We start from the raw sequence: 144,179 nt of genomic DNA, 5'->3' as shown, positions 1-144,179 counted from the left end.
AATACTTAATCATATGGACACTGGATTTATCTCTGGAAAGAGAAAATTCCTCTTTTTCTTCTTAAATTAATTTTCTTAAGGAGTCAAAACTTTCTACCTTAAATAAAAAATAGTACAGGTGTGCATGAGTGTGATTAAAGGCAGGATTAAGTAAGGAAGTGTGAGCTGTGTGTCTGTGCCTGTGTTTGTGTGTATATAAGTATATGGGTGTTTATGGCCATGTTGGAGGAAAAGAAGGCCCAAGGTTCTCCGAAAAAGAGCAAACCATCAAAGATCAACAGCAGCAACACCTGTAACCTCTCACCGGGTAAAACCAACCAAATCTCAAACAGCAACAACGGCTTCAACCCTGCACACCGGTGAGAGCAGAACTCTTTGTGTTGAGAGAAATGCAATGCATGCAACTTTGTTTTAAGCATGCCCTTACCTTTTATTTGTGGTGGAAAAATTTGAAAATAGTCCAACAAATTTAACTGAAAAAGTTCCGTTTTGATCACTTGGATCCTAACCGCTAACTTGCTTTCACAGAATCAGAACCAGGACGGGAAAAACTATTCTCTGGGGCTTTGTAGTTGACCGGCAGAAAATACAGTGCCTTACTCTAAAATTAGAAGCCTGAGCTCATTAGATTATTGGTGCCTACTTTATCGATGAAGTCAGAACAAGTCTGGATCAAATTGGATCTAATTGGTGTGGATTGCGGAACGTACCTTTTGAACAAAACTAATATAAAATTAAGACAGTAGATTTGAAAAAATTTACTGTACATTCTTAAAAATATTGTGCCACTTTATTCATGAAGTGCAGATGTAGAGAATAATGGTACAAATGGTAGAATAAACAGTCCAAAGTTGGAACAGGTTGGAAAAAGTCGGCCATGTTGGAGGGAAAGAAGGCCCAAGGTTGTTTTGTCAGAAATCTAAAAAAAAATTAACCATAAGAAGGTAAAATTAACACAACACCATGGGTTGTTTTTTATTTATTTTTGTTTGTCCTCATTTTTGACTTACGGGTTGGTTTCAACCATACCTGCTAAATGCTGCTGAAGTCTTTTATCCACAGTCTAAGGCGATTACATTCTTGCATGGCCGTGTGTGCATATGGAGCAATTAGCAAGTGTGAAATAGTCCTTTGGTATTAACCCTGGCTGGCCTGAGGTGATCTTATAGCTAAAGGAAGAACTGCATGTGACAGGGTTATGCATGGAAATGTGGGCGTTGCATCTGTCTAAACCCGAGGCGTTAAAAGTTTTTTTCAGCTTTGCTTCATACAGTTCATGTACATTACCACCAAACGCGTTCATCAGTTGTTTACACCAATGAATTCACATTTTGTGTGTGTGTGTGTGTGTGTGTGTGTGTGTATATTTGTGTAATTTTGTGTCGAAACGTTATGTGCTGACCTTCTTGTCCAGGTCTCTCTTGCAAAAGAGATCTCAGATCTCAATGGGACAAACCTGGTTAAGTAAAGGTTATAATATAGTGAATGAATGGACTTGTAATTTGCAATCCTTCCTAAATACAGGTTTTCATTTCCATCAATGAAACCCACTCATTTGTTCATTTGTCTGTTAATTCATGTATTCACTCATTCATCCATTCCTACGCCCATTTGTCCACTGAAGTTTTTAAACCTGGCTGAACGTTCTTGCCTGCATCCAGGTCCCTCTTTCTTATCTAGACGTTCAAGATGACATCGACAGCCAGCCCAGACACATAATATCTCCAGCATGTCCTGGGTTTGCCTCGGGGTCTCCTCCCTGTTGGACATGTTGGACAGACCTACACTGTGGGGTTTCAGGAGGCCACCAAGTCAGATATGCGATCCACCTTAAATAACCTGAAAATAAGCCAGAGATTTGGACAGTTTTCAAATCTTGAATTGAAACTGTGACCTCAAAACAATTCTAATTGTTTTTTTAATGGACAGCTAAGACACTGGTGAGGCGTTTATTACAGTGGCTGTGTTAGATTAAGTGGTTTCTATCTCGTGCCTTGAGGCCATTATGGGCCTTGGCCGAGTTCTGATGGGATGATTGTATAAAGGGGAGTTAACATGAAAAGACTGACCACTGTGTGTAAATGGAAGCGTGGCTAAAAGAGACAGATTAAATTGAAGTGATAAATGGGGAAAGTAAAGATGGGTAGGGCAAAAAGAGAAACAGCTGTCTGTGAGAAAGACAGTTTTAATAAAAGGTGTGAAATAGCTTTGGTCTGCACCGAGGCTTCGCTCTGAGCTCTCTGTTGTTAGGGGTGTAGACAGCTGGATTTAGCAGCATTTATGTGTGTGTGTGTGCCTAAAGGACTTTCTATATTCTTCCATGTCCTCAATGTCTACATTTCAGGTTTCATCACAGCTGTGTCACCTGATGTTTATGTCGTACTTGTTTCTATTCCTTGTTACAGATTTATTATCATGTCATGTCCTTTCTATATTTGAGCTTTTTATTTGCATCTGCTGTCATAATTTTTAAAATACTGCATGCAGTTGGCAACAGTTGCTCCAATTAAAAGACAAAAAAAAAAAAAAAAAACAGCATATTGAAGTGTTTTCTGATCTGACACCACTACTGTTGAGGTTTAGGTAAAAAAAAAACAGCGTGGATGTACCTAGGAAAATGTTGTGCAAGCCAGCACTTTTAAAAAAACACATGCACTGAGGGGAAAGGTTTGCACCACTGGTACAACATCCTATTTGCCTGAAAGAGCCACCAGGATAAGAAATAATACCCCAATACATTAGGAACTCTCGGCAATTACCAGCAACCTGGCTGTATCTCCCTAACACACACCTGTTAACTGGCCGCATCCAGCCTATTTTCAGTGATTCCCTCATCCACCCAAAATAAATAAATGGTATATCTAAAAAAAGTTACAGTAAATTTAAACACTACATATACACATAGACTAAAAGACACAATCCTCCCAATAGTCCTTCTCTGATACACAATTTACACAACCCGTGGACGGGACTTGACAGGGCATGGCCAGTCAAAAGGTTAAAAACACTGTCGAGCATCAAAGATCCAAATAGCAGGACAAACCAGTGACTAAGATGGTTCTGGCAACCCAGACCTAATTTCAGTCAGCATTGTAATGAGGCAATACCTCTTTAACAGCTAAAGGCTGCAACATGGTGACCAGTTAGCTTCTGCTGTTATCTGTCAGCTGCTGATCAGGTGATGGATGGGTGGTGTGCAGTAATCTTTTCTGCTTGTGTATGCTTAAAAGCAATTAGTATGCTGTAAAAGTAAAGCAATGATCTAAAGAAGGCTAAAGAGGCAGACAATTTTCTGTGGATTTATTGCTACACGGTCACCTATCCCACTGATATAAAATTATTATTATTATTATTATTAGTTTTGCATATTTACATTGCATGATAATACAAGACCATTCTAAAGAGGGATACCGATTGAAAAACTAAAAGCTCCTTCAGTTCAAAAACACACTGACCTTGTAGCAGCACTGTCCAAGTCACATACACATTTAGCCTACACACTCACCATATGACCAAACACCTCGTAAATGTTTGACAGGGTTTTGCTTTTTGGAATGTGACCGGGTTGATCGTCCAAACAGGTGGATTTAAAAGAGCAGCTGCTGCTTTTTCTTCATTTTGACCACCTTTTCTGCCATTTTTACTGTTACTCACCTTCATTTCTTCATCATTTTTCCCCTTTAATATATGCACACCCTCTTTGAAGTTCACACCATAGGCGTAGGAACCGGGGGGAAGGGGGACGCCCCCCCCCCCCCCCCCCTACAATATTGGAGACAGGTGCATTTGGCCCACCCAAAAATTACACCACGGAGGAGAAAATGTTTTCGCTTGCGTGCTTTTATTTTGAAGGCGCAACATAGCGTCATGCCACTGGCTCACCCCCCCCCCCCCCCCCCCCCCCCCCTCTGAACGGCTCTGAGTGTTTGGGAGCCGGAGACAGCAGCAGGAGTCAGAAACTCTTTGAATGCGGTAAAACAGTCTGTCGGGAATGTTACCATGAATATGGCTGTTTGTCAGTTTACTTTCATACATAGGACAAAGTTTACTTACTGGACAAGAAGTCAATTTGCAATGAATTTCAAATGAGAGGCGGAAAAATCATTTTGGCTCTTTTGTGTACCTGTTTGACTAAATAAATGCATTTTTGAACATTGTCAAATGTTTTCGACCAATAAAACATATCAAACTTTGCACTTCTGTGCGTTACTAAATTATTTTTGTGCTACTGAAATATTTAGCTTGCTAGTATATGAAGGAGTGTGAGTGCCACATTGAGAAAAAAAATTTTGAGAATACAGTCAAAATCGTCGAAGTAGTCATTTCAAGTCAAATAACAGCCACAGCTGCTGTACTCTCTACAGAATGCCTTGGGTAGAAACAACTTGATCAGCTGTGTTATTGTGTCTTGTGGTTCTACATGTCTCCTCTGTACTGTACGAAGGTGCAGCCATCCTTCCAGCTAACCGTTGCCAGTTTGTGGGGTTTTTCCTTCTGAGCAGATGCAGCTTTTTGCACTCTCTCTTTAACGTCCTCATACTTATCACTACATCATGTTTATGTACTAAAAGAGAAATCATTTCCTTGTTACTAAAACCGATTCTAAAGTATAGTTTCACTAACTCATAATACAAGACATTCTGGAGGGTATAACAGACGTGTCGTGGCAGTTGTTTGACTTAAAATGACTTTAATCTGAACATTTCGACTTCTTTTTTCAAAATTTTGAATTTATTCTAAAAAATGCACAATTTATTTATTTTTTCTCAATGTGGCCCTAATACTCCTTTGTACAAGTACCAGTGCGACCAGCTAATAAAGTAAACCTGGAATGACATGGTCATTATGCTTCATAAAAGACTCAAGCCATTTTGTTTGGTGGTTTGTCCATGTCTTATGATTATAAAACATATATATATATGTAAATTATACATGCAATAATATAGGTGTACACAACACTATTTTTCCAACAAACATTTGAAAAAGAAGAAAGTAAAAGATTAAATAGCATTTTTTATGCTTTGCTCTGAGTATTTACGGATCTATCAGGTTTCCGATATGTGTCCCCCCCAATAGTAAACTCCTTCCTACGCCCTTGGTTCACACCATTGTTTTTCAGTGTCTGCTGTAGTTTAGCCCTCCCACACCTGTTGACCGTTAGCCCTTTAACGTGGCGCTCCAGAGGATTCATCCAGTCTGTCTGATTTTACTGGTTGCAGTGGTTTAAGGTTAGTGTCACCTATAAGAGAGTCACTAAAGCAGCCTAATAATAATGGCCTGATGTGATCAATGAGGAATGACAGAAACTTAACAGTCATTTTGTCAAGTGTAGAGTAGCATGGTGGTCACACTGAATAGGATTTTTGCACCAGTTTATTCTAAATTCTGACAGTCACAGTCTGATATTGATTGCTTTTGGTGCTACTACATGAAATCTTGAATGCTACTATATAAAAAAGGTCTTGTCCAGTCATAAATCTTGTGGCTTAAACCTGCAGTTATCTTTTTATTGGCCACAGTATTCCCCGACTGGTTGGCAGAGGTTTTTGGAGGTTACTGGCTCTTACTGGGTGAAACTGGATTCAAAGAATGTGTTGTACCAATTACCTCACAGTGATTGCTTTTGTTGCTAGCATGTTGCCAATGGTTGCCTGTAATTTTTCATGTTTGTCTGCAAATCTGTGGCCTGTGCGACTGGGCCCTTATCACCATGAATGTCATACATCCAAAAAGTTAACGTCATGTGGTTACTGATCACATGTCTGCAAAATCTCAATAACGCTGAGCTTTTACCTTTTAAGATAATATGAAAAAGTTTACATATTTTACAAAGTTAGCAAACTTTTACTTAAATTATTGTTGGTGATTTAGTGATGTGACGATCATAGGAAATGAATCCCTATTGGAGAATCCTTCACCTCACAATGTGGGAACAGCGGTAACGCTGACTGAAGTGTGTTGTTTGACGAGTTACTTACATTGGTGGGTGAGAGTATAGCGCACTTTGTATCACTTCCCATTCCTAATATCACCAATTCCTGGAAATAGGATCCCTCAGAGTGGGGGCCTGCTGATGGTGATAAATTAGCAGATTTGACATGATTAAACTGTGCCTAAATTGCAATTATGTTGTCTGTACAGCGTGTTATGAATATAAACCCATTATAACATACAGTTGTATTGTATATAAATCTATATTTGGCATGGTTGGTCTTTGCGTTTCAGCGATCTTCCGACAATCCGGTCACTTCAGATTGGACTCCATTAGTTCATCCAGTTGTGAAAAGGGTTTCTGGGTCGCCAACCAGTCCCGCCTCACTGTCAGGTTTTTAAAGTGTGATAACTGTGGACAGGATGTCATAGTATAAAACTATGACTCAGTGACATGATTTTTAAGTTTGCGGATAAGAAAAGCTAAGCCTTCAGATTCTCCTTTGGCTTTGTAGTCAAAAACACATCAACTCAAGCATTTAAATATAATAAAAGGCCCTAGAAAGCCTCTGCAACAGCCTTTATTAGCTTTTTAAATATGTAACATAAACCGAACATTCCTTGTTCATCTGTATTTTTAATGTCTTAAAATAGTAAAAGTCTTATAGCCAGCTCCCTACATCAGCCGATACAGTGTCAAGTGTGTGAGTGTGTCTGAGGCGGAATGACACATGCCTTGATGGTGATGAAAAGTCTCAGCTGTAACTGAAGCCCCAGTGTGATGATGTAACTTGAACACACATATTCACACGCTGCTACATGAGGTGGTATCATTCTCATTTTCCACTGTCCGACTCATTCAAGCACTCCATGAGACCAGATGGGAGAGATTTCTAAGATTTTACATTAGAAGGCAGTTTGTCTTAATGCTCACTCCTATGGTCTTCACAAGTGGTCAAGTACCTGCTCGTTAACCTAGAGTGTTTCCACTTTAATTACCCAGGAGACCTTTAAAGAAACACTCTAGCAAAAATCTACTCTTTGAGTATCAAATAATCACCCCCTTAAGGTTGTTGAGGATGGCGTCTACACTCGGCTTGGTTTCTCAGAAGTGACAGCAGAGGCTGGCGGCTTCTACAAGAACATGGCTGTATTTAAAGAACTGGATGCCAGACTCTACAAGGGTGAATTGATTTAATGACACATAACCTAAAAACCTTTTTACTTTCCAAGTACTTGGAAAGTAGTTTTCACACATGTGAAACCTCCATAGATTCAAAATTCATAATAAAAAGACCAAACTAATATTTTGTCCTAAATTTTTTAATATTAATATTAATTCTGCAACACCAATGGACACTCCATAATCTCCTCATAGCGTTTTCTTCCTTTGTGTGGCCATCTTACAGTTTTTTTTTTTCATTTTTTATTTAATAAATCAAAAAAAAAATTACAGTTTAAGGTGAGATTTTCATGCTAGTAATGGATGACATACAGGGGTTGGACAATGAAACTGAAACACCTGGTTTTAGACCACAATAATTTATTAGTATGGTGTAGGGCCTCCTTTTGCAGCCAATACAGCGTCAACTCATCTTGGGAATGACATATACAAGTCCTGCACAGTGGTCAGAGGGATTTTAAGCCATTCTTCTTGAAGGATAGTGGCCAGGTCACGACGTGATGCTGGTGGAGGAAAACGTTTCCTGACTCGCTCCTCCAAAACACCCCAAAGTGGCTCAATAATATTTAGATCTGGTGACTGTGCAGGCCATGGGAGATGTTCAACTTCACTTTCATGTTCATCAAACCAATCTTTCACCAGTCTTGCTGTGTGTATTGGTGCATTGTCATCCTGATACACGGCACTGCCTTCAGGATACAATGTTTGAACCATTGGATGCACATGGTCCTCCAGAATGGTTCGGTAGTCCTTGGCAGTGACGTGCCCATCTAGCACAAGTATTGGGCCAAGAGAATGCCATGATATGACAGCCCAAACCATCACTGATCCACCCCCATGCTTCACTCTGGGCATGCAACAGTCTGGGTGGTACGCTTCTTTGGGGCTTCTCTACACCGTAACTCTCCCGGATGTGGGGAAAACAGTAAAGGTGGACTCATCAGAGAACAATACATGTTTCACATTGTCCACAGCCCAAGATTTGCGCTCCTTGCACCATTGAAACTGACGTTTGGTATTGGCATGAGTGAACAAAGGTTTGGCTATAGCCGCCCAGCCGTGTATATTGACCCTGTGGAGCTCCTGACGGACAGTTTTGGTGGAAACAGGAGAGTTGAGGTGCACATTTAATTCTGCCGTGATTTGGGCAGCTGTGGTTTTATGTTTTTTTGGATACAATCTGGGTTAGCGCCCGAACATCCCTTTCAGACAGCTTCCTCTTGTGTCCACAGTTAATCCTGTTGGATGTGGTTCATCCTTCTTGGTGGTATGCTGACATTACCCTGGATACCGTGGCTCTTGATACATCACAAAGACTTGCTGTCTTGGTCACAGATGCGCCAGCAAGACGTGCACCAACAATTTGTCCTCTTTTGAACTCTGGTATGTCACCCATAATGTTGTGTGCATTGCAATATTTTGAGCAAAACTGTGCTCTTACCCTGCTAATTGGACCTTCACACTCTGCTCTTACTGGTGCAATGTGCAATTAATGAAGATTGGCCACCAGACTGGTCCAATTTAGCCATGAAACCTCCCACACTAAAATGACAGGTGTTTCAGTTTCATTGTCAAACCCCTGTAGCTACCTTTTTATGGTAGTTGGGGTTTTATTAAGCTGCCATTCCTGCCCTGAATTTAAAGCAGATGCCCTCGGCTGAGGTACAGTGTGAGGTTACCTGACCACACAGTGATTCATGCAGCAGTGATTACTCTGCTCTGGAAAAAATATCTGAGTAGGAGCGTACCAGATTCAAATAAATTTTGTCTGCGATGCTCTTCATAAGTGATCTATAGTATCATCAGCCACTTTATGTACTTGTTAATACTGGATTGGGATTCTTTTTTGCCTTCTGAGCTGTCTTAATTCTTCCTGGCACAGATTCAACAAAGTGCTGGAAACATTCCTCAGAGATTTTGGTCTATACTGACATGATAGCATCACACAGTTGCTGCAGGTTTGTGATGTGAATCTTCTGTTCCACCACATCCCAAAGGATTGAGATCTGGTGACTACAGAGGTCATATGGGTGCAGTGTGCTCACTGTCATGTTCAAGAAACCAGTTTGAGGTGATCTGAGTTTGTTGTTATCCTGCTGGAAGTAGCCATTAGGAGATGGTTACACTGTGGTCATAAAGGACTGGACATGGTCAACAGCAATATTCTGATATTCTGTCTCATTTGATAGGAGTCTCATTTGGTACTAAGTAGGGGTGGGACTCGATTAAAAAAATTAATCGAATTAATTAGAAGCTTTGTAATTAATTAATCAAAATTAATCGCATTTTAATCACATTTAAATATTTAACATGAGAAATATTAATTTAAGTTTGGTTGATGAATGAATCAATATACATAAGCTTAAACTTCAAAATTTTATTTCCCACCAGTCTACTACACAGACCAACGAAGGGTGGAAGTGCTCCTGTGATAAGCAAACACCTGAAATTAAAGTTAAGCTTCATAAATGGATAGTTTTAGTCAACATTAATGTCTCACTTAATATAGTTGGAAATTAATCATTCGCTCAGCTGTATTCCTTGATGTTGTTATGCTTGTTTTAATAGCTTATTTTGAATAAAGAATTAAAAATTAAACCACAAAAAGGAGAAAAAGTTCGTTCTCCGTTTAACCAGCTGCTTTTACACAGCTGTGCTTCACACTCACGGTTGCTAGACGACATGAGCTACACAGAGGTGAGGGCAGGCGACTCTGATATGAAGGCTAGCCGCTCACTTCCGGCCTTTGCGGTCTACGTGGGCCGGGTCCTTCGAAGGATGCAGCCCCTGAATTTGGACATTGTGCGTCGATATAATCTGTATGCCTGGAACTCGTGCACTGAGAAACGTTCCACGGTGCAAAGTGCGATTAAAATGTGTTAAAATTTTTAATTCGTTAATTTCCCCGTAATTAATTAATCTAAATTAACGCGTTAAAGTCCCACCCCTAGTACTAAGGGGCCCAAAGTGTGCCAAGAAAGTATCCCCCACATCATTACTCCACCATCAGCCAGAAAATCACAACTGGGGATTTTTGCTGAGTCTGTGTGAACTGTAGCCTCAGTTTTCAATTTTTAGCTGACAGGAGTGACACCCACTGTGGTCTCCTGCTGCTGTTGTCCATATGCTTCGAGGTTCAGCGTGCTCCACTTCCAGAGATGCTGTTCTGTACACCTTGGTCGAAATGAGTGGTTATTTGAGTTATTGTTGCCGTCCCATCAGCTAAACACGGTTTGTGTCTAAGGCCTTTTTTTTTTTAGTTCACAGTAACTGCTTGGTAGATTCAGTGAGAACTTTATGTCAGTGCATGTTTTTTATTTGTGAAGGAAGACACATGAAAGAATATAACATTTAATATATTAAAGAATCAGAAGATATCACATGTACATGTGGTCAAATCTTGTTCAGGCAGCTGGCTGTGAAGGCTTGTGGCTCCCCTCCCCAGAAGAGCACTGCTCTAAGCTAAACATAACAGTTTTATCCTACAAGTGCTATCGATTCAAAAACAGTTGCAGAGAGCCGTGGTTTAGACTTGGCCTTCTCAGATTGGTTCGTCCAGCGGTTGGTTCCGGCATCATGGCACAGGCTTCTCCAATCAGCAATAAAAGCTCTGTAAAAGACACACACACACCTTCCCCTCTCACATATTCCTAATCATGACTTGGCAGTTTTATTCTCCTTAGCAACAGGGTGCGATGACCTACACACACCCTTCCCTCCTTAGACACAGATGTTCATGTTTTGGCAAAACCTTTAAGGATAAGATAAACATATTCTTCTCCGAGACCGAGAAGGTCATAAATAAGATAAACATATCTCCCAAAAGGCCTGAAGTTAGTCTGGCACTATCTGTCTGTCGCTCTCTGTCTAATGTATTATTTAATTGTCTGTTATTTGGTTCAGCCACTTTTTATTAATTAAGTTCCTGGAGTTTACTTTTAGACATTTGTCATTTTATTCATTGGGTAAAAAATAAACTCCAACATTTATAATGTCTAATCAGTTGTTATAATGCATTTACAATCCAAAGAAATTTTAGCTATTTGTCATAAAGTGCTGTGTGTCAGGCAGAACTTGGACCCCAAGACTCGTAAAACAGGACTGAACTTAGAAAAACACAGCTTTGTTTGCTGGTTAACTGTCATTAACCTGTGTAAATACATACTGGGCTGGTCAGGAGCCAGGAATACATAAACTAGGGAGCTACTCAGAAACAACATGGAACACACAGAACAAGGGAACACAAGTGGAAGGGGAAATAACTGAAGAAAACACAAACAATATATATGCAAGAGGAAACAGCCGGGGAGAAGAGGAGACAGACTAAATGTGGAAGCACCAAGGACTAAGTATAGAGACGAGGCGAGGACTGAACGGGAAGCAAAATGGGAATTATAATTTTAACAAGCAGGGAACAAAGGGCACAGAGAACAGGACAGAGATACAGTACAGGGTCACAGAGAAGCAGAGTGACACCAAGACAGAAACACAAGGGAGGCAGGAAACTAAAGAACCCAAAGCCTTAGGAATACAAATATCAAGAAACAAATCAGGAGAAATAATACAAAGATAAACCCTGAGAATACTGTCTTATTTTGAGAAATAGAATTTAAGACCTTCCCAGTGTACATAATTGATAATTGTTATTATTAGTTGTAGATATTTAGTAACAGCTTATGTGTGTGTAAGAACTATCTTGTGCGGTCTCACTAGGTTTTATTTAGTGTTGCAGAAATTTCCACCTAGTAAACGCTCGGGTTATAACTTGGCCAAGTTTGGACCTTTGAACAGCTGCTGCCGCCGGCTCCTGCGCTGCTGCTGCTGCTGCCTTGTGACTGGAGACCTGGACTTGAGTTATATCTGAGTCATAAAAGCAAAGACTTGAAACCTCATTTGGACTTGACTGATGCAAGCTCTGACCTTCAGGAGAATTTAAAAAGAAGTTTTGCCTGTGTAAATATTGTTAAAAAAAAAACAAAAAAAACCACTGCCTTTACAGGCAAGAATTAACTCAAAGAATTTGTAAAAATAGCAAAATATATATTTGAATTAAATTAAATTGTCATGGCTGGGTGCTGCAGGCAGGGCAGAGAGGACCTCAAAGCGGGACGTGAAACGGGAGCAGAATAGTACTTAACTTTTATTGAAAATAGCACGAAAACAAAGCTGGACAGAGGCCAGCTACACGAAAACCAAACACTTGAAAAAAACTTGAGAACTCAAAACACTCAGCACGAACGCTAACCTAAACGTAAACAGACTTAGGACCCGACAAAGGACAAAGACAAGAGCAGGCAATAAATACACAAGGGTAATGAGGGGAGTAACAACAGGTGGGAAAACAGCTGACCATAATCACAACAAGAAACATGACACTATCAAAATAAAACAGGAAGTGGAACAAAACACAAAACACCAAACCTAACACGAAATCCATAATAACATACAATTAAACAAAAAGCCTAGCCACAACAAACTGAGGATCTAAAGAATAACAGCCAACAGGCGAAAAATATAAAAAAATGAAACTAAACAAAAAGGAACTCAAACCCTGGGCCACCAGCCCACAACCATGACATAAATATGACCACGCCGGGCCAATAAATGCTTTTGCATCTTCGTGCACGCCAGTTCAAGGACAAATTTGCCTCAGTGAAGACTTGCATGTGCGTACCATGAGGTGCTGAGTGACTGCAGCTTTCTGCTTGAGCCAGCAGTGATTTATTTTCATCAGCACTAATTAGTCTCTCTGCTAACTGGACCTCAGGGGTGACATCAGCTCTCAGAGGGCTGGTTTACACAGCAGATGCAGGTAAATATTGTATTTCCACTTTTTAGTACACACAAGACATCAAATTAACAAAATGTAGAGTGATTAAAAATAACCAATGTAATAGATTATGTAAGAATTAAAAAAAAAAAAGATGAACATTTGGGTTTAACCAAATAGGCGCCCTTATCTCCAAGTCATTTGTCAAAAATATCAAAGCTTATTAAAGTGGCGGTGCTGTGGAGAGATTTATGACCCTGACATGTGTAGCAGCAGGGTTGCCCGGTGTGGGTTACCGTGAGCACTCCGTGTCCTCGCCGCCTGATGATTTAAACTCCGTCTGTTGCTGGGCGTGTCGCACAGGGTGTAGGGACCCCCACAAACTGCTGAGGTAACCGCACACCCATGTCATTCAGAACAGAGCAGGTTGGGTGATGGCTGGTAGCCAAAAACAAAAAAAAAAGGAAGGGGGGGGGTGAGAGAGAGAGAGACAGAGATTAGGATTCTTATGGACTCAGTGCACACAGTGGCGATCTGAAATAGATGCTAGCAGACTGAAAGACAACTTTAACAGTCTAAAAAGAGGAAGAAGGTTTGGTCACTAAACATATTAGAAACATATTAGTGAATATTGTTTCATGTTTAAATTTGGTTCAAAGATGAAAGTTCTGTAGAAATCTACAATGTTTCTATTTTTAATACATTTGACACGCATACAACCTCCACTCCGGGTGAACAGACTCCTTTTACTGAATGACAGTTTTTGAAATATGAAACATGCTTATACCATTTAGCTGATACACCTCCCACTTTATTATGTACACCTTGCTAGTACAAGGTTGTGCCTTCCACCACATCCCAAAGGAGTTGTTAGACTGAGATCTAGTGACTGTGGAGATGCTTTGAATACAGTGAACTCATTAGTTCAAGAAACTAGCTTGAGATGATCTGAGGTTTGTAACATGGTGCGTTATCCTTCTGGAAGTAGCCATCAGAAGATGTGTACACTGTGGTCATAAAGGGATGGAGATGGTCAGCAACAATCCTCTTGGTACTAAGGGCCTAAAGTGTGCCAAGAAAATATCCCCTAGACCATTACACCACCTCCACCAGCCTGAACTGCTGATACAGTGTGAGATGGATCCATGCTTTCATGTTGTTTATGCTAAATTCTGACCCTACATTCTGAATGCCAGAGCAGAAATTGAGACTCATCAGACCACTTAACATTTTTTCAATCTTTTATTGTCCAGTTTTGGAATTGTGCGCTCAATTTACAGTTCTTAGCTGGCAGGAGTGGTGCCCAGTGTACTCTTCTTCTGCTGTTGTAGCCCGTCTGCTTCAAGGTTCAGTGTGTTGTGTGTTCAGAGACGCTCTTCTACATACCTTGTTTGTGGTCATTTGTGGTCATTTGTGGTACTGTTGTCTTCCTCTCAGCTCGACGCAGTCTGGCCATTCTCCTCTGACCTCTGACATCAACAAGGCATTCTCACCCAGCCTGTCATGGTCCTGGGTCTGTGACCCCTTGTTTCGTCCTTGTTAATGGACTTTTGTAATTATTTTGCCTTCACGATCACTGTTTCATTTTGTTATGTTGTTTCATGTGTTCCCCTTATGTATTCTTAGTTTAGTTCCCAGTTGCTTTAGACCTTAGTTTGCCCTATGTTCTGTCCCTTAGTGTTTCCCCTCTGTGTGGAGTTTCCTGCGTCTGGTTGTCTCAGTGTGTCTGTCTTCCTGTGTTGTGTCAAGTTTGCATTTGTTTCCCTGTCTTCTCACTCCCTGTTTTATTTTGTCACCCCCTGTCCTATGTGCTTTGTGTTTTGCATTGCTTCCCTGAGACTCATTAGTGTCATTTTGTTCACCTGTTCTGCCCCAGCTGTGTCCACTCTCCCCTCATATCCTCTGTGTATTTATTGTCTCGGTCTTCCCTGTTATTTGTCAGAGTCTTGTTGGCAGTGTGTCATCCTGTGTTCCTTAGTTAGTTGCCCAGTTTAAGTTTTCTTTAGTGTAATTTGTAATTTACCTGTTTTTGTTCTCATGCAGTCAGCCTCTATAAAGGCTCGCTTTTTGTCCTGCATTTGGGTCCTCACCTTTTTTCATGCACCACATGGTCTGCTAGCACCATTACACCAGAGAACTGCCACTCACTGAATACTTTCTCTTTTTCACACCATTCTCTGTGAACCCTAGAGATGGTTGTGTGGGCAAATTCCAGCAGATCAGCAGTTTCTGTCTGTCACCAACAACCATGCCACCTTCAAAGTCACTTAAATCACCTTTCTTCTCCATTCTGATGCTCTGTTTGACCTTCAGCAGATCATCTTGATCTTGTGTTTGTGCCTAAATATATTGAGTTGCTGCCATGTTATTGGCTGATGAGATATTTATATCTAATGAAATAGGTGATGAGTGCATATCTGTCTTTGCTTTTATGCTGGCAGCAGTGTAAGGTTAGGTATTTTTAGCAAGAGATATCTGAGCACAGTCATTTATTCACATTTTTGCCTCTTTTTTTTTTTTGAGCTGTTTGAGCTCATCAGGCCTTTGGTGTAGTTGTATGGACAGTGTTGACAGTATGTTTTTGACCAGTCATCAGACTAAAACCTATGAATTGCGCCTGATGTTTTTCCAAAGATGTAAGTTCAACACACTAAAGTTGGAAAGCATGAAAAGGATGTAAAGCTGTGGGATATTTTCTGTTTTCTCTCTTGTCTCTAGGTAGATGGCTTGAACAACATAAAAATTCCAGTGAGCAGTCATAACATGAACCACAGCTATCATGTTAATATTTCATACTCCCATGAAAATTTCCCATGAATATTTGTTTGCTAACATCTATTCAGCCTCCACACTGTGACATTCTCGCTGCCCAGATTTCCAGTTTCCCCACATCGAGGGACCAAGAACGTGGAAAGATACTCCGAGCTGAAGACAGATACTAATTTGAGATTTCACATTCCTCATACATCTTGGCGGCGGCCATCGTCTGTCGTCACTGATGTGGGGTCTGGTTACCTTCAGCCAGAACTGTCCAGATCATTAGAAAAAAATCTGGCCCTGTCTGATTGGATGGGAGAGGCAGATGGTGCAGATTCATGTGGTGACACAGATAGTGTAGGCAGGTGGCTATAAAGCGATAATATGTGATATAATGAGAGGCTTTAAAATTGAAGTGTTCAGTGTTGTCAGAAATTCTACTGTGGAAAAGAAGTTGTGACACGGGCGCCAGGATTGCTCAGGGTGTGGACAGGTGACCGTGTGTGTCACTCAGCTGTGCGGCCGGTGCAGGTTCGAGTCCTGGCCTGTTGCCATTTGCCGCGTGTCTTCCCCCATTTCTCCTCCCCGCTTTCCTGTCTATCTCCACTATTGAATAAAGCTGAAAAAGGCCAAAAAAATATCTAAAACAAAAAAGAAGCTGTAACATTAAGTGTGCCACATGTTGTATAAGCACAAATGAGCATTAATATGCTTGAAAAAAGGAGGGCTTTCAGTCACAGCCTCAACATTTATGCTCACAAAGTCTTCATGTCGTCACATAAAATTTAAAATAAATGAATAAATAAAAATCATGCATTAACCTTTTGCATGTCCCACTTTCAGATTTTTTCTCGTACAAAAGATTCCCAATACACATTTCTGTACAGTATTATTAAACAGGTAAAACTTTATGAACAGGACTATTATTTTCAGAGTGCTCTTTTTTGAAAAACAACCCAAAACTTTATTTTACCAGGTAAAATGTTTAAGAACCAGTTCTCATGTACAAACATGAACTTTTAAAATCTTGCCCATACAAACACATTGCAGATTGCAAACGTCGCAATCGGTCATAATTTGGAAAACTGCAACATTATCAACTGGTGACACTATGGCAACATTGCTTTGTGGTCTCAAAATAACCAGACCATTATTATAAAATTATTGTAACATTATAAAATCCAAATATGTTGTATTTTACTAGCGTAACTATGACCTTCTTATGACCTTATCATATTAGGTTATAAAATGTTGTAAAAAAAATCTGTTTTAGAATAAAAATGGAACATGTTCAGGTTATTTTGTAACATTTTTAGGTCAGTTTTCATAATTTTGAAATGTTAAGAAGATGCTACTGCCATGTCATTTCCTTTATTTGACCTTCACTAAACCTATAGGCAGTGAAAAATATACACACCTGTCAGCCACAATATTGAAACCACTGAAATGTTGATTATCTCTTTTTAATTCAGTGTTCTTTGGAGAATCTTTGGGTCACTTGGTCATCTTCATGTCTTTTAGCTCACCGAGCGACCTGTGAGATTATGCCATAGTGAGGCATCCAGCCATCTTTCACAATTCACAAAAATTGCTACTCCTCACAGATTTTAGTGAAACCTATACACAATAATCACCTAATTGTCATGTCCTGGGCCGTTGGCCCAGCGTTTTGTGTTAGTTTATTTCCTAGTGTTGTGATATGTCTGCGTCTCTGTCCTGAGTCTGTGCCTGTTCCCCGTGTTTAGTCAGTATGTTCCTTGGTTTGTCACTTCCTGTTTATTTTGACAGTCTGGTTTTCCTGTGCTTTGTGTTCAGCTTTGCTTCCCCTGTGTAATTAGTTTCATTTGCCTCACCTGTTGTTCCCTGCTGTTTCCTCTTGCCCTGATTACCCAGTGTGTACTTAAGCCCTCAGTTTTGTTTTGTTCTCTGTCGCGTCGTTGATGTTTTGTGCCCGCATGTTCCTGTGTTCCCTGTGCCTGCCCTTCGTCTCCCTGTGCCTCCCTTCCAAGGTTTTTGTATTTGTGTTTCCCCCGTTGAAATAAATCCCTTTTATGTTACGCTGACTTCTGGAGTCCTTCGTGTCAGCCATTCCTCGTCCATTTCCTCCCCGGCCATGACAGAACGACGCGACCATACTAAAGACCCTGCAAGCTCCGGCCGCTACAATGGCACTCGCCTGGCGCTGGGGGGACCAGCTTTTTTGAACGGTCCCCGGCGACGCCGCTCACCGCCCCCGCCTAAACCGCAGGTCTGCCGCGTGGGCGGACTGTTTTTGGCGCCGGCCGCTCCCTCACCTGTCACTCCGCTCGCTGGCCCCTCCTGTCCTCAGCAGTCGCCGCAGCCACGGAGGACGAGATACCGGAGGAAGCGGAGAGACGTTTTCCTGGAGCCCGCGCCCGGAATGACTCCAGAGGAGTCATTTTTCCGATTCCTGGGTCACAGGGGTCCCTGGCCTCCCACCACTTCCGCGTCACCACTGCCTGCTGCTGACGGAGGAAGACCAAGCTCCCGGCAGCATCAGAGAGAATCGCCGCGGGAGCAGAGCGGTATAACGCCGCGGAGACGGTCACTCTCGCCTCAGTCAGCTGTAGCGCCAGCTCATTCTCAGTTTCCCCAGACAGCTGTCGTGCCAGCTCAGTCTCAGCCTTCCCAGTCAGCCGCAGCTCTCCCTAGCTCTCAGTCGCAGTGTTCCCAGTCAGCTGTAGCTCCAGCTCCTCCTCAGTCGCAGTGTTCCCAGTCAGCTGTAGCTCCAGCTCCTCCTCAGTCGCAGTGTTCCCAGTCAGCTGTAGCTCCAGCTCCCTCTGCTCACCCTGCTCCCGCTCCCTTGGCTCCAGCTCCCCCTGCACCCGTACCTGTTCCGCGGGTGGGGGCAGCCACGGACGGGCTGACCTCTGCACCCGTACCTGTTCCGCGGGTGGGGGCAGCCACGGACGGGCTGACCTCTGCACCCGTACCTGTTCCGCGGGTGGGGGCAGCCACGGACGAGCTGACCTCTGCACCCGTACCTGTTCCGCGGGTGGGGGCAGCCACGGACGGGCTGACCTCTGCACCCGTACCTGTTCCGCGGGTGGGGGCAGCCACGGACGGGCTGACCTCTGCACCCGTACCTGTTCCGCGGGTGGGGGCAGCCACGGACGGGCTGACCTCTGCACCCGTTCCTGTTCCGCGGGTGGGGGCAACCAGGTCCAAGCCTTCGCATCGGTTTTCTGTGTTAGCTGCAGCAGCAGGGTCTCAGTCAGCTCTAGCTCCAGTCGCTCCCCCTCGCCTTCAGTCAGCTCTAGCTCCAGTCGCTCCCTCTCGCCTTCAGTCAGCTCTAGCTCCAGTCGCTCCCCCTCGCCTTCAGTCAGCTCTAGCTCCAGTCGCTCCCCCTCGCCTTCAGTCAGCCCCAGCTCCAGTCGCTTCCCCTCGCCTTCAGTCAGCCCCAGCTCCTGTCGCTCCCTGTCCACTCCAGTCTCAGTCAGCCCCAGTAGCTCTTCCTCGGTCCCCGGTGTCAGCTGTTTCTGTGCCCTCTCAGTCTGCTCCCTCCGCTTTAACGTCAGTTAGCTCCGTAATCCCCTTGGACCCTTCAGTCAGTTCGGTTTTGGTCTCTTCATCTGCAGTTTTTCCATCTTTAGTCGCAGTTCCCTCAGCTCCGGCTCCCTCGGTAGCTCCAGTAATGACAGCTTGCCCAGTGTCAGCTCTTCCTAGCTCTCAGTCAGTCTCCACGCAGACTGCTCCCCGTAGCGTTCAGTCAGCTTCCACGCAGCCAGATCTCCCTAGCTCTCGGTCAGCTTCCACGCAGCCAGATCTCCCTAGCTCTCGGTCAGTTTCCACGCAGCCAGATTTCCCTAGCTCTCGGTCAGTTTCCACGCAGCCAGATCTCCCTAGCTCTCGGTCAGTTTCCACGCAGCCAGATCTCCCTAGCTCTCGGTCAGTTTCCACGCAGCCAGATCTCCCTAGCTCTCGGTCAGTTTCCACGCAGCCAGATCTCCCTAGCTCTCGGTCAGTTTCCACGCAGCCAGATCTCCCTAGCTCTCGGTCAGTTTCCACGCAGTCGGCATGCTCTAGCTCGCAGTCTGCCTCCACGCAGTCTGCTCTCCCTAGCTCGCAGTCTGCTCTCCCTAGCTTGCAGTCTGCTCTCCCTAGCTTGCAGTCTGCTCTCCCTAGCTTGCAGTCTGCTCTCCCTAGCTCGCAGTCTGCTCTCCCTAGCTCTCAGTCGGGTTCCACGCAGTCGGCATGCTCTAGCTCGCAGTCTGCCTCCACGCAGTCTGCTCTCCCTAGCTCGCAGTCTGCTCTCCCTAGCTCGCAGTCTGCTTCCACGCAGCCAGTCGTCTCCCGGCCTGCTTCCACGCAGCCAGTCGTCTCCCGGCCTGCTTCCACGCAGCCAGTCGTCTCCCGGCCTGCTTCCACGCAGCCAGTCGTCTCCCGGCCTGCTTCCACGCAGCCAGTCGTCTCCCGGCCTGCTTCCACGCAGCCAGTCGTCTCCCGGCCTGCTTCCACGCAGCCAGTCGTCTCCCGGCCTGCTTCCACGCAGCCAGTCGTCTCCCGGCCTGCTTCCACGCAGCCAGTCGTCTCCCGGCCTGCTTCCACGCAGCCAGTCGTCTCCCGGCCTGCTTCCACGCAGCCCATAGCGTCAGCTCCCATGCAGTCCCCTGCACCTTGGCTATTCCCCGAGCGGCCCCTGCTGCTCAATAAAGCAGCAGTGTGCCCTGTTCCGCAGTCCCAGCCTGCGCATCCGGAGCCTCACCATGTAGGCCCCGTTCAGCCCAAGGGCTCAGCTCAGTCCGAGCCGCCAGGGGGTTCCGCTCAGTCCGAGCGCTCCGAGCCTGAGGGTCCCGCTCAGTCCGAGCCGTTGGGGGTCTCCGCTCAGTCCGAGCGCTCCGAGCCTGAGGGTCCCGCTCAGTCCGAGCCGTTGGGGGTCTCCGCTCAGTCCGAGCCGATGGGGGTCTCCGCTCAGTCCGAGCCGATGGGGGTCTCCGCTCAGTCCGAGCGCTCCGTGCCAGAGGGCCCCGCTCAGTCCGAGCCGATGGGGGTCTCCGCTCAGTCCGAGCCAGGGGGTCCCGCTCAGTCCGAGCCGATGGGGGTCTCCGCTCAGTCCGAGCCAGGGGGTCCCGCTCAGTCCGAGCCGATGGGGGTCTCCGCTCAGTCCGAGCGCTCCGCGCCAGAGGGTCCCGCTCAGTCCGAGCCGATGGGGGTCTCCGCTCAGTCCGAGCCGATGGGGGTCTCCGCTCAGTCCGAGCCGATGGGGGTCTCCGCTCAGTCCGAGCCAGGGGGTCCCGCTCAGTCCGAGCGCTCCGCGCCAGAGGGTCCCGCTCAGTCCGAGCCGATGGGGGTCTCCGCTCAGTCCGAGCGCTCCGCGCCAGAGGGTCCCGCTCAGTCCGAGCCGATGGGGGTCTCCGCTCAGTCCGAGCGCTCCGCGCCAGAGGGTCCCGCTCAGTCCGAGCCGATGGGGGTCTCCGCTCAGTCCGAGCAGATGGGGGTCTCCGCTCAGTCCGAGCGCTCCGAGCCAGGGGGTCCCGCTCAGTCCGAGCCGGTGGGGGTCTCTGCTCAGTCCGAGCGCTCCACGTCACCCGAGGGTTCCCCACCAGAGCCCGGGGTCGCCCTTCTCCGCCGCCGCAAGCCCCGCGGTCGGCCTCCAGTGTCTGCTCCCCGTCGCCGCCGCCGCACGCCCCGCGGTCGGCCTCCAGTGACCCCTCCTCGTCGCCGCCGCATGCCGCGTGGTCGGCCTCCAGTGACTCCTCCTCGTCGTCGCCGCCGCCGCTGGGAGCGCGGTCGGCCTCCAGTGACTCCCCCTCGTCGTCGCCGCCGCCGCTGGGAGCGCGGTCGGCCTCCAGTGACTCCCCCTCGTCGTCGCCGCCGCCGCTGGGAGCGCGGTCGGCCTCCAGTGACTCCCCCTCGTCGTCGCCGCCGCCGCTGGGAGCGCGGTCGGCCTCCAGTGATTCCTTCTCGTCCTCGTCGCCGCCGCCGCTGGGAGCGCGGTTGGCCTCCCTCGTTGGGATTTTGCTTTGTGGCCCCTTGGCCTCTGCGGCCTCCTGAACTGTGTGTTTTTTGTTTTTGGATTTCCCACTGACTCCCCTGAACTGTGGACTGTTTTTTCCCCTGCTGTTTTTTGTTTTTTCATAGCTCCTGGACTGTTCCTTGTTTCGACCCCCTGTTTTGGACTGTCTCCGGCCTTGTGCCGTCGCCTTTTGTTCTGGTCCTGTGTTTTTGTTTTCTTCCGGTACGGGTTTGATTTGTTTTGTTCACGCCCTGTGATTTCTGTTTTGCTCCCTGTCTTTGTTTTTGTTTCGGGCCCTCCCTCCTGGTCCCCCGCCTCCCGCCCTTGTCTGGTTTTGTTTTCTGGTTTTGGCCGTCGGGAGCCGGCCTTTGAGGGGGGGGTACTGTCATGTCCTGGGCCGTTGGCCCAGCGGTTTGTGTTAGTTTATTTCCTAGTGTTGTGATATGTCTGCGTCTCTGTCCTGAGTCTGTGCCTGTTCCCCGTGTTTAGTCAGTATGTTCCTTGGTTTGTCACTTCCTGTTTATTTTGACAGTCTGGTTTTCCTGTGCTTTGTGTTCAGCTTTGCTTCCCCTGTGTAATTAGTTTCATTTGCCTCACCTGTTGTTCCCTGCTGTTTCCTCTTGCCCTGATTACCCAGTGTGTACTTAAGCCCTCAGTTTTGTTTTGTTCTCTGTCGCGTCGTTGATGTTTTGTGCCCGCATGTTCCTGTGTTCCCTGTGCCTGCCCTTCGTCTCCCTGTGCCTCCCTTCCAAGGTTTTTGTATTTGTGTTTCCCCCGTTGAAATAAATCCCTTTTATGTTACGCTGACTTCTGGAGTCCTTCGTGTCAGCCATTCCTCGTCCATTTCCTCCCCGGCCATGACACTAATGGGTCTTTGCTCAAACTGCATTAGAAATGACCTGTGAATTGAAGTGGATTCCGAGCTGGATGAGCAACTAAGTCACAGAGGTTCTGGACACTCCCCAATGACAGCAGCCTCCCGTAGCAGGAGATTTTAATGCTGTGGTTGATCAGTATATAGAATAGAATAGAATAGAACTTTATTGTCATTTTACATACAACGAAATAATCATTATACATACAACAAAATGCCGTTCATATTTTAGCAAACATTAGAAATAGAAAGGAACACGTCATCATAATAATCACACAACATACTGCTCATCTGAGTAATGTGATGGCATTGATGGCGTAGAGTTTTCATTTTCATTTAAAGTAGACAGTGAACAAAAATTGAATAATAATGTACTTAAAACTGGCAGTTGTACATATGTCTCCACGCATGCCTGTACGCCCATGTGTTTGCGTTCTCCATGGTGAGGTCACCCTCATGGCCCTCAGTCAAGGTAGCGATGACAGCTGAAAATAAAACCAACATGGTCTTGGCTTCATTTTCCCTCCCTCCCTCATTCCCTCACCCTTCCCTCTCTCTCTTACACACACACACACACACACACACACACACACACACACACACACACACACACACACACACACACACAGCGCTGCCAGTCAGCTGTTGTGTCGTGGTCAGGTGTTAAGCCCTGTGGTCCGGGGGAGGGGATAAAGGGGATGTATCAGTAATTTGCTGCAATACCCACCAGAGAATGATCCTTTAATGAAAATATTCATCATCACCTTTTGATAAACTGTTGATTCAATGGTCTGCAAAGTCTATAGCCATTCATTATCAAACCCTTCAAGCTCATACACTGGCTCTGGATAGAGAATGTGTCTGGTTATGTGTTGCTAAATCCAGTCACGCTTTGGAGGGTGTGCGGCTCTGGAGCTCAGCATTCATGTTTTTATTTGCAGAAAGAAGGTTTGTCATCTTCTTTTTAGGGCTTATGTAATATAATCTGATTTAAACTCAGGTGCAAACTGATGATTGCCACTGCCTGGAGGACATAACTTTACTAAAAATATTAACATTGTCTCCTAATATAGCGTCATAGAGTATGATTTACGATTTGGTGTGTGCACAAGTATTCCTCAAGCAAAACCAAAGTGCATGCACTTCTGAATACAGAGACACTTTGTATGTTTTGGGTCTTCTCCAGGCTGTCATCTACCTGAATGAGCTTTAAAATGGCTATAATTGATATTTTTTTATAATAACAATGACAGTGTGAAGGGGATCACATGACAAGACGACTCCCTCTGCTGTTTATGTTGGCTCTAAATGTTTCCAGTGCCATCTTTTGATTCTAGAGTGGCTTTGCATGAGTCACAGTTCAAAAATAATCCTTAACTCTTTATGGGGCAATCACTGAAATTCATAATTTCAACCTCAGAGTTTATTGGAGGACATAACAGGACTTAATTATTATTTTTGTGACATTTTTCAAAATGTTTCATTTTCATGTAGGAAATTGAGGTCAGTGAAGTTATCATATTTGGTTCCTTGCCCGTAAGAGGTAAAAATAAATAAAAATAATTAAATTATAGCTTCAATGTTTGGATACCTGAACAAAATGTAGTGTAGAAACATGATTCAAAATAAATTATAAGGTGGTTCTGTAGATACAGGGTGTAAAATAATCACCTGTTCAAATAAAGTTATCCTATAGAAATGTGAAAGGCAGTGTGTTACTTACTTATTTATTTCCCATTGTAAGTAAGTAAATATATAAATAAATGAATGAATAAATAAAAGGTCAGAGGAGCATTAAACATAAATTCCATTACGTATCTATGCCAAAATTCTTCTTAAAAGATGGTCAGTGAAGGTATTGGCTCAATATACTTTAATTTTATAAAGAAAAAAAAAAGGGGGACTTGTAATATTATTATTTGTGACAGCATCAATGTTGTCATTATTTGATAGAAAGCTTATTTGAAGGAAGAGCATCATTCATACCTTATTCCCTCCCTTTCCCGGGCTTTCTTCCCCCTTGTGTGTATAAATATGAACTGATTTGCTGTGGAAATATTGCCACCGTGTGGCCAAAGCCATAGCCACTCTGAACCCACACATGCACAGATCCCAGACTGTGCAAAACTCAATACCGTGCAATATTTATTTATTTATTAAGCATACTGAACAATATCCTCTACTCATGTACAGTGCATTATCTGTCATTCATATACTGTGCAATATTCATTCACTAATCTGCAATAATTACCCACTGTACATTATGTTTGAATGTATATTTTTATTTATTTTATATGTTTATATGTGGAATCAGAACTGCGTTTTTTTTTTTCTTTTTCATTTTTCATTTTTCTCCTAGTTCAGTTTTGCACTGAAATCGGAGTGGCTTTCTAATCTCACCGTGCATTCCGTATAATGACAAATAAATACATTCTATAATAATAATAATAATAATAATAATAATAATAAATAATTAAATAATTTGCAGGAAACGCTTGAAGTGGAGTTACTTTCGCTTCTTTAAACATTGCCGTTAACGTTCGTGCTTTTATTTTGAAGGCAGGCCCTCTAACGGGAATAGTTGCACTGGGTCACGTGACTAAAGTGTACTGTTTCCTGCCTGCTAGCAAACAGTAGACGCCGAGAAGAGCGACGTAAGGATACATTTGAGCACATCAGAACAACGGGATTACACAGAAGAAACGCACGGTATGTACATAACGTTGTTAAAAAAAAACGGAGCGACAGGGTTTTTCTTACAGCTGGTGTTTGTTGACCTGTGACCGCCCATTCGGTGGTAGTTCGTCAACAGGCCTGCAGAAGCTTGGACTCCTCCTCATTGGCTGCAGGGACCCTTCCTTTTGTGGTTCCTTATGGCTGGACTGGTCCTTCTTCTGCTCGGCTTAAGAGGTGTGAGTTCGACTTGTGTCTCACCGCTACGCGGATTTTGCGCAAACTGCCCGACGTAACCCAGTGTGGTGGCCCACGAATCACCACAGTCACCCGCATTTTTATTCACTCAATCTTTTACCTTTATTTTCCAAGGAGGGTCCACAGGGATCAGAGCCTTTTCAGGAGGGAGCAACCATACTAAACAAACTCACAACATATTTAAAAAGCAATAAAAACAGTATAAAAGGAAACACATAAAGCCAATGCCCACAACATAAACGCTGCTGGTGTTTGAAGAAACACCCCCCAAAGATCTGTTAAAACCTGGCTCATATGAAGTGTTCCAGGCTCTGAATTGGCCCTCGGGGGTCAATTGTGTATGGTAAGCGCATTTTCCTGTTTATTTCTAGTCATCTGATGAACAAACATCTCTTTCGTGGGCACCGGGATTTCCTGTACACCTGAAAAAGCCTGCATTAAGAAGCAACCATTTTTGGGAAAGAGTAGCTGGTAACTACCAGAGCTGCAGCAGAGAAAGGAATCTGCTTCATAGGCAACCCAACAAGTCCACTGCTGCACATGGTCACCCAGAGGCTTTTAAAGGAGGGTTGTTGAGTGCATTAGTGGTATAAAGAGAATAGTTTTAAAAAGGTGTACTTCTGGGGCGCCTGGGTGGCTTAGTGGTGAAGCCGGCGACCATATACATATGCCGCGTTGCAGTGCGGGCGGCGTGGGTTCGCGTCCCGGCCTGTCGCCAATTTACCCGCGTGTCTTCCCCTGTATCTTTCCCCCATTTCCTGTCTCTCTCCACTGCTAGCAAAAGCCGCTGTGGCCAAAAACGCCAAAAAAAAAAAAGGTGTACTTCTACACTTACAGTGAAGCAGCCTAGGAGGAAGTATTCACATCCCTGAGTAAAAGTGTAGACGTCACCTATAACTTATCATTGTAGCTGTAGCCAAACTGTTGGATACTTGTCATTCTGTATACCTTACAAGGATCTACACTTTGAAATACACTCAAAATATGGTGGTTTTCTCTGCTATGGGATGCACCAATCTGGTATTTGGACTGGATACCAGTTCAACCCTGAATACAAACAAACAAAAAACTAGATTGGCAATGAGTGATGAGGCAATCTGCTCACTTCAACTCCATGTTGTTTGCCATGCCACGTGTCAGCTGCAGTGCACTGGTTGCTCGTGGGAGAGCCAATGCATCAAATGACGAGCCAACGAGCAGAGACATCGAGCAAACCGCAAATGCTCAGCAGTTTGGAGGTATCTTAGGCCTGCTATACCAACCCCTTTGTATGTTTGCAAAAGTTTTTGACTGAACTACAAAATGAAAAGCTCACACAATGACGATGCTTTCTTTCACTGTTGCTGTGTTAGTTGTAACAATAGTTGGGAAGCTTTTGCTGCACTCCTGGGAGCATAATCTGTTGCATAGATGAAAACTTAGACTGTACAATCCATACAGTTACAGGGCATTGATTTGCGAAATTATTCCATAGTGCAAAAATGATTTTGTAGTGACACTAAATAAAGCCACTTGAAAGTGCAAAGGGCTAATGTAGTCAGTAAAACTAAGTACAAGCAAACAACAGAGCATCAGGCACTGTACTCAACCTTAGTTCCTTACTTGCTGACATTCAGGATGAGCCAGTAAACCTTATTTTCTCCTCTGAGGCCGTGAAGGCAGAAAGTCTTAAGTTTCTCTATGCCAGCAGCCTATTGCCGGGCATGTTCCTCTGCATGATTACAGTGGTGTCCTGTGGTTAGCAGGACTTGTCTGTGACAGATGGCAGTTTGCGCCAGTCAAGGTCCATCTCTTCGACGCCATTACCAGAGAGTCAGCCACACACCCAGCTTACCTCACCAGCGTTTCCACCCATGTAGCATTCAGAAGTGTCTCTTCTGAATGCTGCCTTCCCAGCACGATGCAGCAACTGTGGACAGGACTTGGACATGGTCAAAATAAAGATATTGCATGTGATTTGCAAAATTTCAGTGTTGTGCACATGTTTTATTGTGAACCGTGGGACTGATGTGTAACACATCTGGGGTTTTTTGTTGTTTTTTAATAATTTTAAACTTAGGGTATTTTTTAACTTGGAGCGCTTTGTTTGACTGTTTCAGGCTTCGTTTTTTTTTTCTGTATTTTGAACTTTTACATCCCTTATTAAGTATAAAAGGAATCCAGTATAATGAGAAAAAATTGGTATTGACAGAACCTTTTAACTGCCTCACGATCCTCACATACCAGTTTTTCACCCTGAAGGTCTGGTGAAAGCACCAGTTTTAGATATTTAATAATTAGGATGCTGAACATTTTCTACCTGAAAAACAGGCAGATTCCTAGATTCTTACTTTCAACAGGTGTGGAACTGTGGCTCAGCATGCTGCCGAGGATGCTGAGTCTTAAAGGAAAACCTTGGCAGGCATCACAGATTGGCTTTCAGTTGACCTTGTTAGGTACTCAACACGAGTCGTCTTATAAACATTCAGTAGTTGGACAACCAGTCCGTATGTTCAGTGTCTTGAACCACAGATCAGTGGCATGCAAAGCACAGAAGGAGAGGATGCAAATATGCTGCAATACATGCAAGTTTTTTGAGATCTATTGCTTTGCTGGCAAAGTTATGGAAACAGTCTTGGGGGTGTGGGGGGAATAAGGGGATGAGGAAGAATAATGTATAAGCAAGAAGATTTTTGGGATGGGTCACTCATCCATTGGTCCCCAAAAACATATATTCTTCAACTGAAAAATAATATTGACACCTTTCTGTTGTATTAATGTTGTCTCTTTTCTAGTTGTTCCCATCCCTTGTTTACTCTCTCTGTTTTTGATGCTTTTGCTTCTACCTTTCCTTCTTAATAGTGAAGACCTGGTGATGATATTGATGGAATGAATGTGTATCTCACAGGAAGCAGCAGAGTCACCAAATCAAGAAAAGACCTTCTAGACAACGGATGCCATCTTTCCAAGAGGCTCAAGCGCACTCCTCCAGTTCAATAACCTTTTTTCTTGTTTGTTTTTTTAAATTTTTTTTTTTATTCTTAACTTTCCAGTTTTCCATTGCCATCGGAGCGTTGTACCCCTTCTCCTGCAGCAGGGCCCCTACAGAGCCCCCTACTCGGTGGGCTCCCAGGCAGCTCTTTACTGATTGGACAGCAAGCCGCATGCTTGCGGCTGGCTCAACTGAAAGTCCACCTTGCGTTGACACAGATAAATAACGCCATTGCTGTTGGCGGCCGAACCAACACACCTGCTCCGTTCATACCCACGACACCCCCCTGCCCAACAGCTGCGGCTATCAGTCTCCTTAACCTCCTAAAGATTGCTAACACCATGTCCCATCCCCTTTATAACCCCTATGCCTCTGGGAAACAAAGTTCAACCCAGGGGCGGTATGGACCCCCCAGTGTGCAGGCAGAGAGAGATTCTCATAGGACATCTCCTCGTCTTGGACCTGGGGCTAGCTTCAGCTCTTCTGGAATTTCATCTGCGACTCCTGCCAAATCTGGGGGAGCAGTCCCCTCATTGGTAACTTTGCCATTGAGCTACAGACCTGAACGGAGTAAGACTGCAATGGATGAGGAGATAGAGAGATCCATAGACATGCACATTAGTAGAGCTAGAGAGGAGGTGAGGCATCAACCTGTAGAAAAGAGCAGTCATTTTACCAGCACTCAGAGAGATGAGTTTCATTCTTCAAGCAGAGACGTGACCTCTTATCCAGTTCCCTCAACCTCTCAAAGACCTTCTGATGTTGAAAGTAGCACTAGCTCCATGGACTGGTTGAAAGGCTTCAAACAGGGAACTGAAGATGATTCTTCTAAATATTATTCATCATCTGCTTCATTGAGCTATCAGAGAAGTGGTGACGGTAGGTTTAATGCCTCCAGTGAAAGAGAGCGCAATACACAATCCATTCCAGGTTTAGGTGATTATGATGACTACACAGTGCCAGACAAACCTGTTGCCCCTAAAGAGTCCACTTGCCCCAAGTACACATCAGAAACAGCTGTGAACATCCTTATGCACTTTGGACTTGAGAAAGATGACCTGGAACATCTAATCTCTTACCCCGAAGATCAGATTACCCCTGATAACCTGCCTTTCATCTTACGGCAAATCCGCATGCAGAAGGCAAAGAGATCTGCAACGACACTTCCATCAAAATCCTACTGTGATCCTCATCCCAGCAGTATGAGTGGAAGGAATAGGTTGAGTTCATCGAGAGGGGAAGGGATGCATCAGGATGAAAGGTCACCTATTGTCCAACCAAGTAAAGTGATTGACTATGGACATATTGGAAAATATACTGGAGGGTTTGGGGATGAGATTGGAAAGAGCAGCAGCAGTAGAGCTGGTAGTGGGAGTGGAAGTGCGCTGCTGATGGATTCCTATGATGGTGGCGGCCATAGTCGAGAACCACTGCAAAAAAGTACAACAGAGGTGAAAAACAGTGCCTTGGTTTCTTCACGTGATCAGGGTGGCTCTTTTACTGGTTTCAGCTCAATGCGAAGCAGCGATCCACCTCAACGACTGCAGACCCAACCAAACCAGACTTCTCAAGAAATCTTCAAATCTTTCTCTCTGCCAAGCAAAGACACAGACATAAGATTTTTCAAGTCAGAAGTCAGTAAATCCCTTCTTTTGAAAGATTCAGAGCCAGGCCGCCAGTCAGCATTGAAAAGCCAACTATCTCCCAATGTAGTCCATGGAGTGCATCCCAGCCGACCTGGCCTTGTACTCATTGGCAGTAGCAGCGACAGTCAAGTTAAGGATCAGAGTAAAACTCAAGAACAAGTCTCAAATGTTGCTGAACAAATGAACAAACAACAAATGCAGCAGCAACAGCCAAAGCAGATAATACAACCACCACCACCAAAGCAGCAGCAGACACAGCAGCAGCAACTAATACAGCAGCAGCAGACGCAGCAGCAGCAACTGCTAAAGCAGCAGCAGCAACAACTGCTAAAGCAGCAGCAGCAGACGCAGCAGCAGCAACAACTGCTAAAGCAGCAGCAGCAGAAGCAGCAGCAACAACTGCTAAAGCAGCAGCAGCCGATGACACAGCAACAACAACTGCTAAAGCAGCAGCAGCAGACGCAGCAGCAACAACTGCTAAAGCAGCAGACGCAGCAGCAACAACTGCTAAAGCAGCAGCAGCAGATGACGCAGCAGCAACAACTGCTAAAGCAGCAGCAGCAGATGACACAGCAGCAACAACTGCTAAAGCAGCAGCAGATGCAACAGCAGCAGACACCCCAGCTACCAAGGCTGCCAGTTGGGGTGCACCAGCCAGCAGTGCAGATGGGACAAGCTTTGCAGTCTCAAGTTTTTTCTGCTGCAAAGCCAGTTCCTCAGACGTCTCTCCTGCCGGGGGTCATCCCTATTCCTTCGGGTCTCTCTCCTCTAATGCCGAACCTGATGAACTTCCTGCGTATACCACAGCCCGCTTCCACCAGGCAGCTTCCAGCAAAGGTAGAGGTATCAACGAGTATACCAGCGCCGGCCTTATTGCAGGACTATGCTGCAGCTTCACCTAGGATCTTTCCTCATACCTGCTCTCTGTGTAAAAAGGAATGTACTCAGTTAAAGGTAAGTGGAAGGTTGTTACGTGTGTTTGTCTTTATGTAGGGCTTTGTTGGGGTTTTAGTTTCTATCATTTTTTATTTCATTGATTTAATTATAATTTGATTTGATTTGCCTGTTGCAGGTGTATTTTTAAAATAGCTCCATGGATGATACTTTGAAGTTTATTTGGTTTGGCTTATTCTTTTAATGGATCAGTAATTACTGCATAATGACTGTGGGAAGACTACCATCTTGGATTGCAAACTTCTGGTGAAATTGTCAGATTCAGATTTATCTGGAGCTCAATATTCGGTACCAAAATGTCTTGCGGATTACAGTGCAGACTTAAGTTAACTTAACCCAAATTGAAGCCAACATCTGAGGCATTTGCTGAAAATGGAACCAAAACCTTTGACGATGTGAGGAAGGGGAACCTATAAGTCTGAAGAACTTGTGTCAGAGAGTGATGGAAGATGGCTGTTTCCCTTTCTTTGTTCTCTGGCTGCTGTCCGACATTACATATTCAGATTTACTTTTGGTGGTGAATGTAAAATTTCCCCTTTCTGTCTGTTGTTGTTGGAGTTGAGAGTAGTGCGTTCTGTTCTAAATTGCATTATTAATCTTAAAAATAGGCACCTTTTGTATGTGTGTGTGTGTGTGTGTGTGTGTAATACCGGCTGCTTTTATTCACCCATATCCCCTTTTTAAGGAAGTGTTTCTGTGTCCCTAAAGCCAACAGGATTTACTACCACAAACAGAAGCACTCATCACACCCATTTATGAACCACACAAGCACCAGATTTATTTTGGTTTGTTGTTCAGTATCTTTCTTTATGGATCTTCCTTCCTTTGGTGCACCACATTTTGCATTTAGGCACCTTGAGAAAGACCCACCGGCTTCTTCCTCTGTCCCATTTAAACATCTTCCTGGCCCTACTCCAAGCGTGATCCTCTTAGGTTGTGTGTTTTTGTCCTGATCCAAACCTGCCCTCTGAGACGACCCTCACGGAACCTCTAGAAATTTCGATGCCACAAGAAGAGCCTGACAACCCAGAATCCAGAGCCTAAGAGGACCGTTTTCTTTTTGGTGTTTGTTACCAGATATTTGACTCGTGTTTCTTATATTTTATAAAGATGACTTGTTATCCCTTAAATTCAAGCTGTCAGATGTCATTATATATACCGTATTTTTCGGACTATAAGCCGCTACTTTTTTCCCACGTTTTGAACCATGCGGCTTATAGCCCGGTGCGGCGTTTCTGTGGATTTTTCTTTAACCACCAGGGGGCTCTTTAGCAGGATATGAATCATGGGACGTCAAAGTTGGAAATCAAAGAAGAAAGCGCCAACAAGTGCTAGCAGCAGGCACAAAAGAGATTTTTTTCAAACTCCCTCATCATGGAAACCACAAAAAGAACTTCCTATGATGCCGCTTTTAAGTTGAGGGCTATCGACCTGGCACTACAGGAGGGAAATAGAGCCGCTGCACGTAAGCTCGGCGTGAACGAATCAATGGTGAATTGACTTGTTATAACTCAAATTTGGGGTTGTCTGTCCCCCTCTGCTGAGTGCCGAGTAATTGTGGAAAACCGAGAGCGGCGGAGATACCAGCGGCTTATAGCCCGGTGCGGCTTATATATGTACGTTTCCAGTTTTTTCCAAAAAATTTGTAGGTGCGGCTTATAGTATGGTGCGCTCTATAGTCCGGAAAATACGGTAGATAGTGGTATAATGCGCATTTTCATGCCTATTTCTTACCGCTTTTTGGCTCATGAATATTTCTAAGCACAATCAGCCTGTTGCCTTAATAAATTTTGCTTTTAGCGAAAAACAAATCGTGAATATTTAAAGACTGTTATTTTAAGGCTGCTGTGATGTTTAGCTTCATTTGTCAGTCAGTGATGTCAGTGACAAATGTTTCAGCTGAGTGATTCAAGCCGATGACTCTTCTGATAAGTGAGGACTGACTAAATGTTTTTTTCTTTTCTAACTACTAGGATTGGCTCTTCCACCAGAATACCAACCTTCACATCGAGAACTGCAAACTCCTCCGAAAGCGGTCAATGTTTTCTTCTTTGTACTTTTTCTAAGATGTCGTAATTATGAACCGATATCTTTGAAGAGGCATGACCATAGTTGTGTCAAAATACTGTTGGATTTGTAATGCTATAACAGCTTCCTTAGAAGTGTTCATGTGTACTTTGTAATGTGACTTCTTTAGCATGTCTGTAGCCCATTTACTGTTCTGTGTGTGCATTTCATAACTTACTGATCTGCATAATTTTCCTTTAGCCATCTTCCCTAAACCCAAATTGTTGAACGGCTGGGGAAATTTGAGTTCTTTAACAATAACAATTTTTAAGGAAACTATAAATAAAGTCTGACATACAAAATCTGACAAAGATTTTACCTCTTTACCTTTCCATAGATACCCAGAGTGGGACGGTGAAATAACATCACTGTCAGGGTAAGTATCATCTTAAGCCATCAGGCAAATAAAAACCACAGCAGCATTGCAGGGTTCCTTTCATTTATCTGTGCCTTTATTTTTCAATGTACTTGTCAGTGCTTCAGGTACTGATGCCAAGCCTTCGCCCTTAACTTCTTCCGAGACTTCCCAGCAGAAAACCAGACATGAGAGTCGTTCCCGTTCCCAATCGCGCAGCCCCCACTGCCATCTTGACTCAGTCCGAAGGAAGGACAAACGAAGCAGTCGTTCCCACTCCCACAGCCCACGCCGCAGGGACAGATGGAATAGTCGTTCCCGCAGTCGTTCCCGTAGCTCACGCCGCCACCGTGACTCGGAGCGTAGGAAGGACAGACGAAGCAGTCATTCCCGTTCTCGATCGCATACTCCCCGAAGGGAGAGACACAGAGGCCGATCACGATCTCCGTACAGCTCCAGACATAATCGCAGGTCTGTCAAACACACATTTTGAGACCTAAGATAGACCAAGCAAGGAGATTCAACTCACCAATGAATTGTTAAATGACAAAATAGATTCTTATATATTTTAAAAGGCTTACTTGATTTCACTATTTATCTTTTATCCTCGCTGGATGCGTGCTTTGAGATACTGTCAGTTTTGAGACATTATTTGCTCTGTACTTTGTTCAGGTCTCGGTCTCGTTCTGACTCCTTACGTTACGACCGTCCTACCTCTTCCCGTTATCAATCACGCTCAAGGAGCCGTGAGAGGCGATCCTTGCCGAGGAGAAGAGATGAGAAACAGTTATCACCAAGGAGGAGGGATGACAGACGTTCGTCACCGAAGAGAAGCCGTGAGACAAGATCATCAACAGAGAGGTCATCCCCTAAACAAAAGAAGTCGAGCGATGCAGAGAGACTGGCAAAGAAACTGCTGGAGACATCAGGTTTGAAAATGGCAAACACCTTATATACTCAAAGATGTCACATTAGTTGTTTTGAGATCCAAGTTATATTTACTTGTCAAACCAAAAAAAGTCCAGGTTACTCTTGTAAAAGATAAATGAAGCCACCAGGGATTTCCTTATAGTTTGTCACTATTTTTCTACCATTATAAAAAGCTCAGACAGTAGAAGCGTTTTGAGACTTTGCTCTCACCAAAGTATGAATCCTTTTTTTTAAAAAATTTATTTATTTTTTTTTTTTTGCTTCTTTGGCCTTCTAGCTCTCCAGTCTCTGTCAAAACAGTCTGACCTGGAGGCTGTCGTTAAAACTCTGGCTCCTGCTCTACTGGATGAGCTAGCCAAGATGAGGTCATCACCACCATCATCGTCCTCCCATTTTGCTTCTCCAGAATCAAGTAAAGGGAAGTCTAGCACAGAGAAGAGCAAGCCAAGTTCTACCACAAATCCAAAGGTGTTGTGGCTCTTCTTCACAAACGTAATGTTTTGATCAGTGACAGATGAGACATCAAAAGCAGGATTGATGTCTCAGCACACATTTAGAATCTTTCTTATGAGCAGACACCTTCATTCGAGTTGTCACGATCGGGTTAAAATTTGGTTTAAGTTCATATTTTTCTTTCTGTTTCTCAACAGGTCGGTAAATCTTCCCCTCCAACCATGGTAAAGCTACAGGGGATTGACAGTACTCTCACACATGCTGACGTGATCTCTGCTATGGAGCAATTTGGAAAAACCAAGTCAGTCGTTTTGTTTAGGGCCAGAGAAGAGGTATGTACACTGAACAAGTGAAGAGTGTCCATAAAGAAATAACAACTTAATGCTTGGTCGGTGTAACAATTTCTGTTATACAAGGGTATGTAGATTTTCAAATTAAAAACATGCATACAGAAATGCAGTATTGAGATGTTGTAATCTAGTGCACAACACCACCACTAGACTGCAGTCTGGCTCATTCAAAAAGGTCACTGGGCCCCTTAAGCTAAGTTCCGCTGATATGCGCCATCATTGCAGAGTTCCAAACCTCCTCGCATTAACATTTGCACAGAAAACTGTGTGCCAGGAGGTTGGCATGGGTTTCCATGGCCGAGCACTGTAATGTGTAGGTAGCTGAGTACTTTTGTCCTCACTCAAAAAACGCAGAACAAATAGAAATGTTGGGGCTAAGGGTCCTGTTCTAGTATGCAATAAGTTCACTGATCCACTCCGGCACCTAGATAAAAATTTCTGTTGTAACCTCACAATCCCATGGCTACTTTGACATACACTGAAGCTTTAAATCAGATATCAGGAACACTGCCCAAGCCTTGTGTTTTTTGTTTTGCTCTGTTGCATTATGCTTTTTTTTTTTTTTCCCCTCTGTATGTACATGATTGTACTGAAAAGATCCTCGGGATTGCGTTGGTTGCTTGCAGGTTGCCATGGTTGCCTGTACTTGCAAGATGCCAACTTGTTTACATATATTTGCCAGCTACTGTCTGGTGCTCACGTCTGATGCTTAGTGTGTGAGCACCGTCCTGGCATGTAGTAATCCAAACTAATGTATGTTTGTGTTTGTGCATGTGCAGGCAATTGTGTGTTTCGAGAAACAGGAAGATGCTGAGAAACTGAGGAGTTTAAAGAATTTTGACATAAAAGAAGTAGCTGTCAGTGTTATTAGTGAAAAGGTATTTAACACTTTTCTGTTTTTCATTGAGAAATATATCTCTTAACATTGCTACTGTGTTATGGTCACACTGTCAATAAATTCGATTAATCCAAATTAAATTGTTATTTACAGGAAAGTGTGTCCAAGAAAACCACAAAAAGCAAACTTGAAACTAAAGCAAAAGTCTCAGTGGTGGCACCTAAAGATACAGCCAAGGCTAATAAATTGCCAAACAAGACTGTTGAACCAATTAAAAGCACTGGAGTTGACAGTGGGGCAAAAGTATTGGCTTCCAAGGCAGAAAAGGCTTCAACTACCGGGAAATCTAAAACACAGGCAGATAGCTTGGCTGCTGCAGGAACTGTGAGAAAGCCCATGGAAGTTGGAAATTCTGCTGAAGGCATAGATAATCAGGCTTTATCAACTATGTCTAGTGAAAATCAACTACCAACTAGTACAGCTGAGACCAAGACAGATATATCACCACCAAAACCTCGTACTGATCCACCTCAGAAACGACAAACTTCTATCAAAAGTCCAGAAACCTCGCTCAAAGCTTCATCACAAACCAAGCGGAGTCCAGAGTCTACTGTACAAGAACAAACACAACAGCAGACTGGTAAGTGGACAGAAAACAATGTTATTTGTGGTGTGAGTATCTTTGCCAGTGGCATGGTGGATGTTGGCCTGAATCAAAAGCTAGAGATTTGCTGTGTCCACAATAATGCAGGAACATGTGTGAAGAGAAATGTTTTCAAATTTTTATTTAAACTTGCATCCTATCAGAAATACCACTGTTTAACTTAATTAATTGTCCTCCACTGAAGGTTCTCTGACTGCCGTGAAGACCCGAAAGGGCAAGAAGACCAAAGTCTTGTCTGACCTGACATTTGGGGAGCGGATACAAGAGCAGCTCCGTCCAGAAAGAATCCGTAAGAAATCAAAAAAATCGGCATGTGGATCAAAGATTTCTCAGTGTGTCCAAACTGGTACTGTACATTTTTTTTATTTGACAGTCTTGCTCTTTTGTCTCTGACTCTGTTTAACAGGTTGTCTCAAGACAGTCAGACTCCCTGATTCAAAGGTAACTTAAAAAACAAACATTTTAAGCATTTTAAGTATCCAAGTGTTTAAATGTTGGCCTATGATAGCTAAATTTGTTTATAAAAAAAAAAAAAAATATATATATATATATATATCATTGTCAGATGATGCTCAAATAGGACTAAATGTAGGAAAATGGCTTTGATTTCTTGTAGAGTTTAATATTGCACTTGGGATGTTGCATTACCAGAAACACGGTAGCTTTGAGTGTTTTGGAACTGAAGAAGCCTCTTGGAGCTGAAATGTTCTCACAAACCTAAAGGAGTCCATTCTTTTAAAGGAGCCTTCTTTTTAAGCACTCAAAACTACTATGTAAATAGCATTTCCTCCCTTGATCTGAAAAGAAGAAGGTTAGCACTGTTTGCATATTTCCTTTTTGTGACTCATCACCCCTTTGGAATCTGTCTAGAATCTGCCTTCCATATCCGACTTTCTTATCAGTGAATCAGGGCAGAGCTATCATGGCAGCTGCACCTGTCACCATCTTCCACATGTAGTTTCAGTGCTAAAAAAAAAAAAGCACTGTAGTGTTTCCATAATTTTGGTACTTTTAAAAATGCATTGCTTTTTTTTTTAGACATCATAAAGTATTTAACTTTTTCATTTTTATTAGCATCCTCACACTAGATATATACATTGGGAGGATATTGTTGTCATACCGTCCTGAGGTTTTACCTTTTCCAGTCTTAGACTCCAAAACCACAAGGAGTTGAGCCATAAATTTTGACGTGTGTGCTTTACTCTTCAAATATGCACAACACTATATTAATATTCCTGGATGTTTAGTACCCTTTGTATACTTTTGGCTGTATTTATCTGAAGTAGAGAGTAAACAACATGGAGAATTTCAGGCTGCTAGTGCTATGATGATATATGCAGCCTTTTTTGTCACTGATTGGCTTAGCGTGAACTCACCTAAAACTTTACTCTTAACTTCTTTTCTTTTGCCCAGCTTATTTCACTTGATTACAAGGTGCTATTAATAAGCAACCTTCCAGAGTATCATGATGGCCGTTACACCGAGGAGGACATCGTCGATCTGCTCATCCAACATGGATTTGAATATTGCGACGACACAATCTATGTTGTACCACAGACCCGCATGGTAGGCATCTAATTATGACTTATTACCCTCATTTTAATGAGAATCTAAATGTGTTTTCTAAGTTAACACATTTTGTGAGATATATTTTTCATGGGTGTCTGTCATCACAAGACTGAGTGTTGCAGCAGTAATCGTTGTTTTGTTGTTTGTTTTGTTTTTTTTTTTTCTTTTTCCGTCAGGCTTTTGCCCTCATGCCCACAGCAGTGGCAGCCAAAAAAATTGTGCTAGAATCAGAAAGGCATAGTTTTATTCTCTGTGGCTCTAAACTGCGACTGCAGGTTGATAAAGGCGACATTTTAATGACACCGGTAAGCACTGGCATTTTCAAATAATGCATTTTAGTTTGTTACACTCTTTACTTAAGCTGGTATATTTAAACAGACAGAATCTAAAGTGTATCTGCTCTAGTGATTTATAACGGTGTACTCTGCCTTTGTTTCAGATTGACTTTTATAAGTCACTGATGAAAAGGTTAAGTTTTGTAAGTAATGCAAACACACACACTTTATTCTATCGATTAAAGAAATCGGGATCCTGATCCTGATCGTACTTGAGTTTTTTCTGGTTGTTTTTAATGTTCACCTGGTTTTGTCAACGCAGCTGGTGACTGATAACGGAGCGAGAACAATCTACATCAGGAACATCTCACCAAGCCAGGCCCGGAATCTCAGAGAAGCTTTGAAAAAAATTGATTTTGTAAGAAACTACCTGCCTCTCCTTAACAAGGTATGAATGCTCACACCAACAATGACGTGTTTTAGTCTGTGAAAAGCTGTATTATATATGTATTTGTTACTTTATTGCTAACCACACACAAAAAATTATATATTAAATTTGTTCAAATTTGTGTGTTTGTGTGTGTGTGTGTGTGTGTGGGGTGGGGGTGGGGGTGGGGTGGGGTGGGGTGGGGCTGCAATCTGTACTTTGAAACACAGGTGGCATAACTGCTGTAGACTGTAGACATCAGCCCAAATGGCAAAAACCTTCATAAATCCATCCATGAATTTAAATAAGTAGACCAAGTGGTTCAGCTAGTTGTAGCATCCAAAACAAGATCATTAGCTGGATGAAAGCACAACTGGAAGACTATAAAGAAGGAAAGGAAATGAGACACTACTGACAAACTGTATGTTGAGTATGTCTCCAGTGTATCATTGAGCTGGGATTTCTAAATTATGAACCTACTGCACTCCACAATACAGCCCATAATGCATTCTTTTCATGTCTTTAGCACTTTTCAAATGTGCATAAGGTGGCATTTAAAATGCGTGGAATGAGTTTTATATTTCTTGTGTTTCAGGTGTTTATTGAGTTTGAGTCCCTTCGTGATGCTGATCGCCTTGGTGTTTGGTACAGCCTCTTAAAACAGGCCCCTGGCCATAAATTGTCAAGGCTGGAAATGCCACCAAGTGGATGCACATCTCTGCGTAAGTTTTTGCTGTATTTAGTTTAATACAGGGGATTTTCTTTAAATATGATTCCAGTGAAAATCAAATAAATGTGGGGGAAAAAAAGAGGTGGAGGTGTTAGAAGTTCATCTTGTAAGGAGTTTTTTTTTTTTTTTTTTAAACTTGCTCCCTTTGATCCCCTAGGTATCCTTTCCAGATACCTATGGGTTTACCTTTCAATTTCCATTCTCATTAATAACTCCTTTCTAGCGACCTGCTAGAAGCATGGCCTAAACTTCCACTGCTATGCAGATGATACCCAGCTTTACGTCACCACCAAAACCTCCCAGTCCTTCTTTTACTGCCTGTTGCACCTGGGTTTTCCTGAAGTTTCCTCAAAATTTTAAACATGATAGAGCTCATGGCTGTGACTTCTCACTAATGGATATGCCAACATTGACTGCGAATCTCCAGTGGTCCACCACCTTCTCCTAGCTCCACCCTCTGGACAACACATCACATCTGTCGCCTTCATTTTCCAATCCTTTATGAAACATTTATGAATGCCTTTTTCAGTTCTCCCCTGGACTATAGAAAGAGTAATGTTAAGTCCTAGGAAGGTTGCAACACATAAAAAAACTGCTGCTTTAACAACCACAATAAATGATGGCGACACATCCCCCCTGACTCATCCACCAACACTGATTCTCCCCACAAATTCTTTCAGGCTCTTTCGCCCCCAGTACCTCTCTGACCTTCTTCCTAGCCCCTCCAGAAATCATTTGTCCATCAGTGGTCCATTCCCTTCTGTTAGTGTGGGCCATGTGGAGCACCCAGGATCCTGCTTAAATGCACGGACCAAAGTCATGATTTAAAGTCCACTTTTTCAGACTGGCATTTGGTCTAACCCACTAAACTTGGGTATCTTGAAAGGTGGTTGCATAATTTAAAGGTATTATCATTTAGTATTCACGAGTACCATAAAATAATTCCATAATATAACTGGGTAATTATAAAGATTAAAACCCCATTTTGCATCACTTTTTTTCTCCTTTTCTTTCCACGTGAGTTTAAACAAAACTTCTTTTTGCTTGTGCAGCACCAAGACTGCCAGCCAACGCTTTGCCAGACTGCAAAGATGCTGTTGCTGGGGCAACTGTCCCAACAGCAGATGCTACCATCCCACAACGCAGCACTTCACCATACTGGATCACAATGACAACGAGTCCCTTTGTGTTCCCTACTGTGTCTCCTTGGTTCATCATCCCTGGTGAGAGAACATCTGAGAACTAAAAGGAACCTCCAAATATAAAATGCTGATTGTTACTGACCGTCTGTTTTTTACTTTTAGAGTATTTCACTGTTGGTGAACTGGATGACATTGAGGTGAGCGCATTTTTAGAAACCCAGGTTTCATTTTTTTTGAATGCCCCCCCCCCCCCCCCCCCCCCCCCCACACACACACACACACACACACACACACAAACAACAAACAACAAACCAGTATTTATCTAAATACCAACCTGGAAGCTACATTTCTTTCTTTCTGCTAAACTTTTTTTAAATTGATCTTCTGTGTGTGCTCAGTAATTTAAAAATAAATGTTGCAGAGTTGCTCTTCAAATAAGTGTATGTTGAACCTTGTGCCCTCTAGAAAGCTCAGCCTCGAGGTTCCACGTTCTCCACAATCATGTTGACCGGTTTGCCAGAAGGAAACTACACACACGAGGACGTCGCCAAGCTGGTGTCGCGTTATTTCCCTAATCAGGATCTTCAGACTCTGTACTACAATGTGATTGTTTTATCACTGCAGAGGAGGGTGAGGAGTAGATGCTGCAGGCTGATACAGAAAAACTTGCATGTGCAAATTTTATTTAACAACTAATATTGAGGGTTTCCTCAGCATTAAGTTTGTCCTTTCTTCCCTCCAGGCTTTCGTGTTTTTTAACAGCTGGGATGCATGCTGCGATTTTGCCCGAGATTACATCAAAAATCCGGTCAATGTCGGAGAGTGGACACTCAGAATCCACTTTGTGTTACAGGACATGCATCCTGGTTCCAGTGAGGTATGAAAACGGAGCAACTTGAACAAATAGTTCCTGCAAAACTGAATGCTTTGTCACAAAGATGAAAACCAGGAGTTTTAGCATATCTGAGGCATTAAAAGCTGCTTTTCCTTTGAATCCACCTCACAGTTCAGTCAAAGCTTTGCCTAAAATCATATTAAATGTGGTTTGTCACACATTAGAAAACTGCACTAATCAGAAAAATAGTTAGTTAATAATTATTTTACAAGAGCATCAATAATTAATTTAATGTACATTCATTTCTAATCTTTTCACAGGAGAGCATGTACAGAAGCATGATGAACTGGAGCAACGCTGTAAGTCTATAATCACTTGTGTGTCAAGTGAAACTAGCAGCTTTGGTCTCCCTGATCATTAATGCCAGCTGCTGGTTGTGTTTCAGCATGTTCCAGAGACAGTGCCTCTGGAGGAGCGGCTGCTGAGTGTGGAGGTCTTCGAGGTCGATGTGGATCTTCTCATGAGGATCATGGAAGTGGTGACGTCCATTGCTGCTTTTGTCAGATTCTTGCCGCTCAGCAACAGGGTATGCCTCCACAAACAGCTGATTTTTATTTCTTTTTTTTTTTTTTTTTTTTACACATCTGTAGGGCTTGTCATGCTATCTGTTGTTTTAAAATGCAGCGTGCTCCAAAATTCTTTCAGAAGGTATTAAGTCATAAATTTCACCTGCAAAGATGGTAATATTTGTTTAATTTACACTGATCAATAAAAGTAGAAGTCAGTTAAACTTAAGGGAATGTCAGAAAGCAGTGCGGGTCCACTTCAGCTGCTTTGACAGTTTGATCAGAAACATGCACACAAGTATCTTGCTGGAGGTCATTTTGTAGAGCTCTGGTAGTGCTGCTGCTGTTCCTGCTTCTACAGAGGAGCAGATACCGGTCCTTCTGCCCTGTCCAGATCCCTGCTCTTTTTGTAATGTCCTGTCTCCACACTGTGCGCTGGAAGACGCAGCAAATCATCTTGTGACTGCATATCCTTCCTGGAGGAGCTGGACTACTTGCGCAGCCTGAATGGGTGGCAGGTGCCATCTGATCAGCAGTGAAAACTAGAGAGAATTCAGTCAGGGAGGAGAAAGAGAGAGCAATGGCAACCACTTGAACCTGTTCTCACTTTCATTTATGCCAAAGCAGCCAAAAGTGTTTCATGATGGTTTCCTAATTGCCAGGTAATATAAGATAACCCAGGTAAACCTCAGGGATACTTTTATACTGTGATCATCAAGTGTTCCCTCAAGTTTTTTTGAACACTGTATTTATGTGTTAATTTATTTATCCAGTTTCATTTTAAGTTGACGCTGGAAAGAGGAAGAAGGAAGTTATAATATTGAGAAACTTGTTAAACAAGTCTGATAGAGCCTTTTTGTTTTTTTTAATACTGGTTGAGCAAATTTAAATATTGGGTTTACACTGATAAGCTGCCAACCTGAGGCTGGTAGAGACATATGGCCTGAAATGCAGCAAGCAGTCAACCAAGTGGTAATCTTCAAGCAGTTTATCTCTGGTTTTACTCACAGATGAGGCAGCAATAAGGTTTTCTTTTTTTAAACTTCTTGCTCATTTTTTTGTTGTTTTTGTTTCAATGAAAAACTGACAAAAATATGGAAGTGTGCCTGCACTAATTTTCTATTTGCAAGTGTAAAACCCAAAGCTCTTCAATTCTGGCTTCATATAGGACAAAAAAAGACACTCTGTCAGGATTTCTGTCATGTAACTTCCACAAATTGGGCCTGGAGCACACATTTTAGTACTACTTTACTCAAATATCATCAGGGACAAAACATTTTTATAACTTTTTTTGTAACTGATTTAATTACTTCCTCCTTTTTTTACACTTTCCCTCTGTTCCCGACTGTTTCCTCAGATATGCATTGAGATGGCTGAACCCAGTGGTGTAACACAGGTGGTGAAGAGCACTCTCACAAAGGACTATTTATCTTCTTGGTAAGTGTGTCCCTAAATAAGATGCAAGATAAAGGAGAAACTATAAAGTGTTCCCCCAAATTTTTTATTTTTTTAAGTGCTTTCATGTTTGTCTGACCCAGTACTTTGTTTCCTCTTCACAGGAGTAAAGTTGGACGTATTGAGTCGTGAGTATCTTTATTTGAAATTTTTTTTTTTTTCATGTTAAGAGACTCAGTGGTGCAGACATAACATTTAACAGTGTAATGATTGCTGTAACCCACTGTTATAGCAAACAGTTCTCAAAGACACGGAGAGGGAAAAACTGTGATTTACACATAAATTACTCTAGATTGGAAATTTGAGCTAGTATTTCATAGTTCACTGTTGTAAAGTGTTACATGGTGCCAACAAACTGCTTGTCATGGGAACCTACCACCTTTTCTGCTTTTAATTTCAGTTTGAAGAGCTTAAAACAGCGTCTACAAGACTCCAGTGAGATCACGAAAAACCTTGAACTGGGAACTGAGAGAGCCACAGAATCCACCGTTGCTCCTCAGGGAAGTGAGGATGTAAAGAAAGCAGCAGTGAAGGAAGATGGATCACCACCAACTTCAGTCACTGCTCCCGATAGAAACACCGTCCCAACTGTTTCTAGCTCCGCTCCTTCAGCCACAACCTTGGACAAGTCTGAAGCAAACAGCTCAGAACTTCCTCACATCGATGAAAACATTTTCAAGGCAATTAGAGTGGCGATTCATGAGCACAGGCAGAGTCGAGGAAGCAGGGCAAATAGCAAGGACAGAGAGGTAATAATGCCGGATGTTCAGTATAACTGTATTTTCCCAAAATTTGTAAGATAATGATAGTTTTATTTTGGAAATTACTTCTGAGCATTATATAGTAGTATACTGCTGACTGCTGCAGTAAAGTTGCAGAATGTGTGAATAAGTAATGCATAAATACACTGCTCAAAAGAGTACAGCATCATCAGATATTGATCTGGTCAGTTTCAGCTGCTTGGGTATTAATTAAATTAACAACAGCTGCACTAGAGGGGCAACAATGAGACAACTCCCAAACAGGAATGGGTTTTACAGGTGGAGGCCACTGACAGGTTTCTCTCCTCATCTTTTCTGACAGTTTTTTCATTAGTTTTGCATTTGGCTAGGGTCAGTATCACTACTGGTAGGCATACCTGTACTCTACAGAGGCTGCACAGGTAGTCCAACTCCTCCAACATGACACATCAATGTGTGGCGCTGCCAGAAGGTTTGCTGTGTCTCCCAGCACAGTCTCAACAGGATGGAGGAGATTCCAGGAGACAGACAGTTACTGTAGGAGAGCTGGACAGGGCTGTGGAAGGTCTTTAACCCATCAGCAGGACCAGTATCTGCCTCTTTATGCAAGGAGGGTCAGGATGAGTGCTACCAGAGCTACAAAATTACCTCCATCAGGCCACGGGTGTGAATCAGAAACAGACTTCATGAGGGAGGCCTGAGGTCCCGACGTCCTCTAGTGGGCCCTGTGCTCACTGGGTGGCACCCTGGAGCCTGACTGACATTTTTCATAGAAAAAGAGAATTGGCAGGTCTACTACTACTACGTTATGCTGCCTGTATCATTCAGCATGACCAGTTTGATGGTAGATCTAGTGGTGGTTTGGGGAGGCATATCCATGGAGGGAGACACAGACCTCTACAGGCTACAAGCTCTAACGGTACCCTGGCTGCCATTAGGTATTGGAATAAAATCCTTGGACCCATTGTCAGACACTGCGCTGGTGCAGTGGGTCCTGGAGTCCTCCTGGAAAGAAAGAGATGTTTGCCAAAATCAGAGTGAAATAACATGAAATTAATTCAAATTTGTCTTGTTTATCTTATTCATTTTTAGAGCAAAAGCAAGAGCCCTAGTAGGGTACAGGATGAAGACGCACCCAAAGAAAAGGTAAATTTTCATTTCCCCCCTCTAGGATGTCCCAACCCTTGTTGATGGCTTATTTAAAATACTAGTACATGCCCATGCTGCAGTACTATTTAGTCTTTTTGTGCTGTTGGCACACTGATTAATGCTATTTTGATTAACTGCCCCACTCTTTCTTCTTTTATGTGGCATTTTAATCTCACATACATATATATATATATATATATATATACATATATATATATATATATATGTATATGTATATATATATATGATATGCTATATTTATATAGATTTCATAACATTAAAATTTTATGTTTTTATAAGGCAGAGGTAGGGAACTCCAGGCCTCGAGAGCCGGTGTCCTGCAGGTTTTAGATGTGTCCCTGATCCAGCACACCTGAATCACATATAGAAGTCATTAGCAGGACTCTGGAGAACTTGACTGCAGACTGAGGAGGTAATTCAGTCATTTGAGTCAGGTGTGCTGGATCAGGGACACATCTAAAACCTGCAGGACACCGGCTCTCGAGGCCTGGAGTTCCCTACCCCTGTTATAAGGTGTTATAGGTAATTAATTACTAAAAACTGGCTCTTTTAGCCCATTGGTAGGTTGGCTAACAGAGATGACCTCATAATACTTGATATAGATAAGAGCCTTCAGGGACCTAAAATGTAGCTATGTGCCTTATCGTGTTGGATTAGTTCATGTACAGAAAGAAATTTGGTGACTCATAGTGAGATTTCTACATACAAAGAATCAGTACAGTATTAATAAGGTAATATTTGTTACACTTATTTCCCCGCCTCCCCTTCCACACAGGGTCAAGGTGATAATATAGAGAAGAACGTTTTTTCACACACCAAGCTTTTTCACGAGCAGGATTTCAACTTGGAGGACTTTGTCACTGTTGATGAAATTAACGATGGCACAACAGACGTGGACCCCGATGAGCAACTCTCCCCTTCAGCTAAGCAGACCTCCACAGAGATGAGAGAAGGACAAAGCTCAGATGTGTCTTCTGGCGTTGAATGGATCTCAACAAGATCCTCCAAAGACTCCAAGAGCTCAGCCTCTTCATCTTCCTCAACCAAGCCCACTGAAGCTTGTGTGAAAAGCAGTTCACCTTGTAGTTCAACCTCCTCACTGATAACAAGTAAAGACTCATCTGAATCCACCAAACCCACATCTTCTGTTAGTGTCAGTAAGACTGCTGTCTCCTCGGGTGAAAAAGCACAGCCTAGCAAGACGAACTCTCCAGACAAAACATTGAATTCTTCATCCTCAGGCTGTAGGGCCCGCTCAAAGATGGCATCAACAGCAACTGCTAAGGCAATAGAAGAGACTCACAAAGAATCAGAAACACCCACACAGAGTGCAGTGACAAAATCTGACCACAAAGTGTCAGCAAAGGACACATCTGCAGAAACTGCCAAGTCAAAGACAAATACGGAAATGTCATCAGAGAAACAACCATCTTCAGAGGGAGAAGGATTAGAGATGACAAGCCAAGCACAGAATCTGGAGACTGATTTTAAGGGTGACACACACAAAGAGTCAGAGAAAAGTAAAGGGGAAGACGGAGAAAAGAGTGACGGTGGTAAACCTATGGAGAAGGAGGATGGTGAAAAATACCAGATCCTTGATTCAATCGGCAAGCAAACAGATGAACAGATAGATGAAAACAGGAACAAAGATGGCAACACTGAAACCCAGTCACCAGGACCTGAGCAAAGCCAGAGATTGCATGAGGGAGGTAGCCATGCTTTGGACAGCATTGAGGTTGAAGGCTCAGAGGATTGCCATAAAATGGAAATGGATGCTTCTCTCCAGGTGTTAGACAGTGTTACTGAAGCTCAAGCAGCTACAGTCCAAGAGAGCAGTCATCGGGTCAAAGATGAAGGTTCCACAGAAAAGCAGCTGTCTGACGAGGGCAAGGTTCAAGATGATGATTCAGACAAACCTGCAGCTGATAAAAATGAAGGGTTAAATGTAAGCAGGAGCCAAAGCCCAAGGGCCAGTGGAGATGGAAAAGAACAAGATGACATTTTTTCTGAAGAATCACGTAAAGCTTCCAAATCATTTGGCCAAATCCCAAATAATAAGGATCAGCCTCTTGAAGACCAAGCAAACAAAGACATTTCGACCGATGGCAATGAACAGGAGGCCTGTGAGAGGTTGGATTCAGTTAATGATCAGACTGGGCGAGAAGAAGACAAGAAACTCGAAAGTCAGATCCAGCAAATAGCTAAAGCAGGCACTGAAACCACAGAAGAAGAGGAAGAAGCTTACCAGGTAATCGATTCTGTGGAATCTACCGAGACTGAGCCAGAGGCTGACAATAAGGAGAAAATAACCAAGAAATATGATCAAACAGCTAAACTAGCTGATAGACCAACAAGGAGGAGTGGGCCGAGAACCAGAACATCTAAAAGTGAAGAGAAGGAGAAATCACCAACGAAACAAGACAAAACGGTTAAAAAATATGAGACAAGAACAACAGAAAGCACTACACAAAAAGCCAAAAAGACTAACGAGGACACCGAGGAGATGGTTTTTAAGATAGTAGATTCTGTTGAAGATGAATTAATTCAAGAGGCGTCTACCACAGAAAGGTCTGGGAGAAGAAGGTCTGCCAGAGAAAACAAAGACGTTAAACAGACACCAGCTCGCACAGTTGCATCTACAAAACCTATCAGCGAGGAGGAACCAACATATATGATATTAGACTCAGTGGAGGACAAGGCTGCGGCAAATGAACCGACTATCACAACAAGATCAACCAGAGGAAGAAGGGAAATAGTAACTAAAGAAGATGTCTCGAAAAAAGACAAGACACCAACAAGGAGGAGGCCTACACCTGCCAGAGATTCACAGGAACCAAACAAGGAGATAGCTTCAAAGACAGATGAGAAAACGCCTGTGAAAGAAAGCACAGAAACACACAAGAGTGAGGAGAACGCCACATACAAAGTGTTAGACTTGGTGGAGGACGAGGTTGTTGGGGATAATCAGGCCAAAACTGTAGAAAAAAGAAGACGGGGAAGACCAAAGAAGGACACTAAAGCAACAAAAAAACAAGCTACCTTGAAGGATGCTGCACCTAATAAAGTGGCTGATGAAGAGGAGGCCATTTATCAGATTGTTGACTCTGTTGAGGATGAGATGGCTGACGATGAGCCTCCCAAAGACCGGAGTACAGAAGAGTCAACAATTTCTAAAGATGACAAAACCTCAGCACCACCAAAAAATGTTGATGAGGAGGAGGAAGAGCCAATGTATCAGATTGTAGATTCTCTTGAAGACGATCAAGTCCATGAAGAACCAACGAACGTGAAAGTGTCAGACAGGGAGACAGAGGAGGAAGAGGTGCCCACTGATAAAGAAGACGCACACTCATGTGGCGGCACAGCTGTGGAAGCGTCCAATCAAGTCCTGGGTGAAGAGGTGCATTTGGATCATGCAGCTGATAATATAGAGAAGGTTAGTGATGGTCTGTCTGCTGCAGAAGGGTCTTCTAAAAAAACAAAGGAGTCTCAAAGTGATCCTGCAGCACCAGAAGAAAAGAAAAAAGTGAAAACTTCCAAAAACAACGACACTACAGCTGCACGGCGTGCTCAGATGAAGCTAGATGAAGTGAGTGAGGAGGGCGACTATCCTGACGATGCAGCGGAGGAAGTAAAATTGAAAGAGCAAGGAGTCGGTGCTGAAGAGAAGCAACTCACTAGAGAGCGGGATGAGAGGACGACCAGGAAGAGTGAAGAGCGGGAGAACGAGCGAAGGAGTCAGAGCTGCAGCAGAGAGGGAAGGCTGAGGCAAGCGAAGGAGATTGTGCGGGTGAAAGTGGAGGAAGATGCACAGGAGTTGGTCACTCTGGATGAGGTGGGAGCAGATGAGCCTGGAGAGGAACGAGCAGTGGAGGGTGGGGACTTGGACAGGGAGATCGCGAAGGGAGAGCTGCAGGAGCTCGTCACTCTGGATGAGACTGTTGGAGAAGAGGAGGAAGGAAAAGCAAAGGAAAGCACCCTGGAGCCCCACCCACTAACAGAGGAGAGCCAGTCGGAGTCCTCAAACACGAAGGTGACGTTGAGATTCATTTGAGCCTTTTTGTTTCCTTTTGTAGTGATAACAAAAAAAAAAACCCTTGATGGTCGGGATTTCATGTCTTTGTTTTTAGACTTTGGTGACAGTCAAAGAAGCTGGTGATGAGGAGGGAAAGGTGGCTGAAGAGAAGACGTCAGGATCTGTTAAACGCAAACACGATGCTGAAACAGGTCCGTTTTATTCTAGCTTTGTGAAATGCAGCGTAGTTTTTATTGATCAGTGTTGATCCTTTAAAATATTTTGAAGTATCTTCAGGTCTTTAAAGGCTGTTCAAATACAGTTTTTTGTGTATTTGAGACAAATCAGTCTAAATAAAGAATCTAAAAGACTGTTTGATTGGGTGGAGATGGGTTACAGCTGATGGGTTGAGTAATTACGATATCTGCTAAACCTGCAATGTAAAGAGCAGAATGAAACGGAAATAAAGAGAACTGGCGACACTGCACAGCCCTGTTATAAAATGATGATGGGTGGTTGTGGCTCAGAGGGTACAGGGGGTTGTCAGAAGGTTGTTGTTCGATCCCTGGCTCCTTCACCTGTGTGTTCAAGGATGCTCAGGCAAGATACTGAACCCCTGAGTCGCCCGTCTATCAGAGTGTGAATGTGTGGACTTAAGGTTAAAAGTGATTAGGGGAAGAAAAAAAAACATAAATATGTGTATGAGCGAGGTTTGCCAAGTTGATTAGAGAAGCACTATAAAATACCATTTAATTTGATATATTTCGATGATATTTTACTGCCAGTATGAGCTGAAAACCTCTGATTTCTTATTTTAGAGGAGACTGGGAACTTTGTGATGGTGGACGAGGTGGGAGAGACCGAAGAGGAGGAAAAGGAGGCGGTAACTACCAGAACAAGAGGTCGACCCAGGAAGAGAACCAGGCAGACCCCTGGTAACGCAAACACAACTATTATCTGGCACACAGTTGTGTCAGAGCTCTGAAACACAAAGCTTAGTTAATCTGTTGTCTTCTCCTGCAGTGAGAAAATCCACTAGAGGGAAACAAGAGAGCCCAAAAAATGAGAGAAAAGAGGAAGAAAAACCAGAGTCACTTCCTCCAGCTTCTCTTAATTCCACTTCATCACTGGACAAACACTCGTTTGCACGGGCAAGTGACGGCCAGGTGGAGATCCAGAGGACAGAGGAGGAAGCAGCGAGACAGCCTGATGTCGCAGCCACGTCTGCTGAGCAGAGGCCAGAATCTGAGTGTCTTGATGACCAGACATCGGAAGAAGAGAAGGAAAGATTCAGCACAGCTGGCATTAAAGGTACAAAAAGCTGTTTCAGTGGAGCCACAGTAAACACCAGTGGCTGTAGTTCTTCACTCTGCTACACATATTCGGCCTGCAGGATGCCTGGTAGTTAGCACTTATTTGTTATTGTTCAGTGGTTAACAGCTTTGAGATGCAGTGCCACCACTGTGTGGTGGCAGTAGCATGTTACATCCTACCAGGAGCTGTTAAAAACAAAGCAAGATATACACTCATTGAGCACTTTATTAGGTACATCTTGTAAGTACAAGGTTGGATCCACGTTTGCCTTCAGAACTGCCTTAATGGTAAGCAACGGGACTCAGGTCAGCTGTGGTGTTTAAACTATGCTCATTTATTACTAAGAGGCCCAGTAAAGCCTTTTTTTTTCCAATCTTCTGTTGTCTAATATTGGTGAGTGTAAATTGTAGTCTCATTTTCCAGTTCTTAGCACTTGGAGTGGTCTTCTGCTGCTGTCGTCCATCTGATGCTCTTCTGCATATCTTGGTTGTAATGAGTAGATTTTGAGTTACTGTTGCCTTCCTATCAGCTCGAAGCAGTCTGGCCATTCTCCTCTGACATCAAGACATTTTCACCCAGAGAGCTGCTGTTCATTGCATATTTTCTCTGTAAACCCATCAGTCACCAAAAACCATGCCACATTCAAAGTCACTTAAATCACAGTTCTTCCCCATTCTGATGATCGGTTTGAACTTCAGCAGGTCGTTGTTATCATGCCTCCATGTCTGAGTGCGCTGAGTTGCTGCCATGAAACTGGTTGTATTGGAGATAACTGGAGATATTTGTGCAAATAAGCAGTTGAGCAGTGTACCTAATAAAGTGGCTTACAAGAATATGTTTTGATAAAAGAAATAGTCACGTGAACTTTAAAATTTAAATTTTAAATACAATTTTAAAAGAATTTTTTAAAGAATTTTTCTAATTTAATTTAAAAACTGGGTCTTGCCGTGCCGTAGCAGCACATTTATGATTGTCACAGAATCATCAGCTGGTCGTGTCAGGATCTTGGTGATTAATTGGTTGCTCTTTCTTCTTTTTAGTCGTTGGTAAACGCAGGATGGAGCTCATCGGATCTGAAGCAAAGCGCTCTCGCTCACAGTCTCCGTGTGTTGCAGCAGACTTCAAACTGCCTCCGTTCAACCCCAGCAGCCCCCTCGGTGAGACACGCACACCCGTAATTAAAACGGTGTTTGATTGAAGTTGTGTTGTTAATCTTTCTGTTTCTGCTCCTCTTCAGGTCAGGAGTTTGTGGTCCCTAAATCTGGGTTTTTTTGTAACCTCTGCTCTGTTTTCTACCTGAATGAGACCACTGCCAAGGAGCGCCACTGCAGCAGCCAGAAACACTACGACAACCTGCAGGTACATACACATGCACACACGCACACAAAATCACAAACTTGGCTTTTGTTTTCTCACACTTCTTTCTTTTTTCCCCAGAAATATTATGAGAAGCTTAAGAAGCTTCAACAGAACACTTCATCTCAGATTTGTCAAGGCTCTCTTTCTGAGTGATGGACCAGAAACTAAACCGTCTGGCACCTTTTGTCATGTAAATTATACGTCTTCATTCATGAAATGTCTTCCAACATCTCAGTTAATGCCCTGTTTTTGTTTATACAGGCAGATGGAGAGTGCTGTTTTACTCTTGACTTTTGTGTTATCTGTTAGCATCTCTTTTATGTGAAAATATTGATTATCCACATGTAAATCTTATGGTCCTCATTAATTAAGGATGTAGTAAAACCATGAGGTAGATGGAAGATGTTGATAATTAACTGAACTATTAAATCTTTTTTTGATCACTCAGATCTTTGGCTTCAGTTCCTTTTAAAAAAAAAAAAAAAAGGGTCCAGTATTATTTTTGCTGTGTTCTGTTAAAACATCAATTAAAACCTGTGTGCCGCTCATTTTCCAGACTCACTGGCAGGAAGTCCTGAATTCAGTCAAAAACCACGAGGTCAAAGTGAGCTCTCTGTATATGAAACATTTGAGAGATTTTATTTATTTATTTTTACACCTGTCTTATCCGGTTGCTTAAGCAAGCAAAATTATTGTCTGCGTGCTATGTTGTGCCAAGAGGAGTTTGTATTGTAGGCTCCTCTTGTTAGTTTTTCTTTTATTTTCTTTATTTGTTTCTTTATTTACAAGTTTAAGTGGCTTTGCTGCTGTAACAAAATACAAAAAAACACAACAAATGGCACCTGAAAGAGAAGCATACAACAAACACATACTCTTGTTCTGTTGCTTGTGTGCGTACCTGTGTGTGCATGTGCATTTGTCATTGAACATATTTGATAAAGAGTGTGAGAAGCCGCAACGACCCCTGGAGCCAGAGACAGAGAGAGACTCAGGAAATGCAGGCCGCCTGTGGCCCCCCCGAGCTCTGAAGACCCGAGACCACACATCCCAATGACAGCCGTGTGCCCAAGCCCAGAGAAGGAGGAGGGAGGTCTCAGCCGGAGTTCCCGCGGCCAAAGGGCAAGACCCCCAGAGAACCAGTTATGATGGGCAGCCAGCCCCGCCAAAGGCTGGCCATCCCTGCACGAGGAGGGAGGGGAGGACCCCAGGCACCCAAGAAATGCTGAGCAGAGCCCCCTCCCTGGAAAGGACATATCTGAAAGAACATATTTTGGATGTGTACCTTGTCCTCTTACAGTCTTGGACTCTGTCATTCAGGCCCATAAGGAGCAGTAATGAAGACCATGAATCCAGTAGTTATAGTGAAATTCCTTATCAGAGGAGCACACAAATGATTTAAAAAAACAGCCAATGACATTACTGGCATTATAAGAGAATTTACTCTCATCTAGATATTAATGGCTGCTTGGTGAGCAGGGTTATTATAGTTAATGAAAACGAACGAAATAACGAAAACTGGAAAAAACATTGTCATTAACTGAAATAAATAAAAACTAAAATTAAAAGGAAAAATAACTAACCAAAACTGTATTGTGAGTTTAAAAAAACTAACTAAAATTATAGATAAAATGACCTACCTTTTCTTGTTCATTTTATTTAAAAGCCTTGCGGATTGATCATTTTCGACACACGGGGAGCGACGTCGCTCGCTCTCCATTCATTTCCTATGGAGCTGGTGCGATGAGGCAACAATCGCTTGCCCTCCTCCAGCTAAGCGACCGGCGACATTCGTGCATGTGAAATTTCGAGCTGGTACCCGTAGACGCGCACACGCGACCAGGCGACGCGACACAACAAAGTTGAAAAATGTTCTACTTTTGTCGCTGTCGCGTGGCACTAAACCAATCAGCGAGAGTTTCATTGACTGACCAATGAGCGGATAGTATGCTACACGCTGCAGTCTGCAACCACTTTCAGCACGAAGGAAAGCATCGTTTTATGTTTGACTTTCCTGTAGTATGACACTTCACGCAGTGATTATCGAGTTATACATAAAAGGCAGCCGTATGGGAACGTGTTGGCACAAGACTAACGTTAAACAGACGGATAGAGAGGACTTTTGTGCTAATATAGGATGAACCCAAGGTTGTCTTTTTCTTTTGTAGAGGAGACTTAACAGCAAGATTTGTCAGTTCCAATAAAAATCTTCTGACTCCTCATCTTTATTGCCGTGTCTGACACGGACTGCTTTGAAAATGACTAAATCCCTCCAGTTTCATAACCAATCACATTTCTTGGATCTGAGTGACGTGAGAGCGCGATTCGCAATGCTGCCGTCGCTATCGCGTCCCGTGTGTTCGGCTTCACCCCAGTGGCGATGCGACCCATTTGTCGCTGTCGTTTGTCGCTCCCGTGTGTCGAGCCCTAAGCTGGGAGCGCCGTCGGGCAGCTGTGTGCGCGCGTGCGAGCACACAGCAGCTCACCGCGCTGGTCCTCAAGGTAATGGCAGCGGTCTGCCGAGAAAGCGGCAGAGTCCCATATGGAGTTTCTTTTAGTCCAATAATACAGATAGAAGAGTGTCTTGTTGTGAATGATGAAAAATGTATGGAACACGTCTCAGTGAGGAAAAAACACCAACATCAAAGTCCACCTGAGAACCGCACACAAGGCAGCTACAGAAACCGCTCTGAACCGACGTAATCTGGCGTTCACCTCCGGAGAAATGTGACTACTCGTTGCTGCCACGCAGCCGTTACGTTGTGATGAACCTGTTCCGTCCTTGTGCGTTTCCGGCCACTTTATCAGTGAGAGAATAACAATCAGGAACAATCAATACAAGGACTCACAAATGTCAGCAAATTCCTGAAGGGAGCTGCTAAAACTGTTGGAATGGACGTGAGGGAATGAAGAAAGTGAAAAAACAGGGACAAATATGTTTGCATCCAAAAAACTGAGCACAAAGAGCAAGGACCAAAAGAAGTCCCAGCCGGCACCGCATATAAAACACCAGCATATAAAACACCAGCACACGACCGTAAGGTAATGAACACACACAATCCAGCTACACAAGCAGAAATGCGACATGAGGTCGGCCACATATCGAGCATCTAACTAAGCTAGCTCCAAAACAGAAGCTGTTGTTAATCTACTGCACTGATACTGGAGTTTATTGGGAGTTTATTGTAGAATTTATTGAGTTTGGGAGTTCATGTTTTTCTTTGTTTCTCCCTGTTGATGTTCACGTGTGTCCTTAATATTACACACATTTAGCACGTAGTGCTTCTGTCTTGTGAACAGTTGGTTGTTGAATATATTTCTTTACAGTATCTTTTGTTGAGTTTTTATTACACAAAAGTCACTCTTGTACCTTGAATCTTGCACCTGAAAAAGTATGAAAAACTAAAACTAATACTGAAACTAACGAAACTAAACTAAAACTAAGCAATAAACCAAAAATAAAAACTAATAAAAATGAGCAAAACCACTCTGAAAACTAATTAAAACTAACTGAATTAGAGAAAAAAAAAGGAAAAACTAACTAAAACTAAACAATAATGTACTATTATAACCCTGTTGGTGAGGATCACCTTTGATCTCTAACAGAAATCAGTCATGATTCAACTGCTGCTACCAAGGGAGACACTACAGGAAAAACATGTCCACCACCTGATGGATTACTGACTACCTGACAGGCTGTTGTATGGGAGTCTACTCTCTCTGATTTTGTGACATGCAGTACAGGAGATCAACAGGGGACTATGCTGTCTCCATTCTTGTTCACCTTGTATGCCTCAGGCTTTCAGTCCACCTTAAGAAAATACTCTAATGATTCTGCAGTGGTTGGCTGTGGTAGGGAGGAAGAGGACAGCATAGGGGATGATTTTATGGAGTGGTCTCGGAGGAATTATCTGCTTCTGAATTTAAATAAGACCAAATAGTGACTGACTTAATAAAGCTGTAGGACCTTACTTTATGTATCACTGTGTAAAAATACTGTCATCAGAAACTAAATCTAATCATTAATTTAGTCTTTAGACATACAAGGTGCCTGTCAAAAGTTTCTATACTGACTATTTAGAACAGCATTATTCCTCACTTTTTCCTTATATACAGTTGTTACAGAAAGTATTCAGACCCCTTTAAATTTTTCACTCTTTGTTTCATTGCAGCCATTTGCTAAAAACAAAAAAGTTCCTTTTATTACTCATTAATGTACACTTGTCACCCAATCTTGACAGAAAAAAACAGAAATGTAGACATTTTTACAAATTTATTAAAAAAGAAAAATTGAAATATCACATGGTCATAAGTATTCAGACCCTTTGCTGTGACACTCATATTTAACTCACATGCTGTCCATTTCTTCTGATCCTCCTTGAGATTGTTCTACTCCTTCATTGGAGCCCAGCTGTGTTTAATTAAACTGATTGGACTTGATTAGGAAAGGCACACACCTGTCTATATAAGACCTCACAGTGCATGTCATAAGATAAGATAAGATAAGATAGTGTTTATTTGTCACATGCACAGTTATACACAGTACAATGCACAGTGAAATGTATTTTGTACCTGCAACCATATATACACACACATATAAATAAGAAGAATAAAAATAAAAAAGTAATTCACACTATACACTATACTCTATATACTATACACTATACACACTTTTTAAATTATAATATTTACATTGTGCAATAATGGTCCAGTTAGGGCTCAGAGTTGAGCAGACGGATGGCTTGTGGGTAAAAACTCTTCTTCAACCTTTCAGTCTTAGCCCTCAGGCAGCGGTAATGCCGGCCTGATGGGAGCAGGGAGAAGAGAGAGTGTCTGGGGTGGCTGGGCTGTTTTAGGATCTTCATGGCCCTCAGCCTGCACTGCTTGGTGTAAATGTCCTGCAGGTTGGGGAGGGTGGTTCTGATGGTCCGTTCAGCTGAACGAACCACCCTTTTTAGAGCCATGAAGTCCTGCTTGGTGCAGTTTCCCATCCAGGTGGTGATGCTCCCACGCATGATGCTCTCGATGGTGCAGGTGTAAAAGTTCCTGAGCACCTTGAGTGGGAGCTTGAAGTCTCTCAGCCGCCTGAGGAGGTAGAGACGCTGTCTGGCCTTCTTCACAGTGATGTTTATGTGATGAGTCCAGGACAGGTCCTGTGAGATGGTCACTCCCAGGTATTTGAAAGTGTCCACTCTTTCCACCTCAGCACCACTGATGACAAGTGGATGGTAGTCCCTCTGCTGCTTCCTGCTGAAGTCCACGATCAGTTCCTTTGTTTTGCTGACGTTGAGCAGGAGGTGGTTCTCCTGGCACCAGTTCTCCAGGCGGGAGACCTCTCTCCTGTAGGCTGTCTCCTCATTGTGAGAGATTAGTCCCACAACAGCAGTGTCGTCAGCAAACTTGATGATGACGTTGGACTCTGACGTGGCCTCGCAGTCATGGGTGTACAGTGAGTACAGCAGAGGGCTGAGCACACAGCCTTGGGGGGATGCAGTGTTGAGGGTGAGGGAGGATGAGGTGAGGTGACCCACTCGTACCACCTGTGGTCTGCTGGTCAGGAAGCTGTGAACCCACCTGCACAGGGATGGGCCCAGGCCCAGGTCCAGCAGCTTAGAGACCAGCCTGGAGGGAACTATGGTGTTGAATGCTGAGCTGTAATCTACAAACAGCACTCTCACATAGTTCCCCTTACCAGTGTCTATGTGTGAAAGGGTCTTGTGGAGGAGGAAGGATATGGCGTCATCTGTGGATCTGTCTGGCCGGTATGCAAACTGTAGTGGGTCGAGGGTGGTGGGCAGTGAGGAGGTGATGAATGTCTTGATGAGTCTTTCAAAACACTTCATTACCACAGAGGTGAGCGCTATGGGCCTGAAGTCATTGGGGCTGCTGGGGTGTGGTTTCTTTGGGACAGGGACTATGATGGACTTTTTAAAGCAGGTGGGAATCACACACAGTTTCAGTGAGAGGTTGAATATCAGCGTAAACACAGGTGCCAGCTGGTCAGCGCAGGTCTTAAGGACACGTCCACTAATACCGTCTGGTCCAGCCGCTTTCCTCGTGTTTACACGTCTAAACGCCCTCCTCACGTCGCGCTCCGTCACAGTGAGTGTCTCCGCCCCTCCGGCCGGGAGCGCAGCGGGCTGTCGGCTTCCCGACTCAAAGCGCGCAAAGAAGATGTTGAGTTCATCAGCCAGAGAAGCGTCGGCACTCACCGGGTGTGTGTGTGGTGCTTTGTAGTCCGTGATGGTGCGTAGTCCCTGCCACAGTCCCCTGGGGTCAGACTGTTGTAGTTGCTGTTCCAGTCTGCGGCCGTAGCGATGTTTGGCCTCTTTCACCGCTCTGCGGACGTTGTATGATGCAACCTTGTAGTCCTCCATGTTCCCAGAGGCGAGGCCGGAGTTGTAGGCAACGGTGCGGGACCTCAGGGCGTCGCGGACAGATTTATCCACCCACGGCTTCTGGTTGGGAAAAGTCCTGATGGTCCTCCTAAGTGAAGTGTCTTCAACAACTTTCCCAATAAATCCCACAACAGTTTCCGTAAACTCCTCGATGTCTCCGCCCGCGCTGCTGCGAAACATGTCCCAGTCGGTTGAATCCAACGCACCCTGCAGTGCGGCCTCTGTTTGATCAGACCACCGTGTCACTTCTCTCACAGCAGGGGGTTCCTGCCTGAGCCGTTGTTTGTATTTCGGCATGAGAAGGACAGAGGTGTGGTCAGACTTCCCAAAAGGCGGAAGAGGCTTTGCTTTGTAGCCATCTTTGAATGGAGAATAGCAAATGAGATGTCAGAGCAAATGTCAGAGCAAATGAGAATCATGAGGTCGAAGGAACTGCCCAAGGAGCTCAGAAACAGAATTGTGGCAAGGCACAGATCTGGCCAAGGTTACAAAAGAATTTCTGCAGCACTCAAGGTTCCTAAGAGCACAGTGGCCTCCATAATCCCTAAATAGAAGTTTGGGACGACCAGAACTCTTCCTAGCCCTGGCCGTCCAGCCAAACTGAGCAATCGTGGGAGAAGAGCCTTGGTGAGAGGTAAAGAAGAACCCAGAGATCACTGTGGCTGAGCTCCAGAGATGCAGTAGGGAGATGGGAGAAAGTTCCACAAAGTCAACTATCACTGCAGCCCTCCACCAGTCGGGGCTTTATGGCAGAGTGGCCTGATGGAAGCCTCTCCTCAGTGCAAGACATATGACAGCCCCCATAGAGTTTGCCAAAAAACACATCAAGGACTCCCAGAGTATGAGAAATAAGATTCTCTGGTCTGATGAGACGAAGACTGAACTTTTTGGTGTTAATTCTAAGCGTATGTGGGGAGAAAACCAGGCACTGCTCATCACCTGCCCAATACAATCCCAACAGTGAAACATGGTGGTGGCAGCATCATGCTATGGGGGTGTTTTTCAGCTGCAGGCACAGGACAACTGGTTGCAATTGAAGGAAAGATGAATGCAGCCAAGTAGAGAGATATCCTGGAAGAAAACCTCTTCTAGAGTGCTCAGGACCTCAGTCTGGGCCGAAAGTTCACCTTCCAATAAAGGGTTAATCTGACAAAGGGTAGCAAATACACTAATGGACAAATTGGGAGCCATAATTAAATAAACTGTATATAGCACTGTAAGTACAAAAATCAACATGTAAAATTGTCATATTGTGGGGTCATGTGTTCACACAGCTAAAATTACAAAGGAGTGGCTTCGGAACAACTCTGTGATCATTCTTGACTGGCCCAGTCAGAGCCCTGACCTAAACCCAATTGAGCATCTCTGGAGAGACCTGAAAATGGCTGTCCACCAACGTTCACCATCCAACCTGACGGGACTGGAGAGGATCTGCAAGGAAGAATGGCAGAGGATCCCCAAATCCAGGAGTGGAAAACTTGTTGCATCATTCCCAAGAAGACTCATTTAGAAATTTGCAAAAATTTCTAAATTTCTGTTTTTTTCTGTCAAGATGGGGTGCTGAGTGTACATTAATGAGAAATAAAATGAACTTTTTTGATTTTAGCAAATGGCTGCAGTGAAAAAAAGAGTGAAAAATTTAAAGGGGTCTGAATACTTTCCGTACTCACGGTACATGTAAGAAAGTATTTTGGTTATTTAGACCTCTCTAGTCTTCTTGCAGTTTCTGTGATTCAGCCCACCAACAGCAGTAATGAAGGTCCATATACAGTACAGCTGCAGATGGAGGACTTTCCGAGTCAGAACTTGACCCTGACTGAAATCAATGAGATGCAGACAAATATAACTACCACTTGAGCAATAAGAAAAATACCAGCTCAGTTTGATAGGTATCCGTACGTTTTCAAAGCTTAATCTGCTCTAAAGCTAGTAATAAAGTCAGTATTGTTACTAAGCTTCAGTAAGTGACTGAATTCTGCCACCAATTTGAATATTTCTGTTTTGTTGGCCGGCGGAAATGGATCCAGAAGCAGATGCAACAGAAACAAGGTTTATTACAAAAACAGACATAACAAAACAGGTGGGGTTTGTGAATAGACTGGCAAGCATGAAGAATCTGAAAAGAGAAAGGAAACAGGGTCAGGCAGCAATTAATTAACTAAAAAGTGACAGTCAGGGGGGTAAGAAGCCTTCTCAGTGGAACTCAGGTTTAGTACCTGGTCGGGGACGTGGCTGGCAGAGTGAGTCAGGGCCAAGGAGGTCCGTGGGGCAGGCAGGCAGGAGCGGGAGAGCTGGTGGCCGAGAAGACAGGCTCCACGGTGTGGTGGAAGGTGGTTTGGCCACTCCGAGGAAAGGTGATGCTGCACGAGTGGAGATGATCGAAGAAACAGGAGACAACAGACTAATGACCAGGTAAGCAAGAGTGTATTCCAAAAGGCAAAGCAGCTTGGTTTACCACAGGGAGGATGAACAATCTGGCGGCGAGTCAGCGTCTCAGCTCCTCCTAAATACACGCAACCTCGATGACCACCAGGAACCAACCACACAGCCCGCCCCGACCTATGACATATTTCAACCTGTAAAACATATCCATGGACTCTGTGACAGCTTAATACTTTTATGTGCATGTGAACATAAAGTATATGCTGTCAGAAATAGAACAGACTATCTTAAAACATATACACACATAATTTGTAAAACAATTTAATGTTTATGATTAATAATTATTTCCACAGTCTCACCAAGTGTCACTCTGATCATCAATGCGTCACTGGGAGTGTCGGAAGCAGTGAGTGGACTACTTCCTTAATAATTTAAATTCCATTACTTTTTTCCTCGTTGACAGAGGTCAAACAAAGGCTGAGTTCTCTTGAAAACTATTTTTATGTTCACATCTCCTTACAGGTCCCATAATAACATACTATAATCACTCACCCAAAACTAATAACTAGGGCCTGTATTATTAAATAAGTTCAGCACACCCAGGATCTCTTTTGCTTCTCTGGATTTACTTTAACATCAGGATAAGTGTTCACATGAAAGTGGTTCTCAACACTGAAAAGTGAAACAGCTGCTGCAGAGTGCTTGCTTTTTTTTTTTTTTAAATTCTCAGCAAAAGGGGACAAACAATATTAGGCAGGTGGTCATAATGTTATACTTCAGTGTTTTTGGAGTGTTCTAATTACTTTTTACTTTTTTCTTTCCATGTCAGTTTCATCCTTTCAAACATTTAGACCAAAATGAGATGTCTGATTTAAAGAATCGTGCCACTTTACTGATGCATGTCCAACGTCTGGAAAGTAAAGATGATTAATTTGCTATAGCTTTGAAAACAAAGAGCCCCAATATCTGAACACAACCTGATGGAAAAACAGATCAGACTTACATGATGTGTTTCTTTGATGCACTGAGTTTACTTCCTGTTTGGCCAGTTTATGTCTCAACATTAAAAAAGAGTCAAACTAGCAGCATCTGCAGTTTGTTTGCCTGATATAAATGACTGAAACAGATGCAGCAGAAGGTTTTGATGCTTCATGAATTTAAGATGAAATGTTTAGATTGTTTTTGTCTTAGTAAATGTCTGTTTGTTTTCTTAATTTAATATTCAGTGATGTACTTTAACCTCTAATCAAAATGCCTCAAAAGGCACACACTGTCACGGTGAGGGGCTGTGTGTGGAGGGAAGGACCCAAGTGCAGGACATACGCAGACATAAACTAAAACTTCTTTATTTGCAGGGACTCAAAAAATACAAAATACCAAAACCAGAAATCTCAACCAGGGCAAGAAACAAACGGAAGCCTGGGAGAAAACCAAAAACCAAAACACACAGGTAGGAGGGGAACACGGGGGGAAACAATGACGACGACGCAACAATGAACAAAGGAAGACTCAGGGCTTAAATACACACAAGGGGATTAGGGCAAGTGGAAACAACAGGGGATGACAGGTGAACCAAATGAGACTAATGACAAAGGGGAAGCAAAACTAAACACAAAGCACAAGGAACACAAGACTGTCAAAATAAAACAGGAACTGACTAACATAACAGATACCAACCTAAACACAGAAACTTAACAAGGCAACCTTACAAAACGAAACAAAGGAAACCAACCCACACACTCAAACAACAAACAGAAAAACTAAAAGAAACACTAAGAAAACAACCAGAAAAAGTACAACAAAAGAAAGCTACACAAAAGAAACTCAAAACGCTGGGCCACCGGCCCAGGACCATGACACACACACACACACACACACACACACACACACACTTTCAACTTTGATTGCATTATCGATTACTAATGCAAGGAATATTTTTGTCGAGGATATGTCCTTTATCTTGTACATTAAATAAATCTCTTCTTTCATTTGTGCAGTACTGCCAACAGCAGGAATCCTTTTTGTATTTCCTAAATATTTTTTAATTATTATTATATCCCCACTGAAAAACTATCAGTGGATCAAAACAAAAGAAAGCTACATAAAAGAAACTCAAAACGCTAGGCCACCGGCCCAGGACCATGACAGTACCCCCCCCCCCCCCCCCCCCCCCCCCTCAAGGGCCGGCTCCCGACGGCCAAAACCCGAAAACAAAAGCCAGACCAGGGCGGGCGGCGGGGGACCAGGACGGAGGGCTCGAGACAAAAACAAAACCCCAAAGAGCAGTCCAAACAAAACCCAAAACCAGACCAGGGCGGGAGGAGGGGGACCAGGACGGAGGGCCCGAGAAGGCGGCAGCACACGGCTGGAAAAAAGTCCAAACAAAAGAAAACACAATTCTGGAGGCCGACCGTGCTCCCAGCGGCGGCGGCGACGAGGACGAAGGCGAGCAGGGGGCCGACCGCGCTCCCAGCGGCGACGAGGACGAAGGCGAGCAGGGGGCCGACCGCGCTCCCAGCGGCGGCGGCGACGACGAAGGCGAGCAGGGGTCGACCGCGCTCCCAGCGGCGGCGACGAGGACGAAGGCGAGCAGGGGGCCGACCGCGCTCCCAGCGGCGGCGACGAGGACGAAGGCGAGCAGGGGGCCGACCGCGCTCCCAGCGGTGGCGACGACGACGAGGACGAAGGCGAGCAGGCTCAAGGTACTCGAAAGGCTCCAGACACTTGAAAGGCTCAGAACCACTAGAAGAGCCAGGGAACTTGAAGGAGCCAGGAAACTCGAAAGAGCCATGCTGCCGAACAGGAGGCTGACCGCGCTCCCAGTGGCGGCGACGACGAAGAGGCAGGACTAGAGGCCGACCGCGCTCCCAGCTGCGGCGGCGACGAGAACAAAGGCGAAGAGCAGGCTCAGGACACTCGAAGGGCTCGGACAGAGCGGGACCCTCTGAAGACACGGGCAGCTCGGACTGAGCGGAGACCCCCGGCGGCTCGGACTGAGCGGAGACTCCCTGGCTGCATTGCAGGGCACGCAGCCATCTCCTCCGACGACTGGGGCTGCTTTGCAGATGGATCGGGTGAGTCTGAAGATGGAGGTGAAGGCAGATGAAGTGCAGGTGCAGGGTGAGGCGGAGCAGAGGCCCGAGGTGCAGGCTGAGTGTCTGTTTCCCTGGACAGCTGGAGCTGCTCAGGGGATTGTTCAGGTGAGTCTGATGGTGGTGGCGTGGAGGATAACTGGGAAACTGGCAGTGTGGGATCTAACGGAGACTGAGAAGACTGAGCTGAGGCTGACTGAGAAGGCTGGGACTGAGCTAAGGAGGTGACTAAGGGGACCTGAGGGACCGAGGGAACCTGAGCTGAGGAGGTGACTAAGAGAGCTGAAGGGACCGAAAGCACTAAGGGAGCTGAAGGGACCGAAGGCACTAAGGGAGCTGAAGGGACCGAGGCAGAGGGAGCTAAGGGGAGCGAAGCTGAGGAGGCTGAGGGAGCAGAGACTGAGGGGAACCAAGCCGTGGGGACCAAAGGGACTAAACGGAGTGAAGGAGCTAGGGGAACTGAAGCTGGGGAAGGTGAAGGTACAGAAGGAGCAGGGACTGAAGGAGCTAAGGGTGTAAAGGGCTTAGAAGCACTAACAGAAGGTGAGGGACCAGGAGAGGGAGCAACTAAAAGGACCGAAGGGAAAGGAGCTGAGGGGACCGAAGTTGAGGGGACCAAAGGAGCTAAGGGAACTGGAGCTGAAGGCGCTAAAGGAACCGAAGGGGATGAAGAGGATGAGGGAACTGAACCAGAGGAGGGAGCTAAAGGGACTTGAGAGGTTGAGGGGACCGGAGAAACTGAAGCTAAGGCTGGGAGAGCCACAGGGGCTGACTGAGTGCGAGGGAGAGCCACAGGGGCTGACTGAGTCCCTGCTGCTGCAGCTAACGCTGAAAACTGATGCGAAGGCTTGGACCTAGCTGCCCCCACCCGCGGAACAGGAACGGGTGCAGAGGTCAGCCCGTCCGTGGCTGCCCCCACCCGCAGAACAGGTACGGGTGCAGGGGAAGCTGGAGCTAGGTGAGCAGGGTGAACTGAGGGAGCTGGAGCAGGGTGAGCAGAGAGAGCTGAAGGCTCCGATGCAGGGTGAGCAGGGCGAGCAGAGGGAGCTGAAGGCTCCAATGCAGGGTGAGCAGGGCGAGCAGAGGGAGCTGAAGGCTCCAATGCAGGGTGAGCAGGGCGAGCAGAGGGAGCTGGAGCTAAGGGAGCAGGGCGAGCAGAGGGAGCTGGAGCTAAGGGAGCAGGGCGAGCAGAGGGAGCTGGAGCTAAGGGAGCAGGGCGAGCAGAGGGAGCTGGAGCTAAGGGAGCAGGGTGAGTAGAGGGAGCTGGAGCTAAGAGAACCTGAGGAGCTGGAGCTAGAGCTAAGGGAAGCTGTGAGGCTAATGCAGGAGCTAACTGAGGCGGAAGGGGAGCTGGGGTCTCTGAAGGCGAAGCTGGAGGCTCTGAAGCAGAAGGCGAGGACTGGGTTCTTCTCACTCGCGGAGCAGGGACGGGTGCAGGGGCAGGCCAGTCCATGGCTGCCTCCACCCGTGAAAACAAAGCGGGTACCGGAGAGAGCCTGGCCTCGGCTACTCTCCTCCATGGAGCAGGAATGAGTGTTTGTGGAGTTTTACAAACAGCAGTTTTCGGGAAAGGTTGAACATGAGTATTATGCACAGTTTGATAGTTCGGTCTAGCAGGCTTGGGAAACTCAGTCACGGGGCTGGAAACACAGATGGCAGTCTTAATAGCAGCACTTGAATAGTCCTTCAAATTGGCACTGAATGAATAATGGTCCTGATATACTGGCTGCATAGTTTTCCCATGTAGATGATGACTGTTCATTGATTCGAGGGCTTCCACCAACAAAGGTGAATCAATTACCTCCACCTCATCACGGTACCAAAAACATTCTCCTTGCGGAGACACAAAACATGACAAGTCCTTATTTTCCGGGGGGGATTCATTACTCAAAAAAGAGGCAGTTTTACTCACAGCAAAGTTTTTTCCATGTAGCCCATCATGGACACACACACACACACACTTTCAACTTTGATTGCATTATCGATTACTAATGCAAGGAATATTTTTGTCGAGGATATGTCCTTTATCTTGTACATTAAATAAATCACTTCTTTCATTTGTGCAGTACTGCCAACAGCAGGAATCCTTTTTGTATTTCCTAAATATTTTTTAATTATTATTATATCCCCACTGAAAAACTATCAGTGGATCCAAGATGCTGCAGCAAAAGCACTAAACACAAACTGTATATAAGCAAAATGGACTTAGCCACAGTAACTACTTTCCAGTCAATTTGAGTCTCTTCAGCTTGTTTCTCTTGGCTGGTTGTGAATAAAATATATTTTAACTAAGACTGCTTATCAGGGACAGTTTTCTCTCAATTGACATTTTTCACAATTTAGAGCAGACATACCTACAGTGAATGCTGGAGTAGTTTTATCAACAAATGTGTGAAGTAGATATTAATGAAGCATGTAACTTCCATCATGTGTGATTTCTTGTGTATGTATTACAAATCATGTTTTCTTCATCAAATTAATGAAACAGTGTTAAACACTAAAATCAAAAATGGATTGTTCTCCAAGTTTCACCAAAGGAGAAATTCAAAGTCTTTATTTTTAAATAAAAAAGAAAAGTTTGTGCATCTCACATTTTGTTCAGACACTTGGATTCACAGCCCATCCCCATCTGTAATAAAGTGATGTTTCCTCATTCCAGGTCACAAACTGAACGAGCTTCCGTGTGGGAGAAAGACAACAGAAAGGGTTAGAGAGTGAAAGAGACGATTTCTTTGGAAGTACAGGTGTTGGTGCTGTCAGTGATTTCTGCCTTTCTGAACAGAGACACACACATTCACCATGCCGCTCTTCGCGCTGCTGCTGCTGCTGCTGCTGCTGGTTTGCAGCACTCGGGCTTCTCATTTTTCTGGCACTGTGATGACCTACTACCCACAAAACCATTTTGCAAATGGATCTGTTACAGTGCGTACATTTTCTTACTAAACCAAATTAGTTAAGTAGTGTCATATTTCAAAAAGAAAGTAAACCATTTCTTGCTTTAAATCTACAGGTGAATCTTCGGTATAAGCTGAACTTCCACAGCTGCACAGACTCCGACATGTGGAGCTGCCGCAGTGGTGACTGTGGCACTGGAACCAATACACTACATATAGTCAAACAAGAGAGAAGCGGAGAGTGGTGTCAGAGAGAGGGAATCATGACTCGACTGGTTCCCAGCAACGCTCCCTTTGAGCTCTGGTGAGTGTTGGACACTAAAAATTCATTTGCAAAAGCATTTTTAAATTGTCAATAAAGGGTGAAAAAAACAAAACCCAATCCAGCTTCACCAAAATTTCAACAGTTCAAAGAAACATCATATGAGGTATTTTCAGCAATAAAAAAATTGTGCCAGCAATCAGTTCTGCTGTCTTGGTAGCTCATGGCAACCCAAAACTTTACTAACATGTCATGCACGTTTGAAAACTGAATTTTCTGTGAATTTCCACTGAAGGTTGGACCGTGGTAATTGGGTATCTGGCATTCTAAATGGCATTGTATTATGGAGAGCTGTAACTCTGGTTGAACTGAGAAATCGATCTGATACTGGCAAAGCAAACGCATCACCCCAGACCACCATCATACCAACTGTAAGGTAAGCCCACATAATGTGTGTCTCTGTCATTCATCTTCTATAAATGTGTCACCGGTACATGTGCTGAGATAGAGGATTACCCCAATGAGAAAACCTGTGCTCAAGCTTAAATTAAAATGAATACAGATGCACAGAAAAATTACTGTTTTTCTTACTCTATCTGCAACCTTTACTTCACTCTCAGAGTTCCCTCAAACTGTCAGAGAAATTTCAATCTGTTGATGTTTGATCCTGATGGAGATGAGGTTAAATGCAGAAATGGAGACACATCACTCTTTGAGTGTAACGCCTGCACTCCGCCATCTGTCCTCAGCCTCTCATCGGTGAGCAACAATTGTTAATCTCATCTCTGATAAGACGGGCAGATAATTGACACAGACAGTGCTGTAACGTCTTGATAGCAAGATTTTAACTGAATTACAAATCATATCAATGTATGTGGCAAAAGGGAGTAAAGTTTTTCCAAAAACATTGATTTCTGCATTTCTTTTTAATAAACCTGTTTGGCAACTTCAGCAAGTAGAAGCATGATCTGAATGCTCTGTTGTGCCAAACACATTTGCTTTGCCAAGAGGAGCACTATAGACTTTCTAAAGGCTCCTCTTGTTCTTTCCATTTCTTTATTACTTTTATTTATTCACATTAGTATCTGTGTGGTTATATAATGGAGGAGAGGCAGGTTAGCAAAAGAGAGGATAAGCAATAAAGAGAACAAGAGTAAAAGTAAAAGGATGGAAAGAGTGTGTGTGTGTGTGAGAGAGAGAGAGAGAGAGAGAGAGAGCATGAGTGTCTGAAGCCGTGAGAGCATGAGAAGCTGCAACAATTTCCCATGGAAGTCACTTATCCCTGAATGTAATTACACAGCAGAGATTATTTGAGTTACTTTGACCTCAAGCCCTTTTTTGTCCTCTTGCAGTCCTCTTGTACTCTGTCATTCAGCCCCACCAACAGCAGCAGTGTAGGTCTATATGCGGTACAACTGGTGATGGAAGACTTCCCCAGGCAGACCATCATCATGACTCAAACCAACGGGACACAAACAACATTAACTACCAACACTGCCATCAGCAAAATACCAATCCAATTTGCCTTTAGAGGTACAACTTCATATTTTCATACCTTGAACCAAGAGCTGCCAATGAAATCAGTGTTAAGCCAAATGTACAGAGGTGTTACCATCATTAGGATTATTTCTCTGGACCAACAAATGGCAATCTGTCGATCAGTTGCAGAGATATTTTATTGTGGATCATTATGGCATCTTGTGACAGTCTCATTCACTTCTCTGTATTCTTCCAGTGGATCCTGCAGTGCCATCCTGCACAGAAGGACTCTTTCTGCCCAGGTTCCTGCCTCCAACACCAGCCCACAGATCTCAACTCTACAACAGTGTCAGTCAGACCCTGGAAATCAACATCACTGCAGAGGCTCTGAACTCCTCGTAAGTGAAAAGAAAATACATTTAAAGACTTTAAACTTTCATATGTTAGTTAAGAAATATTTCCTGCAGGTCAGCCTCTGGCTAGACAAAAATAGTAGAATACATGCATGACATGCAAATCTGCCATGTTTTTCACATTTGTGTATCTGCAGAGGTGGCCAAAGTACTGACATTCTGTCCTTAAGTAGAAGTACAAGTATTTGTGTTAAAAACTACAGTGGTAAAAGCGCAACTTCCTCTAGCTCTTTCTGGTCTTCAAACAAGCTTTGCAGCATTGTTGTTTTTGGCAACCGTTTTAGTTTTAGTTTTAGTTTTAGTTGTTTGGATGAAAATGCTTCTTAGTTTTAGTCATTTCTAAATGTGATAGTTTTAGTCCAGTTTAGTCGACAAAAACTCCGAAAAGTTTTAGTCAGCTTTAGTGGGAAAAAAATAAGAAAGCATTAGTCTTTACAAATTAATCTGAATAATTGGTGGTAACAGTGAAATCAGTTACTCCAAAAAGTGCAGTAAACAAAAGCATTCTCACTTTGGCAGTTGGGGCTTTATTTCACAGAATTTGCTAAAGTGCAATGAACACACATACACCCCAAATATAAGCAATGGATGAGGAACACAAGCTTAACTTGACCTTGTCTGCCAAGGCAATTAAGTTGCATATTATATATAAAAACAGATACCACACAACACCGGGCTATGTTTAACTAGTGCAAAATATCATGGTGGTGAGCCTTCGGGTGCCGCTTAAGATTTGTGGTGTTTTTTTCCACAAAGTTTTAATCCACAATTACAGCCGTCTCCCAGGACATTCATTCAGTTTTCCTTTCAAATGTGTTATACTGAAAATAAGTCCATAGATCTTTTCTTGGTTTGCGTCCACCGAGACCCTTCGTGCAGCATGCAGCGTCCGCCATGATCCATCAGTGATTAAAGCACGTGTCAGACTCAAGGCCCGCAGGGAATATATGGCCCGCCATATAATTTTATACGGCTTTATATGATTTCATATAGTTATTATTAATAGATCGTGGGTAAATAGCACTCCACCACTTATACTACAAATCCCATAATTCACTGCAACAGCTGCTTTTCAGTGATCAGTGGATAACAACATCGGTCAGCCCATTTTACAGTGACATTTAAGCTGCCTAACCCTCAGAAATGGCCAAATGAAAAGTGGGATTTTCATCATGAGTATGGTGATGCTGCAAATGGTAACTGGATGCTCTTGAAGTGGGTGTCACTGTAGTACAAGTCTGTAAGTCAATTTAATTTGATGCCTCATAAACCAGGGAGTATGCATTTACCATTGACCCAGAAATGGCTGCAGTGTGATGGGAAGAGTTTTCTTTGGGTAAACCATCGCTTCACATTTTTATGGTCCAAAGTTTGGACATATTATATAATGGTTGCTGTGTAATTTTAGCTTCATGTGTCAGATACTTTTCAACATATATTTTTTTGAAAAATGGTCCGTTGACCCACTTGCAGCATGTTTTATCGCACTTGGAAATCTGAGGCCGTGTTTGAAGATGAATATCTCAAAAACTGTCAAAGATAAAAGCCTGAAATTTTCACAGGCCTTTCTTACAGTAAATATTAATCAGGTTTTGAAATTTGGGCAAATTTAATAATAATGAAAATCTTCACATTGCAAAAGACAACTAGTGACAATTTCTGATGATAAATAGTTGTTTATATATAGTTGTATTTCACAATAATGTCAAATAAAACATGTAGAATACTTTTTAACACGAAATTCTTAGTCACAAAAAAAAAAAATGAAGAAAATGCTATTTTCGTTCAACTTTCATGCTGGATTGAGCAAATATGAGAAGTTGTATCACAAAAACAAAAATCTCAGTAGATGGTCCAATTCAAATAGAACAAAATTCTGGAGTTGCCATATGATATTCTGATTATAACTGAGAAAATAATTTTGTTAAATATATGCACATTTTTTCATGTTCACCTACCTACCAAGACCTGCAGCCCTGGAGAAATCTCATAATTCAGGTGAAGTTTAAAATATACCATCAGGCATAAACACAGCAAGTACCACTGTAAAATTAAAACAACAGACTGGACATTATAGGTTTCAGTTGGGAGATGTGGAAGGCTTTGTGGATCCTCAGGCTTCTGGGGAGCTTAAAGCATACAATAACAGGATTGATGAAGGGAGTCCACGATTGCTCAGTTTGGCTGGACGGCCAGGTCTAGGAATGGACTAAATGGACTAGTTCTTATGTAGCGCTTTTCTACTCAGTCTGAGCGCTCAAAGTGCTTATACAACATGTTTACATTTACCCATGCACACCCGTTTATACAAGCACTTCCATGATTAACTAAGCTAAGTGCTTTAATTATCTAACATTCACACTCCAACGGTTGCGTCGGAGAGCAACTTAAATATCTTGCCTGGAGTCGCCAGGAATTGAACCACTGACCTTCCGATCAGTAGGTGACATGCTCTACCTCCTGAGCTACAGCCACCCCAAGGAAGAGTTCTGGTCGTCCAAACTTATATAGACAGGTGTGTGCCTTTCCTAATCAAGTCCAATCAGTTTAATTAAACACAGCTGGGCTCCAATGAAGGAGTGGAACCATTTCAAGGAGGATCAGAAGAAATGGAGAGCATGTGAGTTAAATATGAGTGCCATAGCAAAGGGTCTGAATACAATTAATAAATTTGCAAAAAAAAAATTCTGTCAAGATACTGAGTGTACATTAATGAGAAATAAAATGAACTTTTTTGATTTTAGCAAATGGCTGCAATAAAACAAAGAGTGAAAAATTTAAAGGGGTCTGAATACTTTCTGTACCCACTGTAAGAAGCTAATGGGCATTTCTCCTAAATGTCACTTTCTGTATGCAGACATTAACAGATTTGTGTTTTTTATCAATTTATCACAGTTAATTGCTATATAATCACAATTAGATTGCATGTAATTGGCTACTTGGCCCCATTCAGTCACAAACTGATAGCGGACTGACTCCATCTTATTGCAGTTTTATTGCTATCTTAACGCACCAAAGTCACTTTGAAGATGGCAACTGACTGCACGTGGTTGCAGATCTTGTCCCTGTCTTTGAAGCAACCATTTCAGATTTAAAGTTCATTGCACACCGCCACAATCATACCACAGACTTCAACTACAGTTTTCCCCTTATGTGACTGTAACATTAACAGCTTGCTCAAACATGATTGGTGCATCATCTCAAGACTACAGTATAAACAGAAATCAAAACGCTTTCATTACCAAAAGGCTTTCCCCTCTCCTACAGATTCTGCACATTCATAGAGACTATAAAAATAATTATTTATTACACTGTTGAATTTGCCAGCAACATCTGTTTATCAGCACATTTGCAAGTTACAGCACGGTGTCATAATTCATTTGGAGTCATGTTTCTGTCCACCTGATTAGTCCAACATCACCTCTCCTTTTTGTCTCTGCTTAATCTGGAAGGGAAGTCCAACAGCTGGTTGTCCGTTCTGTCTAATGTTTGATGCTGAGCAGAGAGTTCACAATGCGTTTAGCAGAGTTCACGTATATTGAAAACAACTTCCAGTTGCAACTGAAAAGCAGCTGAATGGGATCCAATAGACGAGCTAAAATTGTGGAGTTGCATATAGAGTGCCGTCCAATCCCATGCTTATAAAAGAACATTGATTATAACAGCTTAAAAGAAAGTTTTATAGTCATTAAAAAGCCAAACTCAGTGCACGTCTACACCTGTGTTCCCGTCATTGTCACTCTCCAGAGTGTGTTTTTAATTCAGTCATTTATTTTAATCAGACCAACCGCAACATTCAAAGCAGGGAGTCGTAACAGTCATTATTTATCCTTCAAATGTAAAACTGTCCTCTGAGAATGTGTTTCCACTGAGTTTACATTGGTGCCATTACATTCCACCTAAGTGTTTTCTTATGAAAACCTAAACTGAAATATGGAAATATTAAGCACATTTTTCCTAACAGAGGCTCCAAAATGAGCTTGAGAGTTTAACAATATTAAGGTCTGAAGTTGATCACCTCCGTGTTTTATTATGACAGCTTTAACTGGCGTATGGAAATATTCACATTTTGTTCCCTTAAATGCAGACCCTTGCTTTGGCTCCTGCAGTTTAATGTTAACAAGATTAAGGTCCTGTTTTGACCACCGCACGAGTGTGACAGCCTCAGCCGGACTGTGGAAATATGCACATTTCTTTTCCCCCTTAAATTTAGCCTCTGAACCAATTCCAAGCATTTAATGTTAACAATATTAAGGCCCTAAGTTGACTGCATAAGTGTTTTCGTATGCCACGGGAGCACAAGAAAATGTCATGTGCATAGTTTCCCTAAATACGACTCTTTGAAGCGTCTAACCACCTAATGTTAGCTCTCTCAGTTTATTGTGTGAGTTTAGCATCATCTGCCTCACTTAAGTCATTTTTAAAGCCAGAGAGGTCAAGTGGATTACAGTTGCCAACTCATTGTTTATTTGCCTTTGAGTCAGTTTGGCATCTTGTCTTCAAATGTAGCTGCTGTAAAGATTTTAAAGGTTTCATTTTCAGTCTGGTTCTCTTGAGTTTCTTTTGCAGCAACACTGCAGCTCTCTGTAAAAGTCAGAGAGGTCGAGTGAACCCGAGCCGGTTGAATTTTCTTTTAACCAAATATAGATGCTGTAGAATGCTCTGCCAGCTGCAGCACCTACAGTATCAGCATCAAGCAGGAGACTTTCAACACGCCTGGCAGGTCAAGTGATGGTCTGCTTGTCTTCTGAAGCCTGCAGACGTACAACTCTATGAAGGTTACAAACTTAAAACAGGCAGACATTCTGGACCAAAAGTCAGAGCAGTTATACAACAAATGGCAAGAGAGGAGGGTAAAGATTTCACAAAATGTGCAAATTCTTGTTTATGATGATTACAGTCAGAGCAAATGTCTATTTAGTCATGTACATTAGAGAAATATGACTTTAATCCATCCCAAAGGAATGTTCGCTAAATCAAACATGAAATGATCTAGATGTTTGAAATTGAGTCGTCGCCTCAGGCACCCGGTGTCGGTGCAGATCCAGTTCCAAGGTTGCTGCAGATTATTTTAGCTTAAATTTAAGCCTCTTTTATCAGAAGATCACAATGGCTGTGTGAAAACAGGAAGGAAAAAAATGCTCAGTGCTGATCAGATTTGCGATTGTTTTGTTATTTTCTCATTTTGATACTGGGATATATATTAAAAAAAAAGTAAAAATAAAAAATTCCAGGACAGTCTTTGTCCTCCGAGCTCAGGTCCTCTACCAGAGGTCTGGGAGCTTGAGGGTCCTGCGTAGTATCTTAGCTGTTCCCAGGACTGTGCTCTTTTGGACAGAGATCTCGGATGTCGTTCCTAGAATCTGTTGGAGCCATTGTGCCAGTTTGGAGGTTACTGCCCCGAGTGATCCAGTAACCACAGGGACCACTGTTGCCTTCACCTTCCACATCCTTTCTAGCTCTTCTCTGAGCCCTTGGTATTTATCAAGCTCGTGTTCCTTCTTCCTGATGTTGCCGTTGCTTGGTATTGCTACATCTATCACTAGGGCCTTCTTCCTTTGTTTGTCCACCACCACGATGTCTGGTTGGTTAGCCATCACAAGTTTGTCTGTATCTGGAATAGGTCTGAAATGATTAGTCGGATTAATCGTGATGAATCAATTATTGAAATAATCGTCAACTAATTTAGTAATCGATTAATCATTAACTGGAGTATACAGACTCAAAAAAGGCCATTTGCTAAAAAAAAAAAACATATTCAGAGCAGTAATTAAGCCAAAACTGTACAAAATATATATACATTTTTCATTTAAGATAAAATCACCTTTGTCTGTAAATATGTTGTACCCAAAACTCCTCAAGTGGCATAGTTTTAGCTTCACCTGGTTCAAATTCACTGCAGGAATGCTGTGTTCTTGCATTTTAGGCAATAAAATGTTTATTTTCTTATTTAAAAAAATTTATTGAAATCTTTGTGTATTTGGATCTTTTAATGAATTTTTAATATTGTATAAAAAAAAGGCCTAATGAAAAATCTTCAGAATGTGCCATTTTTTTTTTTATCCAATTAATCGATTACTAAAAAAATCGTTAATTCAATTAGATGTTTTCCATTAACCTATATGAATGGTGCCCATTGTTTTTGTTTAAAAACAATGGGCCTCTTTCACTAATACGTGCGTAGAAATGTTCTGACCCTGCACAACAAATAAGAGCACAGGCAAATGTGCGCACCGGCCAGTTTTGTTCTTACAGTACCACCGTGCATATGTTAGTGAGTCAGAATCATTTTAAATTAGGAGGCTTATGGAGCCTGCTTAAAAGCTGCTTTCTGTCACAACTCCATTTCTCAGTTTCTCAGATAACATGCCCCCCCAAAAACAAAAAAACAAAACAAAAACAAATAAAAAAAAGAAACAGGAGAAAAACCGACTAAAGAAAGTGAAATAACAGTGCCCGAAGAGGAAGCCAGGAAGCTTCCCAAAGTGTTTGTGTAGGAGTAACTATAGTCTAAAATAAATAAATTATAATTAAAAAGCAAGAATCAGGCTGAAGTAACATTTTCCCCCGAGACTCTCACCGTGACTCAAGCTGATATGAAAAGGAAAAAAAAGACTAGCAGACCATAAATAAAAGAAGGAGCAGCTGATCTGTCAGCCCAAGATGGGAAACTCACTGTAATGAAAAACATCCAAATTGTCCAGCATTCTTGAGATGGTGCCATGAAATTAGACTGTATGTGATGACATCCAGCAATGAAAGAAGTTATTTTTAATGATTGATAAGATACGATAATGCCAATTGGAACTTGTTTAAAATTAAAGGTTAATGCCTATGCCTTTTCAGTAAGTGGTTTGCTTTCTTTACATGCAATTTAATTTTATTATGTTAATTCAGAACTTTTTTTTTTTGGGGCTTATTGTGTTTTGGAAAATTATAAATAATGACCAAATGCAGAGTCTGAGGAAACTAATTCTGTTTATAGTATTAAGTTCAGTGACAATAAAATATAAAAAATATAACTGAAATAAAAAAAAAAACAACAACAAACAAAACACATAAAACAGTGCAGATGCTTGAAATTTAAGCTAACTTGAAAGTACTTTACTGTGCAAATGAATTTTTTAGATTGTACATTAATTTATGTAACTTGGACACTACTTAATCAAAAGACGGTTCATCTTCTGTAAATTTCCCACATTGTTGGACAAATAAAGGAGTATCTCATCTCATCTCATCATAATCTTCATATTGGACTCTCTGGCTCCTCATTCCCATAAGTTCACAGCAGTCACAACAGTCTGCTTTTGCAAAACACAAGCTATGAAGAATTTGAAATACTTTAAAAATATTAAATAAAGTGTGTGACAGATAAATAATCACAAAATGCTTGAGGTGAAAGGAGCCTGCCATGTAAATGGAACTTGATGACAGGGGATGGTTTCACAGTGTAGTTTTTTTTGCCATCACTTTACTTGGAGGCATTCATTTCAAATCCTGAAGTGAGATTTTTACTCAAAGCGTTGCATGTGCCCTGATTTCCTTCACAAAGATGGTATCTGCACCACTGGAGTCATTTCTTCCTTTGCTTCTGAAAAGGTGTAGTGACGCCTTGATTGGTCATGCCTCAGTGACCAATCAGCTTTAGACAATCGGCACCCATAACCAATCAGCATCATGCGGGCAGGTGGCATAACCAATTTGAATCAAGAGTCAAGCAGCCCAATGCATAACTCCCTTTGTTTTTATCTGTCTCCACCTCACCACAGAGACTTCCCCGAGAGGAGCTCTACATGCCGCCAATCGTCATCAAAGTCATTGACAACCGTCAGTTTGGGAGGAAGCCGGTGGTCGGACAGTGCACCATCCGCTCGCTGGAGGAGTACCGCTGCACCCAGGAAGAAGAACAAGCTGCGGAGGAGGAGGGAGAGGAGGAGGGATGGAGACGTAAGATGCATAGCGATGGAAAAAAAATTTAAGCAAAAATCAACACTGATGATAAATGTTAAGTGTCTTTTTTTATGTGTGTGTGTTGGCACGTGTAGGTGAGACGTCCCAGTTAATTTCTGGAGAGGTTTTTATTGACATCGATGATGAGCTGCCACTTGTGTCTGACCAGGTAAAATAGCTTATTGTATCAGGTAAACCTGCTTTGTGTACACACCACTGCATAATTACTGACTAATTACTGGTAATTAAGCAGTAATTATTAGGTAATTATTAAATAAATGCCACAGAACTGCCTTGAAAACACCAAAGCACTTTTTGTTTTCTTCTCTAATCTTTCTCTCATTATTTTATGGCTTTTTTACCCAGGCAGTGACTTTCAGCTTTGGCCCATTATTTCCCACCGAAAACCAAAATCTTTAACAAATTACAACGAGAGAAAAAAAAGCTGTGTCAACAAAAAGAGAAAATAGTTTATTTCTTAAGGGCTTTGTGTCATACTGAGTTAAAATTGCCAAGTATAGTGGTGATGAGAGGACCTAAATTCAGGACACTAGCCACACAAAGTAACCAAAAGCAAGCCTTTATTAGGCTAATAGCACAACACTTCCTTCTGTCTCGGCCCCCCAACCCCCACCCCCCTTTTTATCATCTTTTTTCGCTCTTTCTTTTTTCTTTCTTTCTTCCGTCTCTATGTTGGGACAATTAAACCTATTTTTGGAATACATCAAAGATTTTTGACATCCCAGTTTGAAGAGCATGTTAAGTTAATTACAGAGGAAATGTAGTCTTTTAAAGCATTAAAAAAAATCCCCTCTTACCCCCTCCTGCCACTGACTCATAAGTGGTTTCTTTGTGTGTATTAGTGAATAGAAGATTGTATAGAATTAGACGACAACATAATTTGGCCTTATTGGTTTGGCAGACCACACGAGGTCCTGTTGAAGGGCGCAAACATAAATAATGTAGTGCTATAAATGCTAAACATACACTTGCAGACCGCAGATATTGTTTTGTAATCACGTTTGAGGACTGAAGGGAGCTGGAAAGTTTCAGGAGGAATGCATTGTCATCAAACTGTGGTCCCCAAAAACTGCAAAAACACAAAGTCATTATTATGTTTAAGATGTTGTTACATTTTCTAAAAATAGCAGAGAGAGAAACAGAGGAGAAAAGAGTTAGTGTAAAACATGGAAGAGGGAGAGAGGGAAGACAATCAATAACTTGAGGAGTAGTGGACGATTATTAATACTGTTGTTTTTGTCACTACCTAATATATAATTAAGCCCTGAGGTGTGTACTATGAAGAAAGTTCAACACTGCCAGGTTATATTTGTGTTAGCTGGCTCAACAAAACCCCAGTTGGAGATAGTGGGTTTCACAACGGTGCTTATCAACCTTCTCAGTTAAACCCGGCTTTCTGCCTCAGGCTCAGTGCGCGCTCACATAAAAATAGGCATTTCACATGTCATGTGACTCTTCTTCTATGCAAAATGAGCCCATGAGTGCCGCCTCCTCCAATCAGAGACTTGATGTGACAATTTGACAGTTTGGTTTTAGTAAGGTAAGCAGCAGCCTCATATTCTTATGTCTATAGACCTTTTGCTTTTGAATGTATTTCTTAGGAATGGTGAATTTTTATATAGTTCCAATACAGAGCATGAAATTGAGCTGCTGCCCTGTCTTAAAAACACAATGTTTGAAGCTTGGGCACAGGTGGGCATCAGTTTAAGCTGAAAGTTCATTGGGTTTTGGCTTTGCATTTTCAGGGTTCAGCATTAGAGTTTTGGTCACTGCCATGATCAGTTTTTCAGAGCCAGAAATGATTGGATTTGGAAGAGTCAAATGCTATGCTATCAGCTAAATCTTGCGAGATTGGTTAGCAAGCTTTGTCCATAAACTATACAGGTGCTAATAAGTCCAATCTTGGATAGTCCATGGCATACAGCAAGACATAATTGTAGTCAGATAGTTCATTTGAAATGATTCAGTAGGCACAAACAGTGAAGAGGTGCAGTTTAATGACTCGAAGCAATGAATGATGTCTAGTAGACACCGATTGGCTCTAGCTGCCTGTATCGGCATACCTGTCAATCAAAAAGGCCACGCCTCTAACTCCAGTATCCAGATAAATGAGTTATTAAAATCTCCTCCTTTTAGCTGCACCCACACATGGAGCAATATGCTTGTCACGCGTCACTTTGAAGGTGACTAGTGGACATTCTGGACTCCGGTTGCCTCGTTAACCTTTACTACCAGGTCATAAGTTAATTACTGATATCTGGAACTCTCATTGCATTGGTAGTCTCATTGGTAGTCACTTCAGTTGCTTTCCTTGTTGTGAAAAGTTTATCTCAGTACCCTCTTACTTCATGTAACCCATACTCGCTTGAAGTGGCGTCATGTCACTGCAAATTGCTTCCTACGAAGACATAGCTTTAGATTTGAAGGAGGAAACTGTCCATAGAAATCAACACTATTTTTTGTACTTTAAATTGTTTTTTTAATGCTGTAACATTGGGCATTTTAACATGCGAGTCTCTGGAGACTGACTGACTCGTGGTTTGGCTTCATCTTTCAAACCCTGGACTCAGTTTTGTTTAATTGTTTAATCATGTTTGTGGCCAATTTTTGTGGTATTAAAAGGCTCTTAAAAAAATCTCAAAAATGAACCCTCTTCAATCTTAACCAAAATTTTGCAATAACATTAGCACATCATAAATGGGCATTTTATTTATTTTTCAGTAGTGCTTTTTAATAGTTTGTGGCATATCCCAGCCTCTAGTATAATTATACATTGTGTCAGAGGGTAGGGACAAACAGCCCACATGATCATTAAGGCTGAAGGTCTTGCTCTTACCTCTGAACATACTAAAGCTACTGGTACCCTTGTCTACAATCTTTAAGTTAAAATACCCATGTCATAGTCTTGATAAGAAAATAAACACTTACCAAAATATGAAAAAAAATTCCTTTAACATAACTAAAAAAACAGAACAGTTGTCTCTGCTGGTTGGTATTTGCTCTGAACTGTAATTATGCAAAACCAATGGTTGCCTGTTCAGAAATCAGTAAAGACAGTGTGGCAGGCCTTGGAAAATGTTCTGCAGTAATGTTTAAGTGCACAGGATTTGAAGTTAATGGGCTACAACATGGAAAACCACTGGATTGGCCCCTTTGAGAATACTGAAGTAACATTTGAAGACAAGGAATCTGCAGAGGACTTGTGAGTTTTCTGGAAAGAATTCCGAGCTCGTGATTCCTGTCAGCCTCCTCTGTGAGAGTAAAACAATTCAAGACTTCTGTTTTGGAGCCCTGCAGCTTCTCGCTGATGTCTATCACGTCTTTTCTTCTCCTCAGTTTTCCTTCTCTGCTGTCATCAGCTGTCATTCATTTCCTTCATTTCTTTTCAAAACCATCAGTCTCCCTCCTTTGCTTCTGTCTTTTATTCTGCCTTTTCTTTCTACAACAAAGGATTATTTCCTTCTTATATACATTCATTTTTTTCATCACACTCCTTTTTTTTATAACTCTTTTTCAATCCCTCCTTCCTTCTTAGTATCTTCTTGCACAGTTGGCTAATCTGTTTTTCATCAGTTCCTGCCACTTTTCTCTTTTATAAAATGTCCAGTGCTGAAAAATGCACATTCAGTTGCCAAAAAATGCACTTCCTCAAATAGCCACTTGGGGTTGCCTCCAAAAGTGAACCATTCCCTACAGAGTCCCCTGTTAAAATGCCCAACTTTACAGCAGGAGTGCGCAGTCATGTGAAAAAGAATGATTTCATAGCACTCTTTGCAGTCTTTAAAATGTGCACTAATTACACACCGTTACTAACAGCAAGGTGCTGCTCAAAAGCAACTGGTTAACCGAGCAAGTGTGAGCACATCTGTAAAAGTGGAGGTTTGTGCAGTTTGCTGGTCTAGAACATTCAGGTGTGTGTTAACACAAAGCCGCAATCTTCCCTGGAGTGGACGTTCCAGCGCATTCACCCCAAAGTCAGATCATGCAGTGCTGGAGAAGCTGTAAAAACCCGAGAGCTCTCAGACTACAGGCACAATGAGAAAAATACTTTTTTGGAAGGGTTTCCAGGAGAAAGCCTCTTCTCTCTGAAAACAAAGAACATGACCAGATGGCTTAGGTTTGCAAAGTTGCATTTGAACAAACCACAAAACATTTGGAGCAATGTCCTTTGGACAGATGAGACCGAAGTGGAGAGGTTTGGCCATAATGCACAGTACCACGTTTGGAGAAAACAAACACACCACAAACATGTTGGTGGAGGGATTTAGGCTCTTTTTTTTTTTTTTTGGGCACTTTACAGTCATTGGGTCGACCATGATATCCTCTGTATACCAAAGTATTCTAGAGTCAAATGTGAGGCCATCTGTTTGACAGCTAAAACTTGGCTGAAATGGGGCTTAAAGTTGGGGACATGGTCACTTTGATAGATGTGTCAACACAGGTCACTAATTCTATTCTCTGAACTTGATAACTCAGTTGTGTTTGTGTTGGTCCACAAACCAATAGTTGATGTCACACTGGCCATTTACCAACTTTTATATCTTCACTCTGTACATGTGTCTTTTGCTTCCCTCTAACCAACTTCTTCTTTTTAGTCCATTCTTGTTCCTTCTTTCATTCCTCTTTCCTCCTCTCACAATTGCCTGGCTCTTTGTTAGCTTCTTCCAAATTCTTCTTTTCTTCTGTCTTCCTTCCTTGCCACAAAATTAAATTTTACTCCTCTCCATTCCCCTTTCTATCCCCTTTTTCCTTGTGGAACCTAATTGGACCATCTCTCCCTCTGTCCTTCCTTTCATTCATCTTGTATTCACCCTTTTTTCACTTCCCTCTGTCCTTTCCTCTTTATCTAATTTCCATCCTACTTTGCGCACTCCATTTATCTCCATTCAGAGGTTATCTTCACGTTAGCCCCACTATTTTTCACTGTTTTCATATATTCAGCCTTCCCTATGGCCCTCCATATTTCTGTTTTTTGGGTTTACTTCACCTCCTTTTTATTTTTCCTCTCCAGTCACCCCCATTTTTCTCACACTCTCTCCATCTGTCTTTCGAATCCCTCTTTACCCATTTAATTCATTTTCTCATTCCTTCTTCCTTTCTCTATCGATCAAGCTGGCAGCTGTTTTAATGTGGCAGCTCATTAGGGGAATCCTCATGTTACCCTCCTCTGTTTCCCCTCTCTCTCTTTTCATTGTTGTGGTTCATCAGCCAGTCATCCCCTCGCTGATCCTTTCATCATCTTTAAATCCCTGCTGGAATATTTTCCTTTTTTAATTTCTCTGTGCGTCCCTCCTTGGTATCCCTTAACCCACAGGCGCCACAACAGCTGCACACACATTTGTGTTTCTATCACTTAAGAGGACATTACATTGACTTTAATTTATCTCAATGATAATTAAACCCTTGACTAAATCTACAATGTTTTCATGCTAAAACTGAATGATCAACATTTTGGAGACTTGCTTTACACCCTTACATCATAAGCAAAACACGTAGACACAGATACGTGCACTATTTAACGTAAGGAGACATCATGGGACTGTCTCTAATATACTGCTGTTACCTCATTCTTACGACACTGACCATTTTTCCATTCTCTTGCACTGATGCAAAACCTCAATTGCCTTGTTGTGTTTGAGGGGAGGGTAGCGGTAAATGTTTAGTGACATGGGAGTTCAAAAAAATGTGTACAACATGAGCTAAATAAGCGAGGTTAATTAGTGCGTCTGCGGGTGTTGAAATCAGTGTATACTCCCTGACATTAACACCCTAATCCAATTAAAATGTGCAGTTCATCATCAAAACAGCTCTCTGTGTGTACAATAACAGTCACACAACCAGCTGAAAAATTTGCAGTGACAGCTAAAAAAAAAAAAATCTGCACGCTTGTCGACCCAGTTTGCGATTTTGACTGGTCGATGATTTAGAAGTTGTAATTTAAAGGAGCAAAATGTAACATTTGGTCAGGAACCGCACCAACCAGCAACTTTTTTTCATTGGATTCTTTGTGGATGTTGCATTAAAAACTTGGCACACACCTAACTTGCTTAATAATTTAATTGAACTGATCTTCGGTAATCAATCTTTGGCAAAAGGGAAGACACACTTTTATAGAAAAAAAAAGAAGTTGGAGAGGTAACTGCAGATTAAATCCTTTTTCGGTTTTATGAAGGTCATACTGTATATCTCCATGGTAATTTATGCCAGAGACATACAGTTGTGATCAAAAGTTTACATCCACTCATCATGGGTATGAATGTCATGGTAAGTTGGGGGTTTAATGATTTCTCTGAACTGTTCTTTTTCCAGGGTGGAATGATTGTACAGCATACATATTTGATGACTTTAATAAACAAGAACTGGGTTCACAAGTTTGAATTAATTTCAAGTTATTCAGATGTGTCACCACTTTGCCAAGGTCTGGAAGAAGACCCAAACTGTCACCCTCAGATGAGAGGAAGTTGGTTAGGATGTTCAGGAACAACCCAGGAACCACCAAGACTCAAGCCTGCCATGAACTGAAAACTGCTGGAACACCAGCATCACTGTCCACATTGAAGCCAATTTTACATCGCCATGGACTGAGAGGGTACCAACCAAAAAAAAGCCCCAGCTCCAAAATCGACACCTTCAAGCTCGACTGAAGATTGCAGCTGCCAACATGGGGGAGCCAAATGCCTTCTAGAGAAATGTTTGATGGGCAGACGAAACAAAGATTGAGTTATTTTGCAAGTTCAAAGAAATAATTAAAAGCCCCAAATCACCATGACATCCATGCACATGTCAACTTCTGACTACAACTGTCACCAGCTCAAGTGAAGGTTATGGTTAAGAATAAAGGTATGAATCGCTGTCTTCTGCCCAATCAGTTCTCTGGCAGTAAGCAAATTTGAAATATTTAATTTATTGTCGTATAAGTCTTACTGTAAGATCCTAGAAACAAGGAACCTTTTTGTAGTTGTCCACCTTTGATCAAATTTGTAAGGAGGCTAAGCCTGTATTTGAATTCAGTTTTTATATTTATTATTCATTCGCACAAAACATCACCAGGGCTATAGCTGAAAGAAAAAGAAAATTATCTTTCTCACATCTAAACATTAATACACTGCCTGGCCAAAAAAAAGTCGCCACCAGAAAAAAGGTCACACACTAATATTTCATTGGACTGCCTTTAGCTTTGATTACAGCATGCATTCGCTGTGGCATTGTTTTGATAAGCTTCTGCAGTGTCACAAGATTAATTTCCATCCAGTGTTGCATTAATTTTTCACCAAGATCTTGCAGTGATGATGGCAGATTCTGACCACTGCGCAAAGCCTTCTCCAACACATCCCAAAGATTATCAATGGGGTTGAGGTCTGGACTCTGTGGTGGCCGATCCATGTGTAAAAATGATGTCTCATGCTCCCAGAACCCAGATCCCAGTTTTGTCAGTCTTAAATCACTTGCACACATAAAGCACTCATGGCTAGATTGTGAAACCCTGAGTTGATTTATCAAATTAATAACCACCTTTATATGACCGCTTAGCCTGATTGCCCATGTTAGGGAAAGTGAAGCCAGATAAGTAAAAGATATCCTGGGTATGTTGAACTTGCTTGAAGTACAGAGCCCAAGATGCAGAGGCCAGCAAAATAAGAGGATATAATGTTTGCTTTTATTGACTAATCCAAAAATGCAAAAAAGTCAAAACCAAACAGGAATCAAAAACAGATGATCTGACAAAGAGAAAGGGACACACAGGTGGGAGCAATTACACACAGGTAAAACCAATCAGACAGTCAAACAATCAAAGGAGGGAAAATAACAACAGGAGGAAGTCAATGCACAAAGACGCATGAGAAAACTAACCTTCAAAGTAAAACAGGAAGTAACAATAAAGATCAATAACTAACAGTGAAACATGACCATGGACCAAATAAGACTGAAGACAGAGGAACACAGAAGGTAGGGGAAACAGAAAAGACCATAACAAAACCAACAGACATAACAAAACAGAAAAAATGCAATTCAGTTAAATGACATACTAACTGAAATCCTTCAAAACAAAAGTTGAGTGAAAATCTTTCATACATGCCTTAAACAACTTCAAGGACTCGTGTTTTCCTTAATGAATTAAACTCTATTTAATAGTAAATCAATCCTCTGCCTTTTTATACTGGTGTCATGATAACATCTCAATGAAATACAACCTCTTAACAAGGCGCATAATAAAACTGAGCAACAAGAAAAGCAAGAAGGTACCCCAAAAGCTTATACTACTAGCATTTACATGCAGTTATTCATATGACTGCAACTGTTAACTTTTCCTAAACCCAACAAATTTCATTTCATTGCATAAATAACTAATTGCATAAGTAACTAATTCCTGACCTTAAAGGGAACCAAAGACGGCATCAAAGTGACATCAAATCCTAGTGACTCCGCTCTCCTATGTGAGAGTTTTGTGTTTAATTCAAGCTACCAGCACACTCTCCACCTCTGGTTGCATACATTGTCCGTTTTTGTGGCAACGTCACGGCCAGGGAATTTGTCCGCCCACCACAACCAAGCTCCTCATTGACTTTCCATTGGCATTGTTTTCCTGGTGCCTTACGTGCCATCACCACATAATGTATTTTGAGGAGGCTGTGGTCACTTTGCATTATTCATTGAGATCAGGTTGCATGTAACCTTGTTTAAACACGGGTGGAAAACCGCTTAACTTTGTTCTGTTATTTAAAGAAGGAGTTTAGCATTCAAGAGCTGGATTTTTTTTTCAGTGAATGATATCCTGACAATTAGTCCCAAATGCTTCAAAAAGAAAAATATACAGAATATTCTGTTCTCCAGTTTGCAGCTAGGTACATTTTATATTAGACATTGAAAATTTCATACCAGGGTTGGGTGATTTTTCTCCAGACTTTGGAGTCTCTATCCACCCTCCATAATACATACTTTGTGTCACCAGTAGCAGCAATGCTGGAGACACAAAGAGAGACACCCATAGGGACATTATTTCCCACTTCCATATTTAGTGGATATGAATGCACCAATATCAGCTGAACAGCTAAACCAGCATCACGTCATAACATTTGCCTGGCTCATTTGTGCTTTTATTTTCTCTTTAGGCCTATATTTCTACTAACTTTTTCAGTCTGTGTCTCTCCTCTGCTCTCCCCATACACAGCAGAGTTTTTCAACCAACAAGCATAAACACCTGGCAATACAAAATGTTTGGTCTGTGCGCCCACAGGCATCCCTTTTACATGAAACGGTAGTAAGACAGATTCAGTTTAATCAGAATCTGACAATAATCAATGAGGAAACAAGCTAAAGAGCACTGTGATTGGCTGGCTTTTGGTGGTCACTCTGACCATTGTCAGTTACCTGAATTGACATCCATGGGCACAGTCCCACTTTACACCCAGTTTGCAACACAGGCATTTAGTTAAAAAGAATTTATCTCCTCAGACCTGAGAAAGCTTCTCCAAGAACTGTTGAGGAATTGCTATAAGCATAGACTGGAGATAAAAGAGAAATTTAGCCACCATTTCATTACTCAGCTGTAAGTGAGGCCCTATTAAGAAGCCTGAAGCTGAACATTTCTGCATTGCCATCTTGCTGTTTTGAAACTGATATGATAAGTGAGGGCGGAGGGATTCGAGTGTGAAACCAAGGCCACTGCAGGCTCATTGAGTAGTGACTTGTAAATCATAAGGTCATCCCAGCCTAAAATAAACAATGCTTTATCCCCTTTCATAACTCTTATGGGACCATAAGAGTTATGAAAGGGGATACTCTTATGGGACCGTAAACTACATGATATTATAACTAGAAGGGCACTTACTAGAGGGCATACCTGGTAAAGAATCGTTTTAAAAAGTTCTGGATTTGGATTGTTAACCAGAATACCACCAGAAGTAATCACTTGTTCCTTGTATTACCCCCAACAACTCCAGAAATTTTCATCAAAATCAGTTCAGAATTTTTCAGGTTATGCTGCTAACAGACAGACAGACCAATGCAACTGAAAGCATAACTTCTGTCCACCTATTGGTGAGTGAGGAAAGAAGACTTAAAACTGGTAACTGAGATCATAAACTCATTAGGAAAGTGTTTCTGGAAGGCATGGATCAAAGGATTTCAAGGCCGTATTTTTATAAGCATCTAGGCTATACAGTTTTTGGCCTCATTTTTCAGACCCACTACCTCCAGCTTATGTATAAAGTCCATGGCTACAAGGTGAGGATCACATGAAAAAACCATGTGGCTAATCTATTGGTATGTTTACTGAAAGCTCATCTCTTGTGCCCATAGGTGAGGGAGTTTAAAAGAATTAGTTTGAGTCATTAAGCTAAATTATGTCATGTAAAGTAATTCTGTGAAGTTACATTTAATACCACTGATTTACTCAGTATGAAATAATGTGCTTACAATAAGGTGGACACCATAAAAATGTAGTATCTGTGCTTGGTTATCCCCCGTCCCATCCTTGTTCTGGGCCTCTTTGTGCTCATCTGCTCTGTAACTTCATCTGAACACTGTCTTCCTATTCTGGGTTCTGTCATGGCCCATCAGAGTTAACCCTCTGAGGTCTAAGGCATTGTTACTAACCCTAACCCCAATCCTAATCCTACCCTAACTTTGTTTTTTGTAGAAAGGTAAAACAGACTTATTTCTTCTCCAATTCTGAAGATCTTGGAGAAAACAAAACAAAAAACAGAACAAAAAAAAAGCCAAAATGACATATTCGGATTTCATCAGGTTAGAGGGCTGAGGTTTGTCACTGATGATGACTTAGGCCTGATTACGACAGCTCTGCTATCTACATTCCTTCCATAGTGGGACCTTGCATAATATATTGGCACACAGTTTTTTTTTTCTGTTTGTTTGAGTCACTGATATCTCTGCAAATGTTAGTAGCTAATGTCGAAGAACAGTTGTATTTCTTTAGTAATACTGTATTTTTCATGTATATTTCTAACATCACACTTCTTCTTTTTAAATGATTAATGCTTTCAGATTGTTTTTGTGATTCATCATTGACATGTGATGCGATTATTGAGGCTACGTAACTCTAACAAGCTAACCTGAAAGTGTGTGTTTCTGTGTGTATATATATGTTGTAGCTTGCAGATGGAACCAGTTCTGCTATCATTAACCTTTCAGCCTCTAGTTCCAGCCTTCATGTAGGTAACAAACTCATCTTTTTACTCATTTCATCCATTCAACAAGCATGTAGATCATACTTTGCATTTACCTTTTATAGTAATTGCTTTGTTTCCATCCATGTAATCTGTACAATAGTGTAATACCTTCTGACCTCCCGTTTCCTATTCTTTTTCAAATGCTAATGAGAAAGATCTGCTCATATTGGCAACAAATTGCACAGATTTAAAAAAAAAAAAAAAAAAAAATACAAGGCTATACTGTAAGGGAGTGGGTTCCAAAGATACAGGCTGCCATGGAAAAAGGCCTGTTAGTTTTAATAGTTTTTGACACTTTTTTGCGCCTCAGCACAGTACTATCAAATGGTAGTACCACACTCTTACTTTAATGAAAAATAAGCTGTCTGAAACATTAAGAAAAATCAAAACTCTCAAGCTAATAAACAATCTGTGTCAGGTGCTGTCAGGTCACCATGTGTAGACAGTAGCGGGCTATACCAAAGCCAGACAATTTTATAGTGGTTGCCAGGCTGAGAACATTGCCTGCAATTGGGTGTCACTAACTGATGTCTCTTTTATTTTGAACATTGCATTCATCCAATTTCTTGATCTCGCCTCTTATTATTTGCTTATGCACCATGACAAAAATCTGACAACTCAGCATGTTAATCAAGTTATATTTGTTGAGTTTATTCATAAACTGTAAATGGATGGTTACACTATTAGGAGTCCACAAGAAAAAAAAGAATACAGCTGTCCAAACCTCCCCCCAGAACAATACTGGAAAAAGTTACAAACTATACTAGCATGTGCCTGCAATAATTGGGCCTTTTTGTGTGGAGTTTGCATGTTCCCCCATTGCCTGCATGTTTCTCTGGGTACTCCAACATTCCCCCCAGGTTAGGTCCCATTCACACAGGCCTAGAAACTGGTCAGTGACCATCTGACAAGGATCGGTCACAAGGGAAAAGTCTGTATTCTCTGACTAGTTGAGGAGTGGTTGCGGTGAAATCGTCTGCTAAATCCCCATTCCAGCTGGGGGTCAGTGACCTCTTGGCAACCTCTGGTTGCTAGGGAAAAATGTGTTGTCTAATCGGTTGGTAAGTGATTGCTGGAGGTTGCTAGCTAGGACTGAGTGAAATCAGTCACAAAGACGGTGCTGCACCATGTGATTTTTTTTTTTTTGGTCTCGAGCAAATTGCCGTGGCCATCCATAGTTTGCAAGGAAGACACTGACTTGTCTGCAAACACTCGCCAACTACTTTCCAAGCATGAGAGAGACTGAAAAGTGAGATACAAACCAGAAATGGACAATGTTTGCCTCAAAAGTAAAAGTAGCACCTTTTGAAATGCGTTAGCTTCAACAGTAAGGCAAAACTTTTAATTTGAAAGCAAACGTTCCATTTTCGAGTTTGCATTGCACTTTCTCAAGTTTTATTACCACTCGCTGAGTGGTAATAAGTGTTTGCAGACAAGTTTGGGCCTTTTATGCAAACTGTGGGTGACCACATCAACCTGCTTGCAACCAAAGAAATCACAAGGAGTTTTTTGGTGCAGCACCATCTTTGCAACTGACTTCACTCAGTAAGAGCCAGCAACCACTCACTAACTAGTCAGAGAATATATATTTTCCCTAGTGACCGAAGGTGTTTATGACTGTGTGACTATGACCTGGTGATTCTAATTCTGGCTTTAGGTATAAATTTGAGCCCTGTGTTAGCCCAGCAATATACTGGCAACCTGTCTAAGGTGTACCCTGCCTCTATGGAATAGGCTCCAGCTGCCCCGTCACCCTGAGTTGGACAAGTGGTTAAGAAAATAGATGGGATGAGCTTTAGCCATTGAGTAATTATTGAGTCCCAACCAGCTGTTTTTTTTTAGCAGTGCTCAGAAGTACCTACCTACCTATTTTACCCCCCAAAAAAATGGTCCTGAAAAAGCTCTGTAAGGGAGTGGGTTCCAAAGATACAGGCTGCCATGGAAAAAGGCCTGTTAGTTTTAATAGTTTTTGACACTTTTTTGCGCCTCAGCACAGTACTATCAAATGGTAGTACCACACCCTTACTTTAATGAAAAATAAGCTGTCTGAAACATTAAGAAAAATCAAAACTCTCAAGTTAATAAACAATCTGTGTCAGGTGCTGCCAGGTCACCATGTGTAGACAGTACTGTAGCAGAATTTAATGTTGCTATCTATGGAAATAGTTTTTTTGAAGTAAGACACTGTCAGACACTGACTGCAGACAGATGCGAGTCGATCTAGAAGAAATTAGATAACATGGGGGCTTTCTCCCTGCCAGAATTCAACAAGAGACTTGGTACTTGGTTGGTCTCGTGTCAGAAAAATGCATTCTACTTGAGAAATCTGGGTTTTACAGAGTGACACGCTGAGCCATGCGGTTACAGAAGAAATCTGATCCCACATTTGAACGGTGTGGGTGGGGGTGTGTGTGCCATGCTCCTTGTTACATTCTTCCATTTTATTTATTTATGCCAGGTCAATTTGAAGGCTAAGCTTGACCCGGACCAGGCTGCGCACACAAACATACACATCCAGTACTGCTCTTTTCTTTACTGCTAGACAGTAATTTTTTTTTTTTTTTTTTTTTTGGGGGGGGGGGGTTCTTTCTCTCCAAACAAAGATATTTGTTTTATTAAGGGTCAGATATTTAAAGCAGTCAAATTAAAGGCTCCGTTTTCTGTCCGGCCAGGTCCAAAGTCAACAGAGCTGCTTATAGATTCTCTATACTTCAACTCTCTGTGGTAAGAGACAGAGGAGGGATGGATAAATGAGAGAAGGAAGAAAGTGACTAAAAGAGAAGCAGCGAGAATGAAAAGAATCAGAAAAGTTTTGACTGAAGGAGCAAAAAGAGGCGGCCAAAATCCCATGGCACCAGAGAAAGAAAGAAAACACGGTCTCCCATGTGCTGTAAATCCTGGCTTCTTAATCTCTGGGTCGCAACCAAAAAAACGGGTCATGTGCGTATGTCTGATGATTACCAGATTACTGTAGCAGTATGTGCGCTCAGCAGAGCCACTTCCAAAGCAGATCAGTCAGATTTAGTTTCAGACTTGGAAAAGTTTAAGAAGATCGGCTGTCAGTAGCGTCATGGCTCCTCAAAGATCGGGGGCTCCAGCCCCCTTTCGTGATATCTGAGATCTAACGTCGCTCAGATGGAAAATGAACATTTGATGTCACGTCTCATCTGCAGAATCCGTGCATGATGACAGTATTTATCATGGATCAAACCAGCCACTGTGCTTTCTCATTTCCATAAGGAAGTTGGATTTCAAAAATCTGTCAGGTCACTTGCATTTAATCTGGTTTTTGTGTCTGTTTTTTCTATTGGTGATGTGTTTTTAAATGAATTCTGCTCCTTTTTAAAAATTGCGATTGTACCCTGCCTCTCCTCTGCCATTAATTCTCATTAGAATTATTCCACTTCATCTCCAAAAAGCAGTCAGTTTTGGTTAAAGTCCCACTCTGAAAATGTTGCAGTTTACCTCAACTTCCATAAATCCTTCCTGGCTGCTTTGGATCCGGAGAAACTAACTGACATGGCTTCGTGCCAGGCGACTTTGTGGCATTTTTGGGGGTTTGTGAAACACGCATTTATGGCCCTATAATGACACTGTAACCAGAAACAAGATGTCAAAATAGCTTAGTAAATCATTATTGTTTTTCTTGTTCTGCTAATTTCAGCCACAGACTGATGTAAGCTGCTGTTCAACTCCAGAATCTGAGCGCTGCACATATTTGCTGCCCAGAACATCATCCAGATGTGCCTGTGCTTTTAAAGATGGCACTGGCACATTGCATTTTTAAGTCCACCAATACTCCGTAAGTTAGTGTTAGACTTTCAAATATCAGAGAAACTTTAAAAGCTTTTGAGCTGGAAGGCGCTGCTGTGAAAGGCCTTGCTTGTACTGATCCATCCAACCTCCAATTGACAGCATTACTCTAGCTCCGGGGTCGGAAACCTTTAATACAGAAAGAGCCATTTGAACCTGGTTTCCACGGAAAAGAAAACACTGAGAGCCGCAAATACTCGCGGAAGCCGGTAGCCGCTACCAGCTTCCGGTACCGCGAGTGACGCATATATTGAGAAACGAAAATAAATAAATAAAATGATTTTATTTTAATATTTAAAGATCACAATAATGTTCCAATTTAGAACTACAACAAAAACCGAACTGAAAAAAATATAATGTACTTCAATTGGATACTTATAATTTACTTCGGAAAGCCACACAGAGCAGCAGCTTAAGCCTGAAAGAGCCGCGGGCTGCTGACCCCTGCTCTAGCTGATGAACACAGTGGAGCATTTAGCAGCTAAAGATACAGAGGCAGATGCTTCCCTCATTATAGAGAGCCTTTCAGACTTAGCTTCTGAGGGTAACAGCCAATATTTAGGGAGCCAGGATATCTGGGCTTAGACTTCCTATTCTTCTTGTTTTTTTTGGGGGGGGCTTTTTAGCCTTTATTTGACAGGACAGCGGGGAGAAGACAAGAAAGCCAGCAGGAAGACCAGGGGGAAGACACACAGTAACTGGCCTTGGGTCAGATTCAAACCCAGGCCTTAGGGCATGTGGGTCACCTTCTCAACCTAGTGAGCTAAATTAGCCCCCATGAATTCCTATTCTAACTGCTAGTAATTGTTTGCTAGTCCTCCTTAGATGATTACCTATGCTTTTGGCATTACATATGACATGGACTGTTTACTTTTCCATGGCAGCCTGCTCAAATGTGATCAGTGCATCAGACTGCAAATAGAAATTTGCAATAAAGTTTGAAGGGGAAAAAAAAGAAATTGTCTCTTTTACTACAGATTCCGCATATTCAAGTGTAGGTGGAATGTTTTCATGTGTTGAGCCACAAGGCTCAAAAGCAGGATGAGATGTTTGGAGAAGATGGGATCATCATTTAGGTCATGTTTAATGTTAATATTTTTGACAGTCTCTCATCAAAATAAACAAAATGGGCAAAAGAGAGCATAGGGTGTTACACTGTTGGCTTTTTGTTGGATTGCATGCAGTTGCATCTCAGTGGCCTCTGTGTTGGTTGCAGTTCCATAATCCTCCTTTCTGTGCTGCACAAACAGCTTCAGATTTTAGAGCAGTTTGACAACTAATATGTCCCCACCTCCTCCTCGTCTACATACCAGATTGTCTTTGGGTGAGGCATTAAACATCAAGTTGTTGCCAAGGGCAGATGAGTGGGTGTGAAATGGGTAAATCAGAGGCAAAATTATAAACGTCCTCGTGAACCCTAATGGTTAATGGGTGCTTTTTAATTGTAAGCCACACTGAGAAGTCCTTAGATATCAAGGCTATGGTTGAGTCTTAATCCTCTTGAAGAAGTGGCTATCTGAACTAAACATCTGGGTCAACTTTTCATGCGAGTTTAACTTTAGATTTATGTTGACCAAAACGTAAATCATCAAGTGCTTTTTCGGGGGGATAACACTTTCTAGTTCAGCTCATCTTTAGGTTCTTTTAAACTGGGGAGAATTTGAGTACAAATGGTTTTCTACACGTCACATTGAATGTCATAGAAATATGCTAGCAGGAGGCGTGGGTTTAGAACAACAAATGGAAAAAGCTCTCAGGAACTGGACCTAGATTGAGTCAGTCCTGTGTAATGTCAATCGGTGATAGCAAAGAAGACATTTATTTATGTGAAAATGCCACAGATTTTTACTTGAGGTTTGGTGTTCTGCCTTGAAACCACAGCGGAGCAAATGACAAATACATACAAACAGTTGTGCTTAAGCAGTCATCATATTTTTTTCCACTTTCTTCACACTGACCAGTTTATTTTGGAAGTAAGGAATGGGGTCAAAGAAAGTGAGTGAGTTTTTGGCAAAATGGCTTGCCACTTCAGAAAAATCCTCCCCTTAGCAACCAACTTTTGAGCAGGAAAAGTTTCTTTGATTTTAGGTTTTGGTCCTTTGAAGTCAACATTGTCAGAATGGTTGAGATGTTCTTGGCGCCAACTCAGAGGACACTGTATTTGTGTCATTTGGTGCCTACAGTCCACCACAGTGGGCCAACACATCCAACCAAGCAGCAGCATCCATGCCTGAAAAATGAAGCCTAGATACAAGTAGCAAAGGCTGGCTTCAAAAGAGAGCTAATGGTTTCTAGGCTGCAATCACATTCTTTTTTTGTTTTTTGTTTTTAATCTAGAAGTGGAGTGCTAACTTATCAGCTAATGAATGCAAGCTTGGTTAGCAAGTTCCATTCATAACCTATAACGTGAGGTGAGGTGAAGACAGCCGCGGAGGTGTGCAGGTGGATAGCTAAAAGAGCAACGACTGGTAATATTCCACAAAAAGGTGGTTTATTCCAAACATCAAAAAAATAAGGCACTGGCTTAAGCTACACGTTACTGAGAAACACACCATTCTGCGTACACACAGAGATAAGGTCTCTCTCTCTCTCTCTCTCTCTCTCTCTCTCTCTCTCTCTCTCTCTCCACAGAACAACGAAGAAAAGGGTAACTTAACAGTCACAATAGGCAAGAGGTGCCACCATGTGGTGGTACACAGCATTACAGAAAAAGTGACTGTTACAAACCCATATGGGTTTATCAAACACACACACAGATACATAAGCAAGAAAGTAAGAAAGTACAGATTTTTACTGACCAAAACTGAATCATAAACTTCTTGGATGGGCCATACCACGCAGAAAGCGTTATTTTTGTTTTTTTTGTCATTTAATTTGGTTTAAAATTAGCAAAAGTGAGGGCTGACAGATACGGTAGCTAGCAAGTATAGCTGCCTGTGCCAAGACATCTACCAATCAGAGTCGTGATGAAGGACGTGATGAGCAGGCAGGGGAATAATTCCTATGAAGACAAAACCTTTTTGTACTAGGCTGGCTGTAGCTCAGGAGGTAGACCAGGTCTACTAATTGGAAGGTCGGTGGTTTGATTTCTGGCTGCTCCAGTCTGCAAAGTGTCCTTGGGAAAAATACTGAACCCCAAGTTCTTCTGTGATTTGTCCATAAGAGTGTGAATGTGTGTGAGTGTTAGATACAAAGCATTTGGGTGTAGAAAAAATATTGAATGCTCAAGTAGAGTAGAAAAGCGCTATATAAGAACCAGTCTATTTACCATTGCAGAAATTGGGAATTTTAATATGAGAGTCTACAGGGATAGCTAATTCATTCTATTCCTTATTTTCCCATTTATGACAACTGTACAGCAGGTGAAATTTGCACACTTGCACTTATGCACTTACACGATTGTTATTGAATGTTTGCATTATTAGAGGCACTGCTGCTTTGACTGACATCTGGATGTGAACACAGGAAGTTGTAATAAACTGTCTAATAAACTTTTGCTCCAATAATTCCAGTTGGGTTTTTTTTTTTTTTTTTTTTTGCTGTTGAAGCATTTTTAATGCAGTTATCTGACAAATAATGACTTGATGTGCACTCCAGTGAAGCTGTAGTACTTCAGTTGTGTTTCTTAGCACTAATCAACAGTTTTTGTGTCTGTGTTTGCTAACCAAGGTAGTTAGTGTTTGCAGATAATTTAGCACTCCACCCTTGTGTCTAAATATGCTCACTTCTGGCTCTGAAAGAAACAGCCTTGTGGTGGCCAAAATGCTAACACTGAGGCAAACCAATAGATGATGTCATGGTGGTGATGTCCATTTTTTATTCAGTCTATGGTTCCAAAGAGTAACCTCGACAGATGATTTCACCGGGTACATTGCAGCTTTTTGGGAGGCTCCTGATTTTCTCCATTATGTAAGGTCACAATTCATGCAGTTTGAACTTTGGCATGCTGGAACTTATCACAGATTATAATTCATATAAAAACAAGTCTTGGGTTGGCTTTTTTTTTTCTTGTTAGAGAGCAACTTCCTCGTGATAAATTTGTCTGTTTTTGACATTACAAGGCAACAAAAAGCTCCTGAACACTCCATCAGTTTTGGCTCTTTGTGTGTGTGAACTTTAAAGGCAGCCTCTTCCAGCTCCATCTCTGACCTCTGACCCTGTTGTGGATGGGGTTTCCCCACAAAAAGCTTTTATGAAGCAGCTCGGAGCTCTTATGTAAATGCAGTCACTGCTCGTAGAGTTCTTGGCAGTGCCAGTCTGGTTTGGTTAGGCTGGCTTTCCCCGCAGGGCATAATGATAGGCTGCAAACCACACTGACACCCTGAACAGACCACTGCAGGCTGTGTGTGTGTGTGTGTTTGTGTGTGTGTGTGTTCGATCTCTAGAGTGTATACTTAATACATAGTCTGGAACACTCCACCGCTGGCCTTAATCTGTCTGAATCAGGAGTCGTGGACTTGAGTGAACACACCCGAATACACACACAAATGCACATACACACACTGGTGGACACACAAACTCTTTCTGGCGCCCCTGTGTTCAATGGTTGGCAGCAGCTGCACACAGAGGGCACATAAACACACAGCAGACACTTCACGCCTCAGACACAGAGCGCCATGCACATGTGTGTGTGTGTCATGTCCTAGTTAAACGCCACGTGCTGACCTTTTCCATGCCATGCTGCCACTTTGGAAAAATTAGGAATTCCATAGTCCCTCTACTACTTGTGTGTGTCTATGTGTGTGTGTGTGTGTGTGTGGCTCAGAGTCTGTGGGAAGTAGGAGAAAGGGGATTCCACACAAACCCAGTGCCATAAGAGCACTTTTGTTCTACATTTATGCCTACACGCACACACATACACATATACATACACGCACACACAAAGGAAAAAGTGGTGCATGCATCACAAATATGTTTCTGGCGTGTTCCTCAGAGGGCTGAAGGTTGCAGGGTGGGGATGAAGTAAGTAAGTGTGTGTGTGTGTGTGTGTGTGTGTGTGTGTGTGTGTGTGTGTGTGTGTGTGTGTGTGTGTGTGTGTAGGGACACACTAGTAGGTTGATCTGTCCCCTCTGTATTCTCCATTTTTGTGTCCGTTGTTTCATGTTGCATCAGGGCCATCACGCACACACACACACACACACACACACACACACACACACACACACACGGTGAGATGGACAGACTTTTCGCTTCTGTGAGAAAATAATCAAAAATGAGCTTTTAAGTAGCTCTGCGGTCGACGTTGCCAATGTGAGCAGACTTTTAGTAAATTTGATGGATGAGGCCGCTTCACGGTTGAGAAAATGGAAGTCTTGATAAAACACATGAAACAGGGTTTCATTCAGAGATGTCACATATTCCCCCAAAAATCACATCGTATAAATCAAAATGAATCCAAACCTCAAAAAGCCATCAGTCAAGATTTCAAAAACAAAGATATATATTTTACCCTCCAAAACAGAACGACATTGTGAGCGCAGGATGACTCATAGCTGTAATAGTAAGGCTTTAACAGCCTTTGCTTTCATGCCAGCAGTCATTTTGTAATAGAGGGATTTATTTCTTCTTCTTTTTTTAATGGTGTATGTTTCATTTTGGATTGAAACTCCTAATGTGTTATGAGAATAAGTATTAAGAAATGTGTTGAAAAGGTCCTTAAAATGTGTTTAATCCTTCTACTTTAATGTGTGGTTGCATTCTGTCAGCATTTGTGTGTCTGCACTGAGTGATTGTGCAGTCTAGGATGAAATTTAATTTCTCTCTGACCTATCTTTTGTTGTTAACGCGGACACTAGATGTTACAGTGGGTAAGTTTTGGAGCACACTGACTTGTAATAAAGTTTATAAGAATAAGGCGACATTCCAAGGGCGTGAGATACTGTGGTTTTGCCAAAGCCACTGAAACTTTTCACACATTACGCACTACCAGTGCGTTATAATCCCACGGCGTCAGATACTGCTGTTCCTTTGGCATCTGTGCTATGATGCACCGGGTCATTGATGATTGTAAAGGATCCTTTGGCGTCACATTTAAATGCAATTGGCAGGCCTATTTTTTTTAATACCTGCAGGGTTAATGTTGTAAAAGGGTGTGTTCTAAACCAAAACAATCTTTTTCCAAACCCAACCAAGTAGCTTTTGTAAACCAAACCAGCGCCTGATGGAAAAAATGAAAAGTGAGTGAAACAAAGCACAAAATATAAAGCTTCCAAGTGGTAAAAACCCATGACCTGATGGCTGGCCACCCTGTGATTTATTACACTTCAAACCTTTCAATGTGGGCCTTTAATAGGGAAAACTGTATGTCCAACATTACCTCTGCTGGTGCGTCTGGACCCCAATGCCAAAAAAACCTTGTGCATATCTCTCTGATGTCAGCATCATCTGATGGAACTGCAGTATCCGACGCCCATCTGGCATGAAAGCGTGCTGGCAGTGCGTGGGTAACTTTTCTACTTATATGGATTGGCCCCATCTGTTAACCCAGGGGTAGACAATTTATTTTCCCAAGGGGCCACATGAGGAAAATGGTACTGTTATGGAGGGCCACACCAATAAGCTGTACTATGAAGTATATCACCAGAGCACTGAGAAATTCATGTTATGGATACTGTTAAATGAGAAAAAGGATAAGTCCACTTACCTGAATCTTTTCAATGTGTAGCTATGCCTGCCATCACCCAGTTTAAACTTTCTTTTAACCTCTATTTTGTCCGTACGTCAGTGCAACAACACGATTGGCTCGTATCTTTCCTGGTTCAGATGCTGATTGGCTCTTAGGCTGCAAATAGCAGGGTCCAATTAAAAAAGAACGACCTGAGTAACGAATAAAAATCAAATCTAGAGAGAATTTTAAAAAGGTTTAAAGAGGGTTACATAGTTGGATACAACCTGGTAAATGTTTTAAAACAACAAATCAAGAAACAGTTTGCGTCTAACACTGAGATTCTTGCTTGAAAGTAGATTCTTCAGATTAAAAGGTCTTTAAAAGGCATTACATTTAAGAAAGGGTGCATAAACATTAGGTTTGGGCTCAAAATCCAAAGTTTGGAATTCCTCTTAGTCCGTCCTCTTTCATCCTCCCATAATCGCATAAACGGCACCAGCATCTTTCCCAGTAGATAATGTCAGTACATGATCAGTGAGTCCGTTGTGTTTTGAGGAAGATGGTTAACATATTTACCCAATCTTTTCTCATCTGATCATCATAAAACCACTGGAAAAGATGATGAAAGTGGCAAATATTTTTGTACTTGAAGAATATTAATGTGCTATAGAGTAGTACTGAAAAAGAGCTCGGAGCATAGCAGCAGAATAACTATTTTCTTCATGAATAAATATACATTTTTTGACTCTTTTGGCATAACTCGGTTCTTCTTATGTCCATGTTGATTTTTGTCCCCTTTGTGCCAGTTCCCATCCCAGTATTGCCCGTTTCCATTGCCTCAGAACACCCATATACCATGACCTTAATGCCATGGAGCCACCAGAGACAATTTTTACTTGTGTTGACGTGAGTTGGCTAACTCCATGTTGCCATGCGATCACTGGAAAAAATCATGAAAAGCGCTGCCGTGCTCTACAAAGTCAAATAACACTCAGTGCAGGGCTTTGAATGGTTTTGAAAGGTCAAAGGTTGTTCACAAGACATTCAGATATCAAACAAACTCAGCCCATCAATGATGCAAAATCACTTTCAGTAGCCACAGACGACTTGTTGGGGCAGGAGACGACCTTTGGAGTAATTTTTTAAAGGTTTGATTTGACAGGTGAGTGAGGCAGCAAGAAAGCAAAGCAAACTTGGAGTTTGAGCCAACACAAATATTTCTTTAAAAAGGAGCACATTTGAAGTGTACAAGAGCATATTTCACAGGTTATAAGACTGCAGAGCAAACGTAATGACTCAAAACTATCTTTTGGGTTTTACTGGGCCATGCAGCCTTGTTTATGTTCAGTACCTGCTTTTCAACTTTCCAAACTCTGACATCTGAATGTGGGACCAACAGGGAGAAGAGATTATGGACTGGTGGAGTAAGTTCTACGCATCAACTGGAGAGAAAAATAAGTGTGGGGCTTATCTGGAGGATGGCTTTGACACTCTAAAGGTAAGAATGTGTGTTATGTGTTGGTGGTAAACTTGTAAATAATGTGTATGATCTTAAAACCAGATACAAGATCCTTTGTCTAATATAATGTGGAAAATCACATATTTGGACGTACACTGACCACACTGAGCCACATTGTTAGTTATACCTGCTCAACTGCTTGTTAACACAATGTGTCACTGATATGGCACCAACTTTTTCCTTCCTTTCCCATTTTTTTTCCTTTTAAATAACCTGTCCTGTCTGCTAAATTTAGTAATCAGAATCATGATCTGAATGCACTGTTGTGCCAAATATATTTGTTTTTCCAAGATGAGCACTATAAACACTCTATAGCCCCCCACAACACCCTCAATGTCTAAGGTGCAGATAAAATTGAGGAGCAGACAGCAGTGAAGAGGTGAGTGGGGCCACCTCAGCAGTCCCACCCACTAACCACCGGGTGATGAACATGCCACCAAAGGCCCTTTGTGTATAGTAATGCATGGCAGCACCTTGATGTGTTTAGGCACGTGGACATGGTCAAGACAGCCTGCTGAAGTTCAAACTGAGCATCAGATTGGGAAAGAAAGGTGATTTAAGTGATTTTGAATGTAGCATGGTTGGTGGTCCCAGACAGGCTGGTCTGCGTGTTTCAGAAACTGCTGGTCTGCTGAAATTTTCCCACACGACCATCTCTAGGGTTTCAAAAAAATTGACCACTCCTGTAGCACCCCATGGTACCACAACTTTTGGGCGACTGTGGCTCAAGTGGTAGGTAAATGTAGAATACAGACCTTTTATCATCTATGAAAGACTTTAAATAGTCAACTTTGTCACAAGGGTAAGAGAAATGATCCAAATACTAGACACTGCAGACTGGATATTAAACAAAAGGCACAATTAAAGAACATGAGGATGCATTGAAAAGACAGGAGCAAAGCAGGAGGGAAAAAACTGAGGGGAGCATATAACAGACCCACTGACAAGGACTAAGGTGAACCATGGCTATAAAACACTGAGGTCTAACTACTCAACAAGAAACAGGAGGGAGCAGAACACGGGTGAGAGCAGTCAGGAAATGAGGGGAAGGCAGAGACAGGAAATATAAAAAAAAATCACACTTAAATATATTAACAAAGAATCCAAAACTCAAATATACAGAACCCAAGGACAATGACAAATTTAAAACCCTCTAAATTTATACAGAACTTAATTTAATGCGCACTTTCCTTATAAACAACATATGCAATATTTACTTGGTTCAGACCTAATTTTTCTCATTATGTTCTATGAGAAAAACAGGACAAATCAATTTTATGAGCAAATCAATCACACATCTTGAAAAACGACACTATATACCATACATATAAAACATGAATACAGTGAACCCTCGTTATAACGCGCTTCACCTCTCACGGCCTCGCTGTTTCACAGATTTTTTTAGTGCTTTTTTTTTTTTTTTTTTTTTTTTTTAACAGTGTATGAACGCGCATCGTGTTCTGCATCCTGATTGGCTGTCAATCAATCTCCTCCGTCCCTCGTCTCTGTCCAGCACAGAATGTGTTCGGCTTGAAAACAGGTTTTGATCTTTGGTTTCCTTTTATAGTACTGTATAATAATTGCAAAAAATAAAGCTGACTACTTTGCGGATTTCGCCTATCTCGGGTTATTTTTGGAACGTAACCCCCGCGATAAACGAGGGTTCACTGTATTTGCTATTTGGGGTAATGGGGAATTCTTGTGTTATCTATATTTATACAAAGAAAAACAATGAAAAAAATACAATAAAGTTCAATGTGTTTAAATTGTTTTCAGTAATCAGAGAGATGAGTAGTCAATAGTCAGAAAAAATAAGGGTCAGTGAGGAGTAAATTTTGATCATTAGTATTTTTAGGCTGTATTTGGACTCAAATATTTGCAGGCAGTACTTTTTAAAAAACTGAATATCAGCTGTGAGCTGAAAGGAATGTTTCCTTCCCAGTTATCACCTTCATGATTTGTGTAATTTTTGACCAAAAAATAATTATTTAAATTATTCCATTTTTTTTATTGTTTCAAATATTCAATTCAATAATTCAGTTATTGAAATTTACACCGATTATTTCTTTTTTTGGTCATATTTTCATTGTGTTTGATTTGTATTAGGAGTCATACAATAATCTCATATAAAAACTGTAGTACATTGTTAAGAAATTCATTTTCTGACACTTTTGTTGCATCCTGGGAGAAAAAACATATCTCACAATATTTTTATTTAATATATCTTTGAATACCCAGTACAAATCCAACTGCTTGTGACTGGGAAGGTACCCCCAATGTACCACCACTAATTCTACTGAAGATACTTGACATTTGTCCTCTTGCAGTTTGTACCTTGCAGAGATTAACTTTGAACCTTAATGTAATGGTACTAAAATAGACCTTTTTTCTTACATAGCATTAACTTATGTTTATATGCAGTGCTTAAGGAATTTAACCACTGGTCATAAAAACAAAAAAATAACAAATATTTTTAGAAATCAGTCAGTTTTGTTTAAAACTCAACATATTGTCAATTATTAGGCAAATAACAAGCTGAGTTCACATTGTTATACCCAAATTTGAGCCAGCACAGTGAAGTTATAAATTAATCAAGCATAACGTACAACCACTAAAACTAATTTTTCTGTTCAATTGAACATCCATAATGGGTGAGTGTGTCCAACGTTTTGACTGGTACTCTATACCTTTTACTGTATGGGGACATTGACTCTCAGAAAGATACACATAGTTACCTTCGAAGCCCAACATTTAATTCACGTAGCTTGTTCTTGTATGGACAGAAATGGATTTGTACCATACCTTTCTTTCTGAGATTACAAGAAGGTAAAAGTAACAGCAGCAGGAAGAAGAAAAAACTGAGAAAGTAAGACAAAAACATGAAAAAGATGGAGACAACGCAAGCTTTTTTCCTTTTTCTTAATACCCGTTCTTTGCCCTAAACTTCACCATTTAAATCATGCATTTGCTCGAATGCCAGTTCCCTCTGTCAGTCTGTCCCTCTACCATTCCCCTCCTCCCCCTCTGTTCTCATGCTCCATCATCAAAAGCCTCAGCATCGTGACATTCTGTCCATTTCCCTAACTTCTTCATCCATGACTCATCCATGTTGAATTTGCTTTGGGAACACCACAGTGGGAGAGATTCAAGGAAAAGGCCATGCTCCGATGTTGGCGAGTCCGAAATGGGCCGTCGTCAATGTCTGTCTGTAGTCTGGTTCTTTAAGAGTATGCCGCCATCCCAGGAGCAACCATCAATCGCCCACGCTCTGTTCAACCCTTATCCCGTTTCTCTTGGCCCAAACTGCGACCTTTCCTTCCACTGGGATTCAAAGCACACGTCAGTCTTCTTGTCTGATTCCCAAACAAATGACTAATCATGTCAGAATGTGGCCTTTTTTTTATTACTCTTTAATTAGATCTCTAACCTCTCCCTTGAAAGCCATTTTACATCAGCACAGCAGCAACAACAGGTTTTCTGCATGTACCGTGACATCCATGTTGTAAAAATTCAAAAACAAGGGCTTCAAAGTAAAATTTTAATAAGTCATAGCTTTTCAACCATACTTACTAAGCTTATTAAATTAAAGAAAAGTTAAAAGCATATTAAAGAATTCTGGACTCATTGGTAAACACAATTATCCATGAATCTAATTAAAAAGTATTTAAAACATAACCTTTAGCAACCAGAAATGTTCCATAAAAGCCATACTATATCTGCTCTGATGTTAAAGTACATTTCTTTGCCACATTCTTTATATGAAGCTATTAAAGTATGGATCAAACTAAATGGCACAATAGAGAACAATAACATCTTGCCCAATAGTCGCTGACCCTTGAAAGACTCTTTCCATTTTTCTAGTGGTTGTATTTTTTTCAGGCAGGAAGCCTATTAAATGGTTTCACCCTTGCCCATGGAAACACATCTAAGTCGCCTCTGAGTTTTTGCGACATTTCAAAACTTTGCTCAAAATTCACTTGACAGTTGGATGGAAAGTAGTGAAATGACCAGTGAGCCACTGATTCCATCATCACTTTGTCTCACTTTCACCCTCTCCTAACTCCTTCACTTTGACCGGCTCAGTGCCAACACCTTTTGATTTACTCCCTCCCTCCTCTTTTCTCCTACCCTGTTCCCTTTATTTCTTTGACAAGCCATTTACTCAGATCTGCTACTGTCACTGGGAAATTAGCTGCTGTTTCCAACCTTTTTCCAGCTTATTTTTCAGATTTCCTCTGCCCTTTCACTGTCTTTGGGTAGCATCTGTCAGCAGAGACACAGTTTCCAGCCCTTGCTCTGACCTGAGGAAAACTTGCTCACTTTTCTTCTCAGCCTTGGCTTTGTGCTCCCCTCATTTTGTCACCTTTCTGTTTCTGTTTCCATCTCCTCCCGCTGCTGCAAAGACTTTTCAGTTACATCACCAATTTAGCACACTGGTCTGGCGCTCATACGAAGGTGGACAAGAAAATGACCTAGGAAAATGGCTAAATATGTGAGAACCAGGCAAAAGAGAGAGGTTTTGGTAAAAATCTGTAGAAAATGGAAGCAAATTGCCAGGAAGTGTAATGTAATCCACTAAATCATATTTGTGAGAAAGTAAATGCCACACAGATTTACTCAGTAATACTAATCAAATAGTACTACATTCAAATATGGAATGAAATTTCATCTTTACTTCAATGTGGCCAGTAACCCCCATCAAAATATAAAAAAGTCAAAATTAAGGAAGACCTATCCTGCATTTCCTGATTTTCTGTCATAAATTGTATATACTGTTAATGGAAGATGTTCATATTAAATATAGCCAATGTTTTCAAATAATGAGATCAGTGAATGTGCGAATAATTCCTGTGAGCTGAACTTTTGATTTACAAAATCAAACTCAAGTTCGCTCAAAAGGAGGGTCGCATCAGTGTAAAAGGAGGTAAAGCGGAATGTTTCAGACAATGGATGAACTGAGGGGCCGCACTGCTCAGATAAATAAGGATTATTTTAAATTGTGAATCATGCCAAGCTCCTTTAAGAGAGTGCAGTGATAATATGGATCTGGACCTGAGTGTAATAAAGTTCTTTTGAACTGCCTTAAGTCTGGGATTCTCAAAGTTTAACTCAGCCCCACTCACCACCTTGCCCCACACAAAATTAAGACATCTGCACTCCCATAACACCACTATATACAGTCACTGGATACACCATGCTAGTACCAGGTTGGAACCCCTGTTTGCCTTCGGAACTGCCTTAATTCTTCATGGCATGGATTCAACAAGGTGATGGAAACATTACTCAAAGATTTAGGTCCGTATTGACACGATAGCATCACACAGTTTCTGCAGATTTGTTGACTACACATCCATGATATGAATCTCCCGTTCCACCACATCCCAAAGGTGCTCTATTGGATTGAGATCTGGTGAATGTGGAGGCCATTTGAGTACAGTGAACTGGTCATGTTCAAGAAATGTGTAGATTGAGCTGTGTGACATGGCTCAATTCATATTGTTTAAACCCAGTTTTGACCTTATCATCCGAATATCGTAGCATAAATCAAGACTCATCTGACCAGGCAACATTTCCCCAGTCTTCTGTTGCCTAATTCTGATGAGCTTGTGTGAATTTTAGCCTCTGTTTCCTGTTCTTAGTTGAAAGGAGTGGCACCTGGTGTGGTCTTCTGCTGCTGTAGTGCATCATTGTTATTCACAGCTGTCTGGCTGTTCTCCTCTGACCTCTGACATCACCAAGGCATAGAACTGGCACCCAAGATATTTTTTCTTTTTTTGGCCATTCTCTATAAACTTTAGAGATGATTGTGTGGGAAATCCCCATCATTTATAGCATTATTAGAATTTCACTGAATTATCATTGTATTTTAAACACCAATCTCTCATTTTGTGGTCACAAGGTTGAAGACACAAAAATTGTTTTGAAAAGCAAATTTCAGTTTAGGTTAAAAAAAAAAAGTGTCACTCATCACTAGGAATGAAACCGAAGCTGTTATGGCACCCCAGGGTGGGACTTCTGGGTCCACCTTCATTGGTTCCTTCATTACATAATAAACAGATGTGTCACTGTTTCCACTGGCAGCTCATCCTCTATACAAACCTGTTCTCATTCCCTGGGAGTCAAATTCTATGTTTTTGTCAAAGATACTGGCATCTCAGACAAAGTGTGGCTTTGCCACTATGATGCACTGTCTGCAGCAATATTTGAATGTCAGTAAACACTACAGTTTGAAAGCACCACAAAGTCCAAATAAAGCCTTTTTTATTGTGCTAAATATGTAATATAGATAAGATGCAGACAAAAGCTGTTAGATATACTTAGCTGTTAGCAGTGATATGCTATACTTGGTTAGGGTATTAGACCATCTTAGAATCACCTAATCTAACATGCACATATTTGGATTGTGGAAGAACGCTGGACAAAACCCAGTCCAGGTGCTCTGTAGTTGCAAATATGCAAACTCCACACAGAAAGGCTCCAGCCAGGATTTGAACCAGGAACCTTCTTGCTGTGAAGCAGCAGTGCTAACCATTGCAACACCGTGCTGCCCTATTTCACATCTCCTGTCAGTCTCTCTATGGCAGGGGTAGGGAACTCCAGGCCTCGAGAGCCAGTGTCCTGCAGGTTTTAGATGTGTCCCTGATCCAGCACACCTGAATCACATACTGTATAGAAGTCATTAGCAGGACTCTGGAGAACTTGACTGCAGACTGAGGAGGTAATTCAGTCATTTGAGTCAGGTGTGCTGGATCAGGGACACATCTAAAACCTGCAGGACACCGGCTCTCGAGGCCTGGAGTTCCCTACCCCTGCTCTATGGCCTCTGTTCCTTATGTGCGATCAGTTCCTATGCTGTTTTATTTCACTGTTTGGAGATTCCCCCATGATTCTTCAAAGACTAGCAGGTGTCTGTTTCTGTGGGAACCTGTGGTGGGAATGCAAGCAGTTCCCATGACAGTGTCAGGGTCTCCCTTGAACTCTGTCAGCACTGTCCCATTAAAAAAATCCACACAGATATGATACACAATTTCACAGACTCCCCAGAATCACCATTTTCATTCACTTGGCCCACACTTGTGGGTCCAGAACCCAACTGAACAGATGCATCAAATTTCACCTAAAACAGCCTCAATCTACAAAAATTTGTAGCAGTTGTACAACAGTATAAAATGTTAAAATACTTTTCATTTTCGTATATTTTGGTTCATTTTAGGAAAAAGTAGTCAAATTTCAGGCTAAAAGAATAATTAGGGTATTTTTGCTGCTGTAAAATGGCAAAGCAGGTCAAATCTGAGCCGAACAGTATGTAAGGCTTAAAAACTGGTTAAATCAAGTTATAAAACAGCTTTGAATTGTGATAGTCATGAACAAGAGCTATGATTGCCAGTGTGGCTTCCAGTGGGTGCATTGCATATTTTTACATTCTTGTTGTCTTACATCAGCCTTTACCTCATCTCTTAATTTCTCCACTTTACCATCTTTGAACTGTCCTTTTCAATCCACAGACTAAACTCAGATGTTCTCTCAAACCTTGGCTCACTCCTTTCTTTCCGCTCTCACCACCCTTCTCACATCTTTGCTTCTGTCCTGCAATAGACACTAGAACTGGTTAGTTCTGTCACAAAGACTCTGCTGTTACCACCCTTGTTATGACTTCGCCTGTCTCTTGGCGTCTCCTTTCCGTCCGCCTTCAATCTCCCCTGGTATTGGGTGCATTTCCAAACTTGTCTTTCTTTTGAGAACAAGGCAGTTATTTCTTAGCCAGAGTCAATAACTTCTTTGAGCCTCTGCTTGTTGCTTCATTAAGAAAAATTATGATAGATTGCAGTAAACGTGCAAATTGTCACTTTGAGACTTTTTTAAAAAAAGAAAAAATTAAATACAGCCTGTAAACTGGTGAATTTTAGAGGTGACCTTTTATTGAACTTTTTGATCAACATAGGGATATTATTTACCCTATTTCACAATTACACAAGGTTATGGTAGTTAAACTTTATATCAAACTGTTAGTTTAAGTTGCTTTTCTGTGAACTGATGTGGTTTAATCAACAAGGTACATGTTTAGTATTTGCATGTGTCATATACATTATCAACCCCAAATGCTTTGTCAGAGCCTTTTCCCCACTCTCTGCCTCGGTCCTGGGTTTGCTGTTCAAGTACTGAAATGTATTGCTGTTTCCAGACCCTTCATTCATTTACATCACCCCCGTCATCACTCTGTTTCCACCCCCCCACCCCACCCCATCCCTGCTTTTCCAACTCTTTGACCCCTCTCCACTCACAGCATCAACCGTATACTCTTCATTACATCCAACACAACCCCCTTGTTTCTCCTCATTTCCTAACAATTCTCATTCCTCCCTCCCCAGTTTAATAACAAAGTAGATGGAAAGCATCTCATTGCTTTCACAACCTTTCTCCTCCCCTGTTCAACTCATTTTGAAAAACTACTTGTGAGACCACAGTCTATGGTTTATGCACAATAATAATACAATAACAGTCTTCCAATAATGAGATTGTTGCTATACATTATGGTTAAATGAAGACGGATGAAACATTGTGGAAATGAGTTTGTTTGCTTAAGCTTCTTGCTGAGCATCTTTTTCTTTATTAGTGCAAAAAAATGTATGACTCTTTAGTTTTGATAGACACTGGATAATTGATAACTGTATCCTTGAGACAAAATGTAAGTTATACTGTATTGTGATTGTGTGTTCAGATTATTTTCACTTATTGAGGTTTCTCGCGTGACATCATTGACCAAGAATTGTCCGCCATATTGGATATAACCACTGGGTTCTAGGGAAAAATGTGTATTCCCAATCTGGTTGGCAGTGGTTCCTGGGCCTTTCTGACTCTCGCTGCATGAAATCAGTTGCAAAGGTGCTGCGCCAAAAAAAAAACCCCTAGTGATTGCTTTTATTGCCCACAGACTGTCATGGTTATTTTTCAAGTTTCTCTGCAAATACTCAATAACTTCTAGCTGAGTGGTGGTAGAACTTGAAAAAGTGTGAAGCAAATGAAATGGCAACAAGGTTCTGGGTTCAAATCCAGCCCACAGTCTTTCTGTGTGGAGTTTGCCTGTTCTGTCTGGGTACTCTGGCGTTGTGGCCTATGACAACTGGACCTTGATACAGCCCCTCAGTTCATCTATGTTTGGCTTCTTTGCAACTTCATTCTGATTGACTGCCCCTTGTAAAGGTTTGAACATCAGGTGAGCCTTCTGTAGTAACAGAGCTGTTTGCCCAGGTGTGATAGATTCCACGCCCAGCCAGTCCACTTTGGTCAGAGTGACGTAAATTTCATCATCAAAGAGTGGACAGAATTCATCTGTGGAGACTTTACATTACATCGCCCAATCTACATGAATCCCAGGACTTCAAAGAAGTATACCAGGAATGACTGCTCGGCCGTGGTGCCTCCAGCTGCCTGTGTCCTTGTCTGCAACAAAGTATAATTGAGGCCTTAGGGATATCCCCTCTCTATGACATCATGCAGATCCAAGAGTTGGAAAACCTCATTCTGAAGGCTGAGCTTTTGGCTCACAGGGATCATTTTTACATACTCTGACCTCATTATCTGAAATTATAAACATATTGATTACCATAGACCCAAAAAGCATTTCCCTTCTCATTCTCCTCTTTTACATTAATTCTGTCTTCTTTTTTCTCTTTGTTTAGTCACCTTCATCACTAATTTTCATTGGCTATGATATTTTTTGTTTGCTTTTCTAAATACCAAACATATTCTGTTTCTTCCTTTTTCCTCCTCTCCAGGTTTCTCTTCTTTTTATGCCTTTTGAATCGTCTGTCATTGGAAATATTTCTTAATCTCCTTTCCTCGCTTTTCCTCTTTTTCCATACTTAACTCTTCCTTTTTTATTTGTGAGTCAGCATCTAAAAAGACCTATTTAGGGCTGAATAAATTCCTATCCCGCTCTCCTCTTCCTCAGGTGTATGACCGGGAGCTGGAGAAGGTCGAGGATTTTAAAGGGCTCTCTGATTTCTGTCAAACATTCAAACTGTACAGGGGAAAGACTCAGGATGAAGGAGATGATCCTTCGGTGGTGGGAGAGTTCAAGGTAAATTAAAAGCTTGAATTTGTTTGGTCAGGTCTTGCTGCTTGCTGTTCTGCTCACCAAAAACTCTCACCACATCACAAGTTGTTGCAGCCAGAGGTCAAGTTACATCTCATGAACATATCACATGCTAAATTATGCTCAGAGCTTATCTCTAATCATTCATCTTTGTCAGTACTTATGAATTTAAAAGCTTCCTTTACCCCACTTAACATCTACTTCTTTAACTCACAACCACCCCCCCCCCCCCCCCCCCCCCCCCCCCCCCCTTATGAACCAGGGTATGTTTAAGATCTACTCCCTCCCAGATGACCCCGGTGCCCCTACTCCCCCAAGGCAGTTCAGAAAGCTGCCTCCCAACGGTATCGAGGAGTGCTTGGTCCGAGTCTACATCATCCAGGCTCAAGGACTGCAGCCCAAAGACCCCAACGGGAAGGTAGGAGAGGGAGAGGAGGGAGAGCAGCGGAGAGGAGGGGTGGCTAGAAAATGTAACATGAATTAGATAAATGGCTGATACTCAGAGTACTCATTAATGGTCAAGAAAAAGATTCTTATCAAGCAGGGCACAAGATAATGAAATAAAATGAGCGCTGCCAAGCGAATGGAAGATTGAATGAGTTAACAGAAAGCTTGTTGTTTTCAGTGTGACCCATATGTGAAGATCACGCTGGGGAAAAAGGCCGTCAACGACCATGAAAACTACATCCCATGTACACTGGACCCAGTCTTCGGAAAGTACGTACAGTAATGCCCCTTTGCTCCTTCCCTCTCTCCCCCTCTCCCTCTCTCTATCTGTGGCTGAAACCGAAAGTCTGGACTTCCCCGATCTTGCCGACTCGCAGACGATCCACAGCTCATCAAGTCCACAGACTTTCAGAGACTCTGGTCTGGCGGCAGGCTTCCCTAAACTTCACTCCTCTAACCTCTGTTATTCCGTGTAAACCAGCACACCCCTGCATGTATTTCACATCACTTACCATTTTCAGTGCCAGAAACCAAGATGACTTACAGGGAGTTGAATTCATACCCATGGGTACATGTTTCAGACTTGATGTGCTGTTGTCACATATCAGATAAAGGTCCCAATCTGTCCCAGAGTTCAGACGGTGAACATTTGGATTCAGTTTGTGTCAGGCATCATTGTGTGTGTAGTGGGTCCCTCCTGAAAAATCAATGAAGGAATTCAACACATTACAAAAACTAACTTCTTAAGTTGTTCTTTAACTAAACTGAAGTTTATATTTCACATCTGTTTATATTAAGTGCTCCGGGGACCAATTCTGCTCATTTCCACATCCATGTATTTATTCTTGAGCTCTACTAGTGTTGCTTTGTAAAATTCAAAGTTCAAATATTTGTTTATCTTAGATTAGGACTTGCTCTTGTCTGAAACAAGCTGTTTTACTGCCTTTCCTTTTAAGGCCACCTCCTTCACTCACTAAGCTAACTTTCTTTTGATTGATTCTCATCCCTAACAAACAGAAGGTTTGAACAGCGAGTGGGTGGGGCTTCTGTGTTCACGGCCAGAGCTGTTTACCACGGATGACCACATCAGGGGTATCCACTCTAAATGACATCATACAGCACCTAGAGCAGAAAAAAAAAACTGCCTGAAACCTGAGCTTTGGGCTCATAGGGATTGCTTATAAATACGCAGACCTCCTTATTTGAACCTTTGTTCATTTGCCATGTTTAGTATGAGCTTCCTCCAACATGCATACAAACATAATTAGATCCACTTTAATAAAAATATACATACTCTTCAAGTTGATTATCTTTTTAGACAGTAGTCTGGTTTAGTGATGCCATAAGCAAATATGAAGACTAAGGAACCAACATAAACCAGCTGAATATGAAGTATCTCCTCTCAAAGTTGGACAACTCTCAGCAGGTGGCCTCTTTGCTTTGTTGGTAATCCAACTCTGCTGGATAGAGGATAAAACAACAAAAGATGGATTTTTAAAATTATAAACGAAAAAACCCCCATCAATTGCAAAATGGAATGAAAGAAGTTAAAACATATATTGTACATTTAAACTAAGGCGCACGAGTGACTGTGTACATTAATCCAGTCGCTGTAGGTGCATTCTTTCATGTTTGTTACTGTGTTTTGTGTCTTCATTGTTCCTCTCCCTTATATGTGTTTTCTTGCCAGTAGGGGTCACTACACACAAACCAATCAGAGCACTGGGCCGCAGTAGAGCGAAAGCTCAGTGCACATCAGAGCTCTGACTGCAGGCTGTAAACTGCTCTCAGTCAGGCTGAAAAGTCAGTGCGCACCAGAGTTCTGCTACGATGTCTTTCCAAACATTCATAAAAATAGGGACAGTGGATAGGCTTGACAAAAAATGTCCTTACACAGCAGCACACTTTACTCATAACAGCAATGAAACTTCTTTCAGTTCTTTTTCCAGGAGGTTTTATCTGACTTTGCATACATGTTAGGACATAATTTGGCTTTGAAAACCACAGAAACAGTTTCTGCAATTCAGTCGCTTTTACGTGCACTTTAAAATGTGATCATGATTCATGTCGTTGATGTGAGAGACCGCTGGAAAGCTCCTAATGCCTGAATCGATGCTGAAAACTCTTTTCTGCTCTTCTTTCCAAAGGATGTTTGAGCTCACATGTTCTCTCCCACTGGAGAAGGACCTCCGCGTGATGCTGTACGACCACGACATGCTCACCAAAGACGAGAAGATTGGAGAGACGGTGATCGACCTGGAGAACCGCTTCCTGTCCAAATATGGAGCCGTGTGTGGCCTGCCACAGTCTTATTGTGTGTGCGTAGACATTTTATTCTGTGTATTGAGCTTAAACTCCATTTATTTATACTTTTTAAAAAAACTGTTGTCATGCATTCTGGGTGGCTTAGTGGTGAAGCCGGCGACCACATACACACGCCGCGTTGCGGTGCGGGCGGCGCGGGTTCGCGTCCCGGCCCGTCGCCAATTTGCCCGCATGTCTTCCCCCGTATCTTTCCCCCATTTCCTGTCACTCTCCACTGTAGACAAAAGCCGCTATGGCCAAAAATGCAAAAAAAAAAAAAAATTAGTCAGTCTTTAACTTGTGAGTTCTACAATACAAACCCTCTGTGATGTTGGATTACAGCAATGTGCAGCTAAATGTCCACTGCATTGGCTCCTGCACGCTCTATCCAGGCAGCCCTGCGTTTTCAGGAGTAACAATAGTAATTTCCTGATGTGTGCTACATGTGAGAAACTGTGGATTCCCCTGAAATTCTCAAAGCTTGTTTTTTAAAATGGTTATAGACAGAGTACACTGTAACTGTATTGAAACTATATTATTACACACTTTGTTGTGTCTCACCTATTAGATCTGGCGTAAACCAGTGGCGAGACCAGCTGACCCCCACGCAGCTGCTGTACAGATTCTGTGAGAGAATAAATCTGCGGAAGCCGGTTTATGAAGAGGAAGCAGTCCGCTTCAAAGGAGACCGATACACAGCTGCCGACCTCGGTGGGTGACCATTCCTCACAATTCTCAAGTATATAAACGTGCATTAATAAATCTATACAGTTTGTTATATTAATACATTTATTATGTCTAGATATAGAGACCTTGAGATATACCTATAGAGCCTTTCCACAAGGGCTTCCATGTGAGTTCCAACTGGTAAGAACAGGACACCACATTTGAGATCTTTTAAACTTTCTAGTATGAACAAATCCAGATCTATTGAGATGTGCATTATTTAGTGATGTTTTGATTCTTTATTATTCGTCATTATCATTTCAGAGTTTCTAAAATGATAAAGGCTTAACTAGCTTAACTAGCTGACTGTCACGGCCCTGGGTTTTAGTCTCTGGGTTTTGAGTTGTTCAGGAGTTTTTGGATTTTTGTGTCTCCCTCACAGCTGAAGACAGGAATCTGAGCTGGGAGAGAAATTTATAAACCCTTACATGCTGTATTACATGCTACATTCTTGGTTCAGGTCAATACTGTGAAAGTGTGAACCATGAACAGTATGTAAGGGTTAAAGGAGGCATACCTTTTGATGCGTACATCCGCATTAAGTGTATGTTGGAGAAATAAGAGAATTTCTGGAGGGCTAAGAATCCAGAAAGTTGGAGCGATTAGAAAGTCAAATTACTGAACATGTCACCACAGAAGCCCAGGAACTGAAAAGTCAAATTCATGCACGTGGTGAAACAATGAAACAAAAGTTTGTTGATACTGTAGACCTTTATTAATACAGAACGATCAATTAAGGACATTGTGGATAAACATAAAGAAAAAATTGTAAGTTGCTTAAAAAATATTTTTAAAATACACGGAAGACAATTAAAGAAACGCAGCACATACTGTAACTGGGCGAAAACCACCAGCCAGTGGTGGACTAGTGGCCTAACCCACTAGTCTAAAACTAAGAAACACTGAGATATCAAGTTAAATTTGAGGACTATTTAATGGAGAGGGTCAAAAATTGGAGGGCTAAGAACAAAGACATTTGAAACCAATAATTACATTCTTCAATAATGAATCATATTTTAAGTGCCGTTTAACTGTGTGTCACCTCATATCATGAACATTATACTTCAAACAGACAGTGAAGAAGAAAAAAAAACCCTTAAAATAAACTTACGTTACGTTACGGGATGTTCACATATTATGGTAGCACGGTGGCGTGATGATTGCCACTGTTGCCTCACAGCTAGAAGGTCCTGGGTCCGATTCCAGCTCAGCCCGGGCCTTTCTGTGTGGAGTTTGTATGTTCTCCCTGTGTTTGCATGGGTTTTCTCCGGTTTCTAGAGGTTCTTTTTTTTTTTTTCTTTGGTAAATTCCAGCAGATACTTCCGAATACTGAAGAACGAGAAGATGCGAGAAAGACAATGTCTGTGGAGTCAGAATTATTCAAAGATATGGTAATTAATATCTCCAAGAAAGAGAATTGTTGTCTCTGGTCTAAAGGGCCATACTTTGTATCTAATGTTAAATGTATTTAGACTAAATCTGGATCTTTCCCAATTTTATTGACAAATTAAACTTAAAAATTATTAAAAAATTACATCCCATCGCCAAGAATATGGCATTCACCCAATTTAACCCTAAGAGTGTAATTTAATAAATATATCTGCAGTAAATGAGGCTTTGAGCATTTCATTAAAATATATAGAAATACTGAAAATATTCCCTGAGACTGGCTTTAGACAGTAGTACTGCATTCCAAACAAAGAATTATGATACAAAGCATCATCAGTGGGTCACAGACAAATCACCGAGTTGCTTAATGCTGACGACCTGGCCATATTTGCGAACTCAGCAGAAGAGCTTCAAGGTGTTATTTTTGTTGTATGACAACACCTTCAAATAATTTGGCATGCAGCTGTCCATTTAACGTAGACGAAGAACTAAGTCTTGGAGAAAACAAGTTAAAGAATGTCAGAAGCTTCAAGTATCTTGGGTACATCATTAAAAACGCTGAACTTACATCATCCTCCATCCACACAAGTATTGGAGCAGCATTCCAGAAATGGCATGAATTAAAGCACGTCTCGAGTAGTCACCAGCCGTATGCATTTGCCAGAGTTACAATCTTGACCACGTTTGTATGAGCACGACTGCTCTATAGCATCCAAGTGTGGGAACTGTCAGAGTACAAGCTCAGTAAGTGGACGTGATCTGGCATGGTTTTCTTAGAATCGTGAAAAGGTTGAGGATGCAAACACAAGTAGAGGGTGATGTTTTCTGGAGCTTTAATGTGTCCAATAAAGAACTATGGGATATGACCAAAACACTCCCAATTTGTGACTTCTGTTATTTGCAACATCTGAAAAATATAGGTCACGTACGCCGACTGGAAAATGGCAAACCCTGGTAGCAGGTGCTATTTGATATGCGTAACCTGAGAAAGATCTGGAACAGAGTGGAAAGGCTGCAGAACATCAATGCACAGCAGTTGAGAAGGATGATGATGGATAGAGTCAAGTTAATGCAATTACTAGAATATAGAATATATATTCAGTCAGGAGTGCCCCAAGGCCACGTGGACTGCAGTTACAGGGAACGATGATGATGATGGTAATGATCTTGTGATGCACCTGTTGCTCATTCAGACATGCAGATATCTTGCATTAGATGTTTGGAGGACAAGAAAAAATATGCCTGGAGCTTCGTTTGAGTTAAAATTCAATTATTTATGAGCCTGTGTCATTATATACAGTGAAAAAGTATTTTTTTGTTTGTTTTTTTGCATTTCTCTCACACTTACACACTTTTCACATTGCTGTGGAGGAATTTGGCTCACTCTTCTCTGCAGAATTGTTTTAATTCAGCCACATTGGAGGGTTTTTGAGCATGAGCGGCCCGTTTAAGGTCATGCCAAAGCATCTCAATCTGATTTGAGTCCCAACTTTGACTTGGCCACTCCAAAACCTTCATTTATTTTTTTTATTTTTCTAAGCCATTCAGAGGTGGACTTGCTGGTGCGTTTCGGATAATTGTCCTGCTCCATAACCCAAGTGAGCTCGAGCTCCAGGGCACAAACTGATGGTCAGACATTCTCCTTCAGGATTTTCTGGTGGAGAGCAGAATTCATGGTTCCATCATTTCGGCAAGTCGTTCAGGTCCTCACCCAGACCATCACACTACCACGGCCATGTTTGACTGTTGGTATGATGTTCTTTTTATGAACGCTGTGTTAGTTTTATGCCAGATGTAACGGGACTCAAACCTTCCTCTTAGACTAATTTCTGTAGGCCAGCTACTCCTGGGAACGTTCACCACCGTTCCAAGTTTTCCCTGTTGAGGATAATGGCTCTCACCGTGGTTCACTGGAGTCCCAGAGCCTTAGAAATGTCTTTGTAGCCCTTTCCAGACTGACAGATGTCAATGACTTTCTCGGCTGTTTCTTTAGATCGTGGCACGATGTGTTGCTTTTTGAGATCTTTTAGCCTGCTCCACTTTGACAGGTTCTAGTTAAGTGATTTCTTGATTCATCAGTTCTGGCAGTAATCAGGCCTGGGTCTGGCTACTGACACAAAACTCAGCTTCTAAAAAACGTGGTTAATCACAGTTAATTCATGATTTTAGTTACTTTTTTCACATTGGGCAAAGTAGGTTTGGATAGCTTGTTTCCTTTAATAAATGAAATCATCATTTAAAAACTGCATTTTGTATTTACTCGGGTTATCTAATAATAAAATGTGTTTGATAATCTGAAACACGTAAGTGTGACAAATATGCAAAAAAAATAAATAAATCAGGAAATGGGAAAATACTTTTTCACAGCACTGTTTTGCACAAAAAAAGAGGAGAAAAAGAGTTACAACCTTACAACAGTGAGTGCGTGCAGAGGCAGACTGCTTCCTGTCTTCTCACATTTTGTCTCACTTCACTGTCGCTATCAATTAATGGCAAAATGCCAAAATAAATAAATGGCTTCATGTAAAACATAAGAAATCTGTGTTGAGTAGGAAAAAAAAAATCTTAAATAAGCAAAATGATACTAAGGATCACATATTGAACACTTTTCTACCAACTTTTGTAGATATGTCTCGGTTTTAAGCGGCTTAGCAGCTGGTTTGATTAAACACGTTTTTCACACTGCTGATCAAGTCGCACCAAAAATACAAACCGCAGATTTATACCATCCACATATTCAAGTGTGCACAGTGCCCCTTAAGTAAATTCACAGCAAGTAAATCACTCTGCACTGTATTCCCACTCCACCAATATCTCCCTTTCTCTCTTCTTTCTCTTCCTGTATTTGCACTTTTCTTCCTCGCTTTTATTCTGTGCCTTTTCTTGCTCCACTTTTATTTTTTTCCTCCTCATCACACCTCTTTTCTGTTCTTCTCTAAGTTTGACCCGAGGACTCTCCTCTTCAAGGCATCTATCACTCCATCTATAGCACGCTCATTTTCTGTCTTTCATCTCTTGCCCTTTCTTCTTCTGTTTTCATGCCTCTGCTCTCTCCATTCCCTCTTTTTTTAAATCTTCCTCCTCACCTCTCTCCTTCCCTTCCCTTCCTTTCTTTTCTCCATTTCCCCGTTATCTCTTACTTTCTGTCACCTTATTTTTTTCCTTTTTCCACTGTTTTCCTTCTTCTTTTTCCCCATCTCTGAACTTATTCCTGTGCCTTCTCATGTTACTATAAAAGTTTCTTTTATGCAACTATATGAATGATACTAGCTGCCTTAAAACACAATTTTTGTTGGAATTCCGCCTGTTAGAGTAAAATAAGTGATCCAGGCGGACTTGGAATTTTACTATGCTTGAAGTAGCCTTGGATTGCATGCCTTGTTGAAGACATGAGGCCAGATTTGTTAGGATTTATATTATTCTTGTGTTGATATTGCTCATATGCCCTTGTGATTTCAGTTCAGAATGTGAGACTCTACTTTGAAACAAGTTTCCATATACAGTCACTGTAAAGATCCACAACTCTGACCATAAAAATTAAAACTCATACCTGATTTGACCAATCTCCCCTTCATGCTGCTTTACCGTGGATGTCAAATTTGAGCAAACTTCTGCATCAAACTAACCCATGTTGAGATTAATCCCTGGTGATTTTTTAAAAAGTTTTTATTGGAAGATTTCACCGTTTTCAAGCCCAAAGGCGGCTCCATCAGGTTAGAAGTGAAGCCAGGAGCATGCTTGTAGCTTTATCAGGCATTCAGAGGGTTGAGCAGCATGAGGCGTGTGAGGAAGGACTTTCCTCAGAAACTACATGAACTATGGCATCTACCATCGTGGATCTGCTCACAGCACTTTGAAGGTTTTTCAGTAACATCAACACAATCTCAACACTTCATCCTCAGCTTCCTCGTCCACAAAATGAAAGCTTTTTGGGGGGTTTTTGTTTGTTTTTGTTTTATTTTTCCAAATGAAGCCAAAAAACTGTGGACCATTTTTTTCCTTTTTTTTTTTTTTTTTTTTTCTTCTCAGGTTATGTTTTACCTTTTACCCCTTTGTGGATCTGCCTCTCCAATTCCTTTTCACCATCATCGTCTTTCTTGCCTCTTTCCTACTGTCTTCTCATTGTCTCCTCTTGTCCTTCCGTTAATTCGCTTCCCTCCAGCCTCTGGTAAGTTCACCTTGCTCTCCCACTGTACTTCTTTACCCCTCCTTCTGCCTGTCAACTTTTTCAGCATGTTCTCCTCCTTTTCCACATCTGGCTCTTTCTACCCACTTTCTGTTTACGCTTTCTCACCCTCCTCGCGCTCCTTTTCTTTCCCCGATCCCTCACCCTTTTTTCCTCCTCCTCTGCCACTAAAACTGCGCAACCTGGGAGGTGGTGTAGAGAAGGAAAGGAGGTGGGGGACTGAAACCACGGGACCACCTGAAGAGCAGGGTGATGAGATAAATATTCGAGATTCATTTTCATCCCTGTGCACTCACAAACCCGACCCACACATATGTTCCATGCAGGCTGCTGCAGCGCGGGATCACGGTTGTCATTTTTTTTTTTTTGGTGATTTATGGTACAACTGTGTGCGTGTGTGCGTGCACGCATGCATTTGTGTGTTCGTGTGTGGACGAGCCAACGTCAACATCGCGGTCGTTTCTCGGTTAAGCGAGGAGCGCTGCCCCTGCGTTCTCTTTCCACAGTTGCCGCGGTTACCGTGCGTCAGCTTGCTGTCCATCAAGCGGGGCTGCTAAATGGCCAAAAGGCCACGATTCCCGCCCGCCCCTCTCCTCCCCTCTCCCAGCTCTTCGTCCCATTCGTTTGTTCTGTCTCCTCTTTCTGTTTTCTTTCTCCTTTCATCCTTCTCTGTTCAGTTTTCTGCTGTTGTCTTTTCTTTGCTTTTTTCTCTTCTTCCATCCTTTCACTCCTAATCCATGTTACTCCTCCTGTTTTTCTTCCTTTGCTTCACATTATTTAATTTGCCAATTCCTGTCTACGTTCTGCTCTCCATCCCCTTTTCCTCCATTGGGTTTTTGTCTCAGAAATAAAATTAAATATCTTTCCTTTCTTATTTTTCTTTGCCCTTTGTCTTTGTCTCTGTTAACCACCTCTTCTCGTTCTTCTTTGCTTTTCCATCTCAGTTTTTTTCTCTTCTCTTGTATTTTGTTTTTTTTGTCTTCATCCACTCTTCCTCTTTTTCCTTTTCCTACACCTGCTCATTTCTCATCTCCTCGACAACTTTTTCTTGTCTTCTGTCCTGGTTTCTTTTCCTTATGCCCTTTTGCCTCATCCTCTTACTTTGCTTTTCTTTCATTTTCCTCTTCTCTCATCTTCTGTCTCCCCCTGCTCCCCCTTCACCTCCTCTTCTCTGCCTCCTCAGTCTTTCCTTCCTCTCCTCTTACAGTCGAGGTGACTCTGAGTTTACAGTCATAAACTTTTGACGTTAGCTTGATATTTCATTTTGCTTGGAACCCGCGCAGATTTTCCTCATTTGGTTGTGATGCAGAGAGAACAACTAAGGGCTTAGAGTATATTAGTGTCTCACTAAGTGTGTATGTGGGTATGAATAATGAATTATTCCTAAGTGACCTGCTTGCCTCCCAGTTTGCCCAGTATTCTGGATTTTCATTCTCCACACTGAGTGCCATGGCCCTCCACTTAAACCCTAATCTGTGTGTGTGTGGTGTGTGTGTGTGTGTGTGTGTGTGTGTGTGTGTGTGGTGTGTGTGTGTGTGTATGTGTGTGTGTGTGTTTTGTGTTTTCAGAGGACAAAAATGTGTCCAAACGTCATCTTGGCCCAATAAGGATCGACTGTCCCTTCACATCTTAAGGAACTGGGATTGGTACCCGAACATGTGGAAACCAGACCGCTGTACAGCCCGCTCCAACCTGACATTGAGCAGGTAGCACACACACTCACACACGTACACATCTGTGCTCAAGTCTTTCCCAGTTCCATTTTTTTGCCACATTTTTTCAAACCTTTCAAACATTTTTTCCTACCTTTTGATTGGTTGTTGGTGCTCTCTGTCAGGGGCGCCTGATGATGTGGGTTGACCTCTTCCCAAAGTCTCTGGGACCACCCGGACCTCCGTTCAACATCACACCGCGCAAGGCCAAGAAGTAGACACATAAACACACAAATATGTCAAGCATACAGAGGCAAATCCATTTCCAGTTCTGACGATGAAAACGTTCAGTCGATATCTGAGGTAATCAAGTCTGTTTTTTGTTCAGGTTCTTCCTGCGTTGCATCATCTGGAACACCAGTGATGTCATCCTGGATGATGTCAGCATCAGCGGGGAGAAGATGAGCGACATTTATGTCAAAGGGTAAGAGGAGGAAGTCATTTAACCTCAAAATAAAGCTCATGACAAACTGGAAGAGGGTCACGACAACCGTTTCCGTCTCTCAGCTGGCTCGAGGGACACGAACACAACAAACAGAAGACTGACGTCCACTATCGCTCTCTGGGCGGAGAGGGAAACTTCAACTACAGATTCCTGTTTCCCTTCAATTACTTACCAGCAGAACAACTGTGTGTTGTCGACAGAAAGGTAACAGTGACCCGGTCACCTTTTATACTGCTTATAAAGAATGACAAGAGCAGTAACTTAAAGGTTTCTTCCAGGGCTTAAAGTTTTCCATTACTGTGCAAGAATTCCAGAGGTATTCTCATTTACATTTTTAGGGATTCATGTGCTCAACAGCTCCCAGCAGGGCCGGACGCTGGACTGGATACACCTTGGAGAGTTCCAGCACAGGGCTGGCATAGGATAGACAGCTACACTCTCACGTTAATTTAAAATGACCAATAACCCAAGAGCATGTCTTTGGACTGTCAGAGGGCACTGGAGAACCCATATGGGCAAAGCGAGAACATGCCACAATTGACCGGTTTGAACAGGAACCTTCTTCTAAGGCAGCTAGGAGGGGCTCCTCGTGTACAGTGAGGAACCTTATTTGGTTTGAATACAGTCAACCCACCTAAAAAAAAAAAAAAAGTTGACAATAACTTATTATGCCGTTTAGAGACCGAGGATGGGACGAGTGTTGAAACGTTTCAAAGAAAGGTGTACCGGGAATACTTGCGGCTTTGAAAGCTGTGTGTGGACACTGATGCAATTAAGCTACCAGGCTGCAGTTTCCCATTTGGAAAAAGGCGAGTAACTAATGCATTTTCTGTGGACTGACCTTTCAAATTACTGCAAGGATTCCCGTTCAGAAAGGAACAGATTGTGTTCTGGTCATTCGGAAACTGGTCGCCATCCATCTGGCTTGTTGTAGTGCGCCAGGCTATGATTTTAGCATCTGATACCACTAAAGTAGGGGAATAGCAGGGACAAGGCCCCCCCTCAGTAGCTAAAGCACATGCACCCCATCACCTCTGTCACCGTGCACAATACAAGTAGATTAAAAACCACAGAGGAGCCAGAATATTAGGATACTTTAGCTTAAAATCTCTAAACCGAGGAAGTTCTGAGTGACCTGATGACATGTTTCAAGGTTAGCAGGGTTGTTGCTACTTTGCTAGCCAATCTTTAGATCCTTTTTTCAATATTTGAGATGAAGATGATTCCTAAAGTCATCCAAAGCACAGATATGTGTGACATGCTGGGAATATGCATAAAGTTTTGAACATCTTGCTGAAACACAGAGCTAATAAAGTCTACGGGATGCCTGAGCCTTATTGCATCGACTTGTACTTTATTTGTATTTCATCACAAACTGATGCAGGAAATCTACAAATTGGCTCACAAACGTTTACAACAATCAGAAAATGTATTTATCTACTTATTTATAACATTGACTCCTTGCACACAGACACAAATTGTAAACATGTTTCCAACCCGCTCTACAAACAAAACCCTCGCCCCCTCCAAAAATTATTTCATGCAGAGAAAATTTCCTGCGTTTACGCCTCGTTTCATCTTATCACCAGTTACTTTCTATGAACTGGAGACATGTGGCAAAAACATCACATCCAACACAGACTTGAGTCAGTGCACAAAGTTTGGTCAGGGGGAATTTCCGAGGCGAGGTCCTCCCTCCAGAGCCCGCTAACGAATCTACTTGTGGCCTTCAGCTCACAAAAATATGATGTGACAATTTAACAAGAAAGAGTTGTGAGTTAAATGTTGTTGAGTCTCCGAGACTCAACAATAACACAGAGTGAAGAGCTAAAATAACATACTACTCCCGAAAACTGGAATAACAACCCGGCTGTCATTTGCTTTCTTGGCACGAGCCGGAGGCTCTTTAGCTGCTCGCGGCCGGCATGTTTTACGACGGCGTTCTCATCGCTTGCAGCTGCATCTTCAATCAGCGAGCAGCTGAAAAGACAAGAGGGAGTTTTAAATGAAAAACTCCGCTGGGTGGAGAGCCTCAGCTCGAAAACAGAGCCGCGGCCAGAAACGGAGTTTATGAAGCCAGAAACCTCAGCGGTTGGTGATATAATCACTGAGTCACAGGGACAAATCAGCGGCGCTATCAACACTCTGCAGTCTTACTGCGTGACGGTGGGGATGGGGTGTGTGGTAGGAAAAGTCACGCTTTGTTGTCTTTTCCAGCTCGATTAGTTCAACTTTAGTCACCCTAACGTTTGTTTTTTCTGACTTCAGCCTCAAAATTCAGCCTTTAATTGAAATATCTGATTTCCTCGATTTATCGTTCAGTTTGAATAAAATGTTTAAATATACCATTCACATTATGTTTTCTTATTCTGTCTGACCATAACCCCCAAACACTAACAGATTCAGTTCACATATGGCAAAGAGCTAATAATCGAGTAGTGTTGGAGATCTTATGTCTGTGGCAACTTTTACTGTTTTAGGCAAATTCATTAAAAATAGCAACCAAACACACAACGCACACCAACACACACACTAGTGAGTCTGTGGAAATTTGCACTCATAATTAAACCCGTGGTATCCGTGAAGCCTTTGGGTCCCTCATCTCTTATTTGCATGTTGGATGACGGCACAGAAAATGCAGCCTGTGAGTATCCTGCTGCTCTTCATGCTCATAATCCAAGTAAGGAAATCCTAGAAAGTTGATTGAGTTCATCTGGACAGAATATTATTCAGCGGGAGAAACATTTCATCACTCATAACGTTGGATGAGTGATGAAATGTTTCTCCTACTGAAAGCCTTTCGTCCAGATGAGCCGAATCAACTTTCTGGGTGACCTTGTGAGGGAGCTGAATTCCCGTGAGATTTGCCATCTCACAGTTACAAGAGTCCAAGTGAAGCTGCACTGATATGATTTTTTTTCTTAAGTTGGCTTAAGGTATCTGCCAATACAGAGTGCCGATCTGTGACCACTGTTAAATGAACCATTTGGATTCCTCACTGTGAGGAAGAGACGAGGAATCGTATGAGGCAGCATCGAGCCTCGACTCAAGCAGCTTTCCTAACTTTGTAGGAAAGCTATAATTTACTGAGTTGGTATATGATACTAAATAATAAATAAGAATCATTATTCACTTATTTTAATTTGCACTAGTCTCATTTCAGCTCTTTGTGTGAGTTATTTACAGTCATAGCTTAAAGCATGCCTAGCTTGAAGCTATGACTGAGGTCAAAACAGCATTTTCAAGAACCTGTAGAACCAAAAAACCCTGCATGGAGCTGCGAAACATTTACTATTTCTTATATGTTTATTTTCTTGAGCTCAGCTTTTTTTTTTTCCTGCTAACAACAAAAACAACAAATGATTTTTGTTGAATTTATGGAATCATTATTACAAAAATATTATAACTAACAACTGTGAATTGGACGAAAAAATATCCATTAGCATATTTAAGCCGACTTTGAAACAGAGCAGCTGTAAAGGTGAACAGGCCGCTTTGAGTCCTGCCTGCATGTGTGCAAATGAATCTATATAAGCCTACTTTAGTAATAAATAAAAATAGCAGAGTAACAGCTTTAAATATAGTAAAAATGAACAAAAATAGAAATGTTTCACTTCATTTTAACCAAAGCTCCAGCAGCAGATCGAACACAGTAGCAGGGGAGCAGCGTCGGCAGTGAAAGCAAGCAAATTTGTCCAAACTGTCTTTTTCTTTTTCTTCCACAACTATTTTTGTAAAATTATGTACCCATAGCTAGAGGGACTCAGAACTAATGCAGTTTTGGAGTATTTAAAATATTTACACAACTCTCAAATATTGCCACTGTAAGTGTAATTGTTTTGTTACTGAAGGGTAATAATGTCCAAAAGAGCAGAGGTGCACTGGCAGGAGTTACAATGCTGCACGTGTGTGGTGTGGTATGTTTGATATCTCATTTCTGTGCACTCTTCTGTAGATCGTTTATGAAAAATACAAAAAAAAAAAAAAAAGCTGCACGTAGTTCAGCTCCAGCATCAGTTTGGCTCAATATTTCCACCTGTAGAACTTATGGAGGAAATGAGAGAGTAGACTAAACAAGAGCTGCACTTAGCACTCTGGCAACAAAAAAGAGAAGCTGACTGCCGCTGTTAGATATTGCAGAGAGCAAATACACACAAATACACACAGACAGAGGGTGTCATGTGTTTACTCGTGTGTTTGTGTGTGTTGTTATGAAGTGTGAGAGCATGGTGTGGATTTAGACTCTCATTTAGAGAGTTGATGTGAAGCCATTACAGCAGCTGCAGAGAGTCTGTTTAGATGGACACAAAGCATTTTCAGACAGTCTTCTCCTCTTCTTGAGAAAACACCAGCATTATTTTCACCTTCTAACTCAGAGGAATATTGTAGAAAATTAAGTGCATGGAAGAAGTTGAATGAAGTGCAATTGAAAGCTCATATGACACACAGAGAATAAATGTAGAACTGAGTGTTTTTAAATGCACAACAATGTTTGGGAGCAGATTGGGCAGAAAATATGCAACAAAACCTAATAAGTAAGTGCAGGTATTGTGGTGGGACGTGGTAAAGATTTTCTGTATATATCTTTGTGGTAGCAGAGCAGATGGCATAGAGACTTCTCGGCAACCTTCCATCATTAAGGAAAATACGTATTGCCCAACCAGTTGGGTGGTGGTTGTTGTAGGTTGCTCGCTGTCATTAGGAGAAATTGCACCTTGCGACAGCAAATAACCTTCAAAGAGGTAAAGAGAAAGAAGTATATGGGGCCTGCACCAAAAACCTCCTTGCGATTGCTTTGGTTGCCAAATTTCTGAGACTTAAGACCTGCTACCCCCCTCAGTGGCAAGATTGCACTGAGGTGGTTTTGTGTTCTGCTTCCATGATGCCGCCACGGCACAGATCTGCAAAGGAATAAACAAATTCTGGGATCATTGCTACTAAGTGAGATACTATAACTTCACAATAAAGGTCAGGAAAGAGTCAGTAGGAATAAATTCATATTTGCTTTTCTCTTTGCTATACTGTCCTCTCCTGATCATTAGCCAAGCCAAGACACTATGTAAGGTTGCTAAGAGCAGCTTTTTGTTTGTGGAAAATCTCCTCATCATATTAAGTAACAGCAACATGCAGTCATATTCTGCAAATCACAGGGGACCTATTTTAATTCAGGTGTGAAAAGAGAGAGAGGAACTTGATGTGCAGGCAGCTGCACAGTGAAGCCCATTAGCACAAAGGTGAGACGGGATCAGATTCTGTCTGGCATTTTGGTGTGAATTTACCGGAGGGGATAATAGCTATAACGCACACCATGCGCACCAGGATGGAGCAGCGGATGAGCACGTGACCGTGTGTGCTTCATGGCGGTGCAGGTGGCCCAGGTTCACATCCCGACCTGTGGTCTTCCCCCATCTCTCTCTCTCCCCCCTGCTTTCCTTTCTCTCTCGTTGCACACTATCAAATAAAGCTGCCAAAATAAAAAATGTAAAAGCCTGCAACCACACACACACACAACACACACATGCACAGGTCCAGTGTGGAAGTTGCAGTGAGAGTGATGTTGATGAAGTGCTTCACAGTTTGAGACTATTTAGAAAAGAATGGAGAAGACTTTAAAAGGCTCACCACCTTCTGCACAGAGGTGACAAATAATAGTTTTAAAAAATTGCATTTACAGGGATACATTAAATAAAATACATAATTTGGTGAATGAAAATATTTGTTAGAATATAAAAAGAATATAAATATCTTCCGATATTTTTTTCAGCAGCAATAAGAAACTTTTGTAAATGTGCACAAGATATAAATGAAGGTCTTAAAATAGGTGTTGTGTCTTGTAAAGCACATTCAGTGTGTGACTTTGGACTACAATTTAAAAAAAAAAAAACACCATGAAAACAGTACATATAACAATCAAGCATAACATTGTGTCCACCTGCCTAATAATGTGTTGGTCCCCCTTTTGCTGCCAAAACAGCCCTGACCCATCAAGGTATGGACTCTAGACCCCTGAGGTTGCGCTGTGGTATCTGCACCAAGATGTTAGCAGCAGATCTTTTAAGTCCTGTAAGTTGTGAGGTGGGATCTCAATGGATCAGACATCCCACAGAAGCTTGATTGGATTGAGATCTGGGGAATTTGGAGGCCAAGTCAACACCTCAAACTTATTGTTTTGCTCCTCAAACCATTCCTGAACCATCTTTATTTTGTCAGAGTGCATTATTATTATAGACAACAGCCATCAGGGAATACAGTTTCTATGAAAGGGTGCACATGGTCTGCAACAGTGCTTAGGTAGCTGGTACGTGTCAAAGTAACATCTGCATGGTTGGCAGGACCCAAGGTTTCCCAGCAAACGTTACCCGAAGCCTCACTTCCTCCATTGCTGCTTGCCTTCTTCCCATAGTGCATCCTGGTGCCAGGTGTTGCCCAGGTTAGCGATGCACATGCACTCAGCCATCCACATAATGTAAAAGAAATGTGATTTATCAAACCAGGCCACCTTCTTCCTTCTTGGTCCATGGTCCAGTTCTGATGCTCAGGTACCCGTTGTTGGTGCTTTCGGTGGGTGATGATGCAGCCTCATACCCAACAAACTGTGATGCACTCTGTATTTTGACACCTTCCTGTCAGAACCAGCATTAACTTTTCAACAATTTGAGCTACCGTAGCTCATCTGTTGGATCGGACCACAACGGGCCAGCCTTCGCTCCTCACGTGCATCAGTGGCCGACCATGACCCTGTTTCTGGTTCGCCACTGTTCCTTCTTGGAGCACTTTTGATAGATACTGGCCACTGCAGGTCAGGAACACCACACAAGAGCTGCAGTTTTGGAGTCGTCTAACCATCACAATTTGGTCAAACTCTCTCAAATCCTTACGCTCATCCATTTTTCCTGCTTCTAACATCAACTTTGAGGACAAAATGGTAAAATGTTCACTTGCTCCCTAATGTATCCCACCCACTAACAGGTGCCATGATTAAGAGCTAATCTGTGTTATCCACTTTCGCTGTCAGTGGTCACAAATGTTCCCAGGCATGCTCAACAAATTTATTAGACCACTTGTCATTAAAAACAAGAAAACACAAATATTTTATAAATCTGTCAAAAACTTGTTTAAAACAAAAAATTATATTATTATTTGTAATTTTTTGCCGGCACACATGGCGTCTCTGAGAATTGAAAATTCATACATAACAATAAATATATTTTAGCAACTGTTGCTCCTTTTGGGCAATACAGTTTAACAATAAATGTGGGGATGCTACACATACAGCAAAGATGAGTAAAGACTTTATGGTGCACCATTCATGAAAAGATGGAGCAGATTATAGGTCAGGATTGTCCCTACACAGCCATCCAGTGACATGAATTCATTCCTCTCACCTCTAGCAGACTTGATTCACACAGCAATTAAAGCAGGAGCTCTGTTGCAGATACAACCACTTAAAATTAAAGCAGTTTCTTGAGGTTGAGGTCCTTGACTGTATTGAAATCCCCCGCCGGTGACGTAGTCAGTGCAGCCGTGAGTGATGACGCCCCGAAGCAGCATGTGGGAGAACAGGTTTCTCTGGACACAGCTTAGGAGACATTGTGCTTTATGATCGATGTGTTCTTAAATCCGCTCACAATCAGGCAAAAGGCCTCTCATTTGCTATTTTGTAATCATTTGTATTTCTTAACACAATTTATGTCCTCCATACCTCAGTGGCCCTGAGCACCAAGATAGCCCATTTATAGTTACTTTTTTTTGTTGTTTTATAATTTTTTCCATGTATTGTTGAAGTTCCCTTCATTCGTTCTGCAGTTTCTCATTGTTGAGTGTGTTCAGCTTACTCGTAAGAGGAAAAGATGCCTGGCACCTTCTGCAGTCTCTAAATAGGCTAAAAACATCTAAGATACTAGATGCAAATACATTACAAAACATAGAAATCCTCCAGCCCTGCTACATCCACAAATACATGCACCCCAATTCAATCACCAGACTATCACACAAATATAAATCAGGGTGATGGAGGCTAAAAATACTGTTTCTGATGAGCGCTTTGAAAAGAGCACTGAGGGGCTTGTTTAACTCTTTAATGGAAATGAATGAAAAGGCAGTTCTTCTTTTAGGGATTCTATACAGAGAGTGTTGACCTTCAAGCTCTGGTTATCTGAATTTATGTTCAGAGAATAGAGTCAGGCATAGAAAGATGAAACCCGATGTTATGGAAACTTTTCCTATTTTTCTTCCATCCGTTTGTCTGCAGGAACATTTCTGGAGTTTGGATAAAGCCGAGACTAAACTGGCATCCTAAAATGACCATTCAGATCTGGGACAACGACAAGTTCTCCTTCGACGACTACCTCGGTAAAAACCATCACTCTGTGTGGTGGTGGTGTGTGTGTGTGTGTGGGTGTGTGTGTGTGTGTGTGTGGTGTGTGTGTGGTGTGTGTGTGTCACAATGTGTTTATTGTGGTCTTAGAAAATGAGGCATTCTCTTTTTTTTTTAAATCATGATTTATCTCATCCTGGAGACAAAGCTGGTTGGTTCCAGAGATTTTATAACCACTGTGGTAAAAATAAATAAATAAACTATTATATTTCCTCTACTGATCTTCAGTGAGATCAGAGTAGGATAAAAGCCATTTCTCCTGTTCTTTCTACTGTAAAGTGTGTAAATGGATCCACATTCTCCAGGTCAGAAACACATGTGCTTGACTTTGGGTGGTTGAAATGCACTTAACTCATTTATGTGTGACACTTAGACAGATTTCCCTCAATTCTGGCTCAAGGTTTAGGAGGTAAATCTATCCAGGGAGCCATACGCGCGATGTACGAACAACTACTGTGATAACATTTTTCTTAGAATAGCGCTCGTCCATTTCTACTGTGTCGGCACATTTCACAGAGAGGACGGGCTGGTTTGTTTTTTCTTGTCGATTCTCAAGCTGTCCAAATTCTGCCTTTCCTTCAACCCTAACACTGCCCCGGCCCCAGTCTCTTAAAATAACTTACCACCGGGCTTCTCCCCTTTCGCTCCCCCCCGCATCAGTTCAGCTTCTTTTTTTATTTCTGCCAAAGAAGGGAGGATGACAGTCTGAGGACTGAGCGTCCCTCTGCGCTGTTAGACAAGGAGGAAGATGAGGAATCCAGATTTGACCTGTTCCTGTCTGTCACCGTCTCGCTCTGCTGCAGCGTTTTCTCCCGCTCGTCTTTATTCACCTCATAGAGTCTGCGGGTGTGGCGGGCCACCTCAAGCATTTTTTCCGTGCCTGCCTGTCTTCAGCTCGGCGGCTTGGACCGCTGACTGTTAATCTTCCTGCACGGTGTGCGGGTCAGACACGAGCCATTTTCCTGCGATTGTGCTGTCAAACTGCAGCTAACTCTGGAAAAACACTTCCACTTGATGTCTGGTCTCTTTCAGCCCGCAACTTAATGTCAACAAAGATCAAAACTTCTACTAGCTAACCCTTCACCACAGGGTCGCCAGTGGTTCCATCAGCGCACGCTCAGTAATTAGTCATTCAGAAAAAGTGGATAACAGACAGTTGAATCTGCTGAGTTTTTACAGATCTTAGCCATGCTTTGCCAAAATATCCATCTTTACACACCCTGCTTTAGCAAGCATTGTAAAGCATTGTAATTTTCATGCAGTGAAATAAACTATTTCACTGCATGAAAGTGAGTTTATCATGTTGCAGACAGTTCAGTAAAACTACCAGGAATTATCTGGAATTGACACGGTTTGACTTTCTAGCAGGATTTGTGGTCATTCACCAGGGTGAATATTTTTTGTGTTTTTTCCTTTCCATTTATTGTTTGTGTGAGTAGGTGTTGTATAGTCACAGATTCTTCCTGGACTCTGCTGAGTCACTAAACTGTGAGCCAATCACAGCTTGCCGTCTTTCATGACTATGCATAATGTCATCAGGAACAAGCTGGCCAGGGAACATGTAGAGCAGGGGTCTCAAACTCCAGGCCTCGAGGGCCGGTGTCCTGCAGGTTTTAGGTGTGTCTCTGCTTCAACACACCTGAGTCAAATATAGAAGTCAATTAGCAGGACTCTGGAGAACCTGACTGCATACTGAGGAGGTAATTAAGCCATTTATTCAGGTGTGTTGGATCAGGGACACATCTAAAACTCTCAGGACACCGGCCCTCGAGGCCTGGAGTTTGAGACCCCTGATGTAGAGAAAACGGGAAGAGAGGGTTACCACTGGCAGAAGTTGTTGATTGAAATTCAGACTGTCATGGTAGTAACCCCCGTCCTGTAGAGTTTAACATTGCATATGAGCATATGAATTCATTTATTTATCCATCCATTCACTTCCGCTTAACCTGTTCAGGGTCGCGGGGGGGCTGGAGCCCATCCCAGCTGACATAGGGCGAGAGGCAGGGTACACCCTGTACAGGTCGCCAGCCTTTCACAGGGCCAAAACAGAGACAGACAACATCCACACTCACATTCACGCACTCATTCACACCTATGGGCAATTTAGAGTTTCCAATTAACCTAACCCCAGTAAGTGCATGTCTTTATTTATTTCTTTTTTTAATTAAGTCAAAGTGCATCCTGAGGCCATCTTCAGGAAACACTGACTGCTTCTCAAAGTTTTAAACCCAGTATGACTTTAAGCAGCCAGCGTATGACTGAGAGCAGAGGAAATACAAGCAAATCGAACACTTTTAATCTCTTTGTGTAACGGATTTTGGTTGGTTGGTTGGTTTTCTAGTGAGGTGGCTGTTACACTTCTTGTCATGGCTAAAGCAGAAGAGTTGAAGCTGGGTTTTTGTCCTGTGATGCTGCATCTCTTACTATGACACTAACTATGGATGAATGAAATTTATAGCAGTATATTTTTTCACTTACTGCTCTCACAGGTTAATGTGAAGTCCTACCAAACTTTGGGTACTTTGGGAATCCTGGGACTGGATGGTTTAGTCATTTTCATGGTCCCATCTCTGTGTAAACATAGTGTACCTGTTTCCTTAGGCCACCTGGTGATGGACCTGAACCGCATGCTGCGTCCAGCAAAGTCTCCAGAGAAATGTACCCTGCAGATGCTCGACCAGCCGGCGGACAAACTGGTGTCTCTGTTTGAACAGAAGACTGTCAAAGGCTGGTGGCCCTGCACCTGCGAGAACAACGGAGAGAAGATCATCGCTGTGAGAGCACAAACGCACACACAACCTTTTCCTGCAGTGCTGTGAAGAAGTGTTTGCCCGCTTTGTGAATTCTTATGTTTTTGCATATTTGTCACAAATGATTCAGATCATCAAATTCTTCAAAGAAGAGGGGGCCAAAGTTCCTCCACAGCAATGTGAAAAACTTTAACTTTTAAACTTTGCCTGACATGAAAAGCCGTTAAGTTATTTCTAATGTTGCCAAAAATTTCATGTTATAGCAATATTTCAAGCCATCAATTGAAGCTGCGCAAAGTTTACCTGCAACTAGACAGAAACAGTAGCAGCCTACATTAACACCTCTATTTTATAAGCAACAAAAAATGGTGGCATGTCTCTGGAAGCACAGCACTACCTCAGACAACCTAAAAAAAAACTATATATATATATATATATATACCTCTTGCACCTCTTGCATTCAGGCAAGTTTACAGCTGGTGTAGGAAGCAGAAAGTAGAAGGTAGATGAGGTCCAGTATTAGAACATGTTTCCTCAAAAGTCTGTAAACCGAGCAGGTTTAGAAGGTCTAATGTTGGTAACTGATGTTACATTTAAGATAATGGGAACAGGTGACAGGTTCACATTTTACTTCCACAAACAAAAAACAGTAAAGTAAAAGTCTTCCATCCTGTGAGCAGTTACTGTTTCACCCAGCTGGCAGTGCTGCTGCTTTTGTGCACAGAAGAAAGAGGAGGAGACACTGTGTGTTTGTCGCCTCCGTTTCAGGGGAAGGTGGAGATGTCTCTGGAGATAGTGACGGAGCAGGAGCAGGAGGAGAGACCAGCCGGCCTCGGCAGAGATGAACCCAACATGAACCCTCACCTGGAGGAGCCTCAGTGAGTCCACACACACACACATGCACGGACACACAGTGAACAAACATACAGTTTCTCATCCTCATCTTTTCTTCTCTCAGGCGTCCAGAGACATCCTTCCTGTGGTTCTCCTCCCCATACAAGACCCTCAAATACATCCTGTGGAGGCGATTCAAGTGGGTCATCATTCTGTTCATCATCCTCTTCCTCATCGTACTCTTCCTCGGAGTCTTCCTCTACTCCTTCCCGGCAGTTTCTGTGTGTGTGTGTGTGTGTGTGTGTGTGTGTGTGTGTGTGTGTGTGTGTGTGTGTGTGTGTGTGTGTGTGTGTGTGTGTGTGTGAGAGAGAGAGAACTGCTACAAAGCATGGATGGAAACAGGTGACAAAAGAGAGAGAGGCGCTCAATTTAAAATGAAAATTCAAGATTATGATGACATAATTTTTTTTTATTCTCAAAGTTTTGTGGAATTTTATCCTTCATCCGACAGCTTCAACACTGCAGAGACAGAGAGATGGAGCAATCCTCCCTTAGGCCCCCGTCACACAGGTTTAGAGACTGGTTGGTGACTTGTTGCTATCAAAAAATGAGTATATGTCAGCTGGTTTGATTGGTTGCTGGAAGTCATTCTGAAATTTATGGCTCAAGCTTAAGCAGGCATAGTGACCTGTCATTGATCCCCCTGGTAACCACTGGTTGCTAGGGAAAAATGCGTATTCCCTGACTGGTTGGAGAGTGGTTGCTGGAGGTTGCTTGCTGGTTGCAAAGAGCTATACGGTGGGGCACTGAAAACTTCCTTGCAAGTGCTTCTTGCATCCTGAAACTTAAAGGAACTTATAAAGAAATCTGAAAATCAATGCAAAAAAATTAGTAAATGTACAGAAGTAAATGAAAGTGGTTAGAAATAGGAGAAATGGTAGAATAGAGAGTGTTAGGTGTTTAAATCCCCAGAGTTAGAAAGCCAGAAAGAGAAAATAACTTTTTGTCTTTTTCTTTCACAGAACTATGCTGCCATGAAGATGGTGGGACCATTTGGACCAGCCAAGGCAGCAGAGTGATGATGAGGAGCACTGGAGCGAAAAGAAAAGGAGACATGAATAAATGGAGACAAAAAAAACCGTACCATTGTTCTGAGAGTCAAACGAGGGCAGATTTTATTAGCCCTTTTCTTCTTTTCTCTTCTTGAGACTTTTCCGTTGTCTCCCGGAGTCACGAGTGATGATGTCAATCAAATTGCCAGTTCCAGATGCCCTTTGATACAGTCAGGCCTGATTAGCAGTAGCTGTGTGTGTGTGTTTTGTTTGATTTGTGTGTGCGCGCATGGGGAAGAGTGTGCATTTGTGCCTTTGCCGTTAGATTCACTTCTGTACTTCTGTGCTGAAAGCGTTTCCAAAGTTGCTATCAGAACTCAGCGTGTGCCGTCTGCATCGCCGTCATCCCACAGTCATCTCTTTCATCTCTCTTCCCCTCCGCCTCTCTCTCTCTGCTGCCCTCACGCAGAGAAGGAGGAGAAGAAAAGCTCGCCGCTGAGCAGGGCCGCGCTCAGAAACGGCTGAAACAGAATTAAAGATCGTGATGTTGACGGTGTTTGATCTTTTTGCCGCCCGCTGCTTCCCAGCGAGGGGCAGAGTCGGGTCAGGCAGTCAGTTTACCGACTCATGTCAAACTTTATCACTCCAAAAATTCAATCTGAGGTTAAAGCGAGACGGGAGTTTTCAGCGGTTATTCTCTTTGAATTGCCTTTTTATGTCATCGCCATGCTGCTTTCACGTGCAGTCAGATTGTTTTTTTGTTTTTTTTAACTGTCAAATCAGAGTTATTCTGTTAGAAGTGAAACCTATTATCCAAGCTGGGTGTATTTCTTTATTATATCTTTTCACACGCGGTCACATACGATGCCTTCAGGTGCTGTGGGAATTCTCAGCACTTCCTGTTCAAAAGAAGAAAAATAGATTACTGTGCCTCCACTCCTTAGCCCATCATTTTGCCTGCTCAGGTGCTTTTCCTTTCTTTTTTTTCTTCCTCTTCCTTCCTTATCCTCCCCCTCCTTAATTTCCCCCCCCCCCCCCGTCCACCCCTCCTCCCCCCCCCCCCCTTCCCTTCTTCCCTATCCACCCTAATCCCCCCCTCCTCAGGGTTCAGCAGGTTAAGTCAGGGATTTGCTCTCGAGCTTTATTATTGCAAAGCATGCTTTAGATAGGTGACGTGAGCTGATATGGACACACAAAGACATACATTCGCGTGTGTGTGCTGTTGATCCTTAAATAGCTCCAGCTTTAGTGAGTAAAGCCGAACGTGGACGTGAACGATAAAGAAGAACCAAATCATAATTGGAAAAATTTTATGTAAAGTCTCCTTTTTACTTATATTTATTATTTTTGCTCTAAAGATTGAAGTCTTTTCTTTGGGCGCGATCACATCCTCAATTTGTTTTGCTCCGGATCACTGTGGAAAAGTTGACTCGGATCTTTTTGGTTCATTGTAGATTTACACTGGCCGGTTACAAGCCGAGCAGGCCTCATAAATAAAAGTCACACGGACTTATAAGCAGCTCATTTAATGGACACACTTTTCGTATCCTGTCATCCTGCCAGGTCCCAGCTCCTCAAACATCAGCATGTATCACAGCGTAAGCATAGGTGTTCCATCCAGTCTCAGCTTTTGCTTTAACATGTGTTATCTTCTGCCTTTAAATGCTACATTTTGTGTAGTTTTCAGCAGTGATTTGATTACATGGTTGATTAGATTACTGCAGAGACCTGTCACTGATCTGAGTAAAAAAAAAGTGCAAAAAGTGTTACAAAAACCAAATGGAAAGCCAAATACTCCCGAATCTAAAGTAACCGGCTTGTAATGTGTATTTGATTCAGAATCATCTAAAGTTAAATTAAGCGCTCTGTGATTCTCTTCCAGGGGCTGACAGTATGTTGAGTTTCTACAAAGCGTTTAGTGTCCCTGTTTGAAGTATGAAATCCATAATTCCTGTCTTCATTATTCAGTATGGAGGACCAAAGCTGCCAAAATAAAAATGAAAGAAATAAGTAAACACAATCAGAAAAATAATTTATAATGCCATTAAATTTATTATATCAATATTATAAATCAATATAAGCATTATTTTTTAATAAAAAAAAATTCTACCAAAGACAATGCATTAATACATTTCCATTTTACTTCATGTATTTGTGCCTTTGCATCAATTTCACTTTATTTACCATTTATTTTACTCATTTTTAAATAAATGTACTCATTTAAAATATTTTTATGTATTATTTGATAGTAGTATTTCAGAAGACTACTAACCTTCTTGAACTGAAGGGCAATCAAAGTGTTGATCAAACAACAGGCGAAATATTGATCCTGAAGAGATTTTCCAAAATTATATTTAACAAAGACTAAAAGTCGCACTTTGATGGCCACCTCCTTATTTTCAGTAACAATAAATTAATTCAAAGGAAAATAAATAAAAATTTAAACATAGGAAAGTAAATAAATTTCTTCCAAAGATAAATAATACAAGTTTTTTAACATTATTCCTGTGTAAATATACACACTTATCTTTCCTTTATTAAGTATAATTTTGGGCACTTTTAGTCCTTAAATACATTTAAGATAAATTGCTTTATTATTATGTTCATTTTGTGAGAGAAAAGAAGGAAGAGACCAGCAATGTCCAAAAAAGAAACAAACACACTAAAAATTTGTTCTAAAACATTCCAGCAGGCACAGCTGGATTCTGTGGACACCAAATCTGACGTTTAAGTGTCTGATTGTGTTAGTTCAGGTTACCTCTCCCTGGAGTCTGAGGTTCTTGTTCATATATACATTTATCTCTTTTTTGACAGCTAATAGCTAATTTAAAAAATGGATGCAAACAGGTGGCAGTTGGAATTAAGAGTTTAAAAATACAGTAGTTCTGCAGCTTTTAATGGATGGATGCATGTTGTCTTCAGGTGATATTTGTGTGTTTAAAAAAAAAAAAGAACATAGTGTTTGAATGCACCAGATATGTTTAATATCAAATATATGACATTACCAGATATATATGTTTGTCATTAGATCAGAACAGATGATCTCTTCAGCTTTTTTAAAGTTTGTAACTTCTATTTTAGAGTGTTAAACAGCTCTATATATGTGAAAGCACCCACAAAATCCTGCTGACGTGAACAAGTCTCGAAAGGGGGAAATTTTTGTTTAGACAATCCTGCTGACAGTTGCGACATGCACTGGTTATTTGAAGTCTGGAGAAGCCAAAATATTGGCGCAGCGCCGTTTTCGCCTGACGTTAATCACATCAGTGAATGCAACGTGCCTTCAGCCTGTAGCCTTTAGCTTTGCTTGCCTTGATGTACAGCAACACTAACACCTGCCTCAACAGGAATCAAACACAAACTCACGTGCTTCTGTGCCGGATTAATGCTGTTTACCTTTTCGCCCGTATCTGTATTATCCTTTCGGCTGTTAAAAATGAACGTGAACAATAAGTCGGGGGCACAGCAGCAGAAACCGAGGCTGATCTCATTGTTTGAACTTTATGCTTTACTCTGGATGTAAATTGCGATAAACTCCTGCTGCCAGAGAACTGCACTGAACAACAACACACAGGGACAAATCCCTTGCTGTTACTGTAACAAAACGTGACTGACAGCGCTCGCGATATTTGCTGTTTTGTGGGAGACGCACGCTGAATGTATTCTAAACGTGACGTGCATTGTCTTCGTATCGACAGAGAGCAATACTGTGTGCACTGCATTATGTCAGCACTATCAATAAAACTGCACTCCTAATCTTTGTGTGTTCATTAGATCCTGTGTGTGTGTGGTGGTTTGCATGAAAAACCACGCTCTTTCTCATCCTACCTGGAGTGAAAAGCCAGTCATCCAAGGTCACAAACAGTGCATTTATTTTTGGATTCAGCTTGACTGACACACTGAGTAGATGTGATTATATCTCATGAACTTAAATAAATCTGCTTAGAAATCCCAAAACTTACCAGAGAGTCAGACTTTTAAGTGATCTTGACTATCAAAGTAAAGGAGACAAAAGTGTCTGTACATTAGTGGGTACATTACGTAATAGAGTACTGTAATGGTGCCAGAAATGGTCAGCGGTAACAGTACAACCAACCAGTACAACCAAGGTATGCAGAAGAGTATTTTTTTTTTTTAAGCCTGTCGTGTCTGGCATTTTTTCGCAATTGGAATGATGATCCAAATGCACTGATGTACCAACATATTTTCTTTACAAGAACAGCTCTATAAGTTTTTACAGGCTATTCTTGTTAATGTCTGTATTTTTATTTATTTTCATTTATTATTTATGCCAGGCCTGACAGGCAACAAGGAAGGGGCAAGAACAAGAGGGGAAAGAAAAGAGAGAAAAAGAGGGGAAAAAAATTATCGAAGAAAGTAGATATACAGACATTTGCACATCTATACATTGCATATACACACAATTTTGTTGTTTTGCAGTAATGTGTGTGTATGCACCTCTGTCATGCAATGTACTCAATAATGAGGGCAAGAAACTGCACCTATGCCCCCCGCGATCCACAGGTGAATAGGGGGAGGACCCAGGGGACCCAGGCCATCCACAGCCCACTTGGAGCTCAGAAGACCTGAGGCCACACATCCTGATGGCACCTGAGTGCACACCCCAGAGGAGGAAGGAGGGAGACCACAACGGAGCCCCACGGCCAAAGGGCAAGAGTCCAGAGAGCCAGAGGGCAATGAGCAGCACCCCCGAGGACGAGCCGAGCATGCAGCCCCCCCGAGGCCCCAAGCAACCCGAGAACGGCTCGACACCCGGCAGAGCCTCCCCCATGCCAAAGAGGCCCAAGCCACCCCCAGGCCACAGCCGCCAGGGGAGCGGGTCAAAAAACCATGCCAGGACATCCCACAGGTGCCAGAAGAGTATTTCTGAACTTTAAGAAGATGGCCTACAGCAGCAGAGACCACGCCAGGTGCCACTCCCATCAGCCAAGAACCAGGCTGACAGGAGTGCGACTGATGAGTTGCAAGTTTTGCTGTGACGTTCAGATGGTGGGGTCAAAATTTGGTGTGACAAACACATAATTCATGGTTTGATGCTGCCTTGTTTCAACCGTTCAGGTGTAATGGTGTGGGAGATATTTTCTTGGCACACTTTGGCCCCTTAGAACGATTTGAGCATGTTTTAAATGTCAGCCTGCCAGGTTACTAGTATAGTGATGTTACTGTGATCATGGTTTAAACAATCAGTGACATGATAGAACCAGTAGCTTTAAAAATATCCAGTAGTCTCTGGAACGTTTAAAACTGCTTCCAGCTTGACCTGGAAACCCCCATAAAGCCCCTCCTCAGCAAACATCAGTCAGCATGTTATTCTGCTTGCGGTCAAAACTGGCCACAGTGTGACAGCAAAAACCAAACTGGTGACAGACGGACGATAACGTTGTTTAAATATATAATTAAGGTCAAGTTTATTGATCAGATTATTGCAAAAAGAAAATTACATGCACATTTACTCCAGCAACATTTGATTGACACCTTATCTGGGAACAAATGGTTGTGAGGAACATCCACCCAATGTGCACAGATTAGTATTAGCAGAGTTAAAGCCATCGTCTTTCTGCCCCCCTGATGTCAGCATTATAATGTGTGCTACTCTACTGGGACTAAAAACAAAGAAAAGATAAATACATCCTTTCTGAACCTTCACATTATTTTGAAATTTGGAGTCCACTCATGTTCAAGTTAATATGTTAACTCCCGTATAGAAGAGAGTAAAGAAGTGAGCTCTGTGGAGGTAAAGACTCACATTTTCCTGAAATAAACGAGTGGAGCAAAGTAGATCAGAGAGGCTGTGGCGTCAACTGAAGGATTGTTAACCTGCTGGCTTACACTCACAATATATCCACACAAAGTGTGGCCTGTTAGGCTGGAAATACATGCTCACACACATACAGTACATACACCAGTCTTGTACGTGGATGACTTGTATTGTGTAATAAAGTTAACTGTAGTTTGTTCACTTTACATCTTTTTTTTTTTTAAATATTGGATAATACATCTGACTAGGATACCTCCTGGGCACCTCTTGGGTGAGATGTTCAGGGCATGTCCTACTGGGAGGAGGTCCCAGGGCAGACCCAGGACACACTGGAGAGATTATATCAGCTGGCCTGGGAACGCCTCGGAGATCCCCCAGATGAGCTGGGAGAGGGCGGTCTGGGCTTCTCTGCTTAGGCTGCGACCCGGATAAGCGAAAGAAAATGGATGGATGGATGGATAGAACAAATTCAGTTAATCAAATTATTCCTGTTGTTTGGTGTGACAATTGGCCAATTTACTCAATCAGCGCTGGGTGTTTGGATGATTAGCTGATATTGCTTGCTATTAGCAAGATTATATTTTGCCACATAAGACAGTGAAAAATGCCCATAAAAACAATTTTTCAGTTGAAGCTGGGGTGGGTCAGTGATGCAGAACAACATTTAACAGACCAGAGTGGAGGATCTTAAGGCTCTACAAGTTTCAGTGGTCTTGGGAACTCATCTTTGCTTTCTACAGATGTTGTGGGCCATCCTGGCTTCACTGAGTGAATGAATTAGCAACTTCAAGCCCGAGGCCATGGTCCTCAGCTGGGAAAAGTAGTGTTGACTCCAAATAAGGTACTGTATGCGTTACTGCCACAAGTTCAGGTATTCACGAGTGGAGCAGGAGTCTGACACATGGTTCAGCCTCTGTGGACGTTGTACTGTACAGATTCATTGCTGTGAGCTGTTGCTCAGATTACAGCTGCTACTCCACCAGATTGAAATGAGACAACTGAGGTGATTCAGGCATCCTAGGTGAGGTGTTTTGGGCATGACCAGCAGGGAGGAGTCCCCAGGGTAGACCCATGATATGTTTGAAGGATTACATCGTTTGGCTGGCTTAAGAGCTCTTTGGCATCACTGCTTAAATGCTGCACCCATTTAGGAATGCATTGAAGGTTTTTTTTGTTTGTTTTTAGAAGGAAAATATTGAAAATCTATTTTTATCACTTCATAAATTGGAAAATCCTACCAATAACCTGAAAGCAAAGCAATTTTCTGGCAGATTTTAAGGAATAAAAATGTTCTGTAAGGGTTTTGAATGACTCATGAACAAACCTCTGTCTGTAAAAACCTTCAGACTACAGAAAGGATTAAAACTGGAGAGCTTTATTCCTTCTTGACAGGTGTCACTTAAGTGGAGAGTTCTGTCTCAGAGCACGAGAAAAAAAAACAACATCTTTATAAAATAGCTTTTAAATACATCTCATGCTTGTTGAAATCAGTAATAATTCAAATACGGTGCTCTGAAAAAGTATTTGCCCCCTTCCTGATTTTCTTTCTTTGTCACATTGTATTTAATCTATTAAAGGGGGCAAAAAAAAGCTATCCAAACCTACCTGCCCTGTGTGGAAAAGTCATTGCTCCATAATGTTAAATCATGAATTGTCATTCTTCACATTTTCTTTGGAAAGCTAAGTTCAGTTTCACCAGCCACACACAGGCCTGATTACTGCCAGACCTGCCAAATTAAGAACTCACTTAAATAGAGCCTTGATAGATAGAAGTCACTGACATCTATCAGTCTGGAAAGGGTTACAAAGCCATTTCGAAGGCTTTGAGACTCCAGCGAACCACAGTGAGAGCCGTTATCCACAAATGGAGAAAACTTGGAACAGTGGTGCACCTTCCCAGGAGAGGCCGGCCTACCAAAATTACTCCAAGAGTACAACAATAACAACTCGTCCATGAGGTCACAAAAGGACCCAGAAGAACATCTAAAGAACTGCAGGCCTCACTTGGCTCAGTTAAGGCCGTTACACACCAGACACGTTGCAAACAAAACACAGAATTCAACTCCTTCCGCCAAATAAAACCCCCCATCACGTATGTAAATTGAAATTTCGAGTTGTTTTCTCAAATTTCAAGTTACATATCTCAAATTTTCGTGTTAAAAGAAGTCATTTCCTTGTTACCCCGGAAGCAGATGCCGCCAGCGCCGCGCACTCAAAATGGGGAAGTGACAGTATCAGTGAGCTAGCAGTTTCTAGCAAATGTGCACAAACTGTTGGCATGTTTTTGACCATCAACAGTCAAAAACAGCTGCATAAAAGGTAAGGAATCAATGTTTCATGTCAATTTGTTGGACAGCTGATACCTTCAGCTTCCTGCTTCTGGTTAACAGGGAATGATGCACAGATCATGGAGGTTGCTTATTGCAGCGCTAAGTCGAAATTTCGAGTTATTAATGCAAAAATTTGAGATCTGTAACTCAAAATTTTGACTTATTAACTTGAAATTTTGAGTTGTTTTCTTGAAATTTCAACTTAAGTCGAAATTTTGAGTTAGGGATGGCGATTTTTTTTTTTTTGTTTGTTTTTTTTAGTGGTGGAAACAAGCTTCCTTAGGGATCACACCTGAGAAGGCAGAGAAATAATTTCAGTGGCTCCATTGACCTGGAGCAGCATCTAGCTGTATGTCTGAGGAGAAAATAGTTTAATTTTACTTTTCCCAGTGTGCTGGTCCACGGCTTCTTTGCTGCTTCAGGACGACTTGCTGTAATTGATGGAACCGTGAGTTCTGCTCGCTACCAGAAAATCCTGAAGGAGAATGTCATCAGTTCGTCCCCTGAAGCTCAAGTTCACTTGAGTTATACAGCAAATCAGATTGAGATGCTCTGGAATGACCTTAAACAGGCCGTTGATGCTGGAAAACCCTCCAGTGCGGCTGAATTAAAACAATTCTGCAAAGAAGAGTGAGCCAAAATTCCTCCACAGCGATGTGAAAGACTCATTCTCAGTTATCACAAACACTTGATTTCAGTTCTTGCTGCCAAGGGTGGCACAGCCAGTTATTAGGATTAGGGGTAATTACTTTTTCACACAGGGCAGGTAGGTTTGGGTAGCCCCCCCCCCCTTAATATATTAAATAAAATGTGACAAAGAAAAAAAATCTGGAAGGTGGGAAATACTTTTTCACAGCATTGTAGATATCAGGTAGAAACCTGTGATTGCTTCCATTAAATATGTAAGTGGAGTACAATCAACGCTACATTTTCTATCCACTTGTTTAAAAGTAGGCATGCTGTGGAAGAAAAATAACCCACAATTAAAAAAAAAAAAAACAAAACAAAAACTGAGTGGTGTGTGGAAAAAAAAAATCTATCAAAAAATATTTGGGCCTGAAGGGGAAAAAAAAAAAAAAAGCCAAATTTACAATAATGTGCATGTGATCAATTTTAAACTAGTACTGTCCAGCCACTGGAAATGGCTGAAGTAAATTATTTTATTTAGAGGTAAATAAATTTCTTCAAGGCCGGATCATGAAATCATTGGCGCTGGAGTGGTGATTATTAATTTTGGTTGCATTAAATTGCATTTCAGTATGTAAAAGCTCAAAAACACCACAGATTAATATACTTTAACTACTTTCTTGCAAACAAGTAAATATTTCCCCCCCCAACGTACGTGTGGCACTTGAAAGTACATCCTTGTGTGTATGAGAGAGATTATGTAGATGCACGTATATGCGGAGGGGGTTTAGTTCACTGACCTCTGTTTGAACCTGCAGCGTCGGCAGAAGTTGAACTGAACTTTTTGGGGTTTTTTGACCG

At 42.1% G+C, this 144,179-nt stretch overlaps 3 protein-coding genes across 3 annotated transcripts; all 3 read left to right on the top strand.

Moving 5' to 3' along the window:
* The first annotated feature begins 219 nt into the window (after positions 1–219).
* LOC115797615 (serine-rich adhesin for platelets-like) lies at positions 220–30,551 on the top strand. Its single transcript, XM_030754213.1, has 6 exons — positions 220–359; positions 14,322–14,397; positions 25,120–25,201; positions 25,294–25,402; positions 28,456–30,333; positions 30,530–30,551. Exons 1-6 carry the CDS (start codon positions 220–222, stop codon positions 30,549–30,551), a joined length of 2,307 nt encoding a protein of 768 aa, XP_030610073.1.
* Positions 30,552–30,611: 60 nt separating this feature from the next.
* Positions 30,612–52,691, top strand: LOC115796968 (zinc finger protein 638-like). Its single transcript, XM_030753462.1, has 33 exons — positions 30,612–30,994; positions 32,968–33,029; positions 33,399–33,437; positions 33,537–33,887; positions 34,089–34,345; positions 34,624–34,814; positions 34,997–35,131; positions 35,929–36,027; positions 36,141–36,627; positions 36,836–36,940; positions 37,058–37,092; positions 38,065–38,217; positions 38,397–38,525; positions 38,660–38,698; positions 38,818–38,943; positions 39,518–39,644; positions 40,705–40,875; positions 40,957–40,991; positions 41,260–41,424; positions 41,537–41,671; positions 41,950–41,988; positions 42,075–42,215; positions 43,553–43,632; positions 43,755–43,778; positions 44,051–44,399; positions 45,483–45,536; positions 46,336–49,593; positions 49,691–49,787; positions 50,394–50,510; positions 50,599–50,886; positions 51,930–52,046; positions 52,127–52,248; positions 52,327–52,691. The coding sequence occupies exons 1-33, from the start codon at positions 30,641–30,643 to the stop codon at positions 52,399–52,401; spliced, it is 7,956 nt and encodes a 2,651-aa protein (XP_030609322.1). The 5' UTR covers positions 30,612–30,640; the 3' UTR covers positions 52,402–52,691.
* A 24,248-nt stretch (positions 52,692–76,939) lies between these two features.
* LOC115797350 (dysferlin-like) lies at positions 76,940–135,553 on the top strand. The gene is given in 21 exon segments (XM_030753911.1): positions 76,940–77,112; positions 77,211–77,284; positions 88,248–88,307; positions 100,145–100,243; positions 110,217–110,345; positions 110,623–110,778; positions 110,986–111,077; positions 112,955–113,125; positions 113,680–113,822; positions 120,981–121,016; positions 121,019–121,048; positions 121,051–121,118; positions 121,250–121,338; positions 121,453–121,548; positions 121,632–121,773; positions 129,821–129,862; positions 129,864–129,921; positions 132,548–132,720; positions 133,465–133,574; positions 133,655–133,802; positions 134,553–135,553. Coding segments are annotated over 21 exon segments (2,127 nt in total). The 5' UTR covers positions 76,940–76,958; the 3' UTR covers positions 134,610–135,553.
* The last annotated feature ends 8,626 nt before the right edge of the window (positions 135,554–144,179 follow it).

Source organism: Archocentrus centrarchus, chromosome 18 (assembly GCF_007364275.1).
Source record: "Archocentrus centrarchus isolate MPI-CPG fArcCen1 chromosome 18, fArcCen1, whole genome shotgun sequence".
In the NCBI taxonomy this organism is placed as follows: Eukaryota; Metazoa; Chordata; class Actinopteri; order Cichliformes; family Cichlidae; genus Archocentrus; species Archocentrus centrarchus.
The sequence above is the reverse complement of the archived record's forward strand: the minus strand, read 5'-3'. Positions and strand labels throughout refer to the sequence as shown.

Excerpts from the sequence above, each read along its gene's own strand:
- LOC115796968 (XM_030753462.1), top strand. The coding sequence starts at position 30,641 with ATGCAACAGCAGCAGACACCCCAGCTACCAAGGCTGCCAGTTGGGGTG. Across the intron at positions 37,093-38,064 it reads TCAGACTCCCTGATTCAAAG|CTTATTTCACTTGATTACAA; the intron begins GTAACTTAAAAA and ends TCTTTTGCCCAG. Across the intron at positions 41,672-41,949 it reads TGCATCCTGGTTCCAGTGAG|GAGAGCATGTACAGAAGCAT; the intron begins GTATGAAAACGG and ends ATCTTTTCACAG.
- LOC115797615 (XM_030754213.1), top strand. The coding sequence starts at position 220 with ATGTTGGAGGAAAAGAAGGCCCAAGGTTCTCCGAAAAAGAGCAAACCA. Across the intron at positions 360-14,321 it reads GGCTTCAACCCTGCACACCG|CTCGACGCAGTCTGGCCATT; the intron begins GTGAGAGCAGAA and ends TCTTCCTCTCAG. Across the intron at positions 14,398-25,119 it reads CCAGCCTGTCATGGTCCTGG|CAAACAGTAGACGCCGAGAA; the intron begins GTCTGTGACCCC and ends CCTGCCTGCTAG.